The sequence below is a fragment of the Panthera tigris genome, chromosome E2 (assembly GCF_018350195.1).
Source record: "Panthera tigris isolate Pti1 chromosome E2, P.tigris_Pti1_mat1.1, whole genome shotgun sequence".
Lineage (NCBI taxonomy): Eukaryota > Metazoa > Chordata > Mammalia > Carnivora > Felidae > Panthera > Panthera tigris.
This window is the reverse complement of record NC_056674.1, coordinates 6,438,551-6,581,920: the sequence shown is the minus strand read 5'-3', so window position 1 is coordinate 6,581,920 and position 143,370 is coordinate 6,438,551. Positions and strand designations below refer to the sequence as shown.

At 44.7% G+C, this 143,370-nt stretch overlaps 6 protein-coding genes and 2 long non-coding RNA genes across 8 annotated transcripts; 6 read left to right on the top strand and 2 right to left on the bottom strand.

Moving 5' to 3' along the window:
• Positions 1-76: 76 nt before the first annotated feature.
• Positions 77-7,557, top strand: LOC122234331. The gene is made up of 3 exons (XR_006212099.1): positions 77-144; positions 5,784-5,830; positions 6,238-7,557. It is a non-coding gene; the product is annotated as an uncharacterized LOC122234331 (long non-coding RNA).
• Positions 7,558-9,568: 2,011 nt separating this feature from the next.
• PPP2R1A (protein phosphatase 2 scaffold subunit Aalpha) lies at positions 9,569-47,051 on the top strand. The gene is made up of 15 exons (XM_007074232.3): positions 9,569-9,781; positions 23,670-23,760; positions 26,799-26,899; positions 30,923-31,155; positions 32,056-32,203; positions 32,306-32,461; positions 34,431-34,545; positions 34,653-34,723; positions 35,162-35,296; positions 41,481-41,654; positions 41,934-41,994; positions 42,597-42,751; positions 43,734-43,876; positions 46,353-46,444; positions 46,598-47,051. Exons 1-15 carry the CDS (start codon positions 9,704-9,706, stop codon positions 46,612-46,614), a joined length of 1,770 nt encoding a protein of 589 aa, XP_007074294.1. The 5' UTR covers positions 9,569-9,703; the 3' UTR covers positions 46,615-47,051.
• A 24,655-nt stretch (positions 47,052-71,706) lies between these two features.
• On the top strand, positions 71,707-73,108 carry LOC102963233 (vomeronasal type-1 receptor 4-like). The gene has a single exon (XM_007093341.2). The coding sequence runs from the start codon at positions 71,745-71,747 to the stop codon at positions 72,930-72,932; it is 1,188 nt and encodes a 395-aa protein (XP_007093403.2). The 5' UTR covers positions 71,707-71,744; the 3' UTR covers positions 72,933-73,108.
• A 5,256-nt stretch (positions 73,109-78,364) lies between these two features.
• Positions 78,365-79,360, bottom strand: LOC122234314 (vomeronasal type-1 receptor 4-like). The gene has a single exon (XM_042970243.1). It carries the CDS (start codon positions 79,358-79,360, stop codon positions 78,407-78,409), a length of 954 nt encoding a protein of 317 aa, XP_042826177.1. The 3' UTR covers positions 78,365-78,406.
• A 3,142-nt stretch (positions 79,361-82,502) lies between these two features.
• Positions 82,503-116,213, top strand: LOC122234327. Its single transcript, XR_006212089.1, has 4 exons — positions 82,503-82,805; positions 94,186-94,322; positions 111,972-112,071; positions 116,199-116,213. It is a non-coding gene; the product is annotated as an uncharacterized LOC122234327 (long non-coding RNA).
• On the top strand, positions 96,005-97,159 carry LOC122234313 (vomeronasal type-1 receptor 4-like). The gene has a single exon (XM_042970242.1). It carries the CDS (start codon positions 96,151-96,153, stop codon positions 97,141-97,143), a length of 993 nt encoding a protein of 330 aa, XP_042826176.1. The 5' UTR covers positions 96,005-96,150; the 3' UTR covers positions 97,144-97,159.
• Positions 109,362-110,461, bottom strand: LOC122234319 (vomeronasal type-1 receptor 4-like). Its single transcript, XM_042970261.1, has one exon. It carries the CDS (start codon positions 110,310-110,312, stop codon positions 109,362-109,364), a length of 951 nt encoding a protein of 316 aa, XP_042826195.1. The 5' UTR covers positions 110,313-110,461.
• Positions 116,214-116,225: 12 nt separating the features above from the next.
• Positions 116,226-142,996, top strand: LOC122234255 (vomeronasal type-1 receptor 4-like). The gene is made up of 4 exons (XM_042970044.1): positions 116,226-116,254; positions 116,478-116,537; positions 133,221-133,481; positions 142,624-142,996. The coding sequence occupies exons 1-4, from the start codon at positions 116,226-116,228 to the stop codon at positions 142,670-142,672; spliced, it is 399 nt and encodes a 132-aa protein (XP_042825978.1). The 3' UTR covers positions 142,673-142,996.
• Positions 142,997-143,370: the final 374 nt, after the last annotated feature.

Here is a 143,370-nt window from a genome sequence, read left to right as displayed (position 1 = left end):
AAGATTTAAAAAAAAGGCGTATTTTGATGCCATAAAAAAAGGCATATTTGCAAACTACGTTTTTTCCAGATGATGAGAAAGAGGCCTGGAGAACTGAAGAGCAAAGGAGGAAAAAGTCTTTCTGAGGCAAATATTGGCTTCCAGGTAAGATGCTGTGTCCTTTCTTCTCCCTGAGAGGTCATTTGTTTATAACTTGAAAACCTTTACTTCTCTCTCTCAACCCTGTCACCCTGGCCCCTTGTCCTGGACTCTGTGTCTCACACGCCCACTCTCCTCTCCAGCGCTCTCTGTCCTGGGCCCATGGTGCCCTCCTGCCCAGACTGCTTCTCTCCCTCAGGTTTTGCATCCTTTCCCACACACTAGTGGTCTCTAGAGATGCTAGCTAGAAACTTGTAGTTGTTCTTAGTAATTGGCAAGTGGGAAGAATGTTTGCAAAAATATTCTGAGGACCCAAGCCTATCACTGCTAGTGCTGCTTCAGGTGAAATGCTAATTGCCGTTGTGAGGGGAGGCGGGTGTCACACAGTCATAAACACACATCTCAGGGCCCAGCTGCCCATCTTGCACACGTACTCACTTCTCTGACTGTCAACACAGAATCTGGCTCAGTGCTAAAGCCACACGGGAAGGTGGAATACCTCCTGAACCAGGAGCTGAGTTGGTATAAAGAGATGGGGTCCTACACCTACACCCATCCCTGATGGCTCCTAAGGCTCATAGTGTAATCCTCACTGACAGGATTATGTGGTTTCACCCAAGTGGTCATGTAATCTGATTTTTAATGTGTTTGAGGGCTGTATTTGTGGACTCCCTGTTCAGCCTACTTTGCAGGAACCATAGACATAATAGTCAGGTTTCTAAGGTGCATTCAACTAAATAGTCAGATGAATGTATAGTAATCATTTGATTGTGTACAGAAAAATGTGTCTGATCGCTGTTGCTGGACTAGAAATGTTTTCTGTAACTCCGCCTCTATGACGCACTGAATAGATTAAATAATTGTGTCTTGATTATGGAGAGACTTTTCCCAGTAATGTCAAGGAAACAGCTTTTAAATAAAATGTAACTTTGGTTTCAGGGCGAGATTTTTAGGCTCAAATGTATCTTGTGATGTTTCTGATGCTTTTAAATATTATAATAGCAATCCAAAAAGTTATATCACTTATACAATATACAAAGTTCTTGCATTAACATTCCACTTTGCATATTTCTTATATTGCAATATCTTTCACAAATCTTGCTTTATTGGTACTAATTTTATTTAACTCAAGTATTAATAAAAGTGATATTATGTACATATGTGTGTGTGTGTGTGTGTGTGTGTGTGTGTGTATGTGACACCCTACTTACAGAGTTCCTGTGTCTTGTGGTATTGCACTTTTGTTCGTGGAATGAAAGCAAATGATTCTTTCTGTTGTCATCTTAATGGAACATGGGTCAGCATGCGGCAGGTCATTAAATTCAGGTTGTCACGGGGCAGGAACCTGCAGCTTTGTAGTCCTGCCTCAGTGCATCTACAGTTTACTGAGGTCTCTAGGGTATTATTCACAGTTTGTATTTGCCTATAAGAAAAAGTCTTCATAAATAACTAGAAACTTGTTATTAATAAAAATTCAAATTAAATAGCACTAATCTAAATTGAAATGATAAGGTATAAATACAAATCTAAATTTAGATCTTCGTTTATTTAAAGAACACACCTGGAACACTTATGTAGCTCAGTTGGTTAAGTGTCCGACTCTTGATTTCAGCTCAGGTCATGAGCTCAGCGTTCCTGAGATCGAGCCCCACGTTGGGCTCTGAGTTGGGATTTTCTCTGTCCCTCTCACTTCTGCCCCTCCTCCACTTGCTCTCCCTCTCTCTAAATAAATAAATAAAATATTTTAAAAATACAGAAAAAATAAAGAACACAGCTTACTAGCATTTTCTTATATTATGGATTAAATGCACTAATTTTGTTCCCCACCCAGCCATGTTCCAGTCCCCACTCTATCCCTTATTTGTGAATGAATTCAGACAAAGCAGTTAACCTCTCTGTGCTTATGTAGTCCTCATCTTTATAAGGAATGTAATAGTGCCTGCCTCATGTATTTATAAGAAATATTAACTTAGTACATGGGTGGTTGTTATAACACTGATTCACATGTAGCAAATGTTGTATAACGGTTGTTCATGCAACTCTTGGAAGGCCCTAAATGACTGAAGAACTTTAAGTAATTATTTGAAAGTAGGAAGTGTTGGGAAGTGGAGAATATCGGATTTCAGCTGACATGATTCATGTGGCCCCTGCCTCCTATTCCCACCTAGGATTCTCTAGCCCAGAAGACAAGTATCAGTCACTTAGGACTGACAGCATGGCCACCAGGGATCTGGCAATAAGAATGATCTTCTTACTAATGTTTCCTGTCTTCTCTTCATTGTGATTCCTCAAAACCTAAACATAAGTGGAAGCATTCTTTGTTCTCAGTATGTGCTGCTAAATAAAAAGGAAAAATGGGAAAAAAAATATAAAATCCCCTCGTCTTATGAGAAATCTGTAAATCGAATGTATTTCCATAATGTTTGTTTGGTAATTTACTCATCCCCCTCAGAGTCTCCAGTACAATTATAAGAGGCTAACCCAAGAATGGTAAACAAAACATACTGAGCATTTTCTTCAATGTTAACAAAAAATTATAATAACTGTAATATTATATAATTATCTTGTAAATACTCGTGTGATTGACGTTTTACTAATGTCTGCCATTCTGGAGGAGTTCAGAATTTATGTGTATATAAACACCAGGTCTTGAAAAAATCCAGATATTATGGAGAAAACTTTGAGCATGTAACTTAAATTTGTCATAGTAAATTTTCCAAAAGTGAAGTAGGCATGGGATTATAAGAAAAAGAGCCTGGAAATGGGTCAACATGTGGCAGGTCATCAGTTACACTGAAGAGAACAGTGCTGGAGGGAAAATAAAGTCAGCAAAGAAAGCTTTGGGGAGCCAGGTATAATTGTGTAATGTCATACCAGAGAGGCGGGAGTCAGTCATGTGAAGTGTGATGTTTGGGAGCATGGGAGATAAGCTTGTGGGAACATTTTCAGGGAGAAATGGACAGGTTGGACTGGAGAGGGTAGTGGACAGCATAGAATTACATTTTAGCTGGTTCTTAACCAATATCAAGTGATTGTGACATTTTTATAAGCCAAGAATTCCATGGAATTGGTACCTGGAGAAGAAAGATTTTTCCCTCCTTTGTGAAGATGATTTGGGCATGTTGGGAAGAAAGAGGTTTGGAGGTGCACACTTGAGTCTTTGAAGTGAAGATATTAGTTAATGTTGGAGACTTCCACTCAATTTGGAGCCCTGAACGGAGTGCCATCTGTAGGGCAGAGACATGAATCCATTCTGTTTATGTGGATTTTGTGACTCCTTGATTTTCAATTCTCTTCGATTTTAGGAGAGATTTTTATATAGCTATCTCTGTATTTACATTCTGAAGCTGATGTAAACTATTGAGAATTTAATAATTTGAAAAAAATTTTTGACCCAATGGATATATCCATTTTTACGGATTAAAGATAGAACCTTGTACCACAAATGGAATCCATATTTGTAGCTCACATGAGGCACATAAATATTAACTACATTTTTAGATCACAAAACACGAAGAAAAATATATAAATACATGCCTACCTTCAATTATTGTGTGTAGGGATCTATATCTGTGTGTGATCTGTGTGTGTTTATACATATAAATGTAGAGTTAATTATGTTTGTTATCTATCAATTAACATATTGGAAAATTGTACATTAAGAACAATTTTAGGGGTGCCTGGGTGGCTCAGTCAGTTAAGTGACCAACTTTGACTCAGGTCATGATCTCACAGTTCGTGGGTTCAAGCCCCACGTCAGGCTCTGTGCTGCGCACTTGCTCGGAGCCTGGAGCCTGCTTTGGATTCTGTGTCTCCTTCTCTCTCTGCCCCTACCCTGCTTGTGCTCTGTCTCAGTCTCTCGAAAATAAATAAATGTAAAAAAAATTTTTTTTAAAAAGAATTTTAAATAGTACTAGTTACAATTATGACAAAACTCAAAATGTATGTGATAGTATGTGTATATTTCCATGCTAGTTGTTTGATTGTAAAATTCCATAAACTGTATTTTTAATTTTTATACTTTAATTCAGTTTCTTTGCCATACCTCTTATGAAAACATCCAATGAATGTAGTAAAAATCGCTTCATTTTTAAAGGTATAATTAATGCATTTAACTGTAATATAATAATTGATACATTTGAATGCAATGGGGCTTATTATTTAATCTATGTTAACTACTTTTCTATGGATTGCAAAATATAATTTTCATTTATAATTCTACATTATAATTGAACTTCTTTCTTTGAAGTTGTATACTCATCATTTCTGTTTTACCTAGAAATTTCAGCTTACGTTTAAAAGCTAATCACAGTGTCATTTTATTTAATATTCTTAAACCCCACCTTTATAATATATGGACAGCTCTAATCTATTTACCATATCCCATCTTTTTGAGGCTGATATGTATTTGAAAAATTTAAAGACACATGCACTGGTGATAAGTGCATTGCTCAAGAAAAGTTCACAAAGTGAACACATTCTGTACTCAGTACCTAGATCAATGAATAGAATATTGTCAGACTTTTGCTCCTTACCAGTCACTATTCCTCTGGGCCATCACTACTCTGACATGCATGGCACAACATAGGTTACTTTAGCCTGTCTTGCATCTTATATAAAGAAGGTAATAGAGCATTAACTCTTTTGTATTTGCTTTTGTCATTCCTTCTGTTGTTTATGAATTTATTGCTGCATGCTGTTATTAATCATTTATTGGCATTCCATGCAGGGTTCCATTGTGTGCATATAAAACAATTTACCTAATCATTCCACCATTAATTAGCATATGAGTGGTTTTCAGTTTGTGACTATTAGGAATACCACTGGTATCTAAATGTAGACCATGCTTTGTTGGCACATATACATATTTCTGTTGGCTATATAAGTAACAGTGGAATTGGTGGGTGACAGGTTGACAGTTCTGTAGCTTTAGGAGATAGTGCCTAATGGGTTTGGAAAATGTACAGAGTTTCACACCCACCAACAGTGTAGGAGATTTTTGGTTTGTGCACATCCTTGTCAACAGTTTCGATATTTTTTCATATTTCTCTTTGACTTCTGGTTAGTGTCTGATGGTACCAAGTAGTGATTTTCTTTTAATGTCCTTGATTACTATGGAAGTTGAGCATCCTTTCACATATTTATTAGACATTGGGCATCCTCTTTTTCAAGTATGTGTTAGTTTATTTTGTCCATTTTTATTGTGGTTTTTTTGGTTGTTTGTTTTTTTTGGTTTGTTTATTTTTTCTTATTGATTTGTAGTAATTCCTTTTATCTGCTGGATAAGTTTCCTTTGCTGGTCTCTTTTCTCACACTGTCTCTGTGTCTCTTGGTCTTTCCTGTGTGTGTTGTGTTTTGATAAGGAGAAAGTCTTAATGTTAATGTAACTATTTTCTCTTTTATAGATAATGTTTACTGTTCTGTTCAATAAATTCTTTCCTATTCTAAGACTACAGTTATTCTCCTTTTTTAAAACCCATATATCACTTTAAAATTTAGATTGGCAATCCATCCAGAATTGTTTTGCTGTATGTTTGGGTAATGTATTCTATTTTCTTCTGAGAAGATAACAAGTTCCAGTTCACTGAGAATATGTGATATTGTTCCTTCTTTTCATTTGCTTTCATCTCTCCTTGCTCATGCAGGTTGACATCACTGCTCCTTTGGATCCATCTTTCCTGTGAATGTCCTGGTAAATCTGGGTCTCTTCCTGCTCCTTCAGTCTTTCACAGTGCCACAGCACCACACAACCAAGGGCAGTCTTGGTATCAAAAATCTTCAATGGATCTTTTTACTCAATCAATCATAACCAAATTTTTAAGGGAAAGGTGCACCCTACAGGGAAACGATTCTGCATGATCCTCTCTCTTTTTTTTTTTTTTTTTTCATATCTTGTTTCAGCTACTGTCCTGGAATGGCTTGCAAACATTTTTGTGTAACAGCCTCTGAGGATGGCAATACTGTCTTTCTTGGGGAAAGGGCAGATTAACTACCTGGCCAATGCACTAGAGATAATGCCTTCCTCAGAGGCAAATGTTGGGCAGATGCATTTCTAATTCAACTGAAAAAATTGGGTTTTCTGAACTTAATTTTCTCCAGCTGTGACATGAATCTACTGTGTGTGCAGCATCCACCTGGACTTCTTTGCATGGCCCCCGTGAGACCTGTGGAAGCAAAGGGAAGAGATGTGAACACAAAGCTCTTGCTGCCTGTTGTGCATGCATAATACTGCCTTTGTCTCAGTCCCTGGCATCTCGTGTCTTCTACCAGCATCCATGCAGCTGGCAGGCTAACTTACTGGTTTGTAAATGGGGTAAAATCTTACACCCTTTACATTTCTTGACAGTCTTAGCAATGAGGATAGGGTAGCTATTGAGCCATACAACCACCAGCCTTAGTGTGTTGTCATAGTAGCAGAGGAAAGCTATGTTGATGAGGTAGTTTGGGCCTCTCTCAATCTGTGTGGACTGCTGTAAGAAAATTCCACAGGCTGGGAACCTTATAAATGAATTCATATCTCACAGTTTTGGAGGCTGAAAATCTGAAATCAGGCTGCCAGTGTGGTTGGCACGGGCCTTCCTCTGGGTTGCAGTCTTCTTGTATCTTATATTCACAGGGTGGAAGGGATGAGGGAGCTCTCAGGTCTCCTTGTAAAGGGCACCCATCCCATTCATGAGGGCAGAGCCTCCCAATCATGTCTTCAAAGGCTCCACCTCCAAATGCCATCACCTTTGGGGTTAGGTTTCAATATATGAATTTTGAGGAGACACAAACAGACCATAGCAGGACCCTTTGGAACAAGTTCAACAACCAGTTGTTGTTTCTACTGTTAGAATGTGACAGGAATTGTGTTATAGGCTTGTGCTTCCCCATCCCAGAAATTCCTGAGGGGATTATCCCAGTCAGGGTGAGGTGCAGGTAGAGAAGTGTTACTGGGACACACAGCCTTTCATTTGCCCCCAGTGTGTGTATAAGGGCTAAGGATTTAGGTCAACCTCTGATGTACCAGGTTTTCATGATACACATGATATACTGTCTGTTTGCAAGTTAGAGGCCTCAGTCTCAATCACCCTGTCTCACGTGCTGTCACCTATCTGCCAGTAGGGGTGGCTGATACCACCTGCTCAAGTTCAGAGTCCTGTATTCCAATGAAAATACGTTAGAACTCTATGGGCACGTTTACAGTGCTCAATCCCTCCAGCAGTGAGGGAAAAACCCTTGTTTCTTTGCCTTCCCATCACCTAAAAGGAGGTCCAGCCCTTACTGGACCTTAATGGTGTATGGGAGACGGCACACGTCTCTGCGAGTGAGAGTCTGTCATTTGGAGCCTTTGGCAAAGGGAGTCAGCCTCTACCTAGAAGCTCCCTAGGGGGTGTGAATTTGAGGCTTCTGTGACACACTCACAGGTGTGCTCTTTTAAAGTAGCAGTGCTTAAAAACTAAATTAAATAGTTTTTAAAAGACTGGTTAGCTTATTAGTGAGCTCTCCTCAAAACTGATCCTTAGATGCATTTCGACTGTGTGCCTTGATATTCCAATTTTGGACTGAGTCAACACGGACTCACTTGTAACAGGATAGAAAGGGCCCCAAAACTCCCATGTCCCACGGAAAGTGCATATTCAAGAATGAAGGCAAACTCTTTCTAGCAACATGTCAGCTTGACCAGAAAAAGTGGTACCTGCCCCTTGAGAAGACATTTTTAGCTCCATGCTTTGGTGAAAGCCACTGGCACTAGGAACCCTCAATCCTCTGAGGGTCCCCTAAAAGCATGCCTTTGTTCGCTGATGGTTTAGGTAGTCTGAACCCTAATGGTGTCCCCTGGGCCACTGGAATGGGTTAGTCTCAGTGCCGGCTCTGCAAATCTGAAATCAGAGGCAGTGGTTTCCTTCATTGGTCACATGTCAGATTCCTGGGCTGCTGCCAAGGGTCTAGCTGTCGAGTGTGCGACTTGGAAAACTATGGATGCCAGATTAAGGACCGCCCTGCCTTTCTTGGGCTGTGAACTGTGGAAACCAATTGCATCGCTCAAATACTTGTCTGGGTCACTCATTCAGATGTCCATGGTGAGGCCTGTTCTTTACAGAGTCTGCCCAGAATCAAGTTGCTGTTTGAGACTGTTTCTGACTCAGGGAGTTGTCTGTACATGGCACGCCTGTGACCTCCCCACCCCAGCCTTAGTGAGGTATATTTGAGAAAGAAAATTTTATGATATTTAAAGTGCACTCTTACCTATGAAGACCCATAGTCTCAGTGAGCTGTTGTAGTGGTGGGGAGATCCTGGGCACATGCAGGGCAAGGATTGAAATATGTAATGCTACCACCGTCTCCGTGTATGAGGAACAGTTGTCTAACTGGAGTGGGTAGGCGTGTTTGGAAAAGAAGCTTGGGCCATTCAGACGTGTCCAGGAGTCCTAGCTCAGCTCTGGCTTTCAAGGGGGCAGTGAAGGGGGGAAAAGCATCCCAGGTCTTCTCTTCCCCATTCCCCAACTCCCTGTGTTAAGGTGCTCTTAAAATGTGGTGGGGGGCTGTGTTGAGTAAAGCTTGGAATAGAGATTAATTAGTAAGACCCAACACTGCTCCCACTCTGTGAGAGGTAAGACTCCAGCGCATAGTCACAGTGCCAGCCCAGGGATAGGAATTCTGGGACAGAGACAGATGAGAGACTGAGAGATACGTGGGTTTAGGGTGGGTGGTGGTGGTATGTGGTTCCGGGGACTGGAGGACCAAGCCTGAAGAGAGGCAGGGAAGGGGAGACATTTATGCAGAGATCTGAGTATTAAATAGGAACTGCTCTCCCAGTAGAAGAGATGGTTTGGACAAATGCTGTTTCACGTGAAAAAGCACGATGTACGGAGAGGGCTCTAATTTTCCAGGACTGCTGAAGTGCAAAACGGGGAATGGATGTGCCTAAGCACTGCTTTGGAACCAGAACCACACGGGGCTTGAGCTTCAGGCAGAAAGTAAGGCAAGTCGCCGCCCTTGTGTGGGCCTCCGCAAAATAAAGCATAAAACCAAAGTCTCAACCCCTACTCCTCCTTCACAAAGTTGCTGGGGATAGATCCATCAGCCATTAGAGCCACCAGCTCACAAGCCAAAACCCGAACTGTCTCGCTCCCCACATGACGTCATGCAATCCTAGCGACGCCGGCGCAGAAGCTTTGTGCAGGCTCGCCAGAAGGCAGGTTTTGCCTCCTTCGATTCCGCCCTTCATTGGCTAAAACAGCCGCTCGTCTGGCCCGTTGTTAGCGGCAACGTAGGCGGGCACAATCTTGGTCGCTAAGATACCACGCACTTCCGTTTCCTTCCCTTCTCAGCTATGCTTAGGCAGCCTCAGCTCGTCCCCTCGACCAATGGCAAATGGGCAGTGGGCGGGGCTTCACTTGTCCGGACCAACGAAATGCAGACTTGGCCAGGCGTAGCGCGGCCAATGACCGTGGGGCAGCCCCTGTAAAGTGGCTCGGGCGCCCCCACGCTCGTCTTTCGTCCTCTTTCCATCCCTGCCCCTCCCTGCACCGGGTTCCGCACGGCGCTGGCCGCGGTCTGACAGGAACGGGACGGAGCCAAGATGGCGGCGGCGGACGGCGACGACTCGCTTTACCCCATCGCGGTGCTGATAGACGAGCTCCGCAACGAGGATGTTCAGGTCCGGAGGCCACGGGGAACTTGGGGAAGCCGGGAAGGGGTAATGGGGGCACGGACGGCCCTCGCGGAGAAAGCTCAGTGTTCTCCGGGAGCGGCGGAAGGGGGCCGCGGCCAATCAGCGTCCAGCTCTCACGTCTTCGGGTCCCAGGACTGGATGAGACGGCGCCGGGGATTGGGTGTCGGCCCACCGGAGGGCGGGAGGCAGGCCACCCTGGAGGGTCCCAGGCCTGCCCTGTCTGGTGCATGCGGCTGCCGGGGTCCTGGGAAGCCTTGACCGGGGAGGGGGTCGGGCCACTGGGTGGGGCGGAGGGAAAGCCTCGGTGATTGGCCGCAGCCCCTGAGTGGCCCTTTGGGATGGGGAGGGTGTGCGACTTGCTCCGAGTGGGGGAGGGGCGCCTGGTGGGTCGGGACCCGGGTAGGTTTTCCCCTTCCTGTGAGAGCCGGCGGCTAACTCTCTAAATGGGGACTGAGAGATGACGGCTGTCTTTCCAGTTCCTGCTCTCCCTCCCTCTTCAGTTTTGGTGTAGATTCCCGGAGGGGAGGGGCGGCGAAAACCCCACTCCCAAGGGGGCAACTAGCTAAATTTAAGAGCGGATTTCGAGGTAGAAATTCTTTCCCCCCGCTTTTGGGATCCTGCCGAACTGCGGGTGGGCAGTTTACTAAACAGGCTAACACAGTTCTGGTGAGTGGGATGGCAGCCCGGCTGAGCCGGGCTGGCCAAGGGTTGAGAAGCCTAAGGACTCCACGGTTTGCCCATCCCAGCTCCACCTCCCACCCGTCGTGTGACCTTGTGCACATTACTTCACGGCTCTGGGCCCGCTTTCCCCGAAACGTGGGCTAATGATAGTTCAGGCCTCACTGAGTGCTTGTGATGGACTGAAGGAGTTAATACCGCAAGTAAAATAGAACGGTGCTTAGTTGTTATGAGGGCCTAATAAACGTTGGCTACAATTATTGGAGTGAGAAGTAATTGAAGAGGTCCCGTCCTCCCTTTATAGGGGCCAGAATTTGTCTGTTTATAAAATTGAGCGGATTGCGCTGGGCCCAGCCTCTGAGTGATCTCGAGGTAGAGCTTTCTGGCTCTGGAGTCAGACCGGTTGCTGTTGTACTCCTGGCTCTTCCACTTCTTGCTAATAGACATGGGCAAGTTGGTTAATCTCCTTAAGCCTTGATTTCCTCTTCTCTCAAATGGAGGTCATTATCTGGTTCGTGGGGCTGTTGTGTAAATTCATTTGTTCAGTAAACACCTGCCACGTATCACTTATGGTGCTGAGGATATAATGGTGACACCATTTGTTACACAAGAGGCAGATGTGAAACAGCTGAATACATTATTAACACGTGTGTCATGTGGGGAGGAAACAACAGCGTATTGTGGTAGTGAATCGGTTAGTATTTATTGGGCCTCTCCTCTGGGTAGGGCATTGTTCTAGGCACAGGTACACAGCAGGGAACAAGATGAACAAAAACTACCCGCCTCCTGGAGCTTTATGTTGCCATGTGGGGAAGCAGATAATAAGACAGTTAAGTAAAATGTATGCTGTCAGGATGGTAAAAGTGCTTTGAACAAAAATGAAGCAGGGATGGGGAGGACAGGAGAGTGTTACAGGTTCAGATAGAATGGCTAGGGAAGGCCTTATTGAGAAGGGGACATTTGAACAGAGATGTGAAGTGGGGAGCAGGCCCCATGGATGTCTGGGGAATAGCATTCAGCTAAAAGAAGCAAGTGCAAAGGTCCTGAGGCAGGAATGGTGCAGCACGTGTTCTGGGAACTGCAGGAAGGCCAGTGTAGCTGGAGCCAAGAGAATGAGCTGTTGGTGTTGGGAGATGAAGGTGAAAGGGGTCGTGACTCACAAGGCTGTCCTGAGCAATCACTTAAACCAGGTGTTCCTGGATCGACGGTCAGAAAAGAATTCTTGAGATATTTTATGGTGCAGCTTAGTAAATTTATTTAAGTAGCACAGGGACAGGACCTGTGGGCACAAAGAGCTGCACTTTGGCTGTATGTAGCCAGTGGTTATTATATGCTTAGTGCTCAAGGGTGAGGGATTTTGCAGGGAATATTAGATCATAAATGTTTTCTTAGAATTTCTACTCATAAAACTACTTTCAGAAGGTTTTTCTAGTGATTATCATTTAGCTTGATATTAACTATGGGTGAGATGTACAGGCAGTCGTGAGCCTCTTTAAAGAATGTAGTAACCGGTACATATTTGGTCCTTATTGAAAGTAGGCAAGCTATAGGTCAGCCTTCTGGGCTAAAGGTGGACGTTTTCTGCTTCTATCTTTCATCATCACAGGGATTGGCAAATGGCCACGGGTGGCCCTTTGCCTGTTTATTTTTAATAAAGTTTTATTGAAAACATAGACCCATTCATTTACATACTGTCCATGGCTGCTTTTGTGACACAACAGTGGGGTAGAATTGAGAACAGAGACAGTCTGGCCCCTGTACGCCTAAAGTATGTACTGCCTAGTTCTTTACAGAAAAGAGAGTGCCAACCTTTGACTTAAACCATCTCTGTATCAAATCCCATCCTCTCCTCCCCGCCCCCAGAGTAACCCATGTTGTCAGGTCCTTACAAATCTTCATAGGCGTGTGCAGTTCAGTGTGGTAGCCACTCTCCATATATGGCTATTGAACACGTGAAATATGGCTAGTTTGAGTTGAGATGTACTTGGAAGTTAAATGCATACCAGATTTCAAAGACACACAATGGAGAATGGAGTGAAGCTTTTTTTTTTTTTAATTTTTTTTTTTTAACGTTTTATTCATTTTTGAGACAGAGAGAGACAGAGCATGAACGGGGGAGGGGCAGAGAGAGAGGGAGACACAGAATCGGAAGCAGGGTCCAGGCTCTGAGCCATCAGCCCAGAGCCCGACGCGGGGCTCAAACTCACGGACCGCGAGATCGTGACCTGAGCCGAAGTCGGCTGCTTAACTGACTGAGCCACCCAGGCGCCCCTGGAGTGAAGCTTTTTATCTTGATTACCTGTTGAAATGATAAAAATTTTGTTATAGCAGGTTGAATAAAATCTGTTAAGATTAATTTTGCATGCTTCTTATTTTTTTAATGTTACCAGAAGATATAAACTTAGATTTATGGCTTGCATTTATTATCTGCATTAGATTTCTTTTGGAGTCTGCACTGTATTTGAGTGTGAAAAAGAAAGCAAGTGGCTTTTTATTTTTTTAAACGTTAAATATTTTTTTCTGCAACTTGCACTTTTCGCTTGTGTTTTTTCCAAATGTTTTCACACAGATATATACAGATCTGGGTGTGAAAGGAATTTGAACATTTTCCTAAGAATCAGAGACAGAATCTCAGAGATTGCATCTGTGTCCATGTGTATGGGCTTTCTGAGCACAGGGCTTGGCTCTGATTCATCTCTCAGGATTCAGAGGCTCAGTACAGGCCTCAGAACAGAACCCAAAGTCACAGTCATCACCAGGAAGGCCTGTGGCGGTGCCTATGATATCCAGTGATACAGGAGCTCACAAAGGGTTGGATAAATAATAATGATAGCTGATGTCTGTTGGGTGATCGCTCTCAGCTAACGGCTACAAAAGGCAGTACATTTGCGGGCTTACTGAATTCTCATAGCCATTCTCTGAAGTGGGTCCTGTGTGTACCTGTATTTTCCGGATGGGGAAACTGAAGCACAGCACAGTAAGTAACATGGTCGGATTTATGCAGCTGAAAAGTGGAGGACCCAGGAAAGGCTCCCAAAGGAAGGGTAAGACCTGAGGAGAGGACAGTATTTGGGGAGGGACAGAAACTTGCTATTTCCATATGCCAGCTACTTGAACTGGCCTTTAATGAGACAGTCTAAGATATTAGAAAAAACATGGGATTTGCAATCCTCTAGTTTTGATTCATTTCTCAGCTGATACTTGTTCAGCACCTCCTATGCACCAAACTGTTTTAAATGCTAGGAGAGGGGTGCCTGAGTGGTTCATTCAGTTAAGCATCTGGCTCTTGGTTTGGGCTCAGGTCATGATCTCATAGTTCGTGAGTTGGAGTCCCACATCTGGCTCTGCACTGACGGCGTGGAGCCTGCTTGAGATTCTTTCTCTCTCCTCTCTGCCCCTCCCCCACTTGTGCGCATGTGCATGCATGCCCATCCTGTCTCTATAAATAATAAATAAATAAACTTTAAAGGGTAGGATACACTGGGGAGTAAAAGAGCAAAGCTGCTGCCTTTGTGGGACTTCCGTTCTAGTAGAGGAGGCAGACGGATCAAGAATGTGATGTCTGTGGCAGTAATTGTTTATTAGAAAAATAAGGCAGGGACCCGGGACTAGAGCAAGCCCCGGGCTGCTTTTTAGACAGGGTGTGTAGGGAAGGTTCTCTGAGGAAGGGATCAGGAGTAAGGACTTGAATGAATTGGGGGCAGGGAGGACTCTCCCAGCTGTCGGTACGTTGGTACAAAGGCCCTGAGGGGGGAGCGTGCTCCTTGTGTTTAGAGAACGGCCTGGCCGGAGGCGTGGCTAAAGCAGAATGAATGGCAAAGTGGTGAGAGGTGAGGACCAGTCTGAAACGAGATGGAGTGAAGGCCTGTGGACCAGAGCAAAGGCTCTGGTGATGCTGCAAGGCTTTGGCTGGAGGAATGACATGGTCAGACTTAATTCTAAAGGATCCTTGTGGATGTTTAGTGGGGGCTGGGCAGGAGCAGATAGACCTGCTGGGGTGCCGTCGCAGAGCACCCAGGACTGGTGTCGGCACGTATGTAGGGAGAAGAGGTTAGATTCCAGGTCTGTTGAGAGAAGGGCTGTTGGGGTTTGCCGGTGGATAGGATATAATGTGGTGGGTGGTGAAGGGGGAGTCAAGGATGACTGAGCTTTGAATCCCAGCTCCGCCACTTTGCTCCCTGTGTATCCTTGGACCGATTCCTTGTCCTCACTGGGCCCGGATTCCTCGTCCTGAGAGTGGGGATAATGATGAGGAAGCAGCATCTGCCATGGAGGTTGTGAAGGTGCGGTAGACCCGACACGTTAAGTGGCTGCTTAGAAGTAGGCATGCGGTAGTGACGACCTCGGTCAGTGGTCGTGGTAGCTCATTGTTTATACTCGGGAAGGTGATGTGCAGAAAGATGGCTTCCCTTATGTAAGGCCTGCCCAGTCCGTGAGTGGCAGAGGCCGGGTTGCAGTATCCACGGGTGCTTGGGACACGGTGATACCGACAGCATGGTCCCCTGGCTGAGAGGGTGGGTCTCTGTTAGGCTCTCTCTCTCAGTCTTCTCATCTATCAAATGGAGTGGTTTTGTCATTTGGGAGCTCATAAGGGTGCTGTGAGGATTCAGTGGTATAGCATGTGCAAAATGCTTAGAACAGTGCTTGACGAATTCTAAGTGTTCGGTAAGTGTTGGCCGGTAGTAGTCTTAGTGGTGCTGAGATAATGGGGGCTTTGTCTGTCAAGGTGAGGTGCTTTGGGCATTTTTAAAAACTATTCATGGTCACTCTAGAGCAGTGGTTCTTGACTTGGGGTGACTTCGTTTCCCCAGGAGACAAATGTGGAGATATTTTGGGCTGTCGCGACTGGTGGGAGAGTGCGTCTGGCATCCGGTGCGGGGATGCTGCTCAGCGTCCTATGCGGCACAGGACGACCCCCACCACGGAGACGGTCCAGTAGTGCTGAGGTCTAGAACTCCTGCCATGTGCTCGGTGGCATGCTGCTGAGTACTCAGTGTGTGTTACTTGAATCTTCACAAAAACATCTTATCTACTTTCCTTTAAAAGTTTTTTTCAGAAGGGGTGCCCGGGTGACCCAGTCGGTTGAGTGTCCGACTTCGGCTCAGGTCATGATCTCCCAATTCGTGGGTTTGAGCCCTGCATCGGGCTCTGTGCTGGCGGCTCGGAGCCTGGAGCCTGTTTGGATTTCTGTGTTTCCCTCTCCCTCTCTCTCTCTCTCTGCCTTTCCCTCACTCCCGCTCTGTCTACCCTTTCTCTCAAAAATAAATAAACATTAAAAAAAATTAAAAGTTTTTTCAATGGTTAAATATCAAATATCAACTTTTTTTCCTGTGTTCCTTTCCCTCCCTTAGGTTTTGGCAGGGATGGGGGGTCGTTTGTTTGTTTTAAGTATTTTAAACATTTTTTATTAATGTTTATTTTTGAGAGACAGAGTGCAAGTGGGGGAGGGACAGAGAGAGAGGGAGACACAGAATCTGAAGCAGGCTCCAGGCTCTGAGCTGTCAGCACAGACCCCGATGCGGGTCTCGGACCCACGAACTTTGAGATCATGACCTGAGCCAAAATCGGACGCTTAACTGACTGAGCCACCCAGGAACCCCCGTTTATAAGTATTTTAAAAATCAGTCCCAGGCTTCAGACATTTTCTCCCACATACCTTCTCCCACATAGCACCTCTAAAACAGTGGATATTTTAATAATCACAGTGCCATCATCTGCATCAGTGATTGTTCAGTATCCCCTAAACCTCAGTTCATAATCAGATCTCCTCGCTTGCTTCAGAAGTGTCTTTTACAATCGCCTTGTTTAAATCAGCTTGCAAATTTGGCTGTGAATCTTCACATTTAATAAATAAGGATACTCAGTTGGTGTCCCGCAACCTGGTAAGTAGTGACACTAGCAGTTAGCCAGGGACACTGGGTTTCAGGGCCTCACTCCTCACCACTCAGCTGAGCCCCCTGTTGGACACAAAGCCTACGCCTGGAAGTGACACAGGGAGACCGTGTCATGGGTGGAAGCAGACCAGGATTCGAAATCCTGGATTCGAAATTTATGAGTTACTACTCAGCGCTTCTGGCCTTGATTGTTTAAAAGAAAAGAGGATGGAAGACAAACAGGCTGGGTTAGCGAGCTGTACCGTGTAGACAGGGCAGTCACTAGCCACTGTCTGAGACCTTGCAGCAGCACGCCCCGTGGCCATGTCTTAGGAACGTGGCGTTACAAGCTTTGGCCTCTTTTTGTGGAATGCGTGGGGGATTGGTGAAGCAGAACTTAGAAATGAGGTTGCTGTCTGAGAGTTTAAACTAGAGAAAGAGAAGTTGTGTAGGATGGTAGTGCGGAACTGGGTGCGAATTCCAGGTTCTGCCACGGTTCGCGGGGCGGCCTGCGTTCCCCTCTCTGTACCCCACTTGCCCGTCTGTGGAATGAACACAGGGCTGGCGTCTACCTCTTGTGGGGTTACCAGAATAGCAAGAGAGAACATGTGTAGAGTACCTGGCTGTGTGCCTGGCATATAGTAAGTACTCTGTAAATTAAATCGTTTCTATTTATGCCTTTTAGCGTGCTCAGCCCTGTCAAAGGTTCAGGAATCACCACTGGTAACAGTCCTGACCCTTGTCCCAGAGACCAGTCACTTTCCAAACCAGGGAGACAGGCGCGTCCATAAATAATCATCATGCCAGGCCAGCTGCGGTGGGAGGTACTCACTCTAGTGCTGCAGTTTCTGAGGGGGGGCGAGAGTACTGTTGTTCCTCCCCCACCTCCCCCACGAAAAGCCAAATACACAAGCGACATTGTAAGAATAACAGTAATACTTACGTGCTTGGTACCTGCCAGGCTTTGTCTCTAGGTTTCCCTCATTAGATCACCCCAGCAATCCTGTGAGTCCATAGGCACTGTTGTGATTCCCACTCTTCTCGTGAGGAAACCAAAGCTCCGAGTGCCCAGACTGGCCTGGGAGCCCTTAGCTAATGGGGAAAGCCAGAGTACATGCTCCTTTGTTACTAAAAAATTCACGTGATCTAGAAATAGAGGTTGTGATGGCCATTTCCACTCTTCAGCAGTGCTAAACGATTGCCAGGTGGATGCTTCGTTTTTCACACCCACACACATTGTGTTCATTTAGAAACGTGATCCTTTGTGGAACAAGGAGGCAAGATATATAGGGCGTTAGAGGAGGTGAAGAGACTTCTGCCACTCACTGGGCATTTCCCCAGGCCGCAGCTCCTTGGTAAAGCACACACATTACGTCACAGACCCCACCGCCCCATTGCCAGCCACCAGCTGCTGCAAACAGTTCCGGTTTGGAGCGCATTCCTCTAAGAAACTTGTTATTGCTGCTTGTACTAACATCTGTGTTTCCTTTATTAAAAAAAGAGAGAAAACATTAATCTGGCAAATATTTCTTGTTCTAACTCCGTGCCAAGTGTTGTCCTAGGTGCTTGGAGCACAGGGTGGAGAAGGACAAACTGAACAGAGAAGTCTGTGTCAAGAGCGATGAGAGCTCACGCATGTGGAGAGCGATGGCCTGCTTTCTTCCCTGGGCGGGTCATGTGTGAGGATCCAGCAGATACTGGGGGTGTCTGGAGGGACGGTGTCTCTGGCTGAGGAAACAGCACATCAACAAGTGCAAAGAGCTGGGGGAGAGTTGGTTTGTTGGTTATTGTCAAGGGAACCGTTGTGACAGGATTTCTGGGGGCAAGGGGGTGGTGGGCGGTGAGAGTGGGTGGGGAGACGGGGGCGAGATTGTGTTTGGGCCTCGGAGGCCACAGTAAGGCCTTTCGGTTTCGCTCTTGATTGTGAAGGGAAGATGTACTGCGTGTGGCTCACCCCATACACGCTTGGGTCAGGAAAGCTCCCTGGGGTCACACTGTGCATGTTCACGTCAGGGAGGCTTTGTGGATCGAATGGGAACGTGGGCCTTAAAAAGCCAAGTAGTGCTTTTTATAGGTGGATGCGGTGGCAGGACGGGAGATTTTATCCATCATGTCTTTGGGTACTGGGCTGTGTGCTGAAGGCTGCTGGGGAGACAGGCAGACCCAGCCCGGGGACCAGTTTGGGGGACAGTGCACAGGGTACTCTTCCAGCACTGTGACATGATCAAGGAACAGGAAGGATTTCTTTTTTTCTTCTTCTTCTTTTCTTATTTCTCATTGATGTCGGTAGCTACTCCATCAGGAATGTCACAGAGAGCCCAACAGTTGTCCCTACAAGTAAGGGTTCATTTTCCCCTTCTATACAAGTTCAGCAGCTCAAGGATATCACAGAATTGGGTCAGAGTATGCTGATTTTTTGACCTGCCTAGTGTGGTCACAAGATTGCTGCAGTGTCTGCTATCATTAAGTCCTCCCAGGACCACACTGAAAGCAGGGGCCGACCCAGGACAGAGAGGGTTGTTTGTTTTTGGTTTTGTTTTGTTTTGTTCTGTCCTTCTCCCTTATTTCCCAAGGAAGAAAATCTTTTTTGGAAGCTCCTTGGCCAGCTTGCTCCTTGTCCAGAACTAGGTCATGTGCCGAGTTCATTGGGATTCAGTTTGGCTGTAAATCATAGGAAAATTCAAAAGGAGGTTTAAATGAGCTTGAAGTTTATTTCTGACTCCTGTCTGATGGCAGTTCAAGCTGGTGTGGCACTCCGTGGTGTCAGGGTCTCAGGCTCTTACACATTGTTCGGAAGAAGAGTGTGACCCCAGATCCTCTCAAGGACACTTCTAGAAGTTGCACACACCATTCCCGCTTGGATTTCACTGGCTGGGCGTTAATTTCCTAGTCATGTTGGATGCAGGCAAGGTTCAGAAATGTCTTGAGGGGATCGTGTGCACAGCTGCAACCCAGGGGTTACGAGAGGCAGTGTAGCCCATTGCAGGAGCTCTTAACCCAGGGCCTGTCTAGAATTCCAGCAGAGAATTCCCATCTGAATTCAGATGGGAAAAGTAATGCCTTTTTTGTCACTGCCCTAGAACTCCGGTTTACCTTTCCTTCTATTACAAACTGTAGTGTTATGATAGCAGAGCTCAAATAGTGTCGGCAAAGCCTGTGGAAGTCATGACTGTTCATGTCTCATTTCAGCTGTTGCAGATATTTCTAGGGTCGTCTATGCTTTCCTCTCTTTTGGAATTGTGGTTGTTATTAGACCTGCTCAGGGTACCCCCACCCCCAAAGGAAAAACACAGAAATACAAATTGATGGTTCTGGTGAAGAGCCAGGTGGCTGGGTTCCCATCCTGGCTCTGCCACCTTTGAGCTGCGTGAGGTTACTGAACCTCCCTGTGCCTTTGTTTTCTCTATCATGTGGTGGCTAATCCTGTGTTTACCTCCTGGGGTGGTTGTGAGGATCCAGTGAGTTAAGACATGAAAGCGCCTAGGACGGTGCCTGGCACACAGTATGTACCACGGAAATATCTCCCTCGAAGAGAAGGGAAGAGAGACGTCAGTGGATACCTACCCAGCTGCCACATAGCCCTTCTTGATACCTGAACAAAATCAGGTGCTACAGCAGGTGAAGTGGACACAGCTGCCATTATTGTCTTAGCTGGTCCTAGGGTGTTCCCGGGATATGTCACTCGGCACTCACGGTAACCTGAGGATAGGTGATGTTGTAATCCCCAGTTCACAGGTGAGGAAATTGAGGCTCAGAAAGGTGCAGAGTGGCTCAAGATCCCATAGCTAGTAACGCAAAGCTGCTTAGCCTTGAACCCAGGCCGTGTGGCTCCAGAGCACCACCCCGTGCTGCCTTTTTTGAGTGTTCACGGTGCTGTCTATGCTGAAGAAAGTAATCTGATGTTCTCAACGACACCAAAACCAGAATCTCCAGGGACAGCAGGAGGGAAGGGGGCTCTCTCCCATGGCAGAGATGCCCCGATTCTCATGTGTCCACCCCTTAGGCGTCTTTCCTTAACTATAGTGATGTTGAGATTAAGAGTCAGGGTTCCTGGCTTCCAGCCTGGGCTCTGCTACTTTCTGGCAAATGACAGCTTCTCTGTGCATCAGCATCCTTACCCTTAAAAGGATTCCAATAACAATACCTGCCTCAGAACCCATTTCTAGGGATCAAATATGGTAATTCTCCACATCAAGCACTTGAAGGCCACCAAGCGCATAGTAAGTGATCAGTAAACATTAGCAGCTGTTGTTGCTGGCATTATGCGTATGATCATCCCTTGCTACCATCTTCTTGTGCCCAGGACTGCCGTTCACGTGGTGTGGCCCTGGCCCCCCTGTACATTTCCCCATAGCCCAGCCAAGAGAAAAACCCAGAGATCCAACTTGGAGGCAACAAGGTGGAAAGAAACTGGCAACCGAGTCAGTGCTCCCCCTGAAATTTTATTATGGAAGACTTCAAACATACAGAACATTTAAAGGCTAGTACCAGGGCCAGCAGACTACAACTCATGGGCCACATTAAGCCCACGGCCTGCTTTGCAAGTGCAGTTTTATGGGAACACAGCCTGGCCCATTTGTTGGCATATCGTCTGGTTCCGTGACTGCCAGTGCACAGGTGAGTAGTTGGGACGGACACTGTGTGGCCCAAGATGCTCAAAATATTCACTTGCTGGCAATTTACAGAAGAGGTTTATATTTACCACCCATATTCATTAACTGTTAGTGTTTATCATATTTTGCTTTTATGTTTTTATTGGCCTGTCTCTATATGTGTTTTAATTTTTGGCTAAAAATAACACGGAGGCCTCGTGATGCTTAATCTTGAGGTTCATTGCTGCCAGAGAGGTGAGCGTTTGGACCAGATTAAACCCAAAAACCCAGTGACATTGTGTGAGAAGTTGTGAGTGCATTTTTCCGAGAGCTGAGGCTGCCGTAGCATTTCCTCAGAGTCCCACCAGTGTCTGTAATCTCAGAGAGACTTTTGAACCCCTGGACTGGGGGACCGATGTAGGATCGCAGTCACTGGCAGGCAGACCTCTTTGGGAAAAGAACCCGCCCAGGGAGCCCCGTGCCTTCTTGCTCGGCCTCTCCTTCCAGGAAGAGGATGCCCTCTGGGTGCCCGGCAGTGGCTTACTCATTCACAAGGGTGTTTCCTTCTACTCCCACGCGCGTGACCTCCCTTCATTCTGCCACAGCCCCTGTGGAACTGGAGGACCGAGAGGGCTTTCCGTTCCGGGCCTGCGTGCCAGGTCCCTGCTCTCCCAACGCTCGCGTCTGCATGTGTCCGCCTCTCTGAGCCGGTCTCCGCGGGAGGGAAGGGGGTGTCGGATGCTGACCTCCCTGGGGGGTGCTCCGTGTGAGACAGCTCCTGTGTTAGCCAGATGCGTTAGAGTCCTGGGTGCCACAAGTGACCACTCGCTTGGTGGCTTAATGCAACAGAAATGATTCTCACCGTTCTGGATGCCAGAGGTTGAAGTAAGGCCTCAGCGACGTTGGCTCCTCCCGGAGGCTCTGAAGATTCAGTTCATGCCTCCCTCCTGGCTTTGGGCAGCAGCTGGCAATTCTTGACGCTCCTTAGCTTGTGGACCCATCGCCTCGGTCTCACCCTCCATCTTCACATGATCTTTCCCCATGGTGTCTCCATGTCTCCTTCTCTGTCTCACTGGGACACGGTCATTGGCCGTGTAGAGCAAAGCACTACCACACTCAGCGCTTCTGACACCACGTGTGAGGTTTTCCTCATGCCAGGCAGTTCTCTGTGACACCAGCTGGGTGTCCCACAGTGCATTTCAGTTCTGACACTAACTGGAGTCAGCACAGATCCCGCAGGTTAAGGGCGCGGTACCCCGAGACCCCGGACCTCAGATGCCTGTTGCGAGTAATAGGTCCCCACGTCACCCACAGCTTCTGTCAGACTTGGCTACAAATTGGAAGTTCCCACGACCCTGTCCTTGCATTTGATTATTTGCCAGAACAGCTCACAGAACTCAGGGAAACACTTAGATTTGTCAGCTTATTTGATAAAAGATTTAAAGGATTCAGATGAACAGCCACATGAAGAGCTACCTACAGGGTAAGGTCTGGAAGGGTCCTGAGTACAGGAGCTTCTGTTCCCCTGCATTTGGGATGCACCACCCTCCTGGTACGTGGATGTGTTCACTAACCTGGAAGCTCCCCAAACCCTATACTTTGTGGGTTTTTATGGAAGCTTCATCATGCAGGCATGATTGATCATCGACTCCCATTTCCAGCCCCTTTCCCAGTAATGGGGGGGTTCCCGGCTGTGACTGTGGCTTGGTCTTCCTGGTGACCAGCACGCATCCAGGAGCCCACCCAGATTTGCTTCATTAGAACAAAAGACATTCCTGTCACTTAGGAAATTCCAAGGGATTTAGGAGCTCTGTGTCAGGAATCAGGGTCATAAACCAAATATTAGAATGGAAGATGCTCTTAGTGCTTTTACCACTCAGGAAGTTGCAAGGGTTTTAGGAGCTCTGTGCAGGAACCAGGGGCAGGGACCAGTAAACATATTTTCTGTTTCACAGGGCTCCCCCTTGAATTAGATGATCTCATCTTGAGATGCTGACTTCATTACATTTGCAGAGTCCCTGTTTTCACGTTCATGATTACTGGGGTTAGGACGGGAGCATAGCTTTTGGGGGCCGCTATTCAACCTGTTACACTAGTGGTATTATTACAGTTTACTGTAGTTTACAGTTTACTGTTTATGTAGCAGTGTTGTTGTAATATTGTTTGTCCTGTCATCATCACTGCTAGCTGGTGGTCCTGGGTTTCGGTCCCTGCCCCACGCCATGTGAGCTGTGTGACCTGTAGGAGGGACTTTTGCTCCCTGAGCCTATTTCCCCCTATATAGAACGGGGCTTACCACAACTCTGCCCTCAGGGTTGTCGTGTGAGTGCCTGGCCTAGGACCACAGAGTAAACATGCTGGAACGTGGCCGCCCCTTTTGGAGCCTGTCAGGTGCTGAGTGCAGGAGGGGCAAAAGCAGAGGAGGAGGATCGGGAGTGTGGGGAAGCAGTGAACGGTTTTAGAGCGCGGCCTAAGCGTGGTTTTAGAGTGTGGGAAGCACCACAGAATGAGTGTTGGCTCCGTAAGACTCATTACATGCTTTTTCTGAGGCCGCGGCTACCATTGTAGTTACTGACTCATGCACCTGGTCGGTGTGTGCCAAGTCCCCGTTCCACCTCCTTCCACACATTAGTGAGGCTTCCAGAGGCTGTCTGGATCCAGAGCTGCCCCACACCCCTAAGTTGGGGCTTGCTAAGATTCTCTGACCCTGTTGTTCTTTTCTCTCATTAGCTTCGCCTCAACAGCATCAAGAAACTGTCCACCATCGCCCTGGCCCTTGGGGTGGAAAGGACCCGCAGTGAGCTTTTGCCCTTCCTGACAGGTAAGGAGGTGGGGCCCCGGGGCCCAGGCGGAGTGGGGGCTGCCAGGGGGGGTTCCTGCTAGATAGGCCTCATTGGGGATTTAACACATTGTTTTGTGAGCGTCTGTCCTGTGCCGGGCACTCGTGGGGTGGGGGCGGGATTGGGAAAAGGGGTCTGGAGGCGGATGGAGCCAGGTTGGCACTGCTAACAGTCAGCAGCTGGTGACGTTAGGTGAGTTACTTAACCTAACTGTTCCTTATAGTTTTTCTGTACAGAGCAGGGATGAACGTGTGCGTGCCGTAGCGTTGACGTGAACGTTAAGTAACAGTAATAATAAATGCTGCCGCTTCCCTGCCTACCACGTGCCCGGCAGTGCTCGCGACCCCCTCTCGGGAAGATTGGGTTAGTTCACGTCCTCAGACCGGGGGCCCGTGCTCAGTAAGTGCACGTCCCCATCGTTCTCCGAGTTCATCTCACAGCAGCTGTGTAGGTGAGGAAACTGAGGCATGAAGAGGTGAAGTAATATATTGGCCGGAGATCCTACAGTTAGGAGGTTATTTATCTGATCGTGCTGGATGCAAATCTGGATGCAGTGCCTGAGAGTCCTGACTACCTGGATTCAGACCCAAGCTCTGCCACTTTCTGACCGTGTGACCTTGGGCAAGGTACTTCACATCTGCCTGCCTCTGATTCTTCATGTGTGAAACGGGCCTGATAGTGTGACCTGACACAAAGATGAAATAAGAGCCGTGTAAAGTGCTCATACAGTGCTCAGCGCAGGGTAAGAGCTGCTAAGTGTCAGTGCTCAGACCGCCCCACACACTCCTGTCTGAAAATGTGTGCACGGCACTGAGCACAGTGGCGGACGCAGGCTGAGCCCCCAGTTAATAGTAAGTCCTCTGTTTCCATTGTTCTTATTACCGCTTCATGCTTCCTACCGATCCGTCTGCCTGGGAATACCACATGAGGATTTAACACGTGACGCTGAGCAGATGACCCGACCCAGGTGGCTTCCGTGGGCGAACGGTGGGCGAGACCTGAAAGCTCTTGGACGCTGAGACAGGGCCAGGTTGGGGCATGGGGAGTATGGCGTGTGGCACGGCACTGTAATAAAGTGGGTAAAGGAGTTGGCGGGACCTGGGTTTGAATCCAGCTGTGCTGGATATATGATATATGGAGTCTAGATTTTAATTCACGTCTCAGAAACCATTGGAAGATTGAGGCAGGACAGTGTGGTGATTTGAAGGATCACTCAGGATTCTGGGAGGAGCCTGAGCAGTTTGGGGGCCAGGGCAGGAGCAGAAAAACCATTTAGGAAGCAGTTGCCGTCACCCAGCAAGGAGGATGAGGTCATAGTGACCCTGAGGTGGAGGGCTGGCAGGTCTGTGTCAGGCGGGAGGAGGTGGCCCTATGCCTTTGAGGCCAGGAGAGCAGGGAGGCTGGGAAAGCAGTTCTGTGGAGCTGGGGACGGTGAAAATGTGAGGTGCTGGCAGTTCTGCGGATTTGACTTTCAGGAAGGCGAGGAGTCTGGACTGCAGACTGAGTTGAACGTGAGTTAAGGCCGTGGAAATGCACAAGGAGAGGAAATGGGGAGGGTGAGGTTAACTGTGTACAGGTAGGGCTTGGGAAACTGAGGCTGGGAAGGACCCGAGCGCCTGGTGGGCCTGGAGCCACGCTGGCCTGCATTTCCGTAGTCCTGACTCGGGCCAGGCCCTGTGCTGAGCTCTTCGCAGAAAGCGCCTCTTCACTTGGGTCTCACAACAGCTCTGCTGGGGTGTGGGGGTGAGAAGACAGGCTCAGAGGTGAGGTGACTTACCACCACCACCCCCTCGCCCCCCAGCCAGCAGTAGAGCAGAGAACCCAGCACAAGATGAGCATGTGATGACAGAGCGCCGTGAGCAGAGAGGGAGGAGGTGAGGAAGCGACCCGGAGTGGAGCCGACCACTCGTCTCATACCCCGTTGGCCCGAGCTTGGTCACTTGGCGTGCCAGCCACGTGGGAACCTCAAGATGTCTGGCTGGGTTGCTGTATGCTTGGCTGAATCTCAGGAAGTCGAAATGCTAGCATAGGTGCCAGGGGTATTAGCTTCTTCTGTCACAGAGGTCAGCAGTTGAGGACAAAAGTCTTTGTTGAACGTGAGGACACAGCAGCTCCGTCTTCACACGGTCATCTGTCCTCTCAGCAAACCTGGGCTGAGCTCCTGCGGTGCTCGTCTCTGGCAGAAACTGGGGTACGGAGAGGAGCCAGTCCTAGACCCTTAACATAAGGACTCTGATCAAGGTGGCTTGAAGTTGGGGGGAGTGTGGAGAAGGGACGTGCCCTGGTCTGGTCAAGAAACCTTCCAAGAAATAGTAGCTGAACTGAGTCTTGTTTTTTTTTTTTTAATTTTTTTTTTTTCAACGTTTTTTATTTATTTTTGGGACAGAGAGAGAGCATGAACGGGGGAGGGGCAGAGAGAGAGGGAGACACAGAATCGGAAACAGGCTCCAGGCTCCGAGCCATCAGCCCAGAGCCCGACGCGGGGCTCGAACTCACGGACCGCGAGATCGTGACCTGGCTGAAGTCGGACGCTTAACCGACTGCGCCACCCAGGCGCCCCTGAACTGAGTCTTGAAGGACAGAGAAGAATTTCTCAGGCTCAAGAGAAAGATGAGTTCTTGGCAGAGAGGGCAGTGCTGAGGGTAGAATCTGGACCGAAGCGAGAAGCCCCCATGTCTCGGGTTCTGCGCTCTGGTTGCGTGATCTTGTTTGCTCCTCACTGACTCGCGGTGAGAGGTGGGCTAGCACCATCTTACAGGGGTAGTAATGGGCTCGAAGAGTGGTGTCACTTCCCCAGGGTCCCTCGCCTCGTAAATGACAGAAGCGGGACTTTGGTGCTCTGTCCTCTGACCCAAGCCTGTGCCCCAGTGTCCACACCAGCCCAGGTGGAAAGTGGGGAAACTGAGTGCTGACGGTTTGAGGACGCAGAACGGAGCCTGTTTGTTCCCAGCTTGGGTCACTGAGGCGCTGGGGTCAGACTTGGGGCGGGACTGTAACGGAGTCTGTCTTGGTTCCACAGACACCATCTACGATGAGGATGAGGTCCTCTTGGCCCTGGCGGAACAGCTGGGCACCTTCACCACTCTGGTGGGAGGCCCCGAGTACGTGCACTGCCTGCTGGTGAGTCTGGGAGGCAGGGTGGTCCCCTTGCCCTCCCCTTGGGATCAGACCCGTGGCCCTGGCAGGAGCAGGGTGGGAAGAATACAGCAGGGGCCGGGGGCCACCTTCTAGCAACAGGCAGGCTTTGGACATTCTCTCTAAAGCAGTAAGTCAGTAATGGCATTAAGTCAGCAGTACCCAAAACGCACTTGTTTGCCTTACTGTTAGCTGGACACTTGCCTGAGCAGTGGCAGGCCCCACCCTTGGAGACAATCTGAGTTCTGCCGCTTATTTGCTGTGTGACTTTTAAGAGTTACTTAACCTCTCTGCGTTATACTTTCTTTATCTATCAAATGGGAGTCCTTAAAACCTGTCTTTATAATTGATTTAAGCCCTTGGCATGTGGTAAGTACTATCAGGTGTTCACTGTCAGTGTCATTATGGTGTCCTGAGGTGATGTCCACCCTTTGGGGTAGGGACAGTTCCCTTTTTGTAGATGAGCCACTGGACACGCCAAGAGGTTAAGCATCTTGGCCAAGGCCTCACGGGTGTTAAGTGGCTGAGCTGGGATTTCAGGAACCTGCGTGAGCACCCCCGTGCTTGGTGGCATCTGGGGACACAGAAGGGGTTTAGATACTAATAGTAACTGCTGTTTGTGAGAAGAGAAGGGAGGACTCTGGTCCTGCGACCCGGGAGGGAGGATCCTTGGGGGGTTCCCAGTCCTTTGGTTCCCACCACCCCTCAGAGCCCTGGGCCACTGCTGCCCCCACCTCCACCCCACCCCCAGGAATTCTGTCTGTCATGGTTCGTAAAGACACAGTTGTATACTTGGGCATCTGCCCTTAATGATGTCTTAAATTTTTTATTAGCCTTTCTTCCTTTTAGTAGTGTATGCAATAATGGCACTACTTAAAACTGGGGAGTTTGGGATTTGAGCAGATGCAGTAATTTTTCTTCCAAGGAGAGGTACGTCTGAAGAAATTTGATAATTGTCATTAAATTTTGGTCTGTCAGCTTTCGTCTGTGTGTACGTGTATAATTTACGTGTATGTACACACAGAAAATTGTATGCGAATGAGGTCATTTCATACATTTTGCATGGATTAGTGTCGTTTAACAGGAACATGAGGAGGTCTGGGGACCAGCCTAAAAGGAGTCCCTTGAATTCCACGGAACTTTCTGCAACCCCTGGCAGTTTTTCTGAGGAGACAATGTATAGCTTTCAGCAGCGTCTGTGAGGACTTAGGAGCAGAAAACATGCACCCCATAGCTTCAACAAGGGGCGCAGGGCCCTCAGCTGGCATGGGCCTCCCCACTGGGGAGCAGGGCTGGAACCCTGAGGTTCTTTCCCTGCCATGTCAGGGTCATCCCATACTTCTTCTGGGAGAGAGTCACATGTCCTCTGGGGCTGCTGTTCTGGTGTTCACATGAGCTGGCAGGCATGTCCTCAGGGCCCTGGGCCGCAGAGCACTCAGAACCCCCAAGCACCAGCAAAGGCCAGTCAGGTCCAAATGCTGGTGCTCCTTGGTGCCTGCAGGTGCCTTCTGCACAGTCACCTGTCACCTCCCCTAGCGACCCTGGGAGATGCACGCTGGTGCTAGCCCCAGTTCACAGATGAGGAAACTGAGGCTCCAGGTCTGGTTAGGTGGATTGCCTGAGCTGAGAAGAGACAGAGTCAGGATTTGAACCTAGGCCCCTGCCTCTTAACCATTGCCACTCCTCTCTGCTACCCTACCGAGAGCTCCAAGGGCTCTCGGTTGCTCCACAGGCTGATTGGAGCTGCACAAGAGGGAAGCTGGGGGAGCTTAGAGCCCAGAGGAGGCTCCTAACCTGTTTCAGATGGGGTGGGGGAGCTGTCCAGGAAGTCCTCCTGGAGGAGGTGGCAGTGAGTCTGGATTTTGACAATTAAAGAGCGATGGAAAATGGCTGTTGTGCAGTTTGTTCATTCCACAAACATGAGTACCAACTATGGGTCCTGGGAACCCAGAGGTGTGTCCGAGCCCTTGTTCTCTGCAGAGGTGAAATGGAATTAATTTCACAGGGACCCGTGTAGTTATACACGAGGATTAATTCTGTATCATCAACTCTTAACCCTTTTGGATTTATGGGTCCCTTTGAAAATCCGATGAAAACTCTAGACCCTCCCATAAAAGTACAGTGATTTTAGGAGATTCACACCTCTCCTCTCCCCTGCATGTTCTCTGGATTTGAGAGCTCCACCCTCTCTACTTTGTAGAGAGGCCTCGCGGTACAGCTCATCATGGGAAAACATTGTCTGAGTTTCCTAACCACACACCTTCCTGGGCCCCAGGATATTCTTATGGTCTGATATTCTTACGGCCTGTGCTGGGCTAGGCCTCCTGAGTGATCCTGTTGTGGGTGGTCCAGACCTCGCTATGACAACCACTGCCTTCGGCAACCCACTGGGCAGAGACCCTTGCATGACATACGAACCGCCTGGCCTTGGTCCCCAGGCCTCTGTTCTAGTGATAGGTTTTTCTCTGAGTGGAACAGGTAAATACTGAACCCGGCAAATACTGATTGAGGACCTCCCATGTGCCAGCGGGGGGGGAGCAAGAAAACCAGGATAAGAGGAACCCAGCCCCTGCAGCAGCCCAGTGATACCTTCAGCCACGCTCTGAGCTGGTCCAGAACCAGAAACCCTGCGATAGCATGGCTTTATGACAGAGGCCACAGACTGGTGCCCCCCCAGGCTGGAACAGCATTACGTTTTCCTTTTGAATCATTGCTAATCTTCGTAAATGAGATTTTAAAATTTTTGTTTTTATTGTGGTAGAATATATATGAAATTTACAAATTTAGCCGTTTTTAACTGTACAGTTTTGTGGCATGGAATATATTCACATTGTGGTGCAGCCATCACCACCATCTGTCCTCTTCCAAAACTGAAATTGTCCCCATTAACCAGCATCTCCCCAAGTCCCCTCTTCCCCTGCCCCTGGGACCCTCCTTTGTACTTTCTGTCTCTATGAATCTGGTGACTCTAGGGTCTGCATATAAAGGAATCCTACAACACATGGCCTTTTCTGACTGCTCTATTTTGCTAGGCAGAAGGTCTTCAAGATTCATCCGTGGGGTACCATGTGTTGAATGAGATGTTTGACGTATAAACACCTGGCCCTTTCAGCTGCTTTTGGAGAACAATAGATATGCTTCTACCAGCTGTGTTTTCCTGCCAAGCTAGTTGATGAAGCCGCCCTCCCCAGCTCTGCTGCTTTCCCTCCTCCCGCCCATCATCTTTGCTCCTTATTTCATTCTGTTGCCTTCCTGGGCCCTGGAGGCATTTCCATTTATGATGTCTTCCTGACTTGGACATGTGTCCAAGTACACTTGTCCACACCTTTATTTGCACAGACTAGAGTCACTTAAGTCTCCCTTCATCTGGTCAGTAATTGCCAAGTTCCCACCCTATCCAAGGAGCTCTGCTGGGCTCTGGGGACATAAGGATGAGCCAGTCAGACATTCCTAAAGGAGCTTGCCCCCTCCAGGCTTTACGTTCCCGGGCCCAGGTTCCCCAGTGATGTGAGCTGTTGGGGGCAGTCGTCTAACAGAAACCACAGCCGTGCTTTCTACTTTGTGTCTGTGTAAGCTCAGGAGCCTGGTGGCCCGGTTTGGGTCCTGGCTTGTAGCTAGCACTAGCATGGGTAAGTGATTTAGCTTGTTGGTGCCTCAGTTTCCTCTTCTGTAAAATGAAGACAGTCATGGGACCTACTTCATGGGCTTCAGTGAGTTAGAGCCAGCATTGTCCCCTCCCCCCATCCTAAGTTGTGCGTTGCAATGGCCCTGTTTAGGACACCCAGCAAATAGACGTTCAATCAACATCTGTGACTATCCCTGCACTTTGAGAGCTAATGACAACTATGGCCACCTGCTCAGAAAGTGATGGGTATAAATATGAGGTCCGTGGCTTTCACCGAAGCACCTTCAAGGGCCTTGGAGGAGATGCGCGAGCGGCATGAGGCGGGGCTTGAGGCTGGGATGGTGGGGAGGGACCCTGCAGTGACCTTGTACTCTCTGCCACAGCCGCCCCTGGAGTCGCTGGCCACGGTGGAGGAGACAGTGGTGCGGGACAAAGCGGTGGAGTCTTTGCGGGCCATCTCACATGAACACTCGCCCTCTGACCTCGAGGCCCACTTCGTGCCGCTGGTGAAGCGGCTGGCGGGTGGTGACTGGTTCACCTCCCGCACCTCAGCATGTGGCCTCTTCTCTGTCTGCTACCCCCGTGTGTCCAGCGCCGTCAAGGCAGAACTTCGACAGTGAGTCCCAGCCTCGCCCTTAGCGTGGACCCCTTCTGTCAGCTCAGCCCCCCTCCCCCACCCGCCCCTGAGAGCTGGTGTCCCCAGGCCTGGTCTGGACACAGCCTCATGCTCACTTAGGAAATGGAGAAATGAGAGCTCCTTCCTCCCATTGGGTGTGTAAGGATTTACAAGAATTACCACGTACAAAGTGCTTAGAATGGAATCTGACTCATAAAAGCACTCCACCCGTGCTGTGTGATGCTGTCTTCGCCTGCCCTAGGTCCAGAGCCCTCATACATATGCTGGCTCAGTTTGGCTGCCTCCTCCACCCTCCTCCCTTAGTCTTGATACCCCAGAGAATTTCTTGTATGTAAGACTCTCCTGGAACAGTTCACAAAAATGCTTCTAATTGGGTTAAAATTTCCCATTACTATATGTTCCTGTCCTTGAGCAAGCTCAGGCCCTGAGCTCTTACATGACAGCATACTGATTTACAGCTAGCCACACGTGCTTCGTGTGTGTGTGTGTGTGTGTGTGTGTGTGTGTACGTGTGTACGCTTCCCCCATGCATCTCTAATTGGAGCAGTCGCTCCTGAAAAGTAAAACCTTTGAGGGACCCCTGACCAGCCTCTTAGCTCAACAACTTTATATGGTCATAATGATATAATCACCTTCCATGCACTGGAACTTAACTATGTGCAGACTGACCGCTCTGCTTTCACCCACATTATCATTTAAACTTATCACCCTGTGTGGTAGGAAGTATCGCCGTCAGCTCCATTTTGTAGGCCTGGGAACACTCGGGAGAGGGGTCCTGACTTGCCCGGGGTCATGCAGGCAAAGCCAGCTGCTGTTTTCACTGTATGCTGCTGTGAGATCTAGGGATTCCTCCTCCTGAGCCCCATTTCCAACCCCCAGGTACTTCCGGAACCTGTGCTCAGATGACACCCCCATGGTGCGGCGGGCCGCAGCCTCCAAGCTGGGGGAGTTTGCCAAGGTGCTGGAGCTGGACAACGTCAAGAGTGAGATCATCCCCATGTTTTCCAACCTGGCCTCTGACGAGCAGGTGGGTGCTCCCCAGCCTCCTCCCCCTCCAAACCGTGTCTACAAGGAAGCCCAGAGCTAATGGGTCTCTGCCTCCCTCTCCCTGTTCCAATCCTCTCCCCAGGACTCGGTGCGGCTGCTAGCGGTAGAGGCGTGTGTGAACATCGCCCAGCTCCTGCCCCAGGAGGATCTGGAGGCCCTGGTGATGCCCACCCTGCGCCAGGCTGCCGAGGACAAGTCCTGGCGTGTCCGGTACATGGTGGCCGACAAGTTCACAGAGGTGAGTGGGGACTGTTGACGTCTCACAGATGGGGAAACTGAGGCCCTCAGAGGGGAAGGAGCGGGGCCACATATAGGAGCTCGGGTTTTAGTTAAATCCAATGGAGTCATCAGGTATTTGAGCAGGAAGATCTCTGATCATCTGGCTGGGTCTCCTTTCACATGGCCAACCCGGGTTGAGCAATACTGGCAACTTGAAGTGCTGTGTTGGAAAGGATTCTGAAGCCAAGTTCAGGTTCTGTGGAGAGCCATAAGAGCAGAGAAACGGTAGTACCTGTGTACTCTTGACCTAATTGAACTCTGTCCTTTTAAAAAGGGAAGGCATAGCCTGTATTAGTTTTGGGGGCTGCCATAGCAAAGTACCACAGACAGGGCAGTACTTTATTCCCTCACTGTTCCTGGGTGCCGGAGGTTTGAAATCAAGGTGTCCTCTGGGGTGGTTAATCTGAGGCTTCTTTCCTCGGCTTGTAGATGGTCTTTTCCTGTGTCTTTGCATGGTCTCCCCGTTGTGCATGCCTGTGTCCTAACCTCCTCTTATAAGGATTCTGGTAATTTTGGATTAGGGCCACCTTAATAACCTCTTTAAAAATCCTGTCTTGAAATGCAGTCAACTTTCTGAGATAGTGAGGGGTTAGGACAGTTCAGCCCATAGCACAGCTCAAAACTTGGGTCAGAATGACCCCACTGGGCAGACAGAACAGGGACAAGATCCAGTGTCTCTGACTCTGAGGACAGTGCTCTTTCCATGGAGACCCAAGTTTGCTTTTCCCACCATCATGTTTGTTGACCACCAGCTCTTTTCTGGGTGCTGGGGATCCAGTGAATTCGCATTCCTGGCCTCCACGGGGCAGGCAGTCTGAAGGGGAAGGTCTACTGAGGTAGAGGGAAACGGTGCCCAGGCCGACAGACATGCATGAGGCACTGAGAATAGGAGGTGGTGCTGCAGCTGGTTCTAGAAGATGGGTGGGTGGGAGCTGGGATAGGAACTGTGTCCCAGCAAAAGGACAGCATGCGCACAGGGCCCTGGGAGGCCAGAGCCAGTGTGAGGGGCAGCATTTGGGACTCACTCTTGGGGGCCCCATGTGAGGGAAAGCCAGAGAGAGGCTCAGGGTCTGACCTTGGGTGCACTCCACCCCATGGCTCCCCGTTCCTGTAAGTGTGTTTGTGGAAGGACTGGGAGCCTCCAGATAATATTTCCCGGGACCATCCATGTTCCCCGTGAAAATGTTAGCACGTGGCCACACCCTGGAGGCTCAGCACCATGGTTAAAGACAATTCTGTCCTTGGCTTCTGGACAGCATGAACTGGATCACACTGGGTTTTAGATAAAAGCTCAGCAAAGGCAGGGATCTTAACACTGTTTGAGCAGCGCTTGGCCTGCAAGAGATCCTCAGTAAATACCTGTTACGTGGAGAAGAGGCAACGTTTGTTCCAGGTAGCATTAGGCCCTTCAGAGTTTTTGTCTGTCCCTCTCTTGGTCATGAACTGTCCTGCTTCCTCCTAGGGCTTCAAGAGTCAGGGGATAGGCAGGGCCTAGCAGGCCTTCTTCCCCCTTAATGTGTATACATTTATTTTCATTAGAAAAATAATTCATCTTCTGGTAATTTGAAAAACACAGAGGAATATAAATTAAAAAGCAAGAGCCATCACATGACTGGAATGTTTTTTGGTGGGGGGAGAAAACCCCACCCCAAATAGCTTGAGTGGTAGAGATGTGTTACCATTCTTAATGCAGACAACAGCGCTATGCCATAGGTAGTCTCATGGCCCTCATTTTGCTTTTAAGGAAACGGGCTCAGAGAGGCTTGGAGACTTGGCCCGGCTCACCCTGTGGTGCTGGGATTAGATCTCAGCAGTGATTCTAAGGGCGCACTCTTACCCTCACTTCTGGTGCCTTGAACTTTGATTCTGGTCTCAATTGCCCAGAGTACCTGCCCAGCTGTCTCACAGCCCCTGCTTTCTGTCTGCAGCTCCAGAAAGCAGTGGGGCCTGAGATCACCAAGACAGACCTGGTCCCCGCCTTCCAGAACCTGATGAAAGACTGTGAGGCCGAGGTGAGGGCCGCAGCCTCCCACAAGGTCAAAGGTTGGTGCTGGCGACCAGAACACAGCAAATGGATGGGTGTCTGAGGGGTTTGAGGTAGAACCAGATGTCAGGTTTCACCTTCTTCTGCCTCCCTTCTTCTTCCACAGAATTCTGTGAAAATCTCTCAGCCGACTGTCGGGAGAATGTGATCATGACACAGATACTACCCTGCATCAAGGTAATGCAGTTTGGTGGGAGGATTAGGGGAGATCTGAGTCTGCTAAAGGGATGGAGATGGGGCTTTATGGACATCCAGACGCAGATAGTCCCCAGCCTTCTGGGGCCAGGCAGACTTGGGTTGGAAGCAGTTGGGTTTCCTGAGTGCAGGCAGAATCTGAAGCTTGGGGCCGAGCTTGGAGGTGGGGGTGCTTCCTCTCAAAAGTCCCAAGAGCCTTGGGATTGGGTGGAGGCTACTGGGAACATGGAACTCCAAGCAGGTGGGACAGGTGAGAAACTGCCGTGTACCTTTGGGCCCTAAACCGTCCCTGCTCCATGCGGGAGATGGGCAAAAGCAGGCCATGGCTCAGGCCTCTTAGGAAGTGGGAGTCTGCTTGGCCATTTGCTGCTGCGGGGGTTGTCCTGATCCTGTGGCTCCCCTTTCCCTATTCCCCCCCAGGAGCTGGTGTCAGACGCCAACCAACACGTGAAGTCAGCCTTGGCCTCCGTCATCATGGGCCTCTCCCCCATCCTGGGCAAAGACAATACCATTGAGCACCTCTTGCCCCTCTTCCTGGCTCAGCTGAAGGATGAGGTAATGGTGCGGGGAAGGCTCTGAACTCTGTATTGGCAGAGGTGACAGGTGGGTCAGCTGCTTTCCTAGATTGGTCTGGAATCTCCTAGAATCTCAACAGACACCCAGGTCCCAAATGAGTTGGATATTGGTGGGCACAACGGAGTGTGTGTTCACTCATTCACTTATTAGGCAATGTTTTGCACACCCTTGCTCTGTGCTAATTCTTTCTCTGGGGATCAGGGACACCAAAAGAGACTAAGACAGTTTCACTCCTCAGAGACCTTCAGAGACTGACAGTGGAGAGAGGGAGATGGGCAATCCCATGATCGCATAGGTGCTGTGATAAGTTCTTGTCTTTTAGGATTTAGGCAAAGATGCCGTAATAAAGACCCCCAAATACAGTGGCTTATGTAAGATAATTTTCTTACAACAGTTCAGAGCTAGGTGGGTCCTACATGAGGGGTTACCTCTGCTGACCTCCACACTCTCTGGGTCTGAGGCAGCTGCTCCAATCTTCACCATCCCCAGCCAGGATGAAGGCAGAAGGTATTAGACAACAGGAAATGTGTGGTCCTTGTAAGAGGGCACCCACCAGTCTGTTCCACGCCCCACTGGCCAGAGCCAGTCATTTGACCACACCTTGCCATTCATTTGGGCTGGAATACAGAAGATGAGAGTGCCAGGCGGGGGCTAGACAGGTTGTGGGGTGACAGCCAGGGAAGGAGTTTGGACTTGAACTATGGGCATCACAGATGTGGGTGCCAGAAAGGAACCCTGAGGCTACTGTCAAAGAAAGATTGCAGCATGGAGGCCAGAAGAGGTGCAGGGAGACCAGACTGGTGGGAGAGGCGGTGTGGCTACAGAGATGGGGAAGGTCTATGAGGAGCGGGGATGGTTTGCAGCCTCCCTGGTTCCTGTCATGGTGGTGACCAGGCAGACGGTGAGACTCTTTAGTGCTTTGTGACTTCCTCGTTGCCAAAGGCCTCCGTCTCCCTCTCTCCCTGCCCTCCCCGCCCTTCCCCCAGCACACACAGTGCTAGGAAATCGCATCAGATTTGAGTCCCCTGCCACTCCCCCAAAATATCACGTTATTAAATTCTGCTATGATGGGATAATCTCTCAGCCCCAGAATTACAAATCAAATTTGTACAAATTACAAATTCAACAAATCTTGTGTTGAAGGCTGTGCACCTGCTAAAGAAAAGCTTAATAATCTTACTGTTGATCATTTATTTGTGTCACTTGTTACAGTTCAAACCAGAATTCATTTTTATAATGACTCAAATTTTATGACCTAAGTGAAGTGCTTCACACACACGTTTTCTTTTATAAGCATGCTTTTTGTAGCTATAGCTTGTTACAAATATAGTTTGTATTTGCTTGTGATGCTTAAGTGGAGACAGCTTGGCTGGTGAGCGTTGGCTTCTGTGTCCTTTTAACACCTCACCAGGGTCTCGAGGAGCATTTTGCTTCCTGGCATCAAAGGGAGCTCCACATTCAGCTTGCGTGTGGAGGTGAGCCCACATGTGCTACAGCAGTGCCACAGCTAGGGCCGGTTTCTGCACCGGCTTCGCCTTCAGCAAGCGCTACGTGATGGTCCTGTTCCTGCAGCCGTAGTGCGCCCCAGGGCAGCTTCTCCTGCAAAGAAGACAAGACCCATCATGGTTTTCTTTGTCTTTTTCCTTTTTATTTTTTTTAAATATTTATTTAATTTTGAGAGGGAGGGAGAGAGCATGAATGAGAATCCCAAGCAGACTCTGCACTAACAGACCAACATGGGGCTCGAACCCACCAACTGTGAGATCATGGCCTGAGCTGAGACTGAGTCAGACTCTTAAAACCGACTGAACCATCCAGGTGCCCTGACCCATCATGGCTTTCTTGGTGTGCGATACTCATCTGGCTTGTATCTGGAATTTCAATTCTAGACCTGTAAACTTTACATTTCATACTTGATAAGATTTATAAACTTACCCAAATAAAAAGGGCCTTTTTCTGGGTATGCCTAAACAGAGGTTTTTAAATGGTTTAAGCCGTCGTATTTGTATCTTCTCTTGTGTTCAGGACACTGGCTTGTGCAGCAGGGGCTCAGAGATGCCCTCCCAGGACCTGGGCAGGCGCTAGCCCTGTACAGTCCAGACCTGCTGAGTTAACCCTTCACTGCACACACTCACTTGGTTTATTGGTTCATTTCTACACCTTGTTTTTTTGTTTGCTTGTGTTTTAACAAGGAAATAGTTTTTTGCCATCTCCGAGGGTAAGTGGTGTCTGTGGGAAAGCCTTCACCTGAGAAAGGCCTCTCTTGTCTCTGGTCTCTGGCTGACACGGAGTCTCAGAATTGTACCTGACCTTTTCGGATGCCCCAGCGAGGGTTGCTCTTGAGCTGTGGCCCGGAGTTGTTCTTCTGGGCTTTCTGAGATGGCAGGTGCTCCACATCAGGGAATGACGTGGCAGCCAGGGGAAGGAAGCCTGTTGACAGATGAGGCTTAGCTCGGCTCCTGTGCTGCTGCAGAGCCCAAAGCCAGTTAGACGGTGTGCTTTGTTGGGGGCCCATTTCTTCCTTGTCTCCAGAGGTGAGACTCCCAAGTAGGCACACACCGTATTTTTCCATCCTTAGAATTGTGTATGGCTAACCTTCGGAGAAAGGAAATCGGCCCATTCACTGTGAGGATATTTCCGTTCACATCCCTGGATAAGTGCTAACTCCCCTAATTTTTCATCGTGTTTGAAAACTGAGGCCAGACTCCTCACATGGGTCTCTGCTCAGTACGGGAAGGCCATCACAGTGGTTTTATATGCATTTCAAATGTCTTTTATTCAAATGAGCCGTCAATCCAGTTAGTTTTCAGTTTATTCAAAGAAGAAATTTCCCTCTCTTTTGGGTGTTACAGATGCCTTCATTCCAAGTGGGGAAATGCACAAGGCTCTCTCCTCTCCCTTCCCAGCCCTGACTCTGACCGCATCTTGGTCTGCTCAGTTGACTTGAATCATCCTCATTACTTTCCCCTGGAGTAGATTGTGACTCATGCATGTCTACACTAACGCGCTTTTCTAACCTGGGGTTAGGATGGCAGACAGGGCAGCTCCCGCTCCGGGAATCTTTCTTAGGAAAAGAAAGAAGAACAGGTATAGTCTCTCATGTAAGTTCAGGCTTTTAGACAACCGTCACAGGAGAAGGACACCAACAGGGTGGATAGCACTGGAATAGTTCCTTCCTCAGCATCCTTGGCTCTAGAAAGAACTGAATTAATACCTTGTAGGGAGGGAAATGGTGTTGGTTCTGAGAGTTCTTTGGCCGTTGGACTGGCCGGCCAGAAACTGGCTGTCTTCTGTTCCTAAATGAGACCTTACAGTGTTTGATAAAGAAAAGATGTGCTCGTAGGCAGGGCCTCCGGGGATTCTACTCTGGAGGTGCCGGCCAAGCCATGCTGTCCTCACAGTAGTGGCCGTACCCGTCACGGCCGCTGCGTCTACGTCCCCACCTCCATGCTCAGGGTCAGCGATAGGCTAGAACAGCCCTCTGCCCAGAAGAGCTGTCACACTTGTGGTTGCTGTTGATCAAAGTGAATGGATAAAGTCAGTGAGGGAACAGGTGCACAGGAGACCCGGGACGAGCCCCCAGATGTCCTCTCCTTGCAGTCCTATGGACGGCACTTAAATCTCCCACAAGTGACGTGTGACCGCATGTTGCCAACCAAGGAAGCTCACTGAGCCTTGGTTTCCAGGGATTTTATAGAGGGGTTGGTCACATAGCCAAGGAATGGAGCTGCCTGCATGGCTGACCTCAGTTACTCTGTATCCAGCCCCTCCAGAGGTCAAGTTGGTACCTCATGGCCCACGGCCCTCCCTGTAAGTCATGTTGTTAGAGTTGTCTGTCCGGCATGGCCCAAGCTTCCCAGGTGACCACAAAGACGCTCTCATCAGACAGGATATTCTCCCAGGAGCTGGTCAGGGGCCCAACCCTTGTTTGGAACATGCCTAATTGGATCTGGATCGACCTGGATCTTCGGAGTTAAACCCATTATGGCACTGCGTACTTGTTTACTTGGTTTGTTGATTCGTTTCTTACTTGGTTCAGGTTACAAAGAACTACTTGTGACGATTGCCATCTGGGAACATACGATTTGGAACAAGGTTCCAGTAGGGCTTCTGTTTTTTGTTTTTGTTTTTTAAATTTGCAAATTTTTTTTCTTTTCAAATTTCTATATAAATTCTAGTTAGTTAACATATAGTGCAATATTAGTTTCAGGAATAGAATGCAGTGATTCATCACTTGCATATGGCACCTGGTGCTCATCACAGGTGCCCATCCCCCCACCGACCTCTTTCCATCAACCCTCAGTTTGAGTCTCTCATGGTTTGTTTCCCTCTCTCTTTTCTTCCCTCCCATATGTTCATCTTTGTTTTTGTTTTTTTAATTTTTTGTAACATTTGTCTATTTTTGAGAGAGAGAGACACACACACAGCATGAGTTGGGGAGGGGCAGAGAGAGAAGGAGACATAATCTGTAGCCGGCTCCAGGCTCTGAGCTGTCAGCACAGAGCCTGACATGGGGCTCGAACTCACAAACCATGAGATAATGACCTGAGCCACAGTTGGACATTTAACCAACTGAGTCATCCTGGCACCCCCATCTGTTTTGTTTCTTAAATTCCACATATAAGTGAAATGGTACAGTATTTGTCTTTCTCTTGACTAACTTCTTTCACTTAGCATAATACACTCTAGCTCCATCCACATTGTTGCAAATGGCCAGATTTCATTCTTTTTCATGGCCAAGTAATATTCCATCTATATTTATATGCCACATCTTCTTTATCCTTCCATCAGTTAATGGACATTTGAGCTCTTTCCATACTTTGGCTATTGTTGACAATGTTGCTGTAAACATCGGGGTGCATACACCCCTTCGAATCTGTATTTTTGTATACTTTGGATAAATACCTAGTAGTGCAATTGCTGGGTCATGGGGTAGTTCTATTTGTAACTTTCTGAGGAACCTCCATACTGTTCTCCACAGTGGCTGCACCAGCTTGCATTTCCACCAACAGCGCGAGAGGGTTCCCTTTTTTCCACATCCTCGCCAACATCTGTTTCTTATGTTGTTAATGTGAGCCATTCTGACAGGTGTGAGGTGGTATCTCATCGTGGTTTTGATTTGTATTTCCCTGATGATGAGTGCTGTTGAGCATCTTTTTGTGTGTCTATTGGCCACCTGGATGTCTTCTTTAGAAAAGTGTCTCTTCATGTCTTCTGCCCATTTCTTCACTGGATTATTTGTTCTTTGGGTTTTGGGCTTGATAAGTTCTTAATAGATTTTGGATCCTAACCCTTTATCTGATATATCATTTGCAAATATCTTCTCTCATTCTACAGGCTGCCTTTTAGTTTTGTTGACTGTTTCCTTTGCTGTGCAGACTTTTGTCTCGATGAAGTCTAAGTAGTTCATTTTTGCTTCTGTTTTGATTAATGAGAACTGTGTTTATGTGCCTTTTCTTTTAAGTTGTTCTCCTCCTTTAGGGAAGTTGGTGGGGTACATGTGTTTGTGTCTGTGTATCTCATAATGCATATGTGCATGTACTTACATAGTAAGTCAGCGCTCATAATATCGGTAGTCAACAGGCAGCTGAAAGTGCATTCCTTCAGCAGAAGTGTATTGAGTGCCTGCTAAGGGCCAGAGACTCTGCCGGGTCCTGGAGACATAAGGATGAATGAGACTTCCTCCTTACAGAGCTCAAAGACTAGTGGGAAGAATAGAAGTCATAGAAGTGATACTAATGAGCTCCCGCACATCACGCCTCTTGTGGATCAGACACCAGCAGGCACTTTAATGGTCTCAACCACCCTCGAGGCAAGATGTATGTTTCCCTGTCACAGATTAGTATCCAGGGAGGCCCTGTCCCTTGCTGCCGGGCTCACAGCTGCCACACAGCAGAATGGGAATGTTATCACGTCTGTTCTTTCCAGAGCACCATATTTTTGCAGTAATTGCTGCCAGTTCTTCAGAACAGCTAAGCATCTCTTATGCTCTGTGGTGAGATTCAAAAAGCTGCTCACGTAATGTGCTTGCTGAGGAGGAGCTGGACAGGGCAGTAGCAGGCCCTCGGGAGGTGGTGTGGCTTCTAGGGAGTTGATGCTGTGCGGCTCTGTGAGCTGTCTTCTGGGCCAGGTGCATCCTCTTAGACCCCCATCCTCCCCTCAGTGCCCGGAGGTGAGGCTGAACATTATCTCCAACCTGGACTGCGTGAACGAGGTCATTGGCATCCGACAGCTGTCCCAGTCCCTGCTGCCCGCCATCGTGGAGCTGGCTGAAGACGCCAAGTGGCGGGTGCGGCTGGCCATCATCGAGTATATGCCCCTGCTAGCCGGACAGCTGGTGAGTGAGGCGGCCTGGAGTCAGGCCATGTTGTGTTCAGCATGTCCAGGGCTCTCACAGTGTCACCAAGGCCCCCGAGGGCTGTCTGGGGAGTAGGACGAAGGGGCATGGGAAATGGGGCTGTAAAGGTGAAGAGACTTCAGTTAGAACAGAGAAGGGAAGGGAGTCCCCCAGGGGAAGCTGAGGAGTATCCGATGTGTTTGGGTGGGTGTGTTTCCCTGTGTATCACTGGAAACTCCCCAGTCTCCTTTGATTCCTTCTCTTTTTTTTCTCCTGCAGGGGGTAGAGTTTTTTGATGAGAAGCTCAACTCCTTGTGCATGGCATGGCTTGTGGATCATGGTGAGTCCCTCTGGCAGGTGGGGGAGGATGTTGGCCCTCCAGGAAGGATGGACTCGGCATTGACTGGGGCTTGCAGGGGTGTGGAGTCACTGCCCCAGGCCATCTGCCGCTTATGTGGACCAGCTCCCTTTTTAGAATCCTGGATAAGGGCAGGGTGGGAAGGGAAACAGAGCAGATCACCCAAGGGCGGCCTGGCCCAGTGCAGTGTAGAGAGTGCCAGGGCAGCTGGGCAGGTAACTCGGGCTGGAATCCTGCCCCTGGCTGTGGAAACTCCGAGCACACTCCTCTGTGAAACGGGTGAGAACTGCTCATTGTTTTCACCGAGGTAAAAGTGTTTGTTTGTTTCACTGCCATTCCAAGTATTAGTTACTAAATAATTTGCTTAGGCATATCAGTTTACCCATCTGTAAAAAGGTCGGTAGTGGAAGCTGTGTCTTGGAGCTGTTGGGAAGATACTGCACGAAAAGGAACCGCACTTTAGCAAGTAGCACAGGCTTTGCTTCACCTGCAGCCCGGCACCCAGGGCTGCCTGGTCAGCAGTAGCAAGGGACTGCTCCCTGCCCGCTCAGCCCTTCACCTTCTGAATCCCCGACCTTTTGCAGTCTATGCCATCCGTGAGGCGGCCACCAGCAACCTGAAGAAGCTGGTGGAGAAGTTTGGGAAGGAGTGGGCCCATGCCACTATCATCCCCAAGGTCTTAGCCATGTCTGGGGACCCCAACTACCTGCACCGCATGACTACACTCTTCTGCATCAATGTGAGTGCCCCCACCTGCCCGCTGGCCTGTCCCCCAGGGAACCGAGCGTACCTGGGAGAGGAGGGATGGCCGGGGTCCTTGGGAAGACATCTGGCTCGGGAGTGGGGATGTGGTAGAGTTGGGGGCGGGGAGGAGGGCAGGGATGGGTCCCTGGGGAACTACAGGCCAGGGGTAGGGACCTGCATGGGGGAAACCCAGGACTGGGGAGGTTTGGCCTGCTGAGCAGTGACTGCCAAACCTTTCGGAGCATCCCTCTTGTTGTCTATAAAGTATATGTGTATATTTACATATGATACATTGTTTATGTGTGCAAGCTCTAGAGTCAGACCTACTCATTAATTCTAGTTCTGCCATAGATTAGTCATAGGCCTTGGGACATTTCCCAACTGCTCAGTGTTTCAGTTTCCTTACCAATAAAGCACTCATCCTGTTAATCACGATACCTTACTCAGGAGGTTGTAAAGATTAATCTGGCCATACACGCACAGGGCTTAGAACAGTTGTGTTATGTGGAGCAAGGGCTCCTTTCTAGTCACTTAAATAAACCATCCACATAGCTAGAAATTAAAAGATAGAATTTAACAACCTATAAATATAACTGAGTGTTCTGATGATTTCTTCCCGCATCTCACTTTGGAAGCCGTCACACTAAGGAAAACATCCTGGGGTTAGGAATCCAGGCCCATCCCCAGAAGATAAAGGGAAGTCTGAGGATGGGCAGATGGGACCAGGACAGTCTGAGTGAGGGTTTCCAGGATAGGGAGACAGTGGTATTAAGGTGTTAGGAGGGCGTTAGTAGAGGTGGCAGCCTCAGGAGAATAAACTGTTCCAGAGTGAGTGAACCTGGGCTCAGAGGCCCCCATGTTGCTCAGCGACACGCTCAGACGTGGTGATCACTGAGGTGGCCTGCTCAGAGGAAGGAGGAAACGGGAGTTAGCCATGAGCTTTGTGTAATCACCTCTCTGTCACTCACCGCCCCCAGGTGCTGTCTGAGGTGTGTGGGCAGGACATTACCACCAAGCACATGCTGCCTACAGTTCTGCGTATGGCTGGGGATCCTGTCGCCAATGTCCGCTTCAATGTGGCCAAGTCCCTACAGAAGATAGGGCCTATCCTGGACAACAGGTGAGGTCTGGACCCTCCTTCACACACCGGCGGGGCTGATTCTAGGCATCTTAATCTTTGACCTTTGAAGTTGGAACCTAGGGTTGGAGACCCAGCGTGGCTCTTGCTGTGTAAGCCTGCCTGGCCGGTCTCTTCATATTCCCAAGGTCTTAGTTTCCTCAGATGTGGAATGAGAGTTCCCATGGCCCACCTCATAGTGGGAGGGAGGCAGTAGGATGGCACTTGTGTATATACTGGTAGCAACAGGGAAGAAAATGAAATTAGCAAGTTTTAATTATTTTTGAATGTGTGTGTATGTGTATTATTATTGCATCAAACCCATCAGATACCAAGGAATAAATTTAATAAAAGATGTAGAACATTTTTAGTGAAAACTATAGAACATTGCTTTGAGAAATTAAAGATTCACTTAATATTCTTGGATGGAATTGTTCCCCAAATTTATGTGTAGATTCAGTATAATCTCAGTCAATCTTAGCAGGTTCTTTATTGAAAAATTGACAAGTTGATTCTGGAATTAACAGAAACGAAAAGGTCTGGAGTAGCAAAAGTGGTCCCAAAAAAGAAAAAAGTTGGAAGACTTCTAATACCAGATACCAAGACTTACGATACCATGGTAATTAAAAAGTGAGGTGTTGGCACAATAATGTAGCCCAATGACCCAGAATCAAGGGCACAGAAACAGACCTGTGTGTATGTAACAGTAGGTGCTACTGCAGTTGAGGAGTGAAATGTAGGTATTTTCATAGACAGCCCAGTCAGTTGGATATGCATGGGGGGCGGGGGCGGGTTCCCACTTCAGTGTGTAAGCGAATTAGAGGTAATCGACCATAATCAGAAAAATAAAAAAGATTTTAGAAGAAAATTTGGGACAAGATCTTTAAGACTTAACAAAGATTTATTAAATTGCTCAGATTTGTTAAATAGCTCACCAGGGGAAAAGGTTGGTGAGTTCTTGATTGAAAAGAACTTCAGCGAAAGAGAACATTATGAGGGGCCCCTGGGTGGCTCAGTTGGTTAAGCGTCCAACTGTTGACTTTGGCTCAGGTCATGATCTCAGGGTCGTGAGATCCAGTCCCATGTCGGGCTCTGCGCTGGGTGTGGAACCTGCCTAAGAGTCTCTCCCTCTCCCTCTCCCCCTCCCCCACTGCCCATGCCCCCTCTCTCTCAAAGAAAAGAAACACATTATGAGAGTAAAATGGCAAGCCACTGATTGGGAGCATTGGGGGTAATACGTATTTCTGACTAAGGATGGACTCATCCAGACTACTTTCCTACTAATCAATAAGACAAACCCCCAAGAGAGATATGGGCAAAACCGACTTGAAGACGCACTTCTGAAAGAAGATCTCCTTGTAGCCATTAATATGTGACAGGGTGCTCAACATCATCAGCCATCAGGAAATTGCAAATGAAAATACACCCCAGAATGGCTTAACCTGAAAACAATTCGGGGTCATTCGGCGTTTGTAGAATGGCTGGAACTCTCATACACAGCAGGTGAGGCCGTGAGTGGCATATAGGTGCAGTCACTCTGAAAACTGGTAGAATCTAGTGGAGCTAAGTGTAAGTACACTGTGAGCCAGCACAGCACTTCCATTCCTGGAGAAACGAGTGCTTGTTGGTAGCAAAAGGACGTTCGTGGTAGCTTTATTCATATTAGCCACGGAGTGGAAACACTCCCAAGTGCCCACCGGCAGTGCAGTGGATACAATCGTGGTTTGTTCATACTGTGCGAGACTGTATTGAGCAATGAAGACGTCTGCTCTACTTAACACAGGTGATTCTCACCAGCGTCATGTTGAGTGAGAAGCCGGACGCAGGGAAACAGTGTGTGATTCCACTTCTGTCAAGTTCAAAAATAGGCAAAACAGATCTAGATGATAGAAGAGAGAATGGTAGTTGTGTGGGGCAAAGGAACGGTTCTGTTGACTGGAAGGGGACATGCCTTCATTTCCCCAAACACTTGACTTGCCGTGTGGGTGCATTTCCCAGGGGCCCTTACTGGAGAGTAGATACCTCCCCCTTGGCTCCTATTGGGCCAGGTACTTCTCCTTCAGCACTTGATATGTCTCTGTTAATTATCGTCAGTTTGGTCTGTGTCTTCCTCCTCGCCCCAGCCCTTGCCACGGGCAAGGCTCAGGTGTCGGATTTACCACTCTGCTCACACCTAATGCATAGTAGGCCTCAGTAAATATGTTAAATGAAGACATCCATTTGCTGAGCCTCTGAGACTTGTGGGTCCTGTGATTCTCTGCCCCACTTTCCCAGACTGACTGACCTCCCTTTGTCTGTTCCGGACCCCCAAGACCTCTGTCCTAGTTTGTTAGACTTCCAGCCCGCGAAGTCATTTCATCTCTGGGCACACGTGCGTGTCTGTATCTGAACCCCTCCTTGCCCAGAAACCCTCTGCCTCCCTCACGCCCCCAGCCTAGCTTGCCTCACCCCTTCCCTCGCCTTTCCTTTCTCCTTCCAGCACACTGCAGAGTGAAGTCAAGCCCATCCTAGAGAAGCTGACCCAGGACCAGGATGTGGATGTCAAGTACTTCGCCCAGGAGGCTCTGACTGGTGAGGCGTGAACTCAGACACCCCGGCGGGAGGGTGGTGTACAAGGACGAGCCTAGGCCTGAGAACAGCAGCTCCTGGGAGGGAGAGATGCAGAGCAGCTGGGGGCAGAGGGCCAGCTGTGGTTCTGACTCCCTCCTGTTCCTGTTCCCCCAGTTCTGTCTCTCGCCTGATGCTGGAAGAGGAGCCAACGCCGGCCTCTGGTGTTCACCCTCCCCCCCAAGTCCCTCCCTCAGGGAGACGGTGGGGGGCCTTTGGCTGTCACTCCCTGTGCATGGCCTGACCCCAGGCCCCTTCCCTCAGCACGGCTCTTCCTCTCCCCAGCCTGGGAATCCGACTTCTTGCTGTCCACCTCCCGAGGGGCTTGGGGAGCACAAGGTGGGACGGGGCAGTGACCCTGGGAGGAAGGGGCCACTTCCATCCACAGAGATGTGAGTGTCCAGGGTCACTGGCTCCGGCTGCTGTAATGGGGACCCCCCACCCCATCTTCTCCACCTCCTTTCTCCCTTCCTCTCCCCACCCCCTTCAGTGGTTTTTTTGTGTGTCGACTGTGCCGTTTTTATTTTGTTCCTTTTTTCCCTTTTCACAGAGAAATAAAGGTCTAGAAATAGCTGGTCCTCTGGTTTTAGTCACTAGCATGGAGGAGGGGTGCCACACCAAGGCCGTGCTTTCTCCCACTCTCTTTGGGGAAGACCTAATTATTGGGCTTGGGATTTCTCTGGGGAACCACCAGGAGTATAGCTGGCCTGCAGGGTAGAGAGGGTCCATGAGGTGTCTCTGGCCAGCACAGGCCTGGCTGCAGCTTAGTCTCACAGACATCAGCCAAGTATGTGGTGGTTCATAGCAGGTGCCTTGGAGCCAGACTGCCTGGGTCCAGATCCCAGTTCTTTTAGAAATGGCTGTGTGACCTTGATTGAGTAGGTTACCCAGTTTCCCCAAGCTCAGTTTTGTACTTTGTAAAATGGGGAAAACGGTAGAGTCGAGATTGCAGTGTGAAGACTAAGTAAGTTCATATATGTCAAGTGGGTAACCGCGCGTAGCACGTGAGAAGCTATGCCTTGCTGGAGAGCCCCCTGTGGGTCAGGCCCTGCTGCTGAGGAAGCCCCAGGGCTGTCACAGGGAATGAATGGGAAGGGTACCGGCAGGATGGAGCCCGTTGTCCCTCAATACCAGTTCTTCCCATTTCTTCACTAATAGAGACACTCTGCTTTGTAGCTGGGCACGTCTGCCTGGATTCAAGGCGTTTTCCAGGTCTCTTGACATTCGAAGTGGCATTGTGACTAAATTCTGCCCAATAACATGTGAACAGAAGCGGTGTGTGCAGCTTCTAGGAAGTGTTCCCCAGGAGGAGCTATGCACCCACTGCTTTTCCTCCTTCCTGCATTTTAGACTATAGATCAGATGACTGGAGTGGGAGCAGCCATCTCGGGCCAGTAAGCCCAGCAAGGTAGCAGAACAAGAGGAGCCTGGGTCCCTGATGCTGTGACAGCCCACACCAGTGTGGGTTACTTGGGGGAGTTAAACTGTTTGAGTCACTGTTCATTTGGGGTTTCATCACTCACTTGCAGGTCACCAAATTCTAACTGATGCAGGGGCCAAAGAGCCCCGGAGAGAGGAACAGGAGACTTAGTGGATGGTGGTACGTGTAAGGTTTCACAGAGGACGCGATACTGAGTGAAATTTTGCTCAGCAGGGTGGACGGGAAATTGGCACTGGGTGGCAGAGCGATTTCACCAGCTCAGCCCTCGTGTTACTGAGTCTCTACTGTTAGGCCCAACTGCGCCCTGGGGGATGAGGGTGAAGGAAACCGTTCCACCCGTTTTTGACTTACGTTGGTTTCATAAGGGAAGGGTCTGTGGCTTACATTCAGGCCCCACACTGCACTCAACACAAATGTACCTTTCCTGGGGTATAAATATTTGAAGGACTGACTGAATGAAGAATTGATGAAGTTGGGGGTGGGGCAGTGTGGTCACTTTCAGCATGATGAACGTTCAAGTTCAGTAGGCAGTCTACCACTGATTGTTGAAAGAACATTCAGATGGGTGCTGCGTGGTGTTTCATCTACATTTTACTGTGTAACAACCCACCCGCAGAACTTGGTGATTGAAAACAATGAAAATGTATTCCTCATCATTCTGCAGTCTGGGCTCAGGTCAGTGGGAAGCTTCCTCCATATGGTATCTGCTGGAGTTGGAATGTTCAGGATGAGTTTGTCACTCCCATGTCTGGGAGTACCACCTCATCCGAGGCCTGTTACAGCACTGTGACCTCTCCAGGGTGGCTGGACCTCTTTATCTGATGGCTTATGGTTCCAAAGCAGCTTCCAAGAGAACGAGTCCCAGTTTACTCGCTTTCAAACCTCTGCTCGCATCACAAACCAAAACAAGTCACATGGTGGAGCTCAGAGTCTGTGTGGGGAGGGACCTCGCAAGATGTGAAAACCTGGAGGGTATGGTTCACTGGGGGCTGCCAGTAATAGTCTCCGACACATGGTCCAGAGAGAAACTTCGAGTTCCATCTTAGCTCTGTTAGAGGCGGGTGGAGGCATCAACAGCATAAGGTGAGGCTGATGGCAGAGTGTATAGAGCATTTGGAGAAAGCCGAAGATGTAAACTTTATCCTGGAAGCTGAAAGCAGCCACAGGGATTTTGGTAAAGGAGTGACAGCATCAGAATTAAAGGGGGTGGGAGGACCTGGAGGATATGGTCTAAGCAAGAGAGGAGTTTTGAGCTGGAGCAGGTACCGTGCGGTTGGGGAGGTTGTGGGTAAAAAGGGAAGCGAAGCTTCTCAAGGGGACAGATTGAGACTGGGTAACACTTGGATCTGGGAGTAAAGGGAAGGATGCAGTCATCTTGGCAACCAGCGTTCAAGCCTTCTGAGACCACCTGCTCTTCTCTGAGAAACCGTCTCGGTTCCTGCAAAGCTACACGTGCTTCAACATCGCCAACCTTTTGCGCGTAACACGAACCTCTACCTGGAAAGCTTTCCCTCCTCACTCCTCAGGAAACAGAAGTAATTCAGTGTGGAGAGTGGGAAAACAAGTGGGGAGTGGCACTGGGGAGAAGTATGTGGGGGCAGATTTTGAAGAGCCCTCAAATACAGTGAAGGGATTGATTGTGACCCTGAGGGACAAGATCCAGCAAGATTTAGGGGAGATCCTTCTGGGGTCAAATGAGGCCATGGGGCCAGAGAGGAGGCTGGGATGATGGTCCTAGGGGGCAAGGGCAGGGCCTCAGTGGGGGCTGTGGCTGAGGAGAGCAGATTGAGGAGGTAGACTTGAGGCCACTTCTGCTTTTCAAATGCACAGGGAAGTTACACAAGATGAAGCTGGAAGGAAGGCCCTGTCCCCATCCTGTTCTCAGATCTAATCAAAATTTAAAGCCTCAGCGTGTGCATTGTCATCGGCCCTCCTGTCTAAGGAAATCCCTGCTCCAACCACTCCCTTTAGTCCTTCTCTGTGCAGCTGTGTTTTTCAGATGACGACGAAACAGACCCAGAGTGTTTTGGGTGTCTGATGTGGGCTCTTATGGACATACCAGATCAGAACTCCACAAATCTCTCCCAGAAGGAGAAGTGCCTTAATTTCTTCTAGTAGCCCAAGATCCTTTTAGGTCCTAGCCAAGGAGGAAAGCTGGCCCTATAAGCTAGGCGAGAAGAAGCAGAGCATGGCTGGCACTATAGGAAATAGGGTCCTGGTCTCTTAACCATGATGCAAAATCTAGAAATCCACGGTAAGCTTTTTAATGAGTTATTGGGGGCAAAACCTGATCTCTCCTGAACTACTATAGTCTAAACAAAGCCTAACTTTAGAGCTTTTATTCCTCTTACGTAGAATATACATCACAGCAGAAATCTCTATATCAGGAATATATGGAATGCATTTGATGGGTAATCAAGAGTATCCACAAAAGTCCAGGCCCAGATGGCTTGAGTAAATTCTACCAAAACATTTAAAGCATTAATACCAATTTTTCACAAACTCTTCGCAAAAGTAATAGTACTTCCAACTCATTTCGAAGCCAACGTTACCTTGATACTAAAACCAGACAACACCAGAAGAAAACCACAGACCAATATCCTTCATGAACATAGATACGAAAAACCTCTACTAAATACTAGCAACCCAAATCCATCAGTACACAGAATTAGGCACCATGATCAAATGAAATTTATCCCAGTCATGCAACGTTAATTTAACATCAGAAAAATCAATAAAAGATAAAAACCATGTGATCATCGATGGTGAAAAAACATTTGGCAAAATCCAACATGCTTTCATAATAAAATCATTCAACAAATGAAATAGAAGGGAACTTCCTTAACCTGATAAAAGGTATCTACAAAAACCTGCAACTAATGTAATGGTGAAAGACTGGATGCTTACCACATAAGATCATGAACAAGACAAAAATATCCACTCTTGCCACTTCTTTTCAACCTTGTGATAACAGCTCAGAGTAATGAGGCAAGAAAAATGAAAAGGCATGCAGATTGGAAAAGAAGAAGTAGAACTGTATTTGCAGATGATATGACCTTGTATAGGAAATCCTAAGAAATCCACTAAAAAAAAAAGGGTCTAATAAACAAGTTCAGCAAGATTGCAGTATGCAAGATAGGTACACGGGAATAATTTGTATATCTGTACATTGGCAGATAAATGTTGGTATGGATGAGATACTGGACTCATATACTGCTGATGGGAATGTAAATGGTATAGTCACTTTGGAAAACAATGTGTTGGTCCCACAGAGTTACCATTTTGCCCACTCATTCCACTCCTAGGTATATACCCAAGAGAATTGAAAATATACGTCCTTACAAGAACTTATACGCAAATACTGGTAACAACATTCTTGGCAATAGCCTGAATGTGGAAACCACCCAAATGTCCATCAACTGATGAATGGACAAATGAAATGTAGTGTGTCCATATAATGGATAGGAGTCAGCCATAGAATGAATGAAGTATTGATAATTGCTACAACATGGGTGAATTTTGGAAACATGTCAGGTGAAAGCAGCCAGACATAAGAGGCTGAATATTGTAGGATTGTTTTACTTGTACCTTTGGTGTCATTTCTAAGAAATCATTGCCAAATCTAATGTCATGAAGGTTTTGACCTATATTATCTCCTAAGAGTTTTACAGTTTTAGCTCTTACATTTAGGTCTTTGTTTCATGTTGAGTTAATTTTTGTATATGGCGTTAAGTAGGGATCCAACTTTTTTTTTTTTTTTTTTGCCTGTGGGTATTCAGTTTTCCTAGTACCATTTGTTGAATGGTCTTGGCACTCAAAAATCATTTGACCATAAATGCCAGTACCATGATATTTTGATTACAGTAGCCTTGTTTTCAAATCAGGAAAGTGAGTCCTAGCTTTGTTCTTTGTTTTGGTTTTTAGGGGCCCTTGAGATTCCATAGGAAGTTTGGGATGGGTTTTTCTTTTTCTGCAAAAAACATCATTGAGGTTTTGATAGGGATTGCATTGAATCTGTAGATGGCTTTGGGTCATAGTGACATTTTAGCAATAGTAAGTCTTCCATTCCATGAACAGGGAATACATTTCCATTTATTTAGGTCTTTAATTTCTTTCAGAAATGTTTAGTAGCTTTCATTGTAGAAATCTTTCACCTTAATTAAATAAGGTTAATTCCTTATTTTATTTTTTTATGCTCTTATAAATGAAATTGTTTTTGTAATCTTTTCAGATTGTTCATTGCTAGTATAGAGAAATGCAACTGATTTTTCTGTTGACATTTTATTTTGCTACTTTGCTGAATTCATTTATTCTAACACTTTTATTCTGGAATTTTTAGGCTTTTCTACATAGAAGATCATATCATCTGCAAACAGATAATTTCACTTTGTCCTTTCCAATTTGGATGCCTTTTTTTTTCTTGCAGATTTATTCTGGTTACTATATTTATCATTATATATTGAATAGAAGTGGTGAGAGTGGGCACCATTGTTAATCTCAGGAAAAGCTTCGGCTGTAACTCTTAAGTATGAGTTTTACAGTTGTGGGCATATTATATATGAAGAAGTATATATGGTTGTGGGCATATTATATATGACCTTTATTTTGTTGAGGTACATTCCTTCTATACTCAATTTGTTGAGAGTTTTCATTATGAAAAGATACTGAGTTTTAGGTGCTTTCTGCAACTATTGAGATGATTCTATAATTTTTATTCTTCATTCTGTTAATGTGGTCTGTCACATTTATTGATTTGCATATGTTGGACCATCCTTACATCCCAAGGATAAATCTTATTTGATTGTGATGTATGGAACTTTTAATATGCTATTGAAATTGGTTTGCTAGTTGGTTGTTGAGGATTTTTGCATCAATATTCATCAGGTATATTGACCTGTAGTTTTGTTTCCTTGTAGTGTCCTTCTCTGACTTTGGTATCAGGGTCTTGTGGACCTTGTAAAATGAGTTTAGGAGTATTCCCTCCTCTTCAACTTTTTGGAAGAGTTTTAGAAGGGCTGTTGTTAATTCTTCTTTAAATGTTTGGTGGAATTGACCTGTGAAATGAACTGGACCTGAGCTTTTCTTTGTTGGGTTTTTGATTCCTTATTCAGTCTCCTTATTATTGGTCTGTTCAGATTTCTGTATCTTCAGTATCCAGGAATGGTAGGTTGTATGTATATAGGAATTTATCTGTCTTCTAGATTATCCAGTTTATTAGCATATTATTTTGCATAGTAGTTTCTTATGATCCTTTGTATTTATGTGGAATCAGTTAAAATGTTTCCTCTTTCATTTACAATTTTTCTGAGTCTCTTTCTTGATTTGTCTAGTTAACAATTTGTCAGTTTTCTTTTTTAAAGGAACCAATCCTTAGTTTCACTGATTTTCTTTTGTCCATCTTGTCTCTATTACACTTTTTTCTGCTCTGATCTTTATTATTTTCTCCCTTCTGCTAGGTTTCTTTTAGTTTCTTGAGATATGATGTTACATTGCTTATATGAGATCTTATTTTTCTTAATGTAGGCATTTTCTTAATGTTGGTGTCTGTGCATTACATAAACTTCCGCCTTAAAAGTGTTTTGCTGCATCTTATAACTTTCGGTATATTGTGTTTCCATTTTCATTTGTCTCAGTATACTTTCTGATTTCCCTTTTGACTTTTTTTATTTGTTGGTTCAGGAGTGTTAGTTTTCACATTTTTGTGAATTTTCCAGTTTTATTCTTTTTATTGATTTCTAGTTTCATGCCATTATGTGTTGGAAAAAATATTTGATAGGATTTTAGTCTTCTTAAATTTGTTAAGACTTGCTTTGTAGCCCAACGTATGATCTGCCTTATAAAATGCTCCAGGTACACTCGAAAAGATTGTTTTCTGGTGCTGTTGGATAGAATGTTCCATGTATGTCTGTTAGGTCCATTGGGCTATAGTGTTCTTTAAGTCTGCTATTTCCTTGCTGATTTTTTGTCTGGATGATCCATCAAAGTCGAAAGTGGGGTATTGAAGTCCTTTTACATTATCGTATTATTGTATTTTCCCCTTCATCTCTGTCAACGTTTGCTTTAAATATTTAGGTACTCGAGTACTGGCTTATATATATTTACATTTGTTACATCCTCCTGATGGATTGACCCCTTTATCACTATATAGTGACCTTGTTTGTCTCTTGTGACTGATACTGCCTGAAAGCCTATCTTATCCAATAGAAGTGTAGCCACTCTTGCTCTCTTTGGTTTCTATTTGCATGGAATATCTTTTTCCAACCCTGAAAGTGAAGGGGTTTATGTTTATCCTTTCTTCTGCTCTAGACTGTTGTTCAGCCCTGAAGTAAATCTTTCAGTTCAGTTGTTTTATCCTTTGGCTCCAAGATTTCTGTTTGATACTTTTTTCTTTCTTTTTTTTTTTTTTTTTAATTTTTTAAATGTTTATTTTTGAGTGAGACATAGAGACAGAACATGAGCAGGGGAGGGGGAGGGGTAGAGAGAGAGGGAGACACAGAATCTGAAGCAGATTCCAGACTTTAAGCTGTCAGCACAGAGCCCGATGCTGGGCTCGAACCCATGAACCGTGAGATCATGACCTGAGCCGAAGTCGGATACTTAACTGACTGAGCTACCAGGTACCCCGGATACCTTTTTCTCTTTTTTTTAATATTTCTTCTGTCTTTGTTGAAATTCTCACTTTGTTCATGCATTGTTCTCCTGACCTCATTCAGTAACCTTATGATGGTTATTTTGAATTCTTTGTCAGGTAAATCATATTCTTTCCATTTCATTAGAGTTGGTTTCTTGAGATTTATCTCATTCCTTTGTTTGAGATATATTTCCCTGTTTCATCATTTTCCTTGACTCTGTGTTGGTATCTGTGCATTAAGAAAAACCCAGCCACCTCTACCAGTCTCCATGGACTGGTCTTGTAGATTCTGGGAGTCTCTCAAATCTTCACACTAGTCCGAAATACCATCTTTGTTGTAGTGGCCCCAGGCATCTAAAATATGCTGGGTCCTGTCAGTCTGAGACAGGTGAGACAGAAGCCAGTCCTTCAGGCATCCCACAGAGAAGTTGGGACTTTGGACATGTGGTCCATTCTTTCTCTGCCCAGGGAGAATATGGTATCTGAAATTTTTCTTCTGCCCGTACTGTGTTGAGCTGAAAGAGGGGTTATGGCGCCTGGTTGTATGTTGGTTTAAACCTGTGTTTATTCTCACTGGTCTCCAGGCATCTAGAATATGCCAGGTCCCATCAGCTGTCTGAGACACAAAACAAGCCAGTCCCTTGGGTAGCTTTTGGAAAAGCTGGAACTTTTGACGTTTGATCCAGCTCTTTCTTCCCTAAGGGGAAAGCTAAGAGCTATGCCAGGGGTAGGTATTATGGCAAGGAGACTCAAATTTTCCTACTGGTCTCAGTCTGACTGGTTTGACATTCACCCAGGATGCAGGGACCTCTCAACTAGCTTATGGATTTCTTACAAAAGGAATTCATCTGTTTATGGTTGTTGAGTCACTGAGTCTATTGGGGAAAGGAGCTTTCTGGGCATACTGTTCTGCCATTCTGCTGACATGACCCTCATAGGCACATTTCCTTTTTGTTTTCAGTAGCCTTTGGCTGTTTACAGGTCAGTGATATGAAAGTATAATGCTTTTTATTCATCCATTTCTGTGTCAGTCTTGATTAACTCCTCAAAAATAAATAATAAACTACAGTCAAGCGTCTTGTTTTGGGCCTGCCTCTTAACCATCAGCCTCTTTAACAGGTAGGACAGTACAGGCCCCTAATGCCACCTGGCCCAGCTCTTGGGTAAATTTGTCCCAGGAAGCCTTTTCATATCCCCTGTCATTTAGTATTTTCTGTCATTTTCACTTTAGTCTTGTGGTTGGTGTGTGATGTTAAACCAGGGAGTGACTTTATTTGCAGTTCCTTTATTACTTAGGAAGTTGAGGAGGATTCTGAGGATTCTGAAAGGTCTTTGTAATTGCCTCTTTGAGAACAAAGGTTCATCTCTCTCAGTATCTCATCCTCACTAAGACTGTCAAGAAATGTGAAGAATTGTCTTAGATTTTACCCCATTTGCAAGATAAATCCTGTCTATTTCATGAATGCTGATGGAAGGCATGAGACTCCTGGGTCTAAGATAAGATTTTATCATTTATTTTGTTTATTTATTATTTATTTATAATGACACAGTAAACAGCAAGAGCTTCATGTTTGCATTTGTTCCCCTGGTACTCCTCAAGTCCTATGGTGGTGATGCAAAGAGACCCAGGTGGACGCTGTGCACTTAGTAGGTTTGCATTACCACTGAGTAATGTCAGTGCTTAGGACTTAAGAATCTCAACCTTTTAAAGTTGTTACAAGCAAAACTGCCCAAATTTTTGCCTCAGGGGGAAGCATTATTTTTATGGTGGTCAAGTAATTTGCCCTTTTCCCTGAAGAGGGATATTGTAGGCATTGCCTGAGGCCAACAAAAATCCTTGAAATGATAATTCAGAAGCTGATACAAGCAGTGAAAACACTTAAACCAATGGAGAACTGTCTCTCATCATGGTGCAGCTTTCCCTGTAAAGCAGGGGAAATAATCCTCTGAACAGAAAGTTCCACTGAAGATTTCTGACACCAAGACTAACCTTGATAGTGTGGTACACTGGGGTCGTAAGTATTGAAAGAGACCCAGAGAGAGAATTACCAGGAGTCTGGACAGAAAGTCAGCTGCCAAGGCAAGGTGATGTTAAACCAGGTGAGGCAATGATCAGTAACCAAAAAGGAAAACCAAATATCACATTTTATCTTGAAGGGGGGGAAAAAAAAAGACTTAAGTCACTACCTATACATAAAACAAATAGTTTCCAAATGGATGCTGATGGAAACTTTAAAGGTATAAATGGTGTTTTGAAAAGGAAACAACACCTATGAGATTTTATAAAAGGACTTCTTAAACAGAATGACATTAACTATAAAGGAGGACAAATTGAGAGCTGCTACTCATCAAAAGACACTAAGAGATAGAGCCAAGAAAGGATTTCCATCCAGTATACGTAAAGAACTTTATAAAATTCAGTAAGAAAATGATAGAAAATAAAACAGGAAAAAATGAACAAAATAAAAGCAGACACTTCAAGAAAAAAGTACCCAATATCTAATAAACAACAACAGCAATGAAAAAAACGATCAACTTCCTAAGTAATAAAGGAACTGCATATAAAGTCACTACCTAGTTTAATATCACACACCAACCACAAGACTAAAGTGAAAATGACAGAAAATACTAAGCATGAATAAAGACATGTATAAACTAGGCATGTTGTACACTGTTGGTGGGTATGAAATTCACACAAACATTTTTGGAAAATTGGCAGTTATCTCCAAAAGCTGAGTAGATACAGACCTGTGGCCCAAAAGTTCCTCTATCACATATGTACCCAACAGAAATGCATACATGTATCACCAAACCACATTGTAGCGTTTACATGCCAGTGCTATTCATGATAGCCTCAAACTGAAACCCACTTTTGTGTGCATGGACAGAAGGGTTAACTTGACTGATTCATATTCAGACAAGGGAATTCTAACACCAACAGCATGAGAAAATACAGATAAATTAACAAATGTGGAATTGTATTTAAAAAAAATTTTTTTTTACATTTATTTATATTTGGGAGACAGAGCACAAGGGGGGCATGGGCAGAGAGAGGAGACACAGAATCTGAAGCAGGCTCCAGGCTCTGAACTGTCAGCACAGAGCCCAATGCGGGGCTTGAACTCACAAACCACGAGATCATGACCTGAACCAAAGTCAGACACTCAACTGACTAAGCCACCCAGGCGTCCTGACAAACATGTGGAATTTTAAAAGCCAAATACAAAAGAGTTCCTGCTGTAGGATTCCATTCATACGAATTGCAAAGAGGTGAAATTGCTTTAATCTAGGATCTATACACAGGTGTGTTCAGTTTGGTATCTTAGTGCACTCATGAGTTGTGCATAAATATTTTTTTAATACATATCGGCAACTAAACAAATTAGTTGTAAGAAGGTAAATAGGTTAATATGCAATGACCCTATATTGTCATCTGTATTAACTATATTAAATAACTTTACATAATGATTAGTTTTTACAAGTCAATTCTGGGTTGGAATCTATGAGATGTTAAGTTTATAGCACCGATAAAAAGGGGTAAAATGTAGAATTATTAAAATAAACACAGAAGTCAACATTGGAAGAATAAGAAAATAGAACAGGTATCATGAAGCATACATAATAACTTGGCAAATGCTTTCCAAATTTGCCCATTATTAAACTTGAAAGATAAGTTAATTGGGGTGCCTGGGTGGCTCAGTCACTTAAGCGTCTGACTCCTGATTTCAGCTCAGGTCATGATCTCATATTTGTGAGATCGAACCCCATGTTGGGCTCTGCTGGGCCTGGAACCTCTTGGGATTCACTCTCCCCCCTCCCTCTGCTCCTCCTCTGCTTGCATGTACATGTGAACATGCACACACTCGCTTCTCAAGAAAGAGACTAGTTAATCCTGTTAAAGTCAAATATTATTTGACTTCATTTGGATATGTTTATCAAGAGACATAGCTAGGACATAAGAACTAAAGTAGATAAATGAAAAATACATTCCATGTATTTTGACAGGATAATCAACTAGAAGGGCAAGATGAAGATCAGTATTTTAAATTCTCAGTTTTACATTGTTATATGCAATTTTCCAATACTGTTGCCTGATGGGTAATCATAATCAGATTGGTATGCACATACACATGTGCAAACACACAGCATACATTTATAATATACAAATATGTGTATGTGTGTGTGTGTTTACCAACACTCTCTTGTAATGTCACTGTTTCGTGCAATCCCAAGGGGGAGGAGTGAGTAAATGACTGAACATTGTGCGAAAACACCTAGTTTACATGTTCCTCCTAGATGAGGGACTTCATATTATTTAGGCAAAGCAGAGCATGGATAAACTGGGGTCTTGACTCATGAGCAGAAGGGCTGATGGTTGGGAAACAGTAATGACTGAGGTGGTACTCAAGAGCATCCAGTTGGTGTTAATCAAAAAGAGACAAAATGACTTGAAAGGTGGAGGAAAGGATGTTACAGTAGACACAGGTGCACACCAGGAGAAGGATGGTTTTGGTAGCTCTGGACTTGGGATGATCTGGAGGAAACATTGGTCCTATTAATGAGATGACCCACTGCTTGTGTCTGTGCAGAATGAAAACCATCATGGCCCAGATCATGGGCTCCAAACATAACACATCACGGAATGATGACGCTGCATACAGTAAGTCTCTGGTACTGTCCAAGAACAGTATCCAAAATCATTTGTTTTTTGTTTTTGTTGCTCTGTTTACTGGTGATATACATAAGAAAAATTGTGTTTACCAGCATGTGTAGGATTCAGCACAGGAATATGGAGGTGCTTATGTCCTTGGGAGCTTTCACTTTATTGTCCACCTGGAGTTCCTGAGACTGATCATAATGGCCTGGAAGACACTCAAGAGGCAGGTGTTACCCGTAGACATGCCGTGCCCACTCCCTGGACATACAAAAAATGTTTGCATCCAAAATCATTGAGGAAACGTCTCAACCCAAAAGGTGTCATTGTGTGGGGACTTCTTTAGGCAGAATGCCCAATGAGTTGGCTATAATCAGGTGCTTAAGTATCAAATCTAGGGACCTTGACTTGCAAAGTAAAGGATGATATAATGGTGAAGAAGAGAGAAATTGCCCAGGATTCCAGCTGTGGTCTATGATGATATCATTCCCACTGCCGAATCCCTGGCAGTTATCTTGTCATTTCCCAGTGACTGAATTTGTCTTCTAAGCTAAAGGACCCTGAATGAGAACAGGTTAGATGTATCACGTCAATTGCAATCCAATATTCTCCACTTACCATTAGTTCTACTAAGAAATGTTGGCTTAATGTTTTTCTTTTACTAAGAGTTTTCCAGAGGTTGAACATATAACTTTTAAAGAGCCCTCATAATGTAAAATCAGTCCTGTGAAGGCACTCATGTGAGTGAAGCCTTCATGCTTCACAAATCTGTGGGGCTGGCACTGCCGTGGCTGTAATTAGCAGATGAAGAGAACATACACACAGAAAGGTTAAGCATTTGTCAAAATTTGCTCCTTAGGGCAGAGTGGGGACTTGAAATGGGTGGGCTGTGTCAAAAATCCAGAAATAGAATTAAAACACCCAAATCAACACATAGTATTTAGTAAGAGTTTATTGTGCATGTGAGAAATGTTCATGAACAGGGAGTTTTCAAAATTAAAACTGATAAGAAGGTCAGGGGCGTAATGTTACAGGATGGCTTGTAAAGGGATTACAGTGGTTGGTTATTACAATGGGGGTTTCCAGATGACAAGGGGCTGGTTAAAGGTGATTGTCTTATGCCATTTTTAGGAAGATAAATTTTTATGATTATCAGAGGCATTCACAAGAAATAACCTATATTTTGCTTATGTTCATGAAATAAGCTAGATTTTAGTTTTTCTTATGTGGCTTCAATGGTTTTGTCTGCTCAGGGAATTTTCAAGTCCAGTATCCATTTTGTATGTAATTTAATGGCTGGTAACAAATACAGTGCATTAAACTACTACTCTACTAAAAGCTAGTTCATCAAATCATCCAAATTTCTATTAGTTTTCATTTTATACCTTGTCAGCTGACTTTAGATGTTTGTTATTGCAGTGTCAGATATAACAAGTTTCCATTTATTTGTAAAGCTTTATAGGCCAGTATCAATTATGAATAAAGCTTTAGAGAGCTTAGGAAATGTAGATGCATTGCTGGCAACAGAATACTACAGGAACCTGCTCCGTGACAAGTTATGTATGATGGATGCAAGACCGGCCTGATAATAGAATGGCAACGAAAAGGCTCATTTGCTTTTATATCAAGAACACAAGTATAATGGCACCTATCACAGAAATTGTGGAATAATCAACAGCATTCCTTACATTTGGGGACATAAAACACCCATATATGACAAAATACTGTAGGCCAGAAACTGAATTATTATTTTTAGATCCCATATTTACTATTAATATCAGAGTTAACTAAAATTATTTGCACCGATGCCATATTCATAAATGATACATGTACAAGATGGCAGGCGTAAAGCATGAAATCTTGTGTATTTTATAAATTGATATAGTAGATTTTTGGGTTATAATGAGAATATAAATACTTTAACAGACTTCATTTTTTACATCAGTTTTAGGCTCACAGCAAAATTGAGCGGAAGGTACGGAGACTTCCCATATACTCCCTGTCAGAATCCCACATTAGCATGGTACCTTTGTACCAAGATTGTAGGAGCGAGGCAGTTGCTATGTGAAACACATAATTATTATGTCAACCTTTCCTTTAATGTTCCTCCCCTAAATTTAAGAGGGAAAATAGCTTCACCATAATCAATAGACTGCAGAGTTTTCAAGAGACCCATTATGGTCTCCATTAATTGTCTCCAGAGTTAGAGATAATCTTTCCATTCAAGCCATTACCATTTGGATACACCTTCTGTGTGGGATCAGATAATTCCTACAAATTCATCGTACTCTTTATTCCAAGCATGGAGGTATTATAGATGCACCTCTGGTAATCCTGAAATTTTGGTCTGTGATTCCTGTAAAGTAGGCCGGAATGGAAGATTGGTTTCACAACTACATCCTTAAGTACCTTAAAACTCAGTTTTTATTATTACATTAAATACCACCAAACTCTGCCAGAGAGGATTTTACTACATTGCATTTGGAGCCATCAGGTGGGATGTAGAACTCCCATCTCTCTTTACTAGCTCATCCAGTACCTCAGGAATTCTCCTTCCTGTGTGCTTTGGCACTGGACCAGGTTTAAAACCAGAGAATGCCTTTTTCTGACATAGTCACCTATGCAGAATCCTGATATGCCTCCTTCCCGTACAGATTCTGCCTCTCAAACTGAAATAGAAAATACCCGACTCTTTCCTGCTGCCAGGAGAGTGGGCTCAGTGTGATGGTCACTACAGGCAGCCAGACCCTGACATGAGTTTGCAATTCTGTCAGATCATCTCCATCAGAACTGCAATTACCATTTCATCTGTGGCCGCAATGGGAGCATAGGCTTGGGAGTTGAGAAGACTTTTCTGAAACCTTTTTTTCCTGTTGCTAATTACCAAAAACAATTACAAGTTTCTAGTTAGCGTCTCCTAAGAGAGTATTGGAGTAATTTTGAGAGGCTCTTTCTTTTCCATTATCCCTGGAGGCAGACGGGGTCTCATAGGAGGGACAGCAGGAAATGCCAGGGTCTGCTGTGTGAGGAACTGGCAGTCATTACATGTGTCTCACTGGGATCTTTGCTTCCCCAAGCACTTTCCCCAATGTCTAGTTCTTTCCCAGGCTTCATTCCACTGAGCGTTTAAGTCATTAGCAGAGAAATGGAATGAGACCAAATACTTAGGAAGGGCTTTCAAAGAGATGCAAATAGGCAAAGAACATGATGCCAGCAATTTACAAACTGAAACCATTGAACTCAAACATCAGAGTCCAAATTTGGACTCATTTGCACAATTAATTGCCAATTATTAATGGAAATTTTGAAGGAAAATAACCTTTACCATTGTCGACCTCCCTCTAATGATAGGAAGTGGTCACAGAACAATACCCACAGAAGGAAGAGAGAAGGTTCTAAAAGGGCCCCTCACAAGTAAAAGCAGTGGGATCAGATGGCTTAACAGGGAGATTCTACCATTCCTAAAACTATCATATTAGCCAGTGTTACTTACCTAATTCCAGAGCAGCAAAAGGTTACCAGTTCTCCACACTTTGGCTAAATTTGCAGCATGAGCACTTGATGCTTTGATAATTAACAAACATAAATTCGGAGTTCAGGTTGGCTCTTTGATTTTTCTTACACACAAATCCACAATTTGATCCGGGTTCACCGTCCAATCACCCCCAGTTTTCAAGTCAGGGTTTGGAGCTACAATGGTGGGCAGTCCAGACTACACACACACACACACACACACACACACACACACGCACACACACATTCATTTATACACTTCCACAAAGACACAATTGCATGCACACTCACGCAGTGAAATACACACTCACATGCATTCACACACACACACGAACACTTACTGTGACATCACCTTAGCTATACATTCAAACATTCTGGAACACACCACACACAAACTTGCAAACACAGCCTTGACAGTTACTCCTTTTCATAAAACCACAGAGTCACCCAGCATGTGTACAGCTCAATAGCATGTTCTCATACAGAAGAAGATTTATTTTTTTTTCAATTTTTGTAAATGTTTATTCATTTTGAGAGAGAGAGGGAGCGCATCAGTGCACATGCGTGAGTGGGGGAGGGACAGAGAGAGAGAATGCCAAGCAGGCTCCACACTCATCACGGAGTCAGACATGAGGCTTGATCTCCCAAACCGTGAGATCATGATGTGAGCTGAAATCCAGCCAGACATCTAGCCGACTTAGCCACCTAGGCGCCCCCCAGAGGAATAGTTACACCTCCATATCTCTGGATGCCTAAAAATGGGGCCTTCTCTTTCCACCCTTTATAGTCCTAATCCTGCAATAGCCTACAAAGGCAGTATTTATAATATGCAGTCTTTTAAAAGTGCTATAAGCAATACCAGCTTAGGTCAGGACATGTGGTAGGAACATTGGGGTGTGTAGGAGAGTGGCAGTGCATGGGTGAGTGACAGAGCAGGTGAGAGAGAGGACACAGGGAAAGAAGGACTTAGGGACTGGATGGTGGTGCAGAGGTTTTGCGAGTGAGGGGAGAAGAGAGGGCAGGAGAAGAAAGAAGGCAGAGGGATAAAGACTGTGTGCTGAATATCACAGGGGCATTGCCATGTTTGCGGGTACAGGGAGACAAAGTGTGCAGGGGAGTGAAGGGTATGAGGCATATTGGGTTCTGGGGAAAGAGGTGCAGAATTTCATGGGAAGGAAGTGGTTAAGGAGGATGAGCACCAAGTAGGGAAGATACTAGTGGCCTGTGGTTGGAATTCACAGGAGACCAGGTCTGCCTTCCATCTATTGTAGTGTCATTCTGTTACATCCCACCATCGAGAGAGTCCTTAAATCTTCCAAAACATAGACTCCTCCTCCCCTGTGTTCTTTATTCCTTGTGGACATGAACCAACTCACCTGTTCCTTTTACCCAGCCCTGCCCTTCGTCACTTCTGCCCACTGTCCCCTGCCAAATATCCCCTTGGTTCCCAGGACTGCTGTAGCCCTTATCACACAGCCCTTATCACACAAATCCCTTAACAGATACATGTGTTGCACCCTCCACTGCTTTGCACACTTATCCTCTGTGTGCCCTCGGACGCCTGAGTGCCCCTTAAACACACAACACCTTTGAACTTCTGTGTGCACTTACCTTCTGCACCCTCTTCCTCTGCACTCTGTGTCCCCCAAACCCCATGCTCGTGAACCACCTCCCTCTTACCCTTATGCCCCCTTTCCTGTGCCTTCTCTGTCAGCCCTGTTCTCAGTCACACCCACACTCCCCACCTTCACCTCATGTGGCAGAGCTCACGGAACTTTTTTTTCCTAATTTTGAAGATTGTGATAAATCTTAAATGTAACATACATTTTACCGTCTTAACTGTTTTTAAGTGTACAGTTCAGTGGTCAAGTGTGTTCATATTTTTATGCAACCTTATCACCACTTGTCCTTCCCCAGAACTCTTCATCTTTCAATTCTGGAACACCGTACCCATTAACACCAACTCCTCATCTCTCTTCCCCCAACACCCCGGCCCCCACCATCCTACTCTCTGTCTCTATGATCTTGACCGTTATAAGCCCCTCATATAAGTGGGATCATACAGAATTTGTCTTTCTGTGACCGGCTCGTTTCACTTAGCACAATGTCCTCAAGGTTCATCCACGTTGTAGCAGGTGTCAACTTTTCCTTCCTTTTTAAAGCTGAATAACATTCCACTGTAGGTAAATATCACGGTTTGCTTATCCATTCATCGGTTGTTAGACACCGGATTGCTTGCACATTTTAGCTATGGTGAATAATGCTGCTGTGAACACGAGTTCACGACTATTTCTTCAAGACCCTGCTTCCGATGCTGCTTTTCAATATATACCTGGAAGTGGGGGTGCTGGATCCTGTGGTAATTCTGCTTTTAATTTTTTAAGGAATTGCCAAGCTGTTCTCTACAGTTCTCTAGAAGCTGTTCTCTATTTTTATTCCCCACTCTTGGAGCACAGGGGTCCCAATTTCTCCACATCCTTGCCCTTACTTGCTATTTCCCATTGTTTGTTTGTTTGTTTGTTTGTTTGTTTGTTTTATAGTAGCCTTCCTAGTGGATGTGAAGTGTACCACATAGTCATTTTGATTTACATTTCCCTAACCAATGATGATGTTCCATTTGCTTTTTTGCCATCTGTATATCTTCTTTGGAAAAATGTCTGTTCGGGTCCTTTGCCAGTTACTGAATTGGTTTTTGTTTTTGTGTGTTTTTGTGTTTTTTGTTTTTTACTGTTGAGTCTTAAGAGTTCCCTATGTATTCTGTATATAATCCCTTAACAGATATATGCAATTAACATATATTATAATTAATAGAATTAACAGAATTGCAAATATTGTCTCCCACTTTGTTGGTGACCTTTTCACCCTGTTTATAGTGACTTTTGATGCACAAAAGTTCTAAATTTTCATATACTCCAGTTTTCCTGTATTTTCTCTTGTCACCTGTGCCTTTGGTATCATACTCAAGAAATCATTGTCAAATATACTGTCATGAAGCTTTTGACCTGTGTTTTCTATAAAGAGTTTTATTGTTTTAGGTCTTACATTTAGGCTTTTGATCCATTTTGAGTTAATTTTTGTTTATGGTGTTAGGTAAGGGTTCAACTTCACTCTTTTGTCTGTGGACTTGGACTTGGTCCTTCCTTCCTTTTTTTTTTTTTTTTTTTTTCCTGTATGTGACCTTTTTTGCCTTTAGGGATCATGAAAAAATAAGAGCCTCTCCCAAACACTACAGTGGTCTCTTTGGAGATACTCACAAGAAACTTGTAATTGTTTTTAGTAATTAGCAACTGGGAAAAAGGTTTTCAGAAATGTTCCCAGGTCCCCAAGCCTGCACTGTCATTACCACTACGGGAGAAATAATAATTGCAGTTCTGAGAGGAGGTGAGATCACATATTGACAAACCTCTATCTGAGTCTAGCTGCCTCACTCCCACCTGTACTGGCTGTCCTGCCTGATCCACACACTGAGCCAACCATCCTGACAGTGGGAAGGATTCCAGTGAGTATTTTTAATTCCAGTCTGAGAAGCAGGGTCTGCAAGGAAAGGAAGTCTGAGTAAGCGCTCAGGTCTGGAGGAGAAATAGATCTAGTGGCAAAGCCAGACATAGAGGTGGGATAATTCCTTAGCTAAGAGCTGAGCTGGTAAAGAGAGATGAGGGTCCTAAATCCTGTGCCCAATCCCTGATGACTCCTGATGTAATTTAGTGTGATCGTCACTGAGGACAGTTATTCGTGAATAATCCCAGTGATAATGAAATCCAGCCTTTAAGTGCTTAAATGTTGTAGTTATGAAATGAATACACTATTCATATTTCCTCACAGGAATCATAGATTACATTTCAATGTTGTTAGAGGTATGCTTGTAATACCACCATACTTATAATAAAGAGTACGATGAAATGATAAGAATTATTTCAGCCTGTGCAGGAACCACCTATCTGCATTTGTTTCTGGAATACAAATGTTTTTGATCTAAGTCTGGGCCTAGGAGGCACTTCATGAAAACGGTACTCGTGTCTCTAAAACACCTGTGAGTTGTTTATGGCCAGACTGATTTCTGTGTTGAAGTTAGAGAAGAAGCATTTAAGGAAAAGGTAACTTTAAATTATGGGTTTCAGACAAGAGGTGTCAGGACCACATGATTTTATTTTTGTTTTATTTTACTTTATTTTATTTATTTGTTTTATCATGGTAAGAACACACGAGATTTACCTTCTTAACAATTTTGTAAGTGTACAACCCAGTATTGTTAATGGTGGGCACAATGTTATACAGCGGGTCTTCAGAACTTACTCATTTTGCATAATTGAAACTTCATGCCTGATGATCAGCAGCTCCCCATTTGTGCCTCCTCTCCAGTCCCTGGTAACCACCATTGTACTCATTGATTCTATGAGTTTGACTCTTTTGGATTCCTCACGTAAGTGGAATCACGCAGTATGTGTCTAATGACTAGCTTATTCTACTTAGCCTAATGTCTAACATTCATCCGTGCTGCCCTGTATTGCATTATTTCCTTCTTTTTTAAGGCTGAATGATATCCCATTGTATATCTATGCACCACACTTTGTTGTTGTTTTTTTAATTTTTTTTAAATTTATTTTTGAAGGAGAGAGACAGACAGAGCATGAGCGGGGGAGGAGCAGAGAGAGAGGGAGACACAGAATTCAAAGCAGGCTCCAGACTCTATGCTGTCAGCACAGAGCCTGATGCGGGGCTCGAACCCATGAAACGTGAGATCATGACCTGAGCCGAAGTCGGACCCTCAACCGACTGAGCCACCCAGGCGCCCCTGCACCACACTTTGTTTATTCACTCATCCATCGATGGGCATTTAGGTGGTTTCCATGTCTTGCTACCGAGAATAGAGCTAGGGCAAACAGTGGGGTGCTAGTATCTCTTTGATTCTATTCTTAGTTCTTTTGGATAAATACCCTAAAGTGGGATTTCTTGAACACATGGTAGTTCAGGTTTTTTGTTGTTGTTGGTGGTGGTGGTGGTGTGTGTGTGTGTGTGTGTGTGTGTGTGTGTGTGTGTTTGAAGAAACTCCACACTGTTTTCCATAGTGGTTGTACCATTTTGCATTCCCACCAACAGTGTACATAGGTTCCACTTTCTCCATATCTTCACCAATAGTTGTTGCCTTTGATTTTTTTGATAATAGCCATCCCCACAGGCGTGAGGCCATATCTCAATGTAGTTTTGATTTGCAGACATTGAGTGTCTTTTCATAAACCTGTTTGCCATTGGTATGTCTTCTTTTTTTTTTTTCAACGTTTTTTATTTATTTTTGGGACAGAGAGAGACAGAGCATGAACGGGGGAGGGGCAGAGAGAGAGAGGGAGACACAGAATCGGAAACAGGCTCCAGGCTCCGAGCCATCAGCCCAGAGCCTGACGCGGGGCTCGAACTCACAGACCGCGAGATCGTGACCTGGCTGAAGTCGGACGCTTAACCGACTGCGCCACCCAGGCGCCCCTGGTATGTCTTCTTTAGAGAAGTGTGTTCCAAATGCATTTTGTGTCCTTTTCTCTGGTTTAATAATATTCTAATATCAACCCCAAAGTTCACTACCCATTTCCCTTACATTTCAACTTACATAACGCACATACCTCTTTCAACTTACACAACGCACAGTCTCACCTTGTTGCCAGTATCTTCATTTAACATAGGTATTAATAAACAGATAAGCACTTGAATCAAAATTATTAATGATTTAGTTTCTATCCTACACTGTTTTATCATATATTAATGTTTTGTGCGTCACAGTTTACAGAACAAATAATTGTTTTCCAATAGCTTCTTTGACAAATGACATTGTATTTTTCTTTCTATACCAGTATGACAACAAATGAGTCTTTCTAATGTCAAGTTAATATTGAACAAACCCTACATTTATTCATCTGACTTGGGGCAGGTTCCCGTATGATAGACTGTAATTAGTGAATCTGCATTTTATTAGAATCTCTGAACCTTTATTCATATTTGATATTGACTTTTAGACTAAATCAGGAGACATAAAAAATTGTTCCAACCACAATTGTAAAATAAAATGGCAGAGCAGTAAAACAAAACTAAATCTAGGTCAGGATTACTTGAAAACACAGCTGACATGGTTTGTTAGTGCACATAGTGGTTAAGGCTCTGTCTTTCATCCAGTCTAGCCAGGTTCAAGTCCCTTTTGGGCCCCTACCTAGCATGTGGATTTAGATTATTCAACCTCTCTGTATGAAAGTCCTCCTTATGGTAAAAATAATGGCAGTGTCTCCATGAAAAACACAAAGAAGATATCATATATATGGCATTATAGCAGCTATACATTATACATTGTAAGTGCTATTTAAAGGTTGTATGTTTAACTCTAGGAAGACCCTTAACCAAACAAAACCTATAGTAGATCCTATAGTGAAAGTAACGAATGTCTGTTAATATATAATAAATGTAGCCCACACTTCATATTCCCATGCAGGTTCTCCTGGCTCTGAAGACAAATACCAGTTAGTGGTAACTGGCAGAATGGTCTCCCGAGATTTGGCAATAGAAATGGACTTCTTATAACAGACTAAGTTGTAATCACAGGCATTTCCTGCCTCTTTATCATTAGACCTTCCTTTCCTTCACTGAAGGCAAATTGAAATCCACAGTTTGATTTTCATACATCAGCTTATAACCCCTCCTCAGGCATTCTATGTAAAGGTGGCTCCTAGATTTATGGCAGCTTTTAGGTTGAAGCATTTCCACAATAACTTTGGATGCAAATTTGTTTTATTCCCCCACAGAGGTGGCACAGTAGGCCACTGACATCATCACCTTCCTGCATGTCTCCACCATCACGATGAGCATCAACTCCAGGTGGGCAGAATAAAAAAAGCTCCCAAATATATTGAGGTTTCTGTTTTCCTCTGCTGGATCCTGTATATGCTGTATAAAATTCGTCTTATTTATATAAGGTCAAACACAGCAGCAAAGACATAACAAAACTCCAAAGATTTCAGATACCGTTCTGCTGAATTTCGTGACAAAATCACAGGTACTCCCTATGCAGCATTGTTATTAGTCCTTTATGTTTCTTGTTTGGGCTCGTGATCTAGGCCTGTGGCTCTAAGTTTCATCCTGCACAGACACAATCAGCAGGTCACACAAGTTCACAAGAACAACCTTTCCCCAGCTACTTCCAGTTTTTTTTTTTTGGGGGGGGGGTTTGGTGTTGTAGATTTTTAAAAAAATTGGGGCGCCTGGGTGGCTCAGTCGGTTAAGCGTCTGACTTTGGCTCAGGTCATGATCTCACAGTCCATGAGTTCAAGACCCATGTCAGGCTCTGTGCTGACAGCTCAGAGCCTGGAGCCTGCTTCAGATTCTGTGTCTCCCTCTCTACCCCTCCCCTGCTCATGCTCTGTCTCTCCCTGTCTCAAAAATAAATAAAAACATTAAAAAAATTTTTTTTAAATAAAAAAATTAAACACACACACACAGGATATAAGTGCACAGCTCAGTGGAATTTCACAAACGGAATGTGACCCTGTACACAACACCAATATCAAGAAACAGAATTCTGTCATTCCCTCAGAAACTCATGTGCCCCCTTTAAAGTACGGTCCCCAAGGGGCGCCTGGGTGGGTCAGTCGGTTAAGCGTTCGACTTCGGCTCAGGTCATGATCTCGCGGTTTATGAGTTTGACCCCTGCATCAGGCTCTGTGCTGATAGCTCAGAGCCTGGAGCCTGCTTCGGATTCTGTGTCTCCCTCTCTCTCTGCCCCTCCTCTGCTCGTGCTCTGTTTCTCTCTGTCTCAAAAATAAATAAAACATTAAAAAAAAATTAAAGTACTGTCCCCAAGGGTATACTTCTGCTGCATATATTCATAGATTTGGAGTTCTTGGGAATAAGTTTACAGCCATTCTAACATTTAAGAGATTAGATCACTGTTGCCTGTATTGCACTTTCTATAAATGGAATCCTATAGAATGAACTCTCTCATATTGGCCTTTTTTTCCTCAGTCTATCTGATTTTGTGAATTTATCCATATAGTTGCATACAACCGGTTACTAGCAGTCATTAGCATTGCTGTATAGGACTCCATTATGTGAATATCACTTGATTGACTCATTCTACTGTTAATGGGCAGGGGGGTAGTTTTGAGATGGGAGCTACTATGAGTAATGGAGTAGTGCTGGCATATAAACCCTAAAAGGTCTTTTGGTAATACCTGTACACATTTCTGTTCAGTAAATTTGTAAAGGTGGAATTGTTGAGACATAGGATTACATCTGGTCAGCTAAAGTAGAGACTACCACACAGTTTTCTAAAATGTTTGTAGCAATTTTAACACCCACCAGCAGTGTATGAAAATCTTGGCTGACCCACAACCTTGCCAAAACGTGGTATTAACTCACTTCATTTTAGCTTTCTGGTCAGTGTATGGTGGTACCAAGTGGTGGTTTAATTTTAATTTTCCCAATTACTAAGGACATTGAACATGTTTTGGACATGTATTACCCATTGAGTAACCTCTTTTGAAGTTTCTGTCGGGAAGTTTTGTCCACTGTTTTCTATTGTGAGCCTGTAAGCGTTCTTTGTACTATACTCAATCTCTCCTCTCTCTCTCTCTCTCTCTCTCTGTCTCTCTCTCTCTCTCTCTCTCTCTCTCTTTCTCTCCCATGTGTGTGTGTGTGTGTGTGTCTTTTGAGGAGAACCGGCTCTTAATTTTTATAATTTACTTTGTCATGTCACATATACAGTTAATATGCTTTGTGCTGTTTAAGAAATATGTTTTTATCTCAAGGCCACAGAATATTCTCTTTTTGTTTTTCTATAGATGTCATTATTTATCTCTAAAATTTAGATGAGCAATCCATTCAGAATTGATTTGTTGCATGATATGGGTAGTTACTGCGGTTTTCTCTTACCTAATATGGCTAGCAAATTTCAGTTTATTCTGAAAATGTTGTATTACGCTCTCTTTATATGCTTCTGCTTATCGTAGCTTCACCCAGTTATGATCACCTCGTTCTTAGTGCTGACTTTTCCATGGAGTATACTGGAAAGTTTCTCCATTTACTCCTGTCTCTTGGAGTCTTTGGCAATCTCACAGGACCACGGAAGTTACTCTTGGTGTCAGATTCTTCAATGAGTCTCTTTGCTCAGAAGAATGATTGTTACTACTATTTAGAGGAAAATGTGCTAAATGACAGAATGGCCCCCAGGGATTTGGCAATAGCAGTCATCTTCTTATCACAGACGATAGTTGGAATCCTGGGCAATTTCTCTCTTCTTCACCATTATGTCTTCCATTACCACACCGAAGGGAGTTTGAGACCCACAGAGTTGATCCACATGCAACTGCTTATAGCCAACTCGTTGACGATGCTCTCAAAAGGTGTCCCTCAGACACTGGCAGCTTTTGGGCTGCAATATTTCCTCAATGAGTTTGGATGCAAACTTCTTTTGTATGTTCAGAGGGTGGGCAGGGGAATGTCCATTGGCAGCACCTGCCTCTTGAGTGTCTTCCAGACCGTCACGATCAGCCCCATGAACTCCTGTTGGAAGGATCTTAAAACCAAAGCCCCAAAGTACATTGGCCTCTCCATTTCCCTCTGTTGGATCCAGTTCATGTTTGTAAATTTAATTTTTCCTATGTATGTGTTATATGCATCTAACAACTGGCACATGAAAAACATCACAAAGAAACGAGATTTGGGGTATTGTCTTTCTGTAGATACTGAGACAATCACAGTTTCTGTATATGCAGCATTGATAGTATTTCCTGAAGTTTCACTTTCTGGGCTCACGATCTGGACCAGCGGCTCCATGGTCTTCCTCCTGCACAGACACAAGCAGCGGGTCCAGCACATTCACAGCACTAATGTCGCCCCCAGATCCTCTGCTGAGTCCAGAGCCACCCAGAGCATCCTCGTCCTCGTGAGCACCTTTGTGTCTTTCCACTTCCTCTCCTCCGTCTTTCATGCTTGTATTGCTCTTAGTTATAATCCCAGCTGGTGGCTGGTGAGGACCAATGCAGTAATTTCCGTGGGCTTTCCAGCCATCAGCCCATTTCTGCTCATGAGACAAGACTCCACAGTACGTAGGCTCTGCTTTTCCTGGATAAGGAACACAAAATCCCCTAATCTTACCAGAAGAAATGTGAATTGTATGTGTCTGAGCAATGCCCAGTTGTTTATTTACTCCTCCTGCTGGAAAAGTCAATACAGAACCTAGGAAGTAACCACATGACTCTCCAGCGTGGACACTAATGGGCATTGGCGGTTGCATCCCCTGGTTGAAATGGGCCACACACTGGCAGACTGGAAGTGGACAAAGCTGTTTGGCCTCATTCTGATGCCCAGTATTCTGAATACAGCTGTCTTAATGAAATGCTATTGAGGGAAATTGAGTGGATTTGATTCTAGCTTCTTATCTGTTGACTGGAGTGCTTCACTCAGGGATGTACTCATAGAAAAATCTGCCAGAGTTTAATACTGTGAAAAAATGGGTTATCAATATTGTTGGAAGGCAATTCTCCATGGGTTTCTCATGTATGTGCATGTCTTGTGGGCAGAGGCACGGGGAACTTTTGTTCTGGACTGTTTTTCATAGATGTTTGTATGAAGAAGTACCTTTGAAGATAATAGATGAGTGTCATCCTTTGGAGCAGTGGACAGATGAATTTGTTGTACAGGAAAATAAGAAACTTTAGCCGAGAAATGGCAGTGACAAAGGTGACAAGAATTTTGGAGATCTGAGGAGAAAGTTAAGCCTGAGAAGTCTGCTTGAACATCCAGTGGAGTCCTGAGACATAGTGAGTTAGAAAATCCTCAGAAGTTGAAAGGATATCTGAGTCCTCATCTAAGAGCTTCAGGAACCACACCATCTCCCCTCCACAATAAGTGCTGGTTGCCACCATTCTAGGAAAGTCATTCCTTGAAAACATCTTCCTGGTGAGTTTAAACTAAAACTGGAAGTAGATGCCCAGAGCCAGCTTCAAATATGTCCCACTATAATAGCCTTGCTTGAGATACGTATCAGCTTTTAATGTCACATGGCTTCATTCTCAGACTGTGCTCAGAAAAAAGGTGATAGCCTCTCAGGTGCTATATGTCTGTGCGGAGGACAGAGGATGCAGGTTTATTTGGGATCCTATGCCCAAAGCTGCAGGTTCCAAGGGATGAGAATTTAGCCCCAATTGAATGATGATGGTCCTAGAAGAATCCCTGGATGAATGGTGATTCTAGGAGACTGAAATCAGTAGGGCATTAAGGAGAGAATGTGAAATGATATGTCCCATTCAAGAGGGAAATCCTCCTGCCCCAGACAAAAGTGTGGTTCAAAACCTTGTGAGCGAGACAACCCATTCCTGCCACAGAAAGGGCACACTCTCCCAAAACTTGAAGTCAAAAAGAAGATGAAACATATGTATCAGTTACTGCACCCCAGAAAACAAAGAATTTGACCTTTTTTTTTTGTTGTAATAAATCCAAGTCAAAGTCAGCTTCTGACAGAGGTGAAATCCACTTGAAATCAGATCTTTCTTTGTGAACAGTAGAGACTCTGAAAAAAAAATTTTTTTAACATTTATTTTTTAGAGACCGAGAGAGACAGAGCATGAGCAGGGGAGGGGCAGAGAGAGTGGGAGACACAGAATCCAAAGCAGGTTCCAGGCTCCAAGGCATCAGCACAGAGCCTGTCCTGGGGCTCAAACTCATGAACTGCGAGATCATGACCTGATCGGAAGTCGGTCGCTCAACCGACTGAGCCACCCAGGCGCCCCATGAAGTCGGATGTTTAACCGACTGAGCTACCCAGGTGCCCCTATATTTATTTATTTTTGAGAGGGAGAGAGAGAGAGACAGAGTGCAAGCAGGGGAGGGGCAGAGAGAGAGGGAGCCACAGAATCTGAAGCAGCCTCCAGCTCTGAGTTGTCAGCACAGAGCCTGATGCGGGGCTCGATCCCACAAACCACGAGATCATGACCTGAGCCGAAGTCGGACACTTATCCGACTGAGCCACCCAGGCGCCCCGGAACACCTTGAATTTAAACAAGAGCAGAAGAGGCGGTATTGGTTGTAACTCAGTATCAAACAGATGTGCAGGAATCAAAACTGATAAGAGGAAATCACTGAATATTTTTTTTAATGTTTATTCATTTTTGGGAGACAGAGAGCATGAGTGGGTGAGGGGCAGCGAGAAGGAGACACAGAATCCGAAGCAGGCTCCAGGCTCCGAGCTGTCAGCACAGAGCTTGACGTGGGGCTCGAACCCACAACCCGAGATCATGACCTCAGCCAAAGTCAGATGGTCAACCGCCTGAGCCACCCAGGCGCCCCGGAACACCTTGAATTTAAACAAGAGCAGAAGAGTCAGTATTGGTTGTAACTCAGTATCAAACAGATGTGCAGGAGTCTACACTGATAAGAGGAAATCACTGAATAAAAGAGAAAAAAATATCTCCTTTTCTGAAGAGTCCACATAGTTTATGTAGAAATTTTATCCTTAAGAAAGTAGAACATATAATCCTTATTGTAAATGTGGGCTGCACACAGTGACTTCTTTGCAATGAGTACAGTATGAAAAGGGACACCTAAGTTTCGATAACGGGTCCTCATGCACATGACCTCCTCCACAGATCGCAGCCCAAGAAAGGCAGGGCGGTCCTTAATCTGTCCGCCACAGTTTTCCAAGAGGTACACTTAACAGCTAGACCCCTGGCAGCAGCCCAGGAATCTGACCTGTGACCGACCGATGAAGGAAACAACTGCCTCTGATTTCGGATCTGCAGAGCTGGCATTGAGACTAACCAGACCCAGTGGCCCAGAGGACACTGTTAGGGTGCAGCCTACCTAAACCATCAGTGAACAAGGATATACATTTAGGGCAGTCTTAGAATTGAAACTTCCTAGTGCCGGTGACTTTGGCTACACCATGGAAAGTTTAAACTTTCCTCTAAAGGGATAGGTCCCACGGATTCTTCTCAAGCTGACATGTTGCTGGGACCCATCTGTCTTCATTTGTGAATATGCACTTTCCAGGGGACATGGAATTTTGGTGCCCCTCTTTCCTTGTCAGAAATGGAGTCCATGTTGACACTTTCCAAAATTGGTTTTTAAGAGTGAGTTTTGAGGAGAGCTCACTAAAAAGCTAATCACTACCTAAAAAAAAAAAAAAAAAAGTACATCGTGTAGTTGTGTTGTGGAGGCACCAAATTCATATACCGGTGGGGCTTCTAGGTGGGCTCTGCCTCCCTTTGGCAGAGGTTCCAAATGACAGACTCATTACTCACAGAGACTTGTGCCATCTCCCAAACTCCAGGAGTCCAGGAGGGGCTAGACCCCCTTTTATGTGATGGGAAGCCAGCGACACAAGGATTTTTTTCCTTTACTCCTGGACGGATTAAGCACTGTGAACCTGTCCATAGATTTTCACTTTAATTTTCACTGGAAAATGGGACTCTCAATTTGGTGGGGTTATAACAGCCACACATATTGGCATAAGACAAGGTGATTGAGACTGAAGCCTCTAACTTGCCAACGGAGAGCACATCATGTATATAATGAAACTTTATTTGGTGATCATGTCTCCTCTGACTCCTCTCTGCTGTGACAATTTATCGGATTTTCCTCATTTTTGACGATCATAATAAAGACAAACCTTGAAGTATATGTTACCTGATATGTAATTGCTGTGCTACATTGTTAAAGTGTTTTAAATTCCATACAGTATTTTTCACTTTTCTACTTCAATTCTTATTTTCAATGTTATTCTTATTTTTGACTATTCTTATTTTCGATTTCAATTCCTGTAGGTCTTGAAAAACCTCTTACAAACAAGCACACATTTGACCCCTTTCCTTTGGAAGTTGTACCGTTAGTGTTTGTTGGTTTTTCAACCTAGCAATTTCAGCATGATTTGAAAAACTAATCAGTCTTTTTGGCTAGTACATTAAACTGTTTCTTGACAATGTAAGGACAGTATGCATAAATCGCACAAGAGCCCATGATTTTATTGGTGATATATGTTTTTAAATACCTACAGCCCTTTAATACGGTACAGAGATCAACGACACTATGCCCACTGATCACATTTCTGCATGCAGCGCAGACATCAATGCACAGAATATCATCAGACCCCCAGAAGCCCCCATCTGCTGTCCCTCTCAGTCACCACTCGTAGGGTAAACACTGCTGGGACCCCTACCAGCATAGGTTATTTTTGCCTGTTTGGTATTTTATATAGTAGAATAATAGAGCATGAACTCTTTTGTATTTGACTTTTTTCATTTCTTATGTTGTTTGGGAATTTATCCTTCCATATTATTCATCCCCTGGCATTGCTGTATAGGATTCCATTTTAGGAATATCAAACAACGAATCATTCCACTGTTACCAGGAGTGAATCTAGAGAAACGAGATTTAAGGAAGAGATTTCTGAATGGGTTCTTGAGTAGAAACCAAAGAATTAGATTTCAAATCCCTTTAGATTTAAAAATGCAAAAGAGAGCACTGGTAACCTATCACGGAATATCTTCCCTCAACACTCCTAATCAGCTACTTAAAAAAAAAAAGTATCTGGGTGAACATGTGTTTGATACTTGCAAAGAATTTTGGAAAACTAATAAACATGATAACATTGGCTGGTTGCTCTTAATGTTGCTGGACAAAGAGGTCAAAGAAAAGGCTGACCTCGGGAGTTTGAGGTTCCAGCTGAAGCTCCGTGTAAATAAATGACCCCAAGGCCTGTATGTGCCCTGAAGGAGACCCAAGCGTTTCCTTCCAGACCCCATCTTGCCAACGTGCCCAGGTCATCTTAACATAATAGAGAAAAATCCACTTTTTCCTGATCACAACACATGTCTGCTTACATTGTTAACACTCACCTGACGGTCTTCAAATATCAGTGGAAACAGTTTTTCGTTTTTGTACTTTCCTTGGCCCCGATGCTCTTTATCCTGGCCATTTCCTCATGAAAATATGGTAAACATGGTGATCTGCCTTCGTAACATCATGTTTCAAATGAATCAGTGCCCTCTCTCTAAGGGTGTGACTTACCTACAAAAGTCCTAACTGGCTCCCAGAGACACTACTGCCCAAGAATGGATTTTTCCTCCAGCTCCACCCAGGCTATTCATTATTTACTGGGGACATTATATTCAGTTGAAGGCATGACAAGGCCACATGCTAAGCCATATTCGTATAACTTTTCCCCAAATTTCATGCCAGGTGCATTTCTTGGAAATTTATTGCATTAGATTGAAAGCCACACACTGGAAGACTTCTCTGGAATATACAGATTGTTTCCAGACCAGGCATTTATTACTGCATATAAATTCTGAACTCCTCTACTGAAAGTATTAGGAAAACTTCAATTATATAAGTATTTACAAGGCAAATATATTTCATTACAATGTTATTATGATTTATTGTTTATTTTGAAGAAATGCTCGGCATGTCCTATTTATCATTCCCTTTTGACTCATAGTGTTATTTAGAACACTGAAGGGGGTGAATTAATTGGCAACTACGTTATACAAATACACACAGGTTACATATTTCTCCTGAGTGAGGGGATTTTATTACTTAAAAAAAGTTTAAGTTTATTTGAGAGAGACAGAATTTTTATTTGAAAGAGAGAGAGTCTTAAGCAGGCTCCATGCTGATTCCATGGTGTCATGACCTGAGCTAAAATCAAGAGTGAGATGCTCAGTGGACTGAACCACCCAGGCGCCCTGGATGAGGGGATTTTATATTCCTTGTCCATGCAAAGCACAGCCTGGGTACCCTGGAGTCATGGCTCATGAGCAGAAAGGGGCTGACAGTTGGGAAACATACAGACACAAATGCAGTGACATTCATGATGATCCAGCTGGGATTTTCAAAAAAAGCCACAACAACTTGAAAGATGGAGGAGAGGGTGTAAAAACAGGCAAAGCTGCTCATCAGAAGAAGGATGATTTTGGTGGCTCTAGACTCATGGGAGGATCTGGAAGAGGCGTTGGTTCTTCGAATATGTTGGACCTGCTGCTTGTGCCTGTACAGGATGAAAACCATGGAGCTGCTGGCCCAGAGCATGAGCCCCAGACATAACACATCAGGGAATGATAACAACAGTCCGTACAGTGAGTCACTAGCTTTGTCATGACGAACCGAAGAACAGTATCCAAAATGCTTTTTGTTTGTGGTGTTCTTATCACTCAATGTGCTCGTTAAGTAGATAGGAAAAATGATATTCACCAGCATTTGCAGGACCCAACACAGGAAAATCGAGGGGAAAATGTATTTGGGCGCTTTAACTTTAAGCTCTGCCCACCTGGAGTTCCCAGGGCTGATGGTGATGGCCTGGTAGACGCTCAAGATGCAGATGCTACCAATGGACACTCCCCTCCCCACTCTGTGAAGAAAGAGAAGAAGTTTGCATCCAGTGTCACTGAGGAAATGTTTCCGCCCAAATGCTGCCATGGTCTGGGGGACTCCTTTACAGAGTAGAGCTAAGAAGTTGGCTATAATCAGGTGCTTATGAATGAAATCTGTGGACCTCCACCTGTACTCAGTGAAGGAAAGGATGATATAATGACAAAGAAGTGAGAAATTGCCCAGGATTCCAACGGTAGTCTGTGTGAAAAAGATCAGGCCGATGGCCAGATCCCTTGTGACCATTCCCTCTGGTCCCAGTCACTGACCGTTGCCTCCTGGGCTAGAACTTCCTGCATGGAAACATGAGACATGCGCAACATGTATCCCGTCAGCTGAAGTCCACTATGTTCTGCTTTCCATTCCTTGCCCCTTGGATACACCTACTTGAGGTCTTCTTTTCACAGCAGCTTCCGAGGGCTGAATGTAGAACTTTTCAAGAGCCCTTATAATGTAAAATCACTCCTGTGAAGGCACTCACGTGAGAACTTCTTCATGCTCCACACATCTATGAGGTCGGCATTACTGTGGCTGTAATTAAAAGATGAACAGAACAGACACACAGAGAGGTTAAGGATCTGTCCAAATCTGCTCCTTCAGGCTGTCCTATTGGTCTTCTAGACAGCTAGTTAGCTGTGTCCATCTAACAATCCAGGTCTATAGTTCCTTTTGACTTGACCCCTTGTAGTTGATTTTCGAGTGGCGGTATTATATAATTTTCATTACACCAAGTTCCCATATACTTGTCAAGATTTATTTGATGGAACACTATCAATTCTGGGTCAAGCCTTAAATATCTTAGTGAATGTCATGCACTGCAGGCAGTAGTTTACTGCAGGAGCCTGTCCCGTAACTAGTTACATGTAGTGGATGTAAGAGGAGGTTGATACTACGATGGCAGAAGAAAGACTAATTTGATTTTATGTCACGAACCCAAGTGTAATGGCAGCAATCACAGGAATTGTTGAATGATCACATGTGATGCCATAAACTTTGGAACATAAAACACTAATGCCTGATAAAATAGTGTAAGGCAGAAACCTAAATTATTAATTTCAGATGATACAATTTTTAGTACCTGAGTTAAGACTACTAAGAACTAAGATTTGTGAGTGATACTAGCATAAAAGATATTAGCGCAAAATGGCATTTGCAAGGTGTGTATTGTTACGGAGTTTATGAATCGAAGTACTAGGTTTGTGTGTTGATGGCAGAATAATTTTTAAATGGGTGGAAAGAAGATGATATGAACCTGAGAACTGCCACCCGGAACTTAAAATTATGCCAACTGTTCCTTACCGGTTCACTTCCTAACTTTCAGAATGAATGTCGTTACACTATAATCAACAGCTTATGGATGTTTTCAGTGGAGACTCAGTTACTGACCCCAATAATTGCATGGTACATCCAAAGGTAGAGGAAACCTTTCAGTTCAAGCCATTATCATTTGGATACACTTTCTGCACAGGATCATATGATTCCTGTAAATTCATCATACTCTTTACTGCAAGCATGGAGGTGTTACAGATGCACCTCTAGTAACCCTGAAATTTTAGTCTATGAATCCTATAATGTAGACTGCACAACAAATTGATTTTCCAACTCAGTCTGTAAGGACTTAAAAATCTCTGTGTATTATTACTTGCATTAAACGCCAAGAAATCACTATGAACAGAGATGGCATTTATTGCATCAGGAGCCGTCAGCGATTGGTGAAGGGCTAGGACCCCATCTCCTCTTAACTAGCTCAGCTCAAGCCTCAGAATTATTCCACCTTCCTGCATGGCTTTCACAATGAACCAGCTAATATAAAGAAGATTTCTGATATGATCACTCACCCAGACTCTTGATACAGACACTGCCTCTCAGACTGAAAGAGAAATCCTCACCGACTCCTTCCTGCTTCCAGGAGGGGCTCAGTGTGAAGGGCATGGCAGACAGTCCATGTGTGGGAGGGGGGCAGCCAGACCCTGTGATATAGCTTTGTGATCCTGTGAGGTCACCTCCCTCACAACTGCAATTATTTCATTTGCAGCCACACTGGGAATACAGTTTTGGGACCTGAAGATGTTTCTCAAAAATTTCCCCAGTTGTTAATTACAAAAAAAAAATGGTTATGAGTTTCTAGTTAGAACTGTGTAAGGAGACTGAGTATTTGTGAGCAGCCTTTTTCCCACTTGATCCCTGTAGGTAGACGGCATGTCCTATGAAGGACATCAGGAAATACTGAGTACTGACATGTGAGGGATTAGTGGGGAAGGATGTGTATCTCCCTGGGTTCTTCACTTCCCAGGGAAGTTCCTCTACCCAGAAACTAGTACTTTCCTAATCTTCAGACCACTGAACTAATAACCAATGAAGGTTATTTGTACATAAACAGAATGACACAAAAATACCTAGGAAGAACATGCAGGGATACAAGTAAAAGGAAGTCCGTGATGTAAATAAATTATTATTGAAATCACTTCACAATCGAAGTTAATGAATTTGGACTTGTTCGAATAATTCAGTGCCAATTCATATGAAAATTATGTAGGAAAATGTGCTTTCCCCACTACCTCACTCCCACTACCCTCGCTGGCCCCGACTGCCTGTGTCTCTTTCACCTCTTTCACAGTCTCCTCCAGGTTTCCTCTCCTAACATTCTGTATCTAGCTTGTATCGCACTGTCTTCCTCCAAGGCCCAACTGCCCCACATATAAATAATCTCCTTGCTCCTCTCCCACCATGATTTTAACCCCTTCGAGACATTGTCTCATGCGAATTCCACCAACTGCAGACCACTAAACTTCTGTACAAAGTGCCCATCCAATCACGTGGTGAAATCGAATCCCCAGTGTGATGGCATTTGGAGATGGGTCTTTGGGAGACGCATAAATCATGAGGATGAGCTCTCCTGAATAAGAACATTGACCTTGTAAAAATGACTCCACAGAGTTCACTAGCCCCTCCCACCAGGAGAGTACACAGCTATAGGATGGCCATCTATGAGCCAGAAGTGGGTGGGCACGGGAAATGGTAGTTCTTAAAATCTCTCAGGTGACGGTAACAAGAAGCTAGCGTCGAGGACCAGTTAACCAAACGCTGCCTCTTAAAGTGTTATGTGTATGCGAATCTGCATTCCTGTTGAAACAGAGTCTACAGGAGAACCCTACTCTAAGAGACTGAGATACAGCTGCGGTCCCGCCGATGAATTACCATTTTCAACAGAGTCTCTGGTGGTGCTGCTGCTTCTCTCCCCAGAACTCGGTTTCCACAGCATCCCCCACCCAATCCGCCTTTCGGTAGCCCTAGAGAGAGCAAGCAGAGCACACCTGACCCTCTTACTCGCTAATGTCCCATCTCAACACGGATGCTGTGGGTTCCTCACATGTAGCAAATGAAGAGGAAGGGACAGAACCAGCACAGGTGATTGCCGTGGGGACGCAGCGGCTGCTAGAGGGAAAGTCTGAGGACCCTCCAGGGAAGCCTGAGCGCGCAGTTGCACGTGGCAGGTCCTAGGTGGGGGTTGGCCTTCTTGGGCGGCCTCTGCGCAGGCGCGAGCTCCGGGATGGGCGTGTGGGCGTGGCTACGGCCTCGTGGCGCCTGCGCGCATGTCCGGCAGCGTCAGGTGACCGTTGAGCTCCCGCAGACGCCCTTGGCCCTTCCAGGTGAGGAACTGGCTTAGAGCTGCGGCTTCTCCTCCTGGAAGGTTAGTTCTCAGGGAGTGTGGGCTGGCGGTGGCCTGGGGGTGCTTGCGGGCCCCAGGGAGGGACGGGACCGCGTGCTGAGGGCAGCTCGGCTCTGGGCTCACGGCTGCCCGGAGCCTGCCCGCGACAGGCGGGTGTCAGGGTCGCGTGAGAGGGACAGATTTGCACTAGAGTCTGGTGGCGCTTTTATCCGTGTGTCTTCGGTGACGGGTCCCAGTACCCGGTGCTGCCCTCGAGGGCGTCTAGGTTGGAATGGAGGAAGGATTTGGGTTCCCGGGTGGACGTGGGGTTGAGGGGAGTTGCGATGTTCGCCCTTCGGTGCGCACGCACGAGGTCCTGGGCTGCAAGGGAGTGGAATGAGCGAGTTCCAGGACCCACCTGGGGAGGAGAGAGCGCGTGTTAGTGCCAAGATGGGTTTTGTGCTTCCATTTGTGGCTGCAGGTAGAGCGGACTATGAGCCTTGGTCAGTGACCTTGGGTTGAAATGATCTTGTGGGGGTGGTCGAGGGGTCCAGATGTTGGGGGATCAGGTGTGGACTGGAGGTCCTGAGCGTGACGGGGGCAGGATGGGCCGGAGACTTGGGCATAATGCCAGGTGGGTGAGGACCAGCATTGTTGGGAGGCCTCGTCAGCTGCGGTCTGGTTGTGTGCGGGGCTGAGCCAGCCCGGTGTCCAGGCGCCGGCGCAAGTGTTGGTCGAGCACCGAGCACGCCGCTTCTAGCACTCGTGATTCACGTGGCAAGTGCAAGCGCTCAGGCCCAGACGCTGCCGGAGGAGAGCCGAGCTGCCAGCCACGTGCAGAGGCCGGACCTCCAGGGCCTCCACGCGGCCACGTCGCTTGACTCGTGTCTTCACCTGGACCCGCGTGCTTCTGGAGGAGTGGCGCGATGTCCCGGCATAAGTCTTGAAAATTGCACTCCACGTTGCCCGCCGATTCTTCTCACGGTCGGATTTGTCGCAGAGATTCTCGCAGCGCACACGTGAAGGTATTTTCATCACATATTTGTTTGAAAACGAACAAGTGGAAGTATTTTAAACGGGCAACGATAGATGTTTGAATTATGTGTGTAAGGGACTGAAGCCTTTGGAACTGTCACCTTAATTGTATATTCGATGACATACAAAGATATCTTTAACCCATATAAATAAAAGCGCTTATAACACAGCCTCTAGAGAGTGTCAGCTTATTGTCACCTTTTGAGTGCAATATATGTATCTTAGGGGTGTCAGGTATGGAAAATAACGTGTGAAGGTTATCGTATATTCACATCACAAGTTTGAGCGTGCATTTCACTCTGTTATAGGACCACAGGCATTTTTTTTTTAATTTAGTGATAGTTTCTCGTGTTAATAAAGTGTATTGGTTAAGATAAAATTGTAAAATAATCATTTCAGTTTTCCCATGTATTTTTTTAAAGATTTGTTTACTTTTTAAAGTTTGTTTATTTAAGGAATCTCCACACCGAATGTAGAGCTCAAACTCACAACCCAGAGATCAAGAATCACATGATGTATAGGCTGAGCCAGCCAGGAGCCCTAGTTTTTTCCCATATTTTTTAAGAACATTTAATCTGTTCACAATGTTACATGTAGTAATGTGTTTCATTGTGTACAAAGCATTACAATGAAATCATATCTAGAAAAATAAGGCAAGTTGAATATTTAGGTTATAAGATTAACATAATTTAATGCCTCTGTACCAAAAGTTTTCATTAAGTGGTTTTTGTTAGAATTGCTTAACACCTGTCTAACACTGATCCCTAACTAGGGTAATTTTCCTGTGGTTTCCGCCCCCCCCCCCCAATCCCCTGCCCGGCCCAAGATCATGTGGCAGTGTTTAGTGACCTTTACGTTTGGGGAGGAGTGAGGTGTGGGTTGCTTCTGGCACATAGTGGAGTGGGAGATATAGACACATATCCTGCTATGTACAGGACAACTCCCACCACGGAGAGGTATCTAGGTCACAGGTCAGTAGTGCCAAGGTTGGGAACACTGATCCAAAGGGTCTGATGATTTTTCTTCTATAAAATTCTCATTCGTTTGTATATTGGTGGATTTTGCACGGAAGTACATGCATTTGCTTTTTCAGAAATTGCAAAGAGCTCTATCTTTGGGGGAGGAAGACAGACGTGTGGAACTGTTGGAAGAAGGGATGAAACCTGTGAGGTTGAACTGCAGTTGGAAATTCCAATAGGAGATTCAGTTTTTATTTTTTTAATTAATTAAGTTTTAATTTACATCCAAGTTAGCATATAGTGCAACAATGATTTCAGCAGTAGATTTCTTATTGCGCCTTACCCACTTAGCCCATCCCCCCTCCCACAACCCCTCCAACAACCCTCTGTTTGTTCTCTATATTTAAGAGTCTCGCCCTCCCTGTTTTTATATTATGTTTGCTTTCCTTCCCTTATGTTCATCTGTTTTGTATCCTAAGTTCCTCATATGAGTGAAGCCATATGAACTTTGTCTTTCTCTCACTGACTAATTTCATTTAACATAATACCCTCTAGTTCCATCCATGTAGTTGCAAAAGGCAAGATTTCATTATTTGTGATTGCCGAGTAATACTCCGTTGTATACATAAACACCACATCTTCTTTGTCCATTCATCTGTCAGTGGACATCTGGACTCTTCCCATACTTTGGCTCTTGTCGATAGCACTGCTATAAACATAGGGGTGCATGTGCCCCTTTGAAACAGCATACCTGTATCCCTTGGATATATTCCTAGTAGTGCAATTGCACGGTCATAGGGTAGTTCTGTTTTTGATTTTTTGAAGATCCTCCATACTGTTTTCCAGAGTGGCTGCACCAGTTTGCATTCCCACCAGCAGTGCCAAAGAGATCCTCTTTCTCCGCATCCTTGCCGACATCTGGTGTTGCCTGAGTTGTTAATGTTAGCCATTCTGACAGGTGTAAGGTGGTATCTCATTGTGGTTTTGACCTGTATTTCCCTGATGATGAGTGATGTGGAGCATTTTTTCATGTGTCGGTTGGCCATCTGGATGTCTTCCTTGGAGAAGTGTCTATTCATGTGTTTTGCCCATTTCTTCACTGGATTATTTGTTGTTTGGGTGTTGAGTTTGGTAAGTTCTTTTTAGATTTTGGATACTAACCCTTTATCTGATATGTCGTTTGCAAATATCTTCTCCCATTCTGTCAGTTGCCTTTTAGTTTTGCTGATTGTTTCCTTTGCTGTGCAGAAGGTTTTTATTTTGATGAGGTCCCAGTAGTTCATTTTTGCTTTTGCTTCCCTTGCCTCTGGAGACGTGTTGTGTAAGAAGTTGCTGCGGCCAAGATCAAAGAGGTTTTTGCCTGCTTTCTGCTCGAGGATTTTGATGGCTTCCTGTCTTACATTGAGGTCTTTCCTCCATTTTGAGTTTGTTTTTGTATACACAAACTCAAGAAGTTTGTGTAAGAAAGTGGTCCAGGTTCATTCTTCTGCATGTCGCTGTCCAGTGTTCCCAGCACCACTTGCTGAAGAGACTGTCTTTATTCCATTGGATATTCTTTCCTGCTGTGTCAAAGATTAGTTGGCCATACGTTTGTGGGTCCATTTCTGGGTTCTCTATTCTGTTCCATTGATCTGAGTGTCTGTTCTTGTGCCAGTACCATACTGTCTTGATGATTACAGCTTTGTAGTGTAGCTTAAAGTCTGGGATTGTGATGCCTCCTGCTTTGGTTTTCTTTTTCAAGATTGCTTTGGCTATTTGGGGTCTTTTCTGGTTCCATACAAATTTTAGGATTATTTGTTCTATCTCTGTGAAGAATGCTGGTGTTATTTTGATAGGGATTGCATTGAATATATAGATTGCTTTGGGTAGTATTGACATTTTAACAATATTTGTTCTTCCTCTCCAGGACCATGGAATCTTCTTCCATGTTTTTGTGTCTTCAGTTTCTTTCATAAGCTTTCTATCGTTTTCAGTGTATATATTTTTCACCTCTTTGGTTAGATTTATTCCTAGGTATTTTGTTGTTTTTGGTGCAACCGTAAATGGGGTCGATGCCTTGATTTCTCTTTCTGTTGCCTCATTGTTGGTGTAGAGGAATGCAACCAATTTCTGTGCATTGATTTTATATCCTGCCACTTTGCTGAATTCATGAATCAGTTCTAGCAGTTTTTTTGGTGGAATCTTTAGGTTTTTCCATATAGAGTATCATGTCATCTGTGAAGAGTGAAAATTTGACCTCCTTCTGGCCTATTTGGATGCCTTGTATTTCTTTGTGTTGTCTGATTGTCGAGGCTAAGACTTCCAATACTATGTTGAATAACTGGTGAGAGTGGACATCCCTTTCTTGTTCCTGACCTTAGGGAGAAAGCTCTCAGTTTTTCCCCATTGAGGATGATATTAGCATTGGCTCGTTCATATATGGCTTTTATGATCTTGATTTATGATCCTTCTATCCCTGCTTTCTTGAGGGTTTTTATCAAGAAAGGGTGCTGTATTTTGTCAAATGCTTTCTCTGCATCTATTGAGAGGATCATACGGTTCTTGTCCTTTCTTTTATTGATGTGATGAATCACATTAATTGTTTTGCAGATATTGAACCAGCCCTTCCTCCCAGGTATAAATCCCACTTGGTCATGGTGAATAATTTTTTTAATGTATTGTTGGAGCCAGTTGGCTAATATCTTGTTGAGGATTTTTGCATCCTTGTTCATCAGGGAAATTGGTCTGTCATTCCTCTTTTTAGTGGGGTTGCTGTCTGGTTTTGGAATCAAGGTAATGCTGGCTTCATAGAATGAGTTTGAAAGTTTTCCTTTCGTTTCTATTTTTTTGGAACAGCTTCAAGAAAATAGGTGTTAACTCTTCTTAAATGTTTGGTAGAATTCCCCTGGAAAGCCATCTGGCCCTGGACTCTTGATTTGGGGAAGGTTTTTTTTTTTTTCTTTAATTAAAAAAAATTGTTTTAACGTTTATTCATTTTTTTGATATAGAGAGACAGAGCGTGAGCAGGGGAGGGGCAGAGAGAGAGAGAGGAAGACTCAGAATCTGAAGCAGCCTCCAGGCTCTGAACTGACAGCATGGAGCCCAACGCAGGGCTAGAACTCACGGACTGTGAGATCATGACCTGAGCTGAAGTCGGATGCTCAACCGACTGAGCCACCCAGGCACCCCTTGGGGAAGGTTTTTGATTACTAGTTTGATTTCCTTACTGGTTATGGGTTTGTTCAAATTTTCTATTCCTGTTTCAATTTTGGTAGTGTATATGTTTCTAGGAATTTGTCCATTTTTTCCAGATTGCCTATTTTATTGGCATATAATTGCTCATAATATTCTCTTATTGTTTTTATTTCTGTTGTGTTGGTTGTGATCTCTCCTCTTTCATTCTTGATTTTATTTATTTGGGTCCTTTCCTTTTTCTTTTTGATCAAACTGGCTAGTGGTTTATCAGTTGTGTCAATTCTTTCAAAGAACCAGCTTCTGGTTTCATTGATCTATTCTGTTTTTTTTGGTTTCGATCGCATTAATTTCTGCTCTAATCTTTATTGTTTCCTGACTTCTGCTGGTTTTTGGTTTTATTTGCTGTTCTTTTTCCAGCTCTTGAAGGTGTAAGGTTGGGTTGTGTATCTGAGATCTTTCTTCCTTCTTTAGGAAGGCCTGGGTTGCTGTATACTTTCCTCTTATGACCTCCTTTGCTGCATCCCCGAGGTTTTGGGTTGGGGTGTTATCATTTTCATTGACTTCTATATTCTTTTTAATTTCCTCTTTAACTGCCTCCGTAGCCCACTCATTCTTTGGTAGGATGTTCTTTAGTCTCCAAGTATTTGTTACCTTTCCAAATGTTTTCTTGTGGTTGATTTCAAGTTTGATAGCATTGTGGTCTGAAAATGTGCACGGTATGATCTCGATCTTTTTGTACTTGCTGAGGGCTGATTTGTGTCCCAGTATGTGGTCTATTCTGGAGAACGTTCCATGTGCACTGGAGAAGAATGTATATTCTGCTGCTTTAGGATGAAATGTTCTGAATATAACTGTTAAGTCCATCTGGCCCAGTGTGTCATTCATAGCCATTGTTTCCTCGTTGATTTTGCAATTAGATGATCTGTCCATTGCTGTGAGTGGGGTGTTGAAGTCTCTTAATGTGATGGTATTACTATCAATGAGTTTCTTTATGTTTGTGATTAATTGATTTATTTATTTCAGTGCTTTCACGTTTGGTGCATAAATGTTTACAATTGTTAAATCTTCTTGGTGGATAGACCCCTTAATTATGATATAATGCCCTTCTTCATCTCTTGATACAGTTTCTATTTTAAAGTCTAGATTGTCTGATATAAGTACGCCTGCTCCGGCTTTCTTTTGTTGACCATTAGCATGATAGATGGTTCTCCTTCTCCTTACTTTCAATCTGAAGGTGTCTTTAGGTCTAAAGACACAAAAGGACTTAGGTCTAAAGTGGGTCCCTTGTAAACAGCATATAGATGGATCTTGTTTTCTTATGCATTCTGTTACCCTGTATCTTTTGATTGGAGCATTGAGTCCATTGATATTAGAGGGAGTACTGAAAGATATGAATTTATTGCCATTATGTTGCTTGTAGCATTGGAGTTTTTGGTGGTGTTCTCTGGTCCTTTCTAGTCTTTGTTGCTTTTGGTATTTAATTAAATTAATTATTTTCATCTTTTTTCCCCATCACAGAGTCCCCCTTAAAATTTCTTGCAGGGGTGGTTTAGTGGTCACAAACTCCTTTCATTTTTGATTGTCCAGGAAACTTTTTATCTCTCCTTCTATTTGGAATGACAACCTTGCTGGGTAGAGAATTCTTGGCTGCATATTTTTCTGATTCAGCACACTGAATATATCCTGTCACTCCTTTCTGGCCTGCCATGTTTCTGTGGATAGGTGTGCTGCAAACCTGATCTGTCTTCCCTTGTAGGTTAAGGACTTTTTTTCCCTTGCTGCTTTCATGATTCTCTCCTTGCCTAAGTATTTTGTGAATTTGACTATGATATGCCTTGTCGATGGTCGGTTTTTGTTGAATCTAATGGGAGTCCTCTGTGCTTCTGGATTTTGATGTCTGTGTCTTTCCCCAGATTAGGAAAGTTTTCAGCTATGGTTTGCTCACATAACCCTTCTACCCGTATTTCTCTCTCTTCTTCTTCTGGGTCCCCTGTGATTCTGATGTTGTTCCTTTTTATTGAGACACTGATTTCTCTAATCTTAAATTGTGCTCTTTTGCCTTAATCTCCCTCTTTTTCTCTGCTTCGTTATTCTCCATAAGTTTGTCCTCTGTATCACTGATTCTCTGTTCTGCCTCATCCATCCTTGCCACCACAGCATCCATTCGTGATTGCAGCTCAGTTATAGCATTTTTTATTTCATCCTGACTAGTTTTTACTTTTTTTTTTTATCTCCACAGAAAGGGATTCTAATCTATTTTCGACCGCAGCTAGTATTCTTATTGTCATGATTGTAAATTCTGGTTCAGACATCTTGCTCGTATCTGTGTTGGTTAAGTCTCTGGCTGTCGTTTCTTCCTGCTCTTTATTTTGTGGTGAATTCCTTTGTTTCATCATTTTGAAGGGAGAAGAGGAATTAATGAGGTTAAAAAATGTAAGTTAAAAAAATTAAAATTAAAAAAATATTACAATTAAAAAATTAAAAACAAACACACACACACACACACACACACACAAATTGAATGAATGATGCTAGATCCTAGGTGTGTTTTGGTCTGGGTGTTTAAGTTGGTTGATGGGTTAGAGAAAAAAGGGGAAAGAAGAAAAAAGAAATTGTTTGAAAATTTGAAAAAATGATTCCACTGAAGTGGACTAAAATGAAATGATGTAAGTAAACTAGAATTTGAAACAATTTACACAAAAGTGAAAAATATAGTAGAAAAAAATTAAAAATATTTTTAATAAAAATTACAAATGAATTCTGCCTCTTTCTGTATTCAAGAAAAAAGAAACAAAAAAGAGAAGATAAAAAAGGAAATCCTTTGATAATTTGAAGAAATGAATATAGTGAAGTAGAGTAAAATAAAATGATGGAATTAAATAGAATTTGAAAAATTTACACAAAAGTAAAAAATATAGTAAAAAATAAAAATTTTTGTAATAAAAATCAAAAATAAAAATGAATTGTTTCTCCTATTGTAATCAAGAAAAAGGAAGTGAAAAAGAGAAAAAAGAGAAAAGGGGAAAAAAAAGAAAATTGAATAGATTGGCCTGCTAACAGGCTGAAATACGATTGAAATTACTTCGTTTTTCCCCTAGAAGTCAGACTATGAAGTGCTTTATAGTCCATAAACTAAGCAGGTGTTGAGACTTCTGTTCTTGAAGAGTGAGGTTGGCCTAGTTGGGCGGGGCTTAGTGTAATGGCTCCATTCTCCCCTAGTTGGCGCTGCCAGCCTATTGGGGTGGATTGTTGTGGCGCTTGTAGGTGGGTATGCCCATGTGCAGGAGCGGTGAAAATGGCGTCACCCAGCTACCCAGTCTCTAGTATTGGAACTCTCTTCTCCCTGATCAGCAATCGCTCACCTGTCCTTTGTCTTCAGCTTTCATTCACTCCCCACTTTTATGCTGTCCCTGACGAAGCCCCAGGTAGTACCTCTCTCCTGAGTTTTGTCTCAGATGCGACTGCCTTCCCCGGCCCCCCACTTCTGAGGTACTGCGGCTTTGACTCATTGGAGGGTCTCACCGAGCCATGGCCGGGTGCCACACCCACCCAGGAATGTTTGTGGGACTGTGCTGCTGCTTACGCCCAGAGACTGCAGCCAGATGCCAGCCCACACCAGAAAAAGTTCACGAGATAGTGTAGCAGCAGCATTTCAGGGATTATGGAAAATCACAGCACACATCTGGCACCAGGCTTCACCCTTAATGACCTTGTTCAGCACCAGCGAATGCGACCATTGTCTGGGGTCTGCTGGGCCCAGGTGGCCTCACAGCCTCTACCAAGTGTCTTTCCAGCAGTGGAACCGCTTCTCCCTGTGTGGCCCAAGAACCTCCCAGGCCCCACTCTGCTCCTGGGGATTTGCCCTTCCCACCAGAGCACCACCAGGTATCGGGGACGCCAGGAACTGGGGACACCTGTGAGACACACACACTCACTGCCAGTCCCTTAGTTGTCTGACATCAGTATTTACTGCTCCTTCCCTGTGAGCCCCTCTCTGCCATCAGGGATCGTGAAAAGTAAGAGCCCCTCCTAAAGCAGACAACAGTCTCTTCGGAGATACTCACAAACTTGTAATTGGATTTGGTAATTAGTCCTGGGAGAAAGTTTTTCAGAAGTATTGTCAGCTACCGAAGGCTGTGCTGTCATTGCCACCACGTGTGAAATGATAATTGCAGTTCTGACGGGAGGGGAGGTCACAGATCACAAAGCCTTATCTCTGGTCTGGCTGCCTCCCTCCCTCACACGTACTGGCTGCTGTGACCTTCACGCTGCGCCCCCATCCTTCAACGTGACGAGTCCAGTGAGTTCTTTCTCTGTCAGACTGAGAGGCAGTGCCTGTAAGGAAGGACGTGTGAGTAAGTGTTCTTGTCTGGAAAGGGATCCTGAGGGTCAGGACAGACCAGGGGAAGAGCTAAAGAGGGAGGTGGACTAGTTCCTTGGGTGTGAGCTGAGAGTTTTCAGTGTCAGTAGAGGTGTGCTTACAATGCCTTCTGCTTATAATACAGAGAAGGGTAGAGCAGAAACAGTTTTCTAATCCTTTACAGAGATCGTGTAGATGAATCTGTTTTTAGAATTTTTTTAAAAATACGTTAATTTCTTTATTTTGAGAGAGACAGAGACAGCAGAGTGGGGTAGGGGCAGAGAGAGAGGGAGAGAGAATCCCTATCAGGCTCTGCACTGTCCGTGGGGATCCCAACATGGGGCTCAAACTCACAAAACCATGACATCATACCAGAGCAGGAAGCAAGAGTCAGTTGGGGCAAAGTTCACTGTAATTATGGGACCAGACAAGAGGTGCCTGGGGCATGTGAATCTTGGCTCATTCTCTCTGGTTTAATAATATTCTAATATGAATCCCAGTCTCAGAACTAATATTCTAATGATTTTAAACTTACGTGACACACACAATTCCATATTCTTAGAACCATTTTACGTGTGTCTTGTATTTTACTGTCTTTTACAATCTTGCCTTAGTGCTAATAGTTTCACTCAATGCACATTTTGTGAAATACCTCAGCATTTAAAACATAATCATCAATAACTGTTTCATCTTATAGTAGGATTTTATAAACCGTTGATTAGAGAACAAGGTACTATGATGTACTATTGTGTGTGTGGAAGCCATGACTTTTGTTCTTACTGTGACAGGAAATGACTCTTCCTACTGCCAAAGTATTGTTAGCAAATACTGCATTTATGAAATCTAATGTGGGCACAGGGGTGTCTCCTGCAGGATTAGCCTGTAATTCATGCCTCTGGACTTTATTATATTAAAACTTTATTTACATATGTTATTCACCTAAATAAAATATCCTTCATGAAAAATGTATGCTTTTTACACCAAACATATAAAATAAAATATAGTGTGAAATAAGATGGAAAGTATAAATGCAAAATTAAACATGCGTCTGGACTATTTGAAGGCACAGCTGACGTGCATTGTTAGTGGAGCACAGAGGTTCAGACACTGTCTTCGCTCCAACGTGCCAGGTTCCAGTCTCCACTCGGCCCCTAACCAATGTGTGAACTGAGATTGCTTCCCCTGTGTGCCTAGCTTGTCTTTATCTCTGCCATGGAAATAATGTTCGTGCCTCCATCATGCCTTTAGGAAAATAAAAAAGATTCCATACGTATGGTAGTAGGCAGTGATTCATGCATTTAAGTGTCATTTACAGGTTATTTTTTTGGGGCGCCTGGGTGGCTCAGTCGGTTAAGTGGCCGACTTCGGCTCAGGTCACAATCTCGCGGTCCGTGAGTTCGAGCCCCGCGTCGGGCTCTGTGCTGACAGCTCAGCCTGGAGCCTGTTTCAGATTCTGTGTCTCCCTCTCTCTGACCCTCCCCCGTTCATGCTCTGTCTCTCCCTGTCTCAAAAATAAATAAAACGTTAAAAAAAATAAAGATTATTTTTTCCCCTGTGGGAGGCACCTTGACACAGTCAAACTGAAGTAAATATGTTTCCCAGAGATAATGTGTCTCAACTGATATGATACATGCAGTCGAAAAGACATGTTCCAGTGCAGGATACTCGGATTCTGAAGACCAGTATTACTCACTGGGATCTGTCAGAATGGACTCCAGGATTTGGCAATGAGAACCGTTTCCTCTTCATTGATGATGGTTGGAATCCTTGGCATTTTCTCCCTTCTTTACCATCGTCTGTCTCTTCCTCTTCTACAGGGAATCCAGGTTGAGATCCTGAGATGTGATTCTTAGGCACCTGATTATACTTGCTTCTTGGTCATTTCCTTTTTCAGGTGTCCCCAAGACATTGGCAGCCATGAGTTGAAACATTCTTCGATGCATTTCTGAGTGCACATCTGTTTTCTGTCCTCACAACGCTGGCAGAGTGTGTTCATTGGCACCAGCTGCGTCTTCGCCCCGAGACCTCCAGGTGGGTGGAGATTAGCTAAAGCCTCCCCAGGATATTGGGATTTCCATTGTCCTTTGCGGACCCTGTATGTGCTGGTAAATATCGTTACTCCTATGGCAGATATAGCAAGAAGGAACAAATATTTAGGATGCTGCTCTCCTGAATTTTTTTAAACCAAATCTCAGACTCATTGTAAGCACCATTATTATTCTGTGATGTTTCATCGTTGACCTCCAATCTGGACCTTTTGGTCCATAAGTTTTCTTTCTGTACGGACTCATTGAGCAAGCCAGACACATGCACAGAATCTTCTCAGCTCCCTGAAATTTTATTTTGATGGTTTGTATTTAAAAAACTAGAAGATGTACACGTTTTAATGATGCAACTCACTGGTATTTCACAAATGACCACACCGGTGTATGCAATTCCAAGATGAAGAAACAGGTGGTTGTCAGAATTCCGGGTATCTTCTTGTGTTCTCTCTAAGTCACTGTCCCCACGGGTATAGCTTTCTTGGCTATCTTTGTAGGATTGTGATGTTTGGGAATAGGTTCATAACTCTCCAAGATTGGAAAGATTAGATCACTTTTCCCATTTTGTACTTGATATAAATGGAGTCATACTGCCTGAATGTGTAATGATGACTTATTTCTCATGCCATATGACTTTTGAAAATTGATTTGTATTCTTGCGTAGTCTTGTTAGCATTTTAGATCTGCTGTAGAAGACTCCATGGTGTGACTATGAAAACATTCACCGATGGCTGGTCGTGTTAATGGGAAGTGGGTATTCCTGAGTTTGGACTACTATGAGTAACGAGTAGTGCTGGTATGTAATTCTGTAACCAGTCTTTTAGGGATACCGGACACACTTTGTTGAGTATATTCATAGCTGTATATTTGTTGGGACATAGTATATCCAAGACAGCTAAAGTTTATACTACCACACAGTTTCCAAATTTTAATGTTTGCCAGTAGTTTCAAGATTCTTGGTTGATCCACAAGTTTGCAAAGACTTGTTGTTTCTCTCATTCTCCTTTTATTCTTTTTTTTAAAGTTTGTTTATTTTAGTAATCTCTGTACCCAATGATGTGTCTGAACTCACAACCCTGAGATCAAGAGTCTCATGGTCTTCCACCTGAGCCAACAAGGCACCCCTGTCCTCCTTGTTTTAGATTTTTATGTCGTGTTTGATGGCACCAGGCGGTAGTGTCATGTTTGAAATTATGTGACTACTGTAGACATAGAACATTTTTACACCTGTATTATCTATTGAGTACCCTCTTATTTGAAGTTTCTGTTGGAACGGTTTGTCCATTGTTTATTCTCTTGTGTGGTCTTCAGGAATTCTTTCTGCTGGTTACAAATTGTGTGTGTGTGGTGGGGATGTTTGCATGAGAACCACCCATTCATGTAATACAAAGTCATTTTACTGGCATGGTTAATGTGCCCTGTGCTGTTCAAGAAATAATATCGTGTTCTAAGGTATAGACATTTTTTTTTTCTTTTTCAGGATGAATCCATTGTACCTTTAAGATTTATGTAAGCAATCCAGTCAGACTTAATTCGTTTTAGGAAGTGATAGTGATCAAGTTTTCCTTTTTCCAATATAACTTGCACATTTCAGGTTGTTCTGAAAATGTTGCCTTGTGCTTTCTTTCCATTTGCTCTCACCTGTCATTGCTTCTCCAGGATAACAGCACTTCATCCTTCCTGCGGACTTTTCAGTTAAGTAGACTGCAAATCTCTCCATCTCTTCCAATCACAGGAAGTCATGGCAATCAAATCGGAGCACTCGATTCATGTTATTTGTGGTCTAAAAAACCTTCAGTGAGGCTTCGCCCAGAGAAATGATTGTTGTTCATAACATAAAGGAAAACATGTATGATAGATTAGCTTCAGGGCATTTGACAGTAGGAATAATCTTCTTGTCACAGACGACAGTTGGAATTGTGGGCAATTTCGTTCTTCTTTATCATTACGTGTCCGTTTACCACACTGAACGCAGGCTGAGGTTCACCCGTTTGATCCTCATGCACTTGACTATAGCCAACTCCTTGGTCATTCTCTCTGAAGGAGTCCCCCAGACATTGGCAGCTTTGGGATTGAAATCTTTTTTCACTACATTTGCATGCAAACTTTTTTTGTACGTTCAGAGAGTGGGCAGGGGGTTGTCCATTAGCAGCACCTGCCTCTTGAGTGTCTTCCAGACCATCACGATCAGCCCGATGAACTCCTATTGGAAGGATCTTAAAGTCAAAGCCCCAAACTATGTTGGCTTCTCCATTTTCCTCTGCTGGAATCATTATGCATTTATAAATTTAGTGTTTCCTCTGTATGTGTTATATATGCCTAGCCAATGGAGCACCAAAAACATCACACAGGAAGGAGATTTGGGGTACTGTTTTACTATCCATCAGGAGGCAGTGACAGTCCTACTCTATGCAGTGTTGATAGTGGTCCCTGAGGTTTTATTTTCTGTTCTCATGATCTGGGCCAGTGGCTCCATGGTCTTCCTCCTGCACAGGCACAAGCAGCGGGTCCAGCACATTCACAGCACTAATGTCTCCCCCAGATCCTCTGCTGAGTCCAGAGCCACTCAGAGCATCCTTGTCCTGGTGAGCACCTTTGTGTCTTTCCACTCCCTCTCCTCCATCTTTCATGTTAGTGTTGCTTATATTGATAATCCCAGTTTGTGGCTGGTGAACACCGCTGTGGTGATCTCTGTGTGTTTTCCAACTGTCTGCCCCTTTTTCATTATGAGCCGAGACTATACTCTCCCCAGACGCTGCTTTTCCTGGATACAAAACACAAAATCCTGTAGTGTTCCTGGGGATATATAAAGTATGTTTGTGCACAATGTCGTTTTATATTCACTGCATTTGCTGAAAAAGTCCATAGAATACTTAAAAAAATTTTTTTTTAATGTTTCATTTATTTTTGAGAGAGAAAGAACATGTGAGTGGGGACGGGGCAGAGAGAGAGAGACAGAATCCAAAGCAGGCTCCAGGCTGTGAGCTGTCAGCACAGAGCCCTATGTGGGCTCAAACTCATGAACCACGAGATCATGACCTGAGCTGAAGTTGGATGCTTTACCGACTGAGCCCCCAGGTGCCCCAAAGTCCATAGAAATTCTAAGAAGGAACCAGAGGAGTTTCAAAGGTGGACACTGATGCATGCCGACGTTTCATCAAATGGTTGAGTATGGGACATACGTGGACAAAGTGGCGATGAATGAAGCAGTTTTGTTTCATTGTGGTGCCTGGTATCCTGAAGATGGCAGTTTAATCAGTGCTGCTTAATGGAAAAAGCGGATTTGGTCTTGACTCCGGAGTGAGATGGAGTGGTTACCCAGGAGTGTACTCATGGGCATATCAGTCGGAGTGAGTACAATCGAGTAATGAGATCCTGGGATTTAGGACTTCAGCCTATCAATTCAGGGGGAAACAGGTTGGTTCATAATATTCAGCCCTCAAGACCCCCCCAAATTCATATCCTCACTGACAAAATACATTCACCCCTCCTCCCCATTCCAGTAGCTCCAAAGTGTAAACTTATTTTGGAAGCAACTCTAAGTCCCAAATCTCATCTAAATATCACCTAAGTAGTGTGATTAAGACTTGAGATGTGATTCATCCTGTGAAAAACCTGTCTTCACCTATCAACCTATGAATGCAGACACATTCCCTGCTTCCTGAATACTGTGGTGGGATGGGGAGAGCATAGACAAGCATAGAGAAACTGGAAAGAAGAAATGTCACCTGTCCCCAGTAAGTAAAAAATCTAGGAGGGAAAATTCCCTTAGATTTCAAAGCCCAAGGGTGATGTTCTTTGTCTGGAAGTGTTGTCCTCCAGGCCTAGCGGGATGGTGTCCCTGCCGTGCAGCCCCACTAGAATGCCATTGTCCAGGGGGAGTCCTGTAAGATGAATGATCCTTAATACTCCGCCTCTCCCCTCCCCCCCCCCCGTATCTCCTGCTGTGTAAGGTGTTCCCTTCCCAGGCATCCAGGTGTCCCTCCTCCTCTACCTCGGAATGTTCCATGTCATTCCCTGTACTTCCGCTTTCTTGTGGCCATCCCATAGAATGATCCATGAGGAATGGGTTGGAGTTGGAGACATCAGCCTGAAGTCATGTTGACTCTGTATGGACACAAATCGCCCCCCCCACACGTTTCTACCTATGTGCACACGAGCGGTTCAGCACACACACGTACTTTTTCTTGGTGTTTGAGCTGAGAGGGTGTGAACACAGTGACACCCAGGAGCAGTGAGCATACCTAGTGTCCATGCCTTGGTCCATGACACGGTTCTCCCACAGCAGCAGCCAGGGGCTTCCTGGAGAGACGGTGCAGCCTGGACTAGGACAGGACGTGTATGAAATCAGCCTGCAGAGCCGCAGTGCAGTAAGTCAGGACATGCTAAACAACTCGGTTTCTAAAAATGGGCTGTGTCAGAGGGACACGGGAGTCACCCGAAAGAGCTCCTCATGGTCAAACTGGAACACTTTCACTTCATTTTATTATTATATTTTAAAATGTTTATTTATTTTGAGAGAGAGAGAACACATGGGAGCGGGGGAGGGGCAGAGAAAGAGGGAGAAAGACACAATCCCACGCAGGCTCTGTCCTTTCACTGTAGAGATCCATGAAGTGCTCAATCTCATGAACAGTGAGATCATGACCTGAGCCAACATCAGGAGTCAGTTGCTTAACTGGCTGAGCCACCCAGGTGCCCCTAACTCTTTGATTTTAAAAAAGAGTAGAAGAAGCAGTATTAGATTCTAACTCGGGGTATAAAACAAATGTGTATGAGTCTAAACTGATATGAAGAAATCTCACGATAAATAACAGAGAAATGAGATCTCCTTTTTAGAAGAATTTCACATAATTTATGTACAAACTTTATCCTTAAGAAGGCAGAACATAACATTCGTATCCTAAATGTCAGCCACACACAGTGACTTCTCTGCAAATAGTACAGTATGAAAAGGGGTCGCATAGGTCTCACCGAGGAGTCCTCATACACATGACCTCATGCAGGGAATGTAGGTTGATGTCAACAGTGATAAGTCATGTTGGTGGAATGTACCCTTGATATACTGTACTGGAAATGGCATATCATACCCTCGGTCCTCTTCCCTAAAACAGAACCCCACAATAATCATGAGAAATTTATCACATTCATCGCAACGGAGGGCCCTTCGGGATTCCCAACTAGTACTCCTCAAGTCTGTCAGGATGATCAAAAATGAGAAAAATCTGATAAATTGTCACAGCAAAGTGGAAACTCAGGAGAAATGAGCACTAAACAAGATTTAGTGTCTGGATGGTTTCTTGGAACAGAAAAAGGACATTAGGTAAAGATTTAGCAAATGCTCATAAAGTTTTTACTTTAGTTAAGAAAAATGCATTGATATTGGTTCATTAGTTATCACGAGTGTAGATACTGATGTAAGATATTAGTCCTCAATGAAATTGAGTATCTGTAGGAAATCTGTATCCTCTTTGTATTTTTGCATCTAAAGCTGTTCTAAAATAGTTTATTAAAATAACAACAACAACACTGAAACACCACCACAGTTCTCAATACCTAATTGAGTGATCTCTTCGGCTTCGTTGTTCTGTGATGCCCTTGAGAATATGACCAACCAGGATGTTCTGTGGCTGCTCTTAAAGGGAAAGAAAGACACATTATCGCAAGAAAGGGTCAGAGTAGCCCTTGGAGTTTGAAAATGTTTTCATGCAACCTCCTGGTTCCTCCATTATTCATTATCTTGGAGAAGCTGAGATGAGGTGTGCATTTCTGGGCAAGACATTCCATCGCTGGGATTTCTGATCAAGATGACAGAGGTTAGGGAGGTGGTGTTGGACTACTGGTTCATTTTTTGGAGCTAGTTTTTTCTGTAAGAGACTTACTGTGCTCAGAATGCAAATGCTCCAGAAAGTTTAGGATATGACACACGTTATTTTCAAGAGCACAGGTGGTGTAACTGGTGGCAGCTGACAGGTGGATTGAAAGTGTCAGCTGTGATGAGGCACCAGTGTTAATTGTGGGGCTGGGGGTGTCAGTGGTCCCACACACAGGTCCGGGCCTCATGAGTCATAAAAACGGAAGGGTCAACTTTTACCAGGAGTCACAAACGTGCCAATCACAGATACCTCAGTCTCAGTTAGCAGCTTGATTCTGGGCAAACTGTGTAAAGAACAGGCCTCACCATGGGCATCTGAATGAGTAACCCAGACAAGTATTTCGGCACTGCAGTTGGTTTCCACGGGTCACACCTCAAGAAAGGCAAGATGGTCCGTAATCTGCCATAGATTTCCAAGAGGTACACTTAACAGCCAGACCCCTGGCAACAGCTGAGGAATCTGAGATGTGACCAATGGAGGAAGGAACTGCCTCTGATTTCAGATCTGCAGAGCCAGCACTGACACTAACCAGACCCAGTGGCCCACTGGACACCATGAGGGTGCAGCCTACCTAAACCGTCAGTGAACAGGGACGTGCTTTTAGGACACTTTCTGATGATTGTGGCTTCCTAGTGCCATTGACTTTGGCTATAGTGTGGAATTTAAAATTTCCTCTAAAGGGGTAGGTACCACTGATTCTTCTCAAGCTGACATGTTGCTAGGACCCATAGGTCTTCATTTGCGAATATGCACTTTCCATGGGACATGGAATTTTGGTGCCCTTCTAACCTTGTCAGAAGGAGAGTCCATGTTGACACTTCCCAACATTGGAATACCACGCCAAGATACCCCAAGGTTTTTAAGGGTTGCTTGACGAGAGCTCACTAACAAGATAATCACTAATTCTAAAAAGTACACCATATAGTTATATTGCAGAGTGCCCAAGTTCATACACCCATGGGGCTTCCCATGGAGATTGCCTCCCTTTGTCAGAGGCTCCAACGACTCACAGTGATGTGTGCCGTCTCTCATACACCAGGAGTCCAGGAAGGGCTGGGCTTCCTTATATGTGATGGGAAACCAAGGAAACAAGGATCTTTGCTTCACTCCTGGAGGGACTGAGCACTGTGGATGTGCCCAGAGTTCCAGTGAACTTCACTGGGAGACCAGGCTCTGAATTTGGTGGGTTATGTCAGCCACCCCTACTGGCACAGAGGTGATAGTGCATGAGACAGTGCGATTGAGACTGAGGCTCTAACTTGCCAACAGAGAACACATCATGTATGTGATGAAACTTTGCATTTGGTGGACATGTCTCCTCCAGCTCCTCTTTGCTGTGACCGTTTATCAGATTTTACTCATTTTTGAGAGTCCTAATAAAGACAAACCATGAAGTATATGTTACCTGATATGAATATACTGTGCTGTTGGTTCTAAATTTCATAAAAAACACTTTTCAGTTCTCCAATTCTTATTTTGACTTTATTCTTATTTTTGGCTTTATTTGTACTTCCTACTTCAATTCCTGTAGGTTTTGAAAAAGGTTTTAAAAGCAAGTATACATTTGACCCCTTTTCTTTGGAAGTGTACACTTAGTATTTGTTAGGTCGCAGTCTAGAAAGTTCAGTATGATTTCAAAAACTAATCACAGTCTTTTTAGTCTATGTTTAAACTCCCTCTTGATAATGTAAGGACATTATGCATAAGTCTCACAATAGCTCATGGTTTTATTGGTGGTATGTATTTTAAAATTTTACAAACACAGATACACTAATACAGTACACAGATCAACAACACTATGCACACTGATCACATTTCTGTATGCAGCACAGACATCAATGCACAGATATCATCAACCCCCAGAAGCCCTCGTTCGCTGCCCCTCCCTGTCACCACTCATAAGGGAAACACTGCTGGACCTCTAACTGCATAGGTTGTTTTGGCCTGTTTTGTATTTTATGTAAAGAGGATTCATAGAGCATTAAGTGTGTTGTGTTTGACTTTTAACATTTCTTACGTTGTTTGGGATTTTATGGCTGCATATTGCTGTGTGTCATCCCCTGGCATTGCTGTGTAGGATTCCATGTGAGAGTATCAAGCAGTTACTCATTCTGCTGTTAGTGAGTCTAGAGAAACAAGATTTGAGGAAGAGTTTTCTGAATTGGTTCTTTGGTTTCTGGAATTGGCTTTCAATCTGACTAGATTTAAAATTGCTAAGGAGAGAGATTGGTCAGGAACATGGCGGTGTAGGAGGACGCTTGGCTCACTGCGTCCTGCTGATCACTTAGATTCCACTTACACCTGCCTAAATAACCCAGAAAACCATCAGAAGACTAGCAGAACGGAGTCTCCGGAGCCAAGCACAGACGAGAGGTCCACGGAAGAGGGTAGGAAGGGCGGAGAGGCGATGCGTGCTACACAGACTGGCGGGAGGGAGCCGGGGTGAAGGGGCGGCCCACCAGCAAAGCACAGCCTCCGAGTTTGGCTGGCCAAAGCAGAGGGGCCGGACAGTGTGTGTTCCAACAAGGAGCAGGACTTAACATCTGGAGGGTTATAAGTTAACAGCTCTGCACAGAGAGTGGGAGGGCTGAAGGAAAACAGGAGGGAGAGTTGTTGAGCCCCAGACGATACAGCGCAGCTTGGCGGGGAACAAAGGAGCTCCCCAGCGCCATCTCCCTCGCCCATCCCCCAGCCAAAATCCCAAAGGGAACCGGTTCCTGCCAGGGAACTTGCTTGCACCACGCAAATACCCAACGCTGTGCTTCTGCGGATCCCTCCCTCTGGTGGCGGGTCTGACTCCCTCCCCGTGCTGCAGGGCCCCTCCCAAAGTGGTTCACCAAAGGAAAAGCGAGCTGAGCCTGCCCCTCCCGCGCCGTGCACCTTGCCGATCCACCCCAGCTAATAAGCCAGATCCCCAGCACCACAAGCCTGGCAGTGTGCAAGTAGCCCAGACGGGCCACGCCACCCCACAGTGAATCCCACTCTTAGGAGAGGGGAAGAGAAGGTACACACCAGTCTGTCTGTGGCCCCAGCAGTGGGCTGGGGGCAGACATCACGTCTGACTGCGGCCTCGCCCACCAACACAAGTTATTCAAGACAGCACAGGGGAAGTACCCCGCAATTCCGCACCACTCCAGGGACTATCCAAACTGATGAAATGGAAGAATTCCCCTCAAAAGAATCTCCAGGAAATAACAACAGCTAACAAACTGATCAAAAAGGATTTAAACAATATAACAGAAAGTGAATTTAGAATAATAGTCGTAAAATTAATCGCTGGGCTTGAAAACAGTATAGAGGACAGCAGAGAATCTCTTGCTACAGAGATCAAGGGACTAAGGAACAGTCAGGAGGAGCTAAAAAATGCTATAAATGAACTGCAAAATAAAATGGAGACGACCACGGCTCGGATTGAAGAGGCAGAGGAGAGAATAGGTGAACTAGAAGATCAAATTATGGAAAAAGAGGAAGCTGAGAAAAAGATTAAAAAAATCCAGGAGTATGAGGGGAAAATTGGAGAACTAAGTGATGCACTAAAGAGAAATAATCTATGCATAATTGGTATTCCAGAGGAGGAAGAGAGAGGGAAAGGTGCTGAAGGGGTACTTGAAGAAATAATAGCTGAGAACTTCCCGGATCTGGGGAAAGAAAATGCATTGAAATCCAAGAGGCACAGAGAACTCCCTTCAGATGTAACTTGAATCGATCTTCTGCACGACATATCATAGTGAAACTGGCAAAATACAAGGATAAAGAGAAAATTCTGAAAGCAGCTAGGGATAAACGTGCTCTAACATATAAAGGGAGACCTATAAGACTCGTGATGGATCTCTCTACTGAAACTTGGCAGGCCAGAAAGGAATGGCAGGAAATCTTCAATGTGATGAAGAGAAAAAAATATGCAGCCAAGAATCCTTTATCTAGCAAGTTTGTCATTTACAATAGAAGGAGAGATAAAGGTCTTCCCAAACAATCAAAAACTGAAGGAATTCGTCACCACTAAAGCAGCCCTACAAGAGATCCTAAGGGGGATCCTGTGAGACAAAGTACCAGAGACATCGCTACAAGCATGAAACCTATAGACATCACAGTGACTCTAAACCCATGTCTTTCTATAATAACACTGAACGTAAATGGACTAAATGCTCCAACCAAAAGACATAGGGTATCAGAATGGATAAAAAAACAAGACCCATCTATTTGCTGTCTACAAGAGACTCATTTTAGACTTGAGGACACCTTCGGATTGAAAGTCAGGGGATGCAGAAATCTATCATGCTACTGGAAGTCAAAAGAAAGTTGGAGTAGCCATACTTATATCAGACAAACTAGACTTTAAATTAAAGGCTGTAACAAGAGTTGAAGAAGGGCATTATATAATAATTACAGGGTCTATCCATCAGGAAGAGCTAACAATTATAAATGTCTATGCACTGAATATGGGAGCCCCCAAATATATAAAACAATTACTCGCAAACATAAGCAACCTTATTGATAAGAATGTGGTAATTGCAGGGGACTTTAACACTCCACTTACAGAAATGGGTCATCTAGACACACGGTCAATAAAGAAACGAGGGCCCTGAATGATACATTGGTTCAGATGGACTTGACAGACATATTTAGAACTCTGCATCCCAAAGCAACAGAATATACTTTCTTCTCGAGTGCACATGGAACATTCTCTAAGATAGATCACATACTGGGTCACAAAACAGCCCTTCAGAAGTATACAAGAATTGAGATCATACCATGCATACTTTCAGACCCCAATACTATGAAGCTTGAAATCAACCACAGGAAAAAGTCTGGAAAACCTCCAAAAGCATGGAGGTTAAAGAACACCCTACTAAATAATGAATGGGTCAACCAGGCAATTAGAGAAGAAATTGAAAAATATATGGAAACAAACAAAAATGAAAATACAACAACCCAAACGCTTTGGGATGCAGCGAAGGCAGTCCTGAGGGGAAAATACATTGCAATCCAGGCCTATCTCAAGCCTCAAGAAAAATCCCAAATACAAAATCTAACAGCACACCTAAAGGAACTAGAAGGAGAACAGCAAAGACAGCCTAAACCCAGCAGCAGAAGAGAAATAATAAAGATCAGAGCAGAAATAAACAATATAGAATCTAAAAAAACTGTAGAGCAGATCAATGAAACCAAGAGTTGGTTTTTTGAAAAAATAAACAAAATTGATAAACCTCTAGCCAGGCTTCTCAAAAAGAAAAGGGAGATGACCCAACTAGTTAAAATCATGAATGAAAATGGAATTATTACAACCAATCCCTCAGAGATACAAACAATTATCAGGGAATACTATGAAAAATTATATGCCAACAAACTGGACAACCTGGAAGAAATGGACAAATTCCTAAACACCCACACGCTTCCAAAACTCAATCAGGAGGAAATAGAAAGCTTGAACAGACCCATAACCAGCGAAGGAATTGAATCAGTTATCAAAAATCTCCCAACAAATAAGAGTCCAGGACCAGATGGCTTCCCACGGGAGTTCTACCAGACGTTTAAAGCGGGGATAATACCTATCCTTATCAAGCTATTCCAAACAATAGAAAGGGAAGGAAAACTTCCAGACTCATTCTATGAAACCAGTATTACTTTGATTCCTAAACCAGAAGGAGACCCAGTAAAAAAAGAAAACTACAGGCCAATATCCCTGATGAATATGGATGCAAAAATTCTCAATACGATACTAGCAAATCGAATTCAACAGCATATAAAAAGAATTACTCACCATGATCAAGTGGGATTCATTCCTGGGATGCAGGGCTGCTTCAACATTCACAAATCAATCAACATGATACATCACATTAATAAAAGAAAAGATAAGAAGCACACGATCCTGTCAATCGATGCAGAAAAGGCATTTGACAAAATTCAGCAACCCTTCTTAATAAAAACCCTCGAGAAAGTCAGGATAGAAAGAACATCATAAAAGCCATTTATGAAAATCCCACAGCTAACATCATCCTCAATGGGGAAAAACTGAGAGCTTTTTCCCTGAGATCAGGAACATGACCGGGATGTCCACTCTCACCGCTGTTGTTTAACATAGTGTTGGAAGTTCTAGCATCAGCAATCAGACAACAAAGGAAATCAAAGGCATCAAAATTGGTAAAGATGAAGTTAAGGTTTCACTTTTTGCAGATGACATGGTATTATACATGGAAAATCCGATAGACTCCACCAAAAGTCTGCTAGAACTGATACATGAATTTAGCAAAGTTGCAGGATACAAAATGTACAGAAATCAGTTGCATTCTTATACACTAATAAGGAAGCAACAGAAAGACAAAAACTGATCCCATTCACAATTGCACCAAATAGCATAAAATACCTAGGAATAAATCTAACCAAAGATGTAAAGGATCTGTATGCTGAAAACTATAGAAAGCTTATGAAGGAAATTGAAGAAGATATAAAGAAATGGAAAAACATTCCGTGCTCATGGATTGGAAGAATAAATATTGTCAAAATGTCAATACTACCCAAAGCTATCTACACATTCAATGCAATCCCAATCAAAATTGCACCAGCATTCTTCTCAAAGCTAGAACAAGCAATCCTAAAATTCATATGGAACCACAAAAGGCCCCGAATAGCCAAAGTAATTTTGAAGAAGACCAAAGCAGGAGGCATCACAATCCCAGACTTTAGCCTCTACTACAAAGCTGTCATCATCAAGACAGCATGGAATTGGCACAAAAACAGACATATAGACCAATGGAGTAGAATAGAAACCCCAGAACTAGACCCACAAACGTATGACCAACTCATCTTTGACAAAGCAGGAAAGAACATCCAATGGAAAAAGGACAGTCTCTTTCACAAATGGTGCTGGGAGAACTGGACAGCAACATGCAGAAGGTTGAAACTAGACCACTTTCTCACACCATTCACAAAAATAAACTCAAAATGGATAAAGGACCTGAATATGAGACAGGAAGCCATCAAAACCCTAGAGGAGAAAGCAGGAAAAGACCTCTGACCTCAGTTGTAGCAATTTCTTACTTGACACATCCCCAAAGGCAAGGGAATTAAAAGCAAAAATGAACTACTGGGACCTCATGAAGATAAGAAGCTTCCGTACAGCAAAGGAAACAACCAACAAAACTAAAAGTCAACCAACGGAATGGGAAAAGATATTTGCAAATGACATATCAGACAAAGGGCTAGTATCCAAAATCTATAAAGAGCTCACCAAACTCCACACCTGAGAAACAAATAATCCAGTGAAGAAATGGGCAGAAAACATGAATAGACACTTCTCTAAAGAAGACATCCCGATGGCCAACAGGCACATGAAAAGATGCTCAATGTCACTCCTCATCAGGGAAATACAAATCAAAACCACACTCAAATATCACCTCATGCCAGTCAGAGTGGCCAAAATGAAGAAATCAGGAGACTATAGATGCTGGCGAGGATGTGGAGAAACGGGAACCCTCTTGCATTGTTGGTGGGAATGCAAATTGGTGAAGCCACTCTGGAAAGCAGTGTGGAGGTTCTTCAAAAAATTAAAAATAGACCTACTCCATGACCCAGCAGTAACACTGCTAGGAATTTACCCAAGGGATACAGAAGTGCTGATGCATAGGGGCACTTGTACCCCAATGTTTATAGCAGCACTCTCAACAATAGCCAAAGTATGGAAAGAGCCTAAATGTCCATCAACTGATGAATGGATAAAGAAATTGTGGTTTATATACACAGTGGAGTACTATGTGGCAATGAGAAAGAATGAAATATGGCCCTTTGTAGCAGCATGGATGGAACTGGAGAGTGTGATGCTAAGTGAAATAAGACATACAGAGAAAGACACATACCATATGTTTTCACTCTTATGTGGATCCTGAGAAACTTAACAGGAACCCATGGGGGAGGGAAAGGAAAAAAAAAACAAAAAAAAAGAGATTAGAGTGGGAGAGAGCCAAAGCATAAGAGACTCTTAAAAACTGAGAACAAACTGAGGGCTGATGGGGGTAGGAGGAGGGGAGGGTGGGTGATGGGTATTGAGGAGGTCACCTTTTGGGATGAGCACTGGGTGTTGTATGGAATCCAATTTGACAATAAATTTAAAAAATAAACATTAAAAAAATAAAATTGCTAAAGAGAGCACTGATAACCCCTCACAGAAGATCTGCCCTGGAGACTCCTGATCAGCCACTTGAAGAAGTATCTGGGTGAGCATGTATTTGACACTTGCAAAGATTTTCGGAAAACAAATAAACACGATAACGTTCGCTGTTTGCTGGGCAAAGAGGTAAAAGAAAATGCTGAGTTCAGGGATTTGAATTCCCAGCTGAATACCTGCGTAAATGACCCCGAGGCTTGTGTGTGCCCACAAGGAGACTGGAGCATGCACCTCCAAACCCCGTTCTTGCCCGTGTGGCCAAGTCATCTTAACATAATAGGGAAAAATCTGCTTTCTCCAGATCACAACACGTTTCTGTTTACATTGTTGACACTCACTTGATGGCCTTTAAATATCAGCAGAAACATATTTTGCCTTTTGTGGCTTTCTTTGACCCGGTCTGTTCATTTCTACATGAAAATATGATCAACGTGCTCATCTCCCTTCCTAACATCATGTTTCAAATAAATTAGGGACCACTCTCTAAGGATGTGAATTACCTACAAAACTCATAAGTGGCTCACAGAGACTACACTGCCCAAAAACGGATTTTTTTCTCCACCACCCCTGGCCAGGCTATTCTTTATGCAGTGGGGACATTACTTTCTCAGAGGAATGACAAGGCTACCCGCTAAGCCATGTTCACATATCTTATGATTTCAAGCCAGGTTCTTTTCTTGGAAATGTATTGCTTTCGATTGAAATTCACACACTTGAAGACTTATCTGTAATATCCAGATTGTTTCAAGACCTGGTGTTTATTATTGAATAAATTCTGAAATGCTTTACTGAAAGTATTAGAAAAACTTCAATTATATGAGTATTTACAAGATAATGATGTCTCATTACAGTGTTACTATGAATTATTGTTTATATTAAAGAAGATGGTCAACTTTTCCTGTTTACCATTCCTTGTGACTCATACATTTTTTTTAGGACTGTGAGGGGGGTGAATGAATTGGCAGCTGTACATTGTAGAAGTACATACAGTCTACATATTTTTCATAAGACAAGGAGGTCTTATATTCCTTCTCCAGGCAAAGCAGAGCCTGGGTACCTTGGGTACCTTGGAGTTGTGGCTCATGAGCAGAAAGGGGCTGACAGTTGGGAAACACACAGACACGACTGCAGCGACATTCACGAGGATCAAGCTGGGATTATCAAAAAGACTCATAACAAGTTGAAAGATGGAGGACAGGGTGTAAAAATAGACAAAGGTGCTCACCAGGAGAAGGATAGTTTTGGTGGCTCTGGACTCCGGGGAGGTTCTGGAAGAAGCATTGGTTCCTCGAATATGTTGGACTCGCTGCTTGTGCCTGTACAGGAGGAAAACCATGGAGCTGCTGGCCCAGAGCATGAGCCCCAGACATAACACATCGGGGAATGATAACAACAGTCCATACAGTGAGTCACTAGTTTTGTCATGACGAACCGAAGAACAGTATCCAAAATCTTTTTTGTCTGTGATGTTCTTATCGCTCAATGTGCTCGTTAAGTAGATAGGAAAAATGATATTCACCAGCATTTGCAGGACCCAACACAGGAAAATCGAGGGGAAAATGTATTTGGGCGCTTTAACTTTAAGCTCTGCCCACCTGCAGTTCCCAGGGCTGATGGTGATGGCCTGGTAGACGCTCAAGATGCAGATGCTACCAATGGACACTCCCCTCCCCACTCTGTGAAGAAAGAGAAGAAGTTTGCATCCAATGTCACTGAGGAAATGTTTCCGCCCAAATGCTGCCATGGTCTGGGGGACTCCTTTACAGAGTAGGGCTAAGAAGTTGGCTATAATCAGGTGCTTATGAATGAAATCTGTGGACCTCCACCTGTACTCAGTGAAGGAAAGGATGATATAATGACAAAGAAGTGAGAAATTGCCCAGGATTCCAACGGTAGTCTGTGTGAAGAAGATCAGACCGATGGCCAGATCCCTTGTGACCATTGTCTCTGGTCCCAGTCACTGACCGTTGCCTTCTGGGCTAGAACTTCCTTCATGGAAATATGAGACATGCGCCACATGTATCACGTCAGCTGAAATCCACTATGTTCTGCTTTCCATTCCTTGCCCCTTGGATACGCCTACTTGAGGTCTTCTTTTCATAGCAGCTTCCGAGGGCTGAATGCAGAACTTTAAAGAGCCGTATTATAAAATCACTCCTGTGAAGGCACTCATATGAGAACTTCTTCATGGTCCACGATCTATGAGGTTGGCACTACTGTGGCTGTAGTTAAAAGGTGAAGAGAACAGACACACAGAGAGATTAAGTATTTGTCCAAATCTACTCCTTCAGGCTGCGTGGGGACTGGGAACCAGTTGGGCTAGAAACAGTGCCCTGAGCCTCCATGGCCTGCTAGACAGCTAGTTAGCTGTGTCCATCCAATAATCCAGATCTGTAGTTAGTTTTGATTTGACACCTTGTGGTTGATTTTAGAGTGGTGGTATTGTGCAATTTTTATTACCAGTTTGCATTAATTTCTAAAGCTTTGTTCAACAGGATAATATCAATTATGGGTGAGTCTTAAATAGCTTAGTAACCATGCATGCATTCTGGTAGTAGCATACGTCTGGAACCTGTCCCATGACAAGTAATGTGTAGTGGATGCAAAAGGGGGTTAATATTAGGATGGCAAGAGGAAAGATTCATTTGCTTTTATGTGAGGAAGCCAAGTGTAATGGTAGCAATCACAGGAATTGTTGAATTACCACACATAATTCCATAAACTTTGGACATAAAACACTAATGCATGATAAAATAGTGTAAGGAAGAAACTAAATTGGTATGGATTTCAGATGATACAATTATCTACTTATTAATTCCTGAGTTAAGGAAAACTATTATCAATGAACTAAGATTTGTGACTGGTATTAATACGAAAGACAGTAGTGCAAAATGGCATCTGCAAGGCATGTATTCTTACACATGTTAGAAACCAAAGTACTTGGTTTTTGTATTGATAGCAGAATAATTTTTAAATGGGTGGAAAGAACATGATATGAACCTGAGGTGCCATCTGGAACTCATCATTTTTATGTCAGCTGCTCCTTACCTGTTGCTCGGAATGAATGTAGATACACTATAATCCACAGATATGGCTGTTTTCAGTTAAGACTTAATTACTGTCCCCATAATTCCATGGTACATCTAGAATTAGAATACTGTTTAAATCAAGCCATTACCATTTGCATACACTTTGTGCACAAGATCACATGGTTCCTGTACATTCTTCATACTCTTTACTACAAGCATGGAGGCACACATGTAATTCAAGCGCTGGAAAATTCATTCTATGATTCTTATAATGTAGACTGCACAGCAGATTAATTTTACAGCTCAGTCCTTAAGGACTTAAAAATCAGTGTGTATTATTACTTGCACTGAACACCAGCCATCAGTATGAGCGAAGATTACCTTCATTGCATTAGGAGCTGTCAGGGATTGGTGAAGGTCTAGGACTTCATCTCTTCTAGCTCAGCTCAAGCCTCAGAATTATTCCGCCTTCCTGCATGACTTTCACAATGAATCATTTAATACACACACAAGATTGCCCTTCTCTGATATGGTCATTCACCCAGGCTCTCATTTTGCCTTTTTGTATACAGACACTGGCTGCCAGACTGAAATAGAAAGCTTCACCAACTCCTTCCTGCTGCCGGGAGAGGCTCAGTGTGAAGGATGTGGCAGCCAGACTCTGAGATATAGGTTTGTGATCCTGTGAAGTCACCTCTCTCAGAAGTACAATTATTTCATTTGTTGCTGCACTGGGAGTACAGGCTTGGGAGCTGAAGATATGTCTGAAACTTTTCCACTTAGTTGTTAATTATGAAAAACAATTATGAGTTTCTACTTAGATCCTCCTAGGACACTATTGGAGTATTTGTGGAAGGCTCGTTTCCCCCCCTTGATTCCTGTAGGTAGATGGGTTCTCCTATTAAGGACAGCACAAACTACTGTGTTCTGACATCTGAGGGATTGGTGGGGAAGGCTGTGTGTCCCACTGGATTTTTCACTTCCCAGAGAAGTTCGTCAACCCAGAAATTAATAACTTTCCTAATCTTCAGACCCCTGAATGGAACCATCAATTAAGATTATTAGTAGAGAAACGGAATGAGACAAGATACCTGGGATCAATAGGAGTAAATACAAGTAAAAAGGAGAGCATGATGTATATATACACCTCACTATAGAAGTCACTATTCTATACTTTGATTCTATAAATCATTCTATAGAAATCATTTCACAGGTCAAAGTTGATTAATTTGGACTCCTTTAAATAACCCAATGCTAATTAATATGAAAATTATGTCGGAAAATATGCTTGACCATTATTGACCCCCATTGCTAAGAATTAGAGATCTAACAATATCCATAAAGAGAGAAGTTTCTAAAAGAGTCTATTACAGATTGAAACAGCAGGATCCAATGGCACAACCAGAAGATTCTACCACTGCTGTAAATATTGGATGACCCAATCCTTGGCTACTTAATTCAAGAGGATCAAAGGGTTACAACATTCCTCTATGCATTCTATTCTGTTCTGTTCTATTCTATTCTATTTTAATGCTGAATTTTCAGTAATGAGCACTTACTGTTTGGTAAGAAGAAACACATATTAGGAGTTGAAACTGATCCTTTGTTTTTTCTTACAGACAAATCCACATTTGATACAGGTTCACTATGCAGTTACTAGCCATTTTCAAGTCAGAGCCATAATGGTGGGCAACCCAGGCTGCACACAAACATAAATCCTTTACACACACGCAGACACAAATATTCATGTATGTGCCCACTTGCATATAGTCACATACTATTAGACACATCCATGATCATTTATGTACTCAAGTTGCTGTTGAAACTCTGAAACACTCAGGCACATACTGAACACATAAAAACTCACCCTCATTAACATTAACATTCACCTTCACCACACTTTTACACAAACTCACAGTTCATGTTCACTTTCATAAAATCAACATACGCTTTCATCATGGGTGTGGGTCTCTTGCTGACATGTTCTTGTATAAAAGAAGAGGTCTATTTCTGGACGTCTGGATGCCAGAAATGGGGCCCTTTTATCATTTGTAATCCTTTCAAGAGTACTACAACCCACAAGGGGAATATTTACAATATACAGCCTCAACTATTGCTTTGAGCATTACCACGCTAGTTAGGGCTGTGGTGGGAAAGTTGGAGTGCGTGACAGAGCAAGTGAGAGAGAGGGTGCAGGGAAAGAAGGACATAGGGACTGGATGGTGGTGCAGAAGTCCTGTGGTGAGGGGAGAAGAGAGTGCAGGAGAAGAAAGAAGGCAGAAGGACAAAAGACAAACGTGTGCTCAATGTCGCAGGGGCATTGCCATATTTGAGAGTACGAGGAGATAAAGTGTGCAGGGGAGTGAAGGGTATTAGGCATGTTGGGTTCTGCAGAAAGATGCATGGTTCACGGGAGTGAAGGTGATAATGGGGATGGGCACTTAGTAGGGAAGATATTAATAGTCTGGTTGGTGAAACCCACAGGAGACAAGGTCTCGGAGGGGTTAAAGTCATGGTGGGAGAGATGAAGAGGAGTAAGTGTGGGGCAGGTGAAATTTGAAAGAAGACCATTTAGTCCAAGCCAGATAGAGTGTCTGAAGAGGAGAGGGACCCTGGAGGAGACCTTGAATGAGGCAAAGAGGCACAGGGCAGTGAGGGAGACAGGGAGGATAGTGGGCAGTGAGGGAGCCAAGAAGCCAGGAGAAAGGGTCAGGGGTGATAGGGTTCGGGAAATGCATCTGGGTGTGGATTGGGTTCACGCAGGAGTGGAGGTGGGGACACCACATGGTGTGGGTGTAGAGGACCCAGGGAATGGGTGAGATACTGGAATTGGAGTGGTATATTAGAAAAAGAAGAGTCCAGAGGGTGATGTTTGCAGGGAAGATGGAAGGTCAGGAGGGTCACCTTGGAGTCCCTGGAATAGTGGACACGTAGTGACAGATGTCAAAAAGGTGAGGGAAAGGAAGTTGGGGTGGGATGCAGAAGTCTCATAGGGCTGAGTCCAGGTGAGGGGTGCGTGGAGGTTTAGCAGGTGACTGGGGGTCTTGGGGTGGGGGCGTGGAGGACCACAGTAGGAGAGAGGCATGCAGTGTGGGGCAGAGGAGCCTGGGAACTGGGAGGGTGGTGGTGGCACAGGACAGATTGGAGGCCACTGTTTGACACCCATTCATTCACTCTCAATATATGGCCAATTGCAAGCATCAGGGATAGTTTCTAATCTCAGCTCAGGAGGCAAAACTCTTCCTCATGTTATATGTCCCTTCACGTCGTGAAATAGAACACACAGTATGGGAGGGAAGATGCAGTTTTAGGACACAAATGCCAACCGTTCCTTGGGAAATTAGGTGCAGGAAGTGGCCTGGTCAGGTCAGGCTGGAGAGGCTGTTGACTGGTATCCAGAGTTGCAAGTGTGGGAAAGAGCTGTCTGATCCCAAACTCTGCATCTCTGTTGAAGAACTGTTATGGGTCAAGGACATTTTATGCCCCAACATTGATCTGAGGAAGATTCTTTTTTGTGTGGTGATATTTCTAAAACCGAACACTTTATTTTAACCAGATGAGCTTTAAGAGCTCTAATGCATGGGCTTTACTTTAAGAAAATAAAACATGGGATACCTGAATATTTGAAAGCTATTTCACTGATGTGTTTTCATCCCAGAAACCAGAGACGAGAGAGTTGTGGATGTGTTGATAATTTCTAAAATATTTTTTTCATTGTAAAATTTCACTGATTTCATAATATTACAGGCAGATGTCCAGTTGGGATTACTCCCTTGCCTTTGTTATGATACCAAGTAAAAGGGATTTGGAGGTTGAAGGTTACTAATGAGATGACCTTTAAAAAGAGACGTTATTCCAGATTATCTGTGGATTCAAAGTGATTCCATGCACCCTCAAAAGAGAGAGAAGCCAGAGAGATTTGATAGAAGAGGAAATCAGAGATTTGAAGCCTAAGAAGGATTTAACGGACTGTTGCTGTCTTTGAGCTGAAGTGTAGGGGGGCACATGTGGAAACCATAAGAAGGAAATGAATTGTGCCAATAACCTAAAAGATGATGGAAGAGGATTCTTCCCCAGGCTCTGGAGAATGAAGTCCAGGCGATTGACCCCTTGATTCAGATGGTGACACTGTAATCAGAGTACCCAGGCAAGGCCCCTCATGTTTTTGATCTAAGAACTGTTTCAGAATATATTTGTGTCTTGTTGTTAAATCTGCTAAGTAGTTACATCAGTGGAAGAGCTTAAACGTTTATTCCCCCTAGCCCCAAATCATATGGGGAAATCTAAGCCCTAGCATTTGGAGATGGGATGCTTTGTGGCAATGCATATGTCATGAGGATGTATGCTCATGAATGAGAACATTGAACCTGTAAAAATCCCAGATGGCTCATTGGCGCCTTCCACCATGAGAGTACACAGTGACAGTATGGCCATCTATGATCAGGAAGTAGGCACAGCAGATGATAGTTCTTAAACCCCCCCCCTTGGTGATCGTAACAGGAAGCCAGTAATGAGCACCACTTGGCCAAACATTGCCTCTCAAAGTGTTGTATGTGAATCTCTTGCATTTCTGTTGAAACAGAGTCTGCAGGAGAACCCTACTCTAGGAGATTGAGATACAGCTGTGGTCCCGCCGATGAATTACCATTTTCAACAGAGTCTCTGGTGGTGCTGCTGCTTCTCTCCCCAGAACTCGGTTTCCACAGCATCCCCCACCCAATCCGCCTTTCGGTAGCACTAGAGAGAGCAAGCAGAGCACACCTGACCCTCTTACTCGCTAATGTCCCATCTCAACACAGATGCTGTGGGTTCCTCACATGTAGCAAATGAAGAGGAAGGAACAGAACCAGCACAGGTGATTGCCGTGGGGACGGAGGGGCTGCTAGAGGGAAAGTCTGAGGACCCTCCAGGGAAGCCTGAGCGCGCAGTTGCACGTGGCAGGTCCTAAGAGGGGGTTGGCCTTCTTGGGCGGCCTCTGCGCAGGCGCGAGCTCCGGGATGGGCGTGTGGGCGTGGCTACGGCCCCCTTGCGCCTGCGCGCATGTCCGGCAGGGTCAGGTGACCGTTGAGCTCCCGCAGAGGCCCTTGGCCCTTCCAGGTGAAGAACTGGCTTAGAGCTGCGGCTTCTCCTCCTGGAAGGTTAGTTCTCGGGGAGTGTGGGCTGGCGGTGGCCTGGGGGTGCTTGCGGGCCCCAGGGAGGGACGGGACCGCGTGCTGAGGGCAGCTCGGCTCTGGGCTCACGGCTGCCCGGAGCCTGCCCGCGACAGGCGGGTGTCAGGGTCGCGTGAGAGGGACAGATTCGCACTAGAGTCTGGTGGCGCTTTTATCCGTGTGTCTTCGGTGACGGGTTCCAGGATCCATGTGCTGCCTTCGAGGGCATCTAGGTTTTGAAGGGATGATGGATTCGGTTGAAGAGCACAATTTGGAAAGGCAGTCCAGTATGATGGTACATATGTAACCATTGAACTAACAGGCTGTTAATGCGGTGTGTATGCATAGCACTTTGATGCAATTTCAGACACTATCTGATATACTCGGAAAGTACATACAAGGAGGACAAACCTAAAGCTAAAAGTAAATTGTTACACCTCGATTAAAAATGGTATCCGTTTTGGGGCACTAGGATGGCTCAGTTGGTTAAACTTGGGACTTCGGCTCAGGTCATGGTCCCAAGGTTTGTGGGTTCGAGTCCCACATCCGGCTCTGTACTGACAGCTCAGAGCCTGCTTTGGATTCTGAGTCTCCCTCTCTCTGCCCCCTCTTGCTTGCTTGCTCACTCTCAAAAATAAACACTAACAAAAAATGTATAATAGGTTAGGGTAATTCATGAGAATATTGTTATATAGATACATTAGATTTCTGTTGTGAATTTACCAGCTTCAAACAAATCCCATTTATTTTCTTACATGTCATCAAAGCCTGGTCTCTTAACTGGATCTTCTGGGGTTAAATTTCTTTTAGGTTGATTTATGTTAGTAGAATTCAGTTTTTAAAATGATTTGACAATAAATTATATTTTAAATTTTTTTTAACGTTTATTTATTTTTGAGACAGAGAGAGACAGAGCATGAACAGGGGAGGGGCAGAGAGAGAGGGAGACACAGAATCTGAAACAGGCTCCAGGCTCTGAGCTGTCAGCACAGAGCCTGACGCGGTTCTCAAACTCACGGACCGCGAGATCGTGACCTGAGCCGAAGTCGGCCGCTTAACCGACTGAGCCACCCAGGCGCCCCCTTTTTTTTTTTTTTTTTAATTTTTTTAACGTTTATTTATTTTTGAGACAGAGAGCATGAACAGGGGAGGGGCAGAGAGAGAGAGGGAGACACGGAATCTGAAACAGGCTCCAGGCTCTGAGCTGTCAGCACAGAGCCTGACGTGGGGGACAATAAATTATATTTAAAAAATTAAAAATACAAGTACTTGCTAAAAAAAAAAAAATAAGTATTATAAAAAATGATGGGCAGGGCATCTTGGTGGCTCAGTCGGTTGGGTGCCCGGCTTCAGCTCAGGTCATGATCTCATGGTTCGTGGGTTCGAACCTTGTGTCAGACTCTTTGCTGGCAGCTCAGAGCCTGCAGCGTGCTTCAGAATCTGTCTCCGGCTCTCTCTGTCCCTCCCCTGCTTGTGGTCTGTCTCTCTGTCTCTAAAATAAATAAACATTAAAAAATTGTTTTTAATTAAAAAAATTTTTTTCTTAATGATTTGCAGGACACCTGGGTGGCTCAGTAGGTTGAGCCTCCAACTTCGGCTCAGGTCATGATCTCACAGTTCGTGGGTTGGAGCACTGCCTTGGGCTCTGTGCTGACAGCTCAGAACCTGGAGCCTGCTTGGGATTCTGTGTCTCCTTGTCTCTCTCTGCCTCTCACGTGCTTAAGCTGTCTCTCTCAAAAGTAAATAAAGATTTTTAAATGATTTCCCTGTGGCTCCCTCCACCTTGAAAGCCTGCATCAGCACACTGGTTTCCTCCCCTGTTCTCAATCTCTCCATGTCCCTTCTTGTTCTTTAAAGGTCACGTGATATTTTTGGACACACCTGTATGATCCAGGATTCTGTTCGTGATTTTTTTTTTTTAAATTTTTTTTTTCAACGTTTTTTATTTATTTTTGGGACAGAGAGAGACATAGCATGAACGGGGGAGGGGCAGAGAGAGAGGGAGACACAGAATCGGAAACAGGCTCCAGGCTCCGAGCCATCAGCCCAGAGCCCGACGCGGGGCTCGAACTCACGGACTGTGAGATCGTGACCTGGCTGAAGTCGGACGCCTAACCGACTGCGCCACCCAGGCGCCCCTTCTGTTCGTGATTTAAAGTTAGATGATTATTGTGGCCCTTTGTAGCAACGTGGATGGAACTGGAGAGTGTTATGCTAAGTGAAATAAGCCATACAGAGAAAGACAGACACCATATGTTTTCACGCTTATGTGGATCCTGAGAAACTTAACGGAGACCCATGGGGGAGGGGAAGAAAAAAAAAAGAGGTTAGAGTGGGAGAGAGCCAAAGCATAAGAGACTCTTAAAAACTGAGAACAAGCTAGGGACGCCTGGGTGGCTTGGTCGGTTAGGCGTCCGACTTTGGCTCAGGTCATGATCTCACGGTCCTTGGGTTCAAGCCACGCGTCGGGCTCTGTGCCGACAGCTCAGAGCCTGGAGCCTGTTTCGGATTCTGTGTCTTCCTCTCTCTCTGACCCTCCCCCATTCATGCTCTGTCTCTCTCTGTCTCAAAAATAAATAAACGTTAAAAAAAATTAAAAAACTGAGAACAAGCTGAGGGTTGATGGAGGGTGGGAGGGAGGGGAGGGTGGGTGATGGGTATTGAGGAGGGCACCTTTTGGGATGAGCACTGGGTGTTGTGTGGAAACCAATTTGACAATAAATTTCATATATTGAAAAAAAATAAAGCTAGATGATTATTAACCATAATTGCGCAGTCTCTTTTACCATGTAATGCAAGATAACCAAGGGTGTAACACCTGGGGATGGAGATCTGCCTACCTCAGCGTGACCCCAGTGGTTATATCTTGGGATGATTTCATGCAAGGAACAAAGTGCTTAACATTTTTCATTTCTCTTTGTTAGGTTCATTTCCTATATAAAGCATGTATGTCATTTTGTGAAAAACTTTGGTAATGAAAGAGTCTCTGATCACTTCAGTCTTGAATCATAAAAATTGTGGCAGGCATGAGGTTTAGGAAGGGAGTGAGCGTGGTACCTTTTTCCAACACTGAGTGCCAGAAACAGGACACAGGCAGTCCTGACAATCTCTTTTGGTCACTCCCTCTAAGAACTGGATTTCAGTGACAAGACTGACATGGTGTGTTCATTCAACATTCTACCTGTGGTCCTCCTGCATGTTAAAGGTTTTACAGGGATATTTGCATGACTACCATTGTTTTCCCCCATAGGTCACTGTAGAAACTTCCGGGAATAAAATGCAAGGCCCCTGTGAGTGAGGTTGTGAATGAATGCAGGCATGAAAGTGTAACTTTCCACCTGTCTCTGTGACCTACATGGTCTTAATTTCCATACTGCCCATCTTTCCACCACTGTAGCCTCTTGAACCTACTCCCCCTCCCTTTACAGGTCTTTGTCCATCCCTGTACTTTAGCCTCTGCCTCCAACTCCTGGACCCGTATGTGTTCCTGCTCACTTCCAGCTGACCCTTCTAGACTTCCTTCCCCAGCCCTATTTTGCACCCACTGTGAATTCCATTTCTCTGTCATGTGTATCCCCTGCACGATTCTAGGGAACTTTCTCCTACCGTCACCTGTACATCATCCATCCCCTTTGACCTGTATTGGCTTTCATCCAGGGCAGAAGCCAAGGACTACAGCCCTGTTCAGCCGTCAGTCACTGGGCACAATCAGCTTCCTGTGTACCCTATAGACACCACCATAGCTTCCCTTTTCCCGAGTTCCTTAGACTTTTCATTCCCCTTCTCTTCCCAGCTGATTTCATTGCTCACACCCATTTTCTGTCCTGAGACCATTATCCCCCCAGCAATGTTTAGATCTCCTTCCACCCTCTGTTCTGTCTTGGGCCACCCATGTCCAGTGCACCCATACTTCATTAGTACAGTGTGTCATACTTGTCTGTGTGTGTAGGGTGTGTGTGCGTGTGGTTTTTTTAATACTATCTTGACCCTCTTTTGAGGATCCAGTGTCAGGGCAGTCACTTCTTCCTGTTGAGGAGCTGACCAAGTCTATGCATCAGTCCTTTCCCTAACTGGGTTCTCCACTCAGGCCACTTTGCAGCAGCTCCGAGCACCAGGTTCAGGCACCAGACAACAAGGGACTGCTTTAGTGCTTTGGAACCTGTGAAATTACTATAATCTGGCAGTTCATTGGAAAACCTTGAAACTATTCCATGTCATTCTGTTTCCATACATAAGCTGCTCCTACAGCTGTAGCTTGTTACCCTGTCCCCATGTGCATCCCCCACTGTGGCTGAGCCTGACAGCCTTATGCTGTTTGCAGCTGTTGGTAATAAAGAGTTTTGCCCTCAATCTATCCAAGTGTCATAGTGTTGTGTCCCACCATTAAATTCCTCATAAAGGTTATATACAAAAGGCTCACAGCTAATATCACTTTCAATGGGGGAAAACTGAGAACATTTCCTGTATGGTCAGGAACAAGACAAGGATGCCCACTCTCACCTTTGTTATTTAACATAGTGCTGCAAATCCTAGCCCTAGCAGTCAGACAACAGAAAGAAAGAAAAGGCATCCAAACCGGCAAGGAAGAGTCAGCCATTCCCTGTTTGTAGATGACGTGGTACTCTATGTAGAAAGCCCAAAAGACCACCAAAAAATTGCTGGAACTGATACACAAATTGAGTAAAATTGCAGGATACTGAGTCAACTTACAGAAATCTGTTGCATTTCTGTACACCAAAAATGAAGCAGCAGAAAGAGAAATCAAGGAATGGATCCCATTTACAATTGCACCAAAAACAATAAGATCCCTAGGAATAAAACAAGCAGAAAGAAATGAAAGACCAGTACTCTGAAAACTATAGCACATTTATGAAAGAAATTGAAGAGAACAAGAAATGGAAAAATATTCCATGTTCATGCGTGAAAGAACAAATATGGTTGAAATATCGATACTCCTCGAAACAATCTACACATTTAATGCAGTCCCTATCAAAACTGCCAGCTACCTTGGGGCGCCTGGGTGGCTCAGTCGGTTGAGCGTCCGACTTCGGCTCAGGTCATGATCCCACACTCCGTGAGTTCGAGCCCCGCGTCGGGCTGTGTGCTGACAGCTCAGAGCCTGGAGCCCGCTTCAGATTCTGTGTTTCCCCCTCTCTCTGCCCCTCCCCTGCTCATGCTCGGTCTCTCTCTGTCTCAAAAATAAATAAAAACATTAAATTAAAAAAAAACAAAAAACAAAAAACTGCCAGCTACCAAACAATCCTAAAATTTGTATGGAACCACAAAAGATCCTGAATAGTCAAAGCAAAAGACTCTGAAAAAGAAAATCAAGGCTGGAGGCATCACAATTCCAGAGTTCAAGCTATATTACAAAGCTGTAATCACCGAAGCTGTATGGTATTGGCAGAAAAACAGACACCTCGATCAATGGAACTGAATAGAAAACCCAGAAATGGACTCACAACTATATGGTCAGCTAATCATTGGCAAAACAGGAAAGACTCCATTGGAAAAAAGTCTCTTCAACAAATTGTGTTGGGAAAACGGAACAGCAGTATTCAGCAGAATGATTACTGGACCACTTTCTTACACATTACACAAAAATAAATTGAAAATGGATGAAAGACCGGAATGTGAGACCGGAAACCATCAAAATCCTAGAGGAGAATACAGGCAGCAACCTCTGTGACCTCTGGAGCAACTTCTTAACTAGACACGTCTCCTCAGACAAGGGAAACAAAAGCAGAAATGAACAATTGGGCCTTCATCAAGATAAAAAGCTTCTGCACCACGAAAGAAATAATCAACACAAGTAAAAGGCAACCTTGGTAATGGGAGAAGATATTTGCAAATGACATATCTGATAAAGGGGTAGTATCCAAAATCTAGAAAGAATTTGTCAAACTCAACATAACAAATAATCCAGGTAAGAAGTAGGTAGAAGAGGGGTGCCTGGGTGGCTCAGTCAGCTAAGTGTCTGACTCTTGATTTTGGCCCAGGTCATGACCTCATGGTTCCTGAGATCAAGCCCCTCGTTGGATGGGCTTCATGTTGACAGGACTGAGCCTGCTTGGGATTTTCTCTCTCCCCCTCTCTCTGCCCCTACCCCGTTCACATGTGTGTCCTCACTGTCACTGTTTCTCCCTCTCAAGACAAATATATAAACTTAAAAAAGAAATGGACAGAAGACACGAATAGACATTTTCCCAAAGAAGCTGTCCAGATGGTTAACAGATACATGAAAAGATTTTGAACATCACTCATCATCAGGGAAATACAAATCAAAATGACAATGAGATACCACCACACAGCTGTCAGAGTGGCTACATTTAACCACACGGGAAACAACGGGTATTGCTGGGGATTCAGGAATAAAAGGGAACTCTACTGCACTGTTGGTAGGAATGCAAACTGGTGCAGCCGGTCTGGAAAACAGCAGAGAGGTTCCTCTGAAAGTTAAAAAATAAAACTACCCTATGACCCAGCAATTGCACTACTAGGTATTTATCCAAAGGATACAAAAATACTGACTCAAAGCGGTACCCTATGTTTATACCAGCATTATCAACAATAGCCAAATTATGGAAAGAGCCTAAATGTCCTTCAACTGATGAATGGATAAAGAAGATGTGTGTCATATATGTAAATAGGATATTACTCAGCCATAAAGGAGAATGAAATCTTGCCATTTGCAATGATGTGGATGGAACTAGAGTATATTATGCTAAGCCAACTAAGTCAGTCAGAGAAGGATAATTACCATATGATTTTATTCATATGTGGAATTAAAACAGATAAACATATGGAAAGGGGAAAAAAGGAAAAACCATAAGAGACCATTGTTAAAAAAATTTTTTAATGTTTATTTTTGAGAGAGAGAGCACAGGTGGGGAAGGGACAGAGAGAGAGGGAGACACAGAATCTGAATCAGGCTCCAGGTTCCAGGCTCCAAGCTGTCAGCCCAGAGCCCAACATGGGGCTTAAACTCATGAATCTCAAGATCATGACCTGAGTCAAAGTCAGATGCTTAACTGAGCCATCCAGGTGCCCCAAACCATAAGAGACTTAACTACAGAGAACAAACTGAGAGTTGATGGAGGGGAGGTGGGTGGGGATGGGCTAAATGAGTGAGAGATATTGAGGAGGGCACTTGTTGGGATGAGCGCTGGGTGTTGTATGTAAGTGATGAACCACTAAATTCTACTCTTAAACTAATATTACACCACATAGTAACTAACTAGAACTTAAAAAAACTGAAACAAACCCCTAAATCCCACAAAAGATACACCTTCTCCCCTGTATGCTTTAACCGCATGGACATGAATTGTCCTGGGCCTTTATCCAGCTCTGCCATTGCTGATTATCCCCCTCCCTGTTTTCCCCTTTAACTCATGACGTTTTTACTCTTATCCACCCCCAGACTAATGTGTATTTAGTCTTTACCCTTTACTTCTCACACACTGTGTCCCCCACGCCCCCGTACCCTTAAGTCCTGCAGTGTTCTTGAAACATACTGCCCCCTTTAACCCCTGTGTGCCTTTTATTCTGTGTCCTCACTCACCTCTCACAGTTTGTGTACTCTTGTTAGGAACAGAATTGTGTGCACCTGAATTCATATGTTGAAGCCGTAATCCCTTGAACTTGGAGGTGGGGGCTTCAAAGAGATAATGAGGTTAAATGAGGCTATTAAAGTGGGAATAGTACAGTGTGACTGGTGTCCTTACAAGAAGAGGACCTCCAGACACACAGACCCCCGGGAAGCAGATATGCATGGGCAGAACAAGGCCATGTGAGCACACGGAGACGGGGGCCGGCTGGAAGCCAAGGAGAGAGGCCTCAGAAGAAGCCAACCCTGCTGACACCTCTGTCTTGGGTTTGTGGCTTGGGGAACTCTGAAGAAATAGGTTTCTGTGGTTCACACCACCAGCCTGGGATATTTTGTCATGGCAGCTTTAGCGGAGTAAACCCCCACCCACGTCACCGTGCCGTGTGCATCACCCCTGTTTTATATCTTTGCGCTCTTTCCCCCCCAGCCTTTCTTATGCTGCTGTTACACCCTCATGAACTGCCCCTCAGCACGCCCTGCATTTCCACAACCAGAGCTCACAGAACTATTGAAATGCTGGTCATTTAAGACATCCTGGTGGGGTCTGCAGTTGGAGGCATGCAGGGGCAGACATGGGGCCCCATTCTTGCATTTTCAGACTTGGACAAATGAAAAGTTTTCCTTCATATGAACATATTTTTGAGGAGCAAAACCTGGTAATTGCGTGAGGGACTTTGTGAGAGAGAGGAGGCCAGTGATGTGAGGGTGTGCATTGTGAGTGTGTATGAACGTGAGTGTGAGTCTATATGTGGTCTGTGTACACGTGAGTGTGGGCATAAGACTAGATATGACAGGATGGGAAAAACTGTATGTTTTCCCACTGTATAAATTCATGTGTCCGAGTCTGTGAGTGTGCATAGTGTATGTGGGGTGGGGGTTCACACCTGACTGTGTAAATGCATGTGAGCCCATGTGCTTGAAGAATGGATTGTCAACCATATGGCTCTACTCCTGTAATGGAAAACTGGGGAGCAGTGGGGAAAGAGTGAAAATTTAACATCACCCAAACAGACATCTGGTCTTTGACCTACTGGGAGGTGATCTCCACCACTTGGAATGTCATGCACATAGGATTATCTTTCTTTTTCTATGAGTAGGGCTACCAGACAGACTCACAATGTGATGTATGATGGGGCTTTGGACCATGCAGTGTGAGGTCTGCTTCTGGAGAAGCAGTACACTAAAGGTATCAATCAGCCAGACTGCACAAGCGTAGGAGACTAAACATACCCAGAAAGTATGGATCAAACCCCAGTAAAAAGTGTGCACACGTAGGCTTGGGTGAACACCCTTGGTGGCAATACAATCTGAGTGTCCTCAAATATCAGTGCCTAGACAGTAAGACATCCATCAATTCATAGAGGATGTGGAGCTTTCATTTTGGCACTTTTCCCGGACTCTGCCCCATACATCTCTTTGCTGTCTGATGCCAGTCTGCATCCTTTCCCTGTAATAACCTGTATCAGTGAGTACACCAGCTCTCAGTTCTGTGAGTCCTTCTAGAGGTCTCAAAACCAAGCATGGTTTTAGGAAACCCCGATGTGCTGTTGGTATCAGAAGTAGGTGTGCTGCTAGGTGGACCGTGTTTCCCCACCTTTCCACATGGATGAAGAATCCTCACAGGTGGAATGGATAGTGGATCTTGTTGAGATTGTGTATCTCTTCAGTGGAAAATCCACTGAAGTGACTTTTGACTCATAAATGTTATGTGTCTTCATTAATTGCATGAGCCCAAGTGCTCCCTGTTGAAAAGTAGCAAAGGGAGGTGTAGAGACCTCTGGTAACAGCTCAGTGCTCTTGAATTAACAGAGAGCAGCATTGACTTCTCTGATAGAACAGTGGTAGAACCTGCTTGTGAAATCATGGAATCCCGGTACCTGTATTTCTGAGGGTCACTTTGATAAACATCTGTTTTTCTTAGAGGGGTAGATTTTTAGACTTCCTTTGATTGCCAGGGTCAATATTATTATAATGTCGTTTTGATAATATTTGCATATCACAAATCTCAGTATAATTTGTATTTAGTTATAAATATGAGACCTGGGACACCTGATGACTCAGTCGGTGGAGCATCCAACTCTTGGTTTCAGCTCAGTTCAGGTTCATGGGTGTAGGCCCCATGTCTGCCTCTGTGCTGGCAGTGTGGAGCCTGCTTGGGAGTCTCTCTCTCTCCCTCTCTCTCTGCCCCTCCCACCCTCTGTCTGTCTGTCTGTCTGTCTCTCTCTCTCAAAATAAAATAAACTTGAAAAAATGAGTCCCATGATTTCTTCTTTTTACTCAAAAAACATGGGACTCACTCATGTTTTCTAATATGAATTGTTGGCATGTTCTCTTTTATATCTCTTTAGATATTCTTGCTGGATTCTGATTCCGTGTATTTCCTCAATTCCCAAATAATGATGCAGCTTAGAAAACGGAAGAGTGGGGCGCCTGGGTGGCGCAGTCGGTTAAGCGTCCGACTTCAGCCAGGTCATGATCTCGCGGTCCGTGAGTTCGAGCCCGGCGTCAGGCTCTGGGCTCATGGCTCGGAGCCTGGAGCCTGTTTCCGATTCTGTGTCTCCCTCTCTCTCTGCCCCTCCCCCGTTCATGCTCTGTCTCTCTCTGTCCCAAAAGTAAATAAAAAACGTTGAAAAAAAAATTAAAAAAAAAAAAAAGAAAAAAAGAAAACGGAAGACTAAGATAAGAATGCCCTAGATTTTTGGTGGAAGAACTTCTGAGGGAATCGGGGATGCCTGTGAGACACACACACTCGCTGCCAGTCCCTTAGTTGTCTGACATCAGTATTTACTCCTCCTTCCCTGTGAGCCCCTCTCTGCCATCAGGGATCGTGAAAAGTAAGAGCCCCTCCTAAAGCAGACAACAGTCTCTTCGGAGATACTCACAAACTTGTAATTGGATTTGGTAATTAGTCCTGGGAGAAAGTTTTTCAGAAGTATTGTCAGCTACCGAAGGCTGTGCTGTCATTGCCACCACGTGTGAAATGATAATTGCAGTTCTGACGGGAGGGGAGGTCACAGATCACAAAGCCTTATCTCTGGTCTGGCTGCCTCCCTCCCTCACACGTACTGGCTGCTGTGACCTTCACGCTGCGCCCCCATCCTTCAACATGATGAGTCCAGTGAGTTCTTTCTCTGTCAGACGGAGAGGCAGCGCCTGTAAGGAAGGACGTGTGAGTAAGTGTTCGTGTCTGGAAAGGGATCCTGAGGGTCAGGACAGACCAGGGGAAGAGCTAAAGAGGGAGGTGGACTAGTTCCTTGGGTGTGAGCTGAACTTGTCGATAGAGGTGAGGACCCCGGACCCTGCATCCACACCCACGCCTGGTGGTTCCTGGTGCCGTTTAATGAAGTCCTCCCGCAGACTGTTACTGATGAAAATGCCAGTGACAAGGAAGGGTCATTTTGAAGGTGCGTAAGGACCATAGTTATGAAAGCCATCTGCTGTTGACATTACTTTGCAGGAATCATAGGTTGAGTTTTCAGTGTCAGTAGAGGTGTGCTTACAATGCCTTATGCTTATAATACAGAGAAGGGTAGAGCTCTAACAGTTTCTTTTCTTTCTTAGTTTTTAAAAATATTTATTTATTTTTGAGAGAGCATGAGCGGGGGAGGAAGAGACACACACAGACACACACACACACACACACACACACACACACAGAATCTGAAGCAGGCACCAAGTACTGAGCTGTCAGCACAGAGCCCAATGTGAGGCTTGAACTCACAAACCACGAGATCATGACCTGAGCTGACGTCAGATGGCTCAACTGACTGAGCCACCCAGGCTCCCCAGAGCTCTAACAGTTTCCAGTTGTCTACAGTGATGTGAATATGAATTTGTTTCTAGAATTTTTTAAAGATGTTTTTCAGTCTAACACTGAGGATATGACGTACTTACTGGAGATCGTAATTGTGCCTCAACTGAAACCACCTGGGGTGTCCTGTCTTGGGTGAGACTGCTTTTTCTCCTGAAGATAGAAGGCAGTTAAGGAAAAGGTCAGACATGAGGTGTCTGGACCACATGAATCTTGTCTCATTCTTTCTGGTTTAATAATATTCTAACATGAATCCCAATGACAGAATTAATTTTCTTACGATTTTAACTTACATGATGCACACAATGCCATATTCTTAGACTCCATTTTACACGTCTCTTGTGGTTTTTTTTATGTTTTTATATAATTTATTGTCCACTTGGTTTCCATACGACACCTAGTGCTCATCCCAACAGGTGCCCTCCTCAATGCCCATCACCCACTTTCCCCTCCCTCCCACCCCCCATCAACCCTCAGTTCTCAGTATTTAAGAGTCTCTTAGGTTTTGCCTCCTTCCCTCTCTATAACTTTTTTTTCCCTCTTCCTCTCCCCCATGGTCTTCTGTTAAGTTTCTCAGGATCCACATAAGAGTAAAAACGAATGGTATCTGTCTTTCTCTGCCTGACTTATTTCACTTAGCATAACACTCTCTAGTTCCATCCACGTTGCTACAAATGGCCATATTTCATTCTTTCTCATTGCCAAGTAGTATTCCATTGTATATATAAACCACATCTTTATCCATTCGTCAGTTAATGGACATTTAGGCTCTTTCCACAATTTGGCTATTGTTGAGAGTGCTGCTATAAACATTGGGGTACAAGTGCCCCTATGCATCAGCACTCCTGTATCCCTTGGGTAAATTCCTAGCAGTGCTACTGCTGGGTCATAGGGTAGGTCTATTTTTAATTTTTTGAGGAACCTCCACACTGTTTTCCAGAGCGGCTGCACCAGTTTGCATTCCCACCGACAGTGCAAGAGGGTTCCTGTTTCTCCACATCCACGCTACCATCTATAGTCTCCTGACTTGTTCATTTTAGTCACTCTGACTGACGTGAGGTGGTATCTGAGTGTGGTTTTGATTTGTATTTCCGCGATGAGGAGTGATGTTGAGCACCTTTTCATGTGCCTGTTGGCCATCTGGATGTCTTTTTTAGAATTTATGTGTGTCTTGTATTTTACTGTCTTTTACAAACTTGCTTTAGTGCTAAAAGTTTCACTCACTGTACGTTTTGTTAAATACCTCAGCAATTAAAACATAATCATCAGTAACTTTGTCTCTTTCCTAATACTGGTCCATCAAATGGTAGGATTTCATAAAACATTGCCTGGAGAACAAGGTACTATTATGTAATAGTGTGTGTATGGAAGCCATGAGTTTTGCTCCTGTATGACAGGAAATGACTCTTTCTACTGCCGAAGTATTGTTAGCAAATACTGCATTTATTAAATCTAATGTGGACACAGGGATGTCTCCTGCAGGATTAACCTGTAATTCATGCCTCTGAACTTCATTATGATATTAAACTTTATTTACATATGTTATTCACCTGAATAAAATATCCTTAATGAAAAATATATGCTTTTTACACCAAACATATAAAATAAAATATAGTTTGAAAGAAGATGGAAAAGTATAAATGCAAAATTAAATATGCGTCTGGATTATTTGAAGGCACAGCTGACGTGCATTGTTAGTGGAGCACAGAGGTTCAGACACTGTCTTCGCTCCAACCTGCCAGGTTCCAGTCTCCACTCGGCCCCTAACCAATGTGTGAACTGAGATTGCTTACCTTGTGTGCCTAGCTTGTCTTTATCTCTGCCATGGAAATAATGTACGTGCCTCCATCATGCCTTTAGGAAAAGAAAAAAGATTCCATATGTATGGGAGTAGGCAGTGATTCATGCATTTTAAGTGGTATTTAAAGGTTATTTTTTCCACTGTGGGAAGCACCTTGACAAAGTCAAACTGAAGTAAATACGTTTTCCAGAGTTAAGGTTTCAGCTGTTATGATAGAAGACATGTTCTAGTGTAGGATCCTTGGATTCTGAAAACCAGTGTCAGTCACTGGGATCTGTCAGAAAGGACTCCAGGAATTTCCAGTGGAAATGGTTCCCTCATCAGAGATGACGGTTGGAGTCCTGGGCATTTGCTCATTTCTTTACCACTGTTCTACAGGGATTCCAGCTTGAGGTCCGAAGATGTGATCCTTTAGGCACCTGATTAAGCTTGCTTCTTGGTCATTTCCTTTTACCGGTGTCCCCAAGGCAATGGTAGCTGTTAGTTGAAACATTCTTCAGTGCTTTTTGAGTGCACATCTGTTTTCTGCCCTCACAGAGCTGGCAGGGTGTGTCCATTGGCACCAGCTGCCTCTCCTGTGTCTCCAGCCATCACGAGCAGCCCCAGGACCTCCAGGTGGCTGGAAATTGGCTAAAGCCTCCCTGGGATATTGCAATTTCCATTTTCCTCTGCTGGACCCTGTTTGAGCTGGTAAATATCCCTTCTCCTCTGACAAATAGAGCAAGAAACCATCAGATAGAACACATATTTAGGATACTGCTGTGCTGAATTTTTGGCACAATCTCAGACTCACTATAAGCAGCAGTGTTACTACGTTCTGATGTTTTCTCGTTGGACTCAAATGTGGGCCCTTAGGTTCACAAACTTCTTTTGATACATACTCAGTCAGCAGGTCAAACACATTTACAGGAAGAACCTTCCCAGCTCCTTGCAATTTTATTTTGATGATTTGCATTTTATCAAAAATATAAAGAAAGACACAGGTTGTAAGTATGAAACTCAGTAGTATTTCACAAGCGACCACACCTGTGTGTGCAATTCCAAGATGAAGAAGTGGAATGGTCTCAGATCCCCGGGTATCCTTTTGTGCCCTCTCTAAGTCACTATCTCCCATGGACATAGTTTTCTTGGCTATATTTGGAGGATTGTGATGTTTGGGAATAGGTTTGTAACTCTCCAGCATTCGAAAGAGTAGATCACTTCGGCCCATCTTGTACTTGACATAAATGGAGTCGTACTGCCTGAAACGAGTAATGATGACTTGGTTCTCACACCGTGTGACCGTTGAAGGTTGAGTTGTATTCTTGCAGAGTCTTGTCGGCCTTTTAGGTCTCTCTGTAGAAGACTCCACGGTGTGACTGTGAAAACATTCACTGACTGCTGGTCCTGTTAATGGGAAGTGGGTATTCCAGAGTTTGGACTTTTATGAGTAATGAGTAGTGCTGGCATATAAATTCTGTAACCAGTCATTGGGGGATACCAGGCAAATTTCTGTTGAGTATATTCGTGGAAGTATATATGTTGGGACGTAGTATTATATCCAGATAGCTAAAGTGGATACTCCCACATAGTTTCCAAATGTTTGTACCGATTCCATCTCCTGACAGCAGGGTTTGAGATTGTTGGTGATCCACATCTTTGTCAAAACTTGTTATTTCTGTCATTCTAGATTTAGATTCTGAGTAGTGTTTGATGGCACTAGGCAGTAGCATCATATTTGAATTTTTGTGACTACTGCAGACAATGAACATTTTTATACCTGTATTAACTATTGAATAACCTCTCTCTTGCAATTTCTATTGGGATGGTCCATTGTTTATCCTTTTTATATAGTCTTTAGGAATTCTTTGTGTAGGTTGCAAATTTTGCGTGTGTGTGTGTGTGGGGTGTGTTTTGATGAGAACCACGTTTTCATATAAAGTCTGCATACCATATGATTAACATGTTCAGTGCTGTTTAAGAAATATTTTGTTCTTCTCGGGGCACCTGGGTGGCGCAGTCGGTTAAGCGTCCGACTTCAGCCAGGTCACGATCTCGCGGTCTGTGAGTTCGAGCCCCGCGTCAGGCTCTGCTGGGCTGATGGCTCGGAGCCTGGAGCCTGTTTCCGATTCTGTGTCTCCCTCTCTCTCTGCCCCTCCCCCGTTCATGCTCTGTCTCTCTCTGTCCCAAAAATAAATAAAAGACGTTGAAAAAAAAATTAAAAAAAAAAGAAAAAGAAATATTTTGTTCTTCTAAGACCAAATGAAATTTTTTGTTTTTCTTTAAAAGTACATTATACCCTTCAAATTTAGATCAGCAATACATTCATAGTTGGTTTAGGATGTGGGTAGTGATCAAGGTTTGTCTTCTCTACAGTATGGCTAGTGAATTTCAGCTTCTTCTGAAAATCTTGTACTATTCTTCTTTGCATTTGCTCTCAGATGGGAGTGGCAGGAAATATTCAATGTGCTGAAAAGGAAGAATATACAGGCAAGAATCCCTTTTTTTAAATTATTTTTTAAATACAATTTATTGTCAAGTTGGCTAACATACAATATATACAATGCGCTCTTGGTTTGGAGGCCAAGAACCCTTTATCCAGCAAGGTTCTCTTTCAGAATAGAAGGAGAGAGACGGACTTTCCCAGACAAACATAAACTAAAGCAGTTCATGACCACTAAATGAGCCCTGCAAAAAATTCTAAAGGGGACTCTGAACAGCAAAGACTACAAAGGACCAGAGAACATCACCAGAAACACGATCTCTACAGATAACATAATGGCCCTCAATTGTCATTGATTCCCCAGGATAACACCACTTCCTCCTTACTGCCGACTCTCCTTGAAATATACAGGATATCTGTACATCTCTTCCCATCTCAGTCAGTCTTGTAATCAAACAGGTGCACACACACAATGAAAGTGAATCTAGGTGTCAAAAATTCAATCAGGCTTTGGTTCAGAGAAATGATTATTGCCATAATTTAAAGGAAAACATGTGGAAGGACAGAATAGGCTCCCAGGATTTGACAATAGGGATAATCTTCTTGTCACAGACCATGGTTGGAATTGTGGGCAATTTCTCTCTTCTCTACCATTACCTGTTCCTTTACCACACTGAGTGCAGGGTGATGTCCACCCATTTGATTCTCAAGCACCTGACAATAGCCAATTCCTTGGTCATTCTCTCCAAAGGAATCACCCAAACTATGACATCTTTTGGGTTGAAACATGTTTTCAATGAGTTTGTATGCAAACTTCTTTTGTATGTTCAGAGGGTGGGCAGGGGAATGTCCATTGGCAGTACCTGCCTCTTGAGTGTCTTCCAGACCATCACGATCAGCCCCATGAACTCCTGTTGGAAGGATCTTAAAGCCAAAGCCCCAGAGTACATTGGCTTCTCCATTTCCCTCTGCTGGATCCAATACATCTTTGTAAATTTAATTTTTCCTCTGTATGTGTTATTTGTGTCTAGCAACCGGAGCATAAAAAACTTCACAAAGGAAGGAGATTGGAGATACTGTTTTTCTATAGCTCATAAGGCAGTCACCGTCCCACTCTATGCAGTCCTGATAGTATTCCCTGAAGTTTCACTTTCTGGGCTGATGGTCTGGGCCAGCGGCTCCGTGGTCTTCCAACTGCACAGACGCAAGAAGCGCGTCCAACACATTCACAAGACTGATGTCGCCCCCAGATCCTCTGCTGAGTCCAGAGCCACGCAGAGCATCCTCATCCTGTGAGCACCTTTGTTTCTTTCCCCTTCCTCCCCTCCATCTTTCATGCTTACATTTCTCTTATTTGTAAACCCAGTTGGTGGCTGGTGAACACTGCTCCTGTAATTTCCGTGTGTTTTCCAACTGTCAGCCCATTTCTGCTCATGAGTCAAGACTCTACTGTATCCAGGTTCTTCATTTCCTGGATAAGAAACACCAAATCCTTTAAAAACATAAAAAAAAGGGGGGGGCACGTGGGTGGCTCAGTTGGTTGAGCATCTGGTTGAGCTCAGGTGATGATCTCATGGTTCATGAGTTTGAGTCCCGTGCTGGGCTCTGTGCTGACAGCTGGGAGCCTGGAGCCTGCTTTGGATTCTGTGTCTCCCTCTCTGCCCCTCCCCCACTCACACACTCTCTGTCTCTTTCTCTCAAAAATGGTAAAAAACAAAAATAAGTTTTTTTCAAAAATACAAGAAGAATATAAATTGTATGTTTTTGTACCATGTCCTCTTGTTAATTCACTCCTCATTCTGCAAACGTCAACAATGAATGTGAGAAGAACCCACATGACATTCCAAGGAGGACACTGATGGCTGTTAGGGTTTCAGCAGCTGCTTCGATGTGGGATATACATGGGCATAATGCAGTGAATAAAGCAGCTTGGCCTCATTCTGATGTCTAGCATCCTGAAGACAGTAGTGTAGTGTAATGCTTTCTGAGCATGTTGAGTGGATTTGGTGCCAGCTCTAGTGAGATGAATCAGAGTGCTTACCCAGGAGTGTACTCATGGGCATATCAGTAGGAGTGAGTACAGTCAGGTAATGTGTGGTGGATATTGTTGAAATGCAGTTCTGCATGGTTTCCTAAGTATGTGTAGGTCTTATGGGCAGTGGCATGGGCAGCTTTTGTTTGGACTGTAGTTTGTAGGAAAAAAGTCTAGAATATAGGGATAGTATCACCTTTTGGGGCTGAAGACAGGTTTCCTTGCTGTACAGGGAAAAACACACCCCACCTAAGGGATATCAAGACCTAATGCAACAAGAGTTTGGGAAGTTCAGGGAAGAAGTTAAGGCTGAGAGAAGTCCCTCCATCCTTAAGCCACATTGAGAGAAGCCTGGTGACATGGGGGAAACCCTTGGGAACTTGAGTCGGGATCAGGAGCGTCTAAGGGCTCCAGTGGCCATGCCGTGCTCTCCTCCATCACGAATGCTAATTGCCAGTGCACCTGAGATGTCGTTTTTTAACAGTCTGTCTTGCTGGTGAGTTGGAGCTAAATTTGGGGGTAGAGGTCCAGTGCCAGCTTCTAGGTGGTTCCACTACAAGTGCCCTCCTCAGTAATCTTGGCTTTGCATGTCTCACTGCCCCATCTCCAGACTGTGCTTGTAGAAATCTGGTACCTTCCCAGGTGCTGTTAGAACACTGTGGAGGGTAGAGGGAACAGCTGGGTGTGGTTGGATCCCAGCACCCCAAAGCTGCAGCCTCCAAAGATCCAGGGTAAGAGCTCTGTCCCAACTGAAGGTACAGATGATTCTAGAACATGGGGGTCAGCATGATATGAAGGACAGAAGGCAGAACTGGGAGCTCCCATTCCAGAAGGAAGCGTTCCCATGATCCTTTTAAACACATCGCAGAAATATTTGAGCATGAGACAATCCATTCCCGCCATGGAAAAGGGGAAGCTCAGGCGTATGTATCGGTGGCTTCACTCCAGGAAAGAAGTGACTGGAAAGTCCTTTGCAAAAACCCAAGTCAGAGTCATCCTCTGACCAATTACAAATCCATTTAAAACTAGATCTTTCTTTGCAAACGGTAGACACGGAAACTCAGGAGGGTCAGACAGTCCTTGGCCCAATCCTAGGGAAAGAATAGTGCACACGTGAACTGCAAACGTCGAAGGACATCAGCTCAGCAGTGGCTGCAGGTCAGGGGAGAGACCGTGGATGGACTTGTCGGTGACCAGAAGCTTCCATCTTACCTTGAGGAAAGGACAGTGATGAGTGCTACATCCAGGACCCAAAGGGCCACCCCTGAGAGCCAGAGATTTCCCTTCTTTATAGGATCTCTCTCTGTGTGTCATGTCAACCCAGGGCTTCACTGGGGACTTGGAATTACACATCCAGCCTGGGAATAGAGATGCAGGAAAGAGAGAAAGAGTGAAGTTCTTGTTTTTTTGGTTTTTGTTTTTTATTTTTTTAACGTTTATTTATTATTGAGAGACAGAGACCAAGCATGAGCATGGGAGGGGCAGAGAGACGCGGAGACACAGAATCTGAAGCAGGCTCCAGGCTCTGTCAGCACAGACACCGATGTGGGGCTTGAACTCACAAACCACGAGATCGTGACCTGAGGCGAAGTCAGACGCTTAACCGAGTAAAGAGTAGCCCGTAAGTAGGGCAGATTCTGGGCGCAGCTGAAACTAAGACCACAGCTACTTGTCAAAGATGCATGGGTGGGGTGGAAGGGTACCACCTTAGGGTCCTCTGTGGGGGGGGGCTGTTTTGGGGTAAGCCCTGCCGTAAGCCTTAGCTTGTTTGTTTTGGGAGTTCAGTACCAGGATCAGCTGCTGCCTTCAAAGCTACTCGATTTTTGCAGGCACAGGATTCAGAGACTGGAGGGGACTGGGGACACGCGGCATAGTTTGTGTGCCTGCGTGACGGTTTGCTTGCCGGAAGGAAGAGGTGAAAGAAATCCAGGGCGAACAGGGAAACATCGGCTCCAGCCCATGTTAGGAGAGGGACAGGCTTGTGCTGCAGGTACTAGTTACACCTGGAACTGAAATCTGACCTTGGGTGATAGGATTCTGGGTTGTGGTTCAGCGGCCCAGGTTGGAGGCCAGGTTGCAGCTGCGATTCTCTGCTGTGAAGGGTGGTATTTTCCAGGGGACCTTTGGGTCCGACTGGTGCTGGTTTGGGCAGAGATCACCTCTCCCAGTACAGGCGCTGTCAGGAGAGACGGTGTGTTGTGGAGTTGGGTTACGAGAGTGGCAGAGGTAGGCCAGTGCCTGAGCCAGGCCTGTGTGTTGCCTGGAAGGAGGCAGGAGCATGTGGCCAGGAGCAAAGCACATGGCTTTGAGGACTCAGCTTCCACATAGCCACCCCAAGGCCTGAGGTCCAGCCCCCAACAGGACAAGACATGTCCTGACAGCTGTCCCTGCCTCAGGGGCCATGAGGGTCTGGTGCGTGTCTCAGCCTCCAACAGTAATAGAAAATTTGCATACCGTTTGCCTCTGAGGTGATGCCCTAAAAGGGTCCCGCCATCATCTGCGTTGGGAAGTTCTGCTGGAAAGTTGCACCCGAGCATAAGGGTGACAGACACAATTAGACAAATCTGCACCAAAGGACGTTCTGCAGACAGTGGGTGCATTCTTCAAAATTGTCAATATTCTGAAGACAAAAGAGTGGCAACTCAAGTAGATTAGGCAAAGTAGGGTCAAGACAATCAAAGCCCATGCTTCCTCCGTGACTGGATGGTAGATTCCTAAATCAGAAAACACAGCCTGGTGTCACAGGGGAGGATCGACATGTGGACTGGCTACTAAGTTGGTTGTCAGTGTTAATTTGTGAAATGTGCTAATTCTATTGTGTTAGGAGAAGGACCCAGATTTTAGAGGATGCAACATTAAGCTGCAAGCCCATTGGTGTCTTCTGAGGGTCTGTCTCTTCCCCGTTTGCAGTCACTTCCATGCTGTATCCACACGTGGCAGAGTGAGGGAGCTCTAGTTTCTTTCTACAGGAGAGCTCCACCCTCGCGACCTCATCTGAATCTAATTCCTATAGGCCACACCCCAAACGCGGTGGCAGTGGGGATTAGTCTTCCACATGGAAATCTGGGGAGACACAACTATTCCCTCCACAGCAATAATTAGGCACCAGCAGTGAACGTGCCGTCATGCTGGTGCAGCAATCCCCTCAGGGCCACCAAGAGAATCCACGTGTGTACACATCAACAGGATCACTGATCCACGTTCCATGCGGTCTGTGACAGAGGACACTCAACTAATTGAATGTATACAAAGGGAGTGTTTAATAAACATGATAAAAAAATGATGTCCAGAGAGTAATTTGTGGCATCTCAGTGAAGGAGAGAGATTTCTCTTACTGACATGAAAGCATGTCCTTCGTTGATGACCAGTCAAGGAGAGCAATTGGATTGGAGTGTAAGTCTCAGTGGCAATATTTATGTAAACCAATGAAGCAGGAGCAGAAAATGGAATGTGTGTGTGCCATTTTTGTGCAATTACAGTGCAGTGTCAGAGTGAAAATGCATAAAAAGGAGGATAAGATAGTACTGAAGAAAATGTTCTATTTGGAATTCAAAATGGTATCAGGCGCACCTGGGTAGCTCAGTTGTTTAAGCGTCCGACTTCAGCTCAGGTCATGGTCTCACAGTTCGTGAGTTCAGGCCCCACTTGGATTCTGTGCTGACAGCTCAGAGCCTGGAGCCTGCTTCGGATTCTGTGTCTGCTTCTCTCTCTAACCCTCCCCCATTCGCACTCTGTCTCTCTCTTCCTCTCTCTCAAAACTAAATAATAAACATTAAAAAAAATTTTTTAATGGTATCGGTTGTGGAGTAATTCACGCTTTAAATGTATTTTTCAGTGGATGTGTTTCTATGTGTATTATATTTGTAATGTTGCTGTTATAGACTTCTGTGACTGTAGCAGCTGAAGACGACATCCATTTCTTCCTAAGAAGTCTGTAGGGGACAAAGCCAGAGACAGTTGTCCTGGTCTCTTAACTGGAACCTGGGGGAGAATTGCTTCCAGGCTGATTGATGTTGTGGGCAGAATCCTGTTCTGTTTTCATTTCCCATGTGGCTCCCTCCACATTGAAAGCCAGCACGAGCAAATCAAATCCTCCTCCTGTTTTCAGCCTCTTTCCCTGTGACTGCATCTCATTGACTTCTTCTCTTCTTGAACACTCATTGTTTCCTTGGATCCACCTCCGTAAACCAAGATATTTCTGTCTCCTCATCAGTTAGGACTGCTGTAACAAGAATACCACAGCCTGAGGGGCTTACGCTACAAACATTTATCTACCACTATTCTAGAGGCTGGGAAGTCCAGGGTCAAGGTTGTGGTAGAATTGGTGTCTAGTGAGGGTACTCTTCCTGGTTTGTGGCTGGCCATCACATGTGCGGCAGAGAGAAAGTTCTGAGACGACTGTTCCCCTTCATGAGGGCTCCACCACGTGATGTAACTATCTCCAGTGGCCCCATCGTAATACCATCACATTAGCAGTTGATGTTGAATGTATGAATGGGGGTGTGGGGACACACAAGAGTCCAGCCCCAAACATCCCCTGATCTTAAAGTCCATTAATTAATTAATAACCTTAATTGCATTCAAAGGCCCTTTTGCTATGTGATATAATATAACCACAGGGGAGTAACCAGAGACAATGAAGATATGCCTACTTCACTATAAGACCCAGGATATTTTGTAATGAATTTTTTTTAATAGTTATCATATCTACAAACTATTACAAAAGGTGGCCTCTTAGGATCATTTAATACAAAGGAGACACATGACTTAAACTATTCCAGTTCCATTTTGTTATGTTTTTGTTTTTTGCATAAAGCACATACGACATTTTAGAAATACTACAATAAATGAGAGACTGTGAGCAAGTCCGTTTGGGTCATAAGAGTTCTCTTCCCATAAGTAGTTGGAGAGGATCATGCATTTTGGTGATGCTGACTGCCCAGTGCCAGTAAACAGGCCCTGCTGCCTGACCCACTGTGGTCACTCCATCTACCTGGAATTCCCATCAAAGAGAGAACGTGGCAGAGTGTTTGCTCAGAATTCTACCTGTAGATTTACAAACGTTCCAAGGCTATTTTCACATGCAGGCTGAATGTACGAGGAGTTCGCCTGCAAGTTGAGAGCCTGGTCCATGTAAATGAGGGCATGCTGAATAGAGGAATGAATTGGTGACCTCCCATCTTCCCTGCTGCCTGCACCCCTTTCATCTCCCTACTGCCTCTGTGGCACCTGTGAGCTCTTTTTCACCTCCTCTTTTAGGTCCCTAACCATCCCTTGGTCCAGCACGGTCACCCTCCACCACTGGGCCTTTTCCAAGCTCCTCCCACCTGCAGCTGACTCAAGACATTCATCGTCCACCTCCATCTTGCATTCGCTTGGCATTCCATTCCTTTGTCCACTGTGTCCCCTTCAAATGTCCGGGAGCTCATCCCAACACCCCTCCCCTCCCGTCACGTCCATATCCTCCTTCCCTCTTGAACTACATTTGCCTCTGTTCCAGTGAACTCAGGCCAGGTCTCCTGTCCTCAGCATCTTCTCCCTCAAACATCAGATGCCACCAGCTCTTAAGTTTGCCCTTTTTTTCTGGGGCTCCTCAAGCCACCCGTGTTCCCCAGCTGACCTCATTTTCTACAACGCTTTCCCCCGCTGAGCCCATCACTCCCCTGCAAGCCTTTAGCTCCCCTTCCCGCCTATATTTCTTTCTTGGAACACAGACCATATGACGTTGATGAACCAGCAATAAGTTGCAATAAATGTGCTCTTTTTGGTTAAGTGCTCTCTCAATCCAGTGTTGAAGCCATGACTAGAGGTTGATCAATTTTCCTTCTTGAGAAGCTGATTGAGTCCACAGCCAACGCACTCTTCTGTTTGGTCCTTCCTCTCTGGGCTGTTGGCTCCCACCCACATTGCCTCAAATCAGGTTCCAGAAACTGGAGGCCACCTCTCAGCCCCTGAGCCCACGAAATTATTCAAATTATGCACGAGGTGCCTGAGATTTGAAGCCAGCTCCACCCTGCTAGCCATACAGAAGCTGTCCCAGGCAGCCCCAGTTTGTTTACCTTGTCCCCGGGTGCAGCCCCACCTCCCATGGAGGCCTGCCTGGTATCCTTCTCTCCTTTGGGGTCGTAAGTCAAAGGGAGTTTTTTCTTAACACCCAAGTGTGAGTGTTGTGTTGTGCCATCAATGGTATCTTTAAACCTTGTAAAACGTAGGTCTCTCTTCACCTGTGTTCCTTACTCCTTGTGGACATGAACTTGCCTGTGCTTTTACCCACCCTGCCCTTCATCACTTCTGCCCTCTGTGCCCTCTGCATTATCCCCATCGTTCCCATGACTGGCGTAGCTCTTATCACACAGGGCCCAGTGTGCATTCACCCCTTAACGACTTTGTACTCGTAGCCACCCTGTGCCCTCAGAACCTGCAGTGTAATTTAAAGACATGGCACCTTTTAACCCATGTGTGCATTTGCCCTTAGCACCTTCAACTCCTACATTCTGTAACCCCTGAACCCTCATTCTCTCTGCACTGCCTCACCCTGGCCACTTCCCCTATGTGCTCTCTATCCATCACCTGCTCTCTAGGTCAGTGCCCCCCCCTCCCCGACCTCATGGCAAAGCTCATGGTGCTTTGAACACTGCATATCTAACATACTGTTCCTGTGGGCTGTGAAAGGAGTATAAAGGGCAGATGTTTCTGCCCCTTTCTGGTATTAATGGGCAGGAGAGGATGCGGTTTTCCAGATAAAACCATATGATTGAATTGGGCCCACCTGGTGACCATGTGGATGATTACTGGATATGATTGGGCCGTGTCATTTGTGTGGATGTGAGCCCTGTGAGCATGTGACATTGGGAGTGCGGGTCCATACATCATGAGTGTGTGCATGAGTATGAGTGCAGGAGCACCTGTGTCAGAGTGTGTTTGAGCGTGTGTGTACTGTGTGCTTGTGTGTATGTCTGAGTGTGTCCATTTGTGTTGTGTATGTGTGTTTAGAGTATGCATTGTCAACCATATGCTTCCATTCTGTCTCTTGGAAGTAGAAGACATCTAGAGTGAAGAACTCAACTCCCTCAAAGTGCGGTCAGTGGAGCAAGAGGAAAAGAAGTAATTATGTTAGTAGAAAAATATGAAAACATATGTAGTGGCTTCATAGGATGGAGTCACTGTTTCATTAAATCTGTTCCTGCCTCACACGGGTACTCTTATGTCTGTCGGATTGTGCTATGCTAAATGTAGACACCCAATAAACTATGTCCACTTGATTGTAAGAGAGCTTTGGCCAGAGACCAAGGGTGTCCTGTGTAGACAAGAATTGACGTCACCCAAAGTAATGTGTGGCCTTTGCTGTCGCCTACCAGAAGGTGCTCTCCTGACCTTTGGAATGTCATGCTTACAGTAATGTCTTTGTTTGCCTGGGGGCATGGCCACCAGACAGTCCCACAGTGTGACTCATGGTGGGGCTTTGTGCCATGCAGTGTCAGGTTGGCCTTGGGAGGAGCTGGACACCAGAGGTAGACCCTCACAGGAACTGGGGACTGAAGGTCAGCCAGTAAGATGGTATGCGATCGAGCCTTAGTAAAACATCCTGGCAGGAAGGCTTGGTTGGCATTACTGCATGAACATTGATAAATGTCAGTGCTAGGAAATTAGTGCATCTATCACTTCGTGGGTTGCGGATAATCAGCGCTCTGCTTTTGGCACTTTTTCTGGATTCTTCCCAACGCATCGCTCTCCTGTGTGATGTCCATCTGTATCCACTGCTGTAAAATCCAAGCAGTGAGTCCAATGGCTCTCAGTGAGTTCTGCGAATCCTAGTAGAGAACTGTCAGAACTCAGTGAGGTTTTGAGAACCAAAAAGCTTGCAGTTGGTGTGAGAAGTGGGTGTGGTCTTAGGTGGACTGTGGCTCCTCTAACTTCCCAGGTGTACTAAATACTCTCACAAGGAGAATGTATGGTGGACCTTCTTTCAATTGTGGATTTGTGTTGGAAAATCCAAAGCAGTGACTTTTGGCCGTTAAATATTTTTCTTTAATTTCATAACCAATGAGTGCTCCTACTGAAAATTCCACGAAAGTGTCTTTAAAGACCACAGGTAATCTTCCAGTGCTGTTGAATTGAGAAAGTAGCATTGGCTTATGTGTTAGTTCAACGATTGGTAAATTTTGTCTGTTAAACTTTCTCCTGCTGGTGCATGTATTTGTGAGGGATCGTTTTATATACAGCAGTCTTCTGTAGATATTTCTGTTTGCATTCATATTGCTGTTCGGGTTAAATAATTGTTCATTATTTTCTTTGAAAATTTGCATATCCTAATTTCCAGTCTAATTTGTACTTAGTTATAAAAATGAGTTCCATGATTTCTAATGTAAATTATAGGCATATTCTCCCTTTTATCTCTTTAGAAATTCTTGTTGGACTCTGTTGGAATGCCTGTATCTTCTGAATTCCTAAATAATGATGCAGTTTGGGACATAGAAGACATTGAATGAACTTGATTTTTCGTGGAAGAACTTCTCAGGGAATCGAGGACACCTGTGACACATGCCTCAGTGCCAGTCCTCTAATACATTGATGTGTGTTCCCTCTAACTTTACTTTGTTGAGGGGTTTTCTCATGGATGGATATTATACTTTGTCAAGTGCTTTATCTGCATCTATTGAAACGATCCTGTGATTTTATCCTTTCTCTTAATGATGTGTTGTATCACACTGATTGATATGCACATGTTCAACCAACCCTACATCCCAGGAATAAATACCACTTGATCCTGGTGAATGATTTGATTTGATTTTTTTAAATGTTTATTTATTTATTTTGAGAAAGAGAGAGGTAGGGAGGGGCGGAGAAAGAGGGAGAGTGAGAATCCTAACAAGGCTCCGTTCTGTGAGCACAGAGCCAGATGTGGGCTGGAGCCCATAGACCATGAGATCCTGACCTGACCCAAAATCAAGAGTCAGATGCTTAACTGACTGAGCCACCCATGCGCCCTGATTTTATTTTCTTAATGTATTGTTGGATTCAGTTCCCTAATATGTTGTTGGGGATTTCTGCATCTATGTTCATCAGATATTGTCCTGCAGGTTCTCTTTTACTGTGGTGTCTTTATCTGGCTCTTGCATCAGGGTTATGCTGGCATCATAGAATGAATT

Bases quoted from the DNA above. Each gene is read 5' to 3' on its own strand.
- LOC122234255 (XM_042970044.1), top strand. From the start codon at position 116,226: ATGAAGAGGAAGGAACAGAACCAGCACAG. The intron at 116,255-116,477 runs GTGATTGCCGTG...GAGCTCCCGCAG, and splicing joins AAGGAACAGAACCAGCACAG to AGGCCCTTGGCCCTTCCAGG. The intron at 133,482-142,623 runs GTGAGCACCTTT...TTATCTCTTTAG, and splicing joins ACGCAGAGCATCCTCATCCT to AAATTCTTGTTGGACTCTGT.
- LOC122234319 (XM_042970261.1), bottom strand. From the start codon at position 110,312: ATGGTCACAAGGGATCTGGCCATCGGTCTGATCTTCTTCACACAGACT.
- PPP2R1A (XM_007074232.3), top strand. From the start codon at position 9,704: ATGGCGGCGGCGGACGGCGACGACTCGCTTTACCCCATCGCGGTGCTG. The intron at 32,204-32,305 runs GTGGGTGCTCCC...TCCTCTCCCCAG, and splicing joins ACCTGGCCTCTGACGAGCAG to GACTCGGTGCGGCTGCTAGC. The intron at 34,724-35,161 runs GTAATGCAGTTT...ATTCCCCCCCAG, and splicing joins AGATACTACCCTGCATCAAG to GAGCTGGTGTCAGACGCCAA.
- LOC122234313 (XM_042970242.1), top strand. From the start codon at position 96,151: ATGATTGTTGTTCATAACATAAAGGAAAACATGTATGATAGATTAGCT.
- LOC122234314 (XM_042970243.1), bottom strand. From the start codon at position 79,360: ATGGTCACAAGGGATCTGGCCATCGGCCTGATCTTTTTCACACAGACT.
- LOC102963233 (XM_007093341.2), top strand. From the start codon at position 71,745: ATGGAGTATACTGGAAAGTTTCTCCATTTACTCCTGTCTCTTGGAGTC.